General features: G+C 45.9%; 1 protein-coding gene across 1 annotated transcript; it reads right to left on the bottom strand.

Moving 5' to 3' along the window:
• Positions 1-9145: 9145 nt before the first annotated feature.
• Positions 9146-100510, bottom strand: SEC61A1 (SEC61 translocon subunit alpha 1). The gene is made up of 12 exons (XM_069643367.1): positions 100242-100510; positions 87782-87849; positions 66439-66504; positions 66265-66343; positions 64543-64674; positions 63676-63785; positions 59334-59487; positions 52885-53045; positions 51137-51334; positions 50422-50613; positions 26575-26651; positions 9146-10312 (listed from the first exon to the last, which is right to left on the bottom strand). Exons 1-12 carry the CDS (start codon positions 100246-100248, stop codon positions 10126-10128), a joined length of 1431 nt encoding a protein of 476 aa, XP_069499468.1. The 5' UTR covers positions 100249-100510; the 3' UTR covers positions 9146-10125.
• Positions 100511-144179: the final 43669 nt, after the last annotated feature.

A 144179-nucleotide genomic window follows, 5' to 3' on the forward strand; every position in this document is an offset into this window, starting at 1 on the left:
ATCCAGCACCTTCATGAGCCTCCGGTTGTGTTCTTCCAGGGTCCTCCTGAACACAATGAAGTCATTCAGGTACACCAGGAGGTTCATGTTTATTTATTTATTTTTATTTATTTATATAGCGTTAAAGCCCACGGGCATCAGAACGCTTACATATAGACAGGACAACAGAGAATGAAGACGGGACTGGGCGGAAGAGACCTGAATTAATTCAGCATGGTACAGTGTGTTTCCAGGATTTACTTAAAAAGTAAAGTTTTCAGTTTTTTCCTGAAGATGAGATAGTTAGGTTCAAGTTTTAGTGAAGTGGGTAGGTCATTCCATTTACCGATGACTATTGTCGGGAAGGCCTTGCCAAGGCCATGTTGTTTTTTTGTGGTAATGGTTTGTAATTTGCCTATATTTGATGATCTGAGGCTCCTGGACGGTTCGTACCATTTAAACTGTTTCTTGAGGTAGGCCGGAGCTGTGCCATAAAGACAACGATGTACTATGGTGAGAGACTTGAAAGAGATTCTCTCCTCCATAGCCAACCAGTGGAGGGCTTTCCTTTCTCCGGAGATATGTTCTCTCCATGATTTTCCAGTGATCGTTCTGATGGCGTTGTTTTGGATGGTTTGGCATCTTTTCAGGCACTTGCTGTTGGCTCCCAAGAGTAGGGAGTTTCCGTAGTCCAATCTAGATAATATAGTGGCCCTAGCAATGATGATGCTGTTTTTTTGGTCTAACAGTGGCCTGATCTTTTTTAGGAGGATTTGGTGGTACTGGCAGTTTTTTTTAAGGTAGCTTGTGTGTGCTTCAGCGCCAAGAGAGGCTTGAAGGTACACACCTAGGGTCTTTACTTTTGCTGATATTGGAATCTGGATGTTTTTGATGGTGAATGAGTTAAAGGCAGGGCTCAATTTCTTTCTGGCTTGTGGGGATCCGAAGATCATGAGCTCAGTCTTAGAGCCATTTAAGCACATCCAGTTTTCTTTCATCCAGTGTTCGATGGTGTTATAAAGGGTATTAAGTTTATCATTGTCTATTTGGTGGTTTCCACTGAGTTCAAATACCAGTTGGGTATCATCAGCGAAGTTGGTGAAAAATATGCCCATCTGGGATAACATGGTGCAAAGGCATCGCATGTAGAGGTTAAAAAGTAATGGGGAGAAGCTGGCACCCTGAGGGACCCCGCAGTCGACTAGCTTAGCGCTAGATGCTTTGTCTCCCCAAATAATCTTAGATTGTCTGTTTTGTAGAAAAGAGGCGATCCATTCAATGGCTTCCTTTGAGCAATTGCCTGATTTTTCCAGGGCCTCGCGGAGTTTGACATGATCTAGCAAATCAAACGCCGCCGAAAGGTCCAGCAGTATCAGCAGCCCCGACTTGCCTCTGTCCAAAATGGAAAGCATTTCAGTTTGGAGGTCCAGTAGTGCTGACTCGGTGCTATGGCTGGATCTGAACCCAGATTGTTGTGGATGAAGTAGGTTGTTTTCATCAATGTAGCTTTGAAGTTGGTCGGTGGCTATTTTATCCATAATTTTCAGCAGAAAATTGCAATTTGTGATGGGCCTGAGATTGGCAGGGTCCTGTTGATTAAGGTCTGGTTTTTTTGGTAAGGGAGTGACCGTAACTGTTTTGATGGTGTTGGGTACAGTATGGTCTCTAAATGAGGCATTTACCATTCTTGTGAGAAAGGGGCAGAAAATATCGGGGTTTTCGAGAATGAGCTTAGGGGGAAGAACATTTTCTGAACACGAGGTACACCTCATGGTGGATAGCGTTTTCTTCATTATGTCGACTGTGATGGGTCGAAATTGAAATTTAGGGGCTTTTATCTCGATGTTATGTTCTATAGAGAAAGTCTTAGCTGAGGTATTTGTGGTCTGGCAGCTAATGATTGTATCTCTGGCTTTGGTTATTTTATTTTGGAAGGCAGTCTGGACATTCTCACAGTCTGTTTCCGTGGGTTGGAATGGTGGTGTGAGTGTTGTAGGCTTATCTATGGATTTAAGGATTTGGAAGAGTTTTCCAGTGGAGTTTGCCGCGGTACTTATGATGTCATTATAGTGGTTTTTCTTCAAATCCACTAGTTTTGATTTATATAGTTGGTCTGCTGTCTTCCAATTGCTTTTATTAGTTTCGGAAGGATCTTTTAACCATTTCCTTTCAAGAATTCTTTTGTCCTTTTTAAGCTTAACGACTGCTGACAGTCTTTTCCATAAGGCGCTGGAAAGTCGTTGCCGCACCATAGATCCCGAAAGGCATCCTGAAAAACTCATACAATCCCAAGGGACAGATGAAAGCGGTATTCTCACGATCCCCCAGATGCATCAGGATCTGGCAGTAGTCACTCAGCAAGTCCACTTACTCCCAGTCAGGCAGTCCAGTGCTTCGTCCCCCGTGGCGTGGTGTATTGTGTCAGAATAGCAGTGGTCTCGAGTCAACAGTAGTTGATGCACATCCGGACATCCCCATTGTTCTTCCAAGCAATGAATGGGAGATGTGTAGGGGCTGCTGGACTCCTGGATAATCCATGCCTGCAGAAGATAATCCAGATGCTAGTGTACATCCTCCAAGTCTCCTGGGGCCAGGCATCACGACCGCTCCCTGAAGGGAGTGTCATCAGACACCCGTATCCGATGTTAGACTCCATGTGCATTGCCAATGTCCATGGGGCTTGTGGAGAATGCCTTGGTGCACAGGGAGAGCTACTCCCTCAGGTAGTCCTGGTTACTCTCCGAGATTGTGGAGTCTCTGAATCCCTAAGTCTTCAGATCCAGTGCAGTCTCGGATGAGGTGGTTGCAACACTCACTGGAGCTACAGATGCGGTCAGGTGGAACTGTGCAATGATTATGCATCCTTGTACATGGACGGTCCTACTAGTCCCATTCATGACCGGTACCTGGATAGCCTTTAGGTCCGTTTCATCCCTTGAAACCAGGGTCCACTGTTGCAAGAAAAACCCCTGAGAGGTCTCCACATTCTGGTGCCTCCATCACCAGACTTCTTGGTTGTTGCTCCCAAGTGTGTGGCACTTTGCCAAGAACCATCACAGTGCGGTGTGCCGGGTTTGTGATTTGCCTGAACCGGGTGGTGTGAACATCTCCAATGGGTCCCTCAGGTGGAGCTCTGGACTGGATAATTCTCTGTACATGCACCACATATGCCAACAGGCATATTTACAATGTGTTGGCATATCGTGGTCCAGCTAGCTCACGACAAAATGCTGCCAGGGTGTCGACATCAAGGAATTGGTTCCAATCATCACTGGTGTTGCGGGATCTTCACTCGACTGCTGCATACCAGAGCCAGGGTGTCAAAAGGAGCGCCGACTCCAGCTACATAACGTGGAAACTGCAGTCTGATCTGGATGTACCCCAGATATTTGCAAGGGTTGTCTCCCATGCGGGGAAGGCTCAGCCCAGCCAATGGCTCCATGTCATGACCACCAACACAACTCCAGTATACTCTCCGTCACATTGCAGAGGCAGGTTGCCTGGCCATTCCCAAATCCATACTCGGGGTAATGTCAGGTTTAAAACTGGGAGGAAGGCCAGCTGAGTCTTGGCGCCAATCTCATGGTCCTTGAATCAGGGTAGAGTGAGGGGCTAAAGACTTCCTAGTTCCCCCCAGATGTCGGAGTTGTGAGCCGTGGAACTTGCTACCAGTGGCTGTTCTGTTGCTGGTAGTGGCTGGCTAAATAAGCCACACCCAAATAGGCAGCAGCGCTTCGCGTTATTCTGCCCATCTAGGCAGCGTAACAATTATCGTCGTCATCCGACCTGAAAGGGAATAAAAACACATCAATGGTGGAGTATTGAAGCTAAGAAGTATACATCCGAAGTCACACTTACCTCTGAAGTCAGGAGGCTCATCCCAGCAGTACAGTGGAGACAATGTATTTCAACCCGGCCAGCTCGTGTCTCCGCTTCTTCGCTCTTCAGCCTTGGAAGCTCCAGATCCAGCTGCTTGTAGCATCACACCTGATCAGGGCTTCGTTCTCGACAGCCAGGACCCACTCTGAGCTTCCATCAGCTGACTCGAACGCCTGAAAGGGAAGAAACAACTCTTATTAGCAACAGACAAGTCAAAGGACCATATGCTATGCTGAAAATAAACAGATAGCAGTGCGCACGATACTGCCAAAAGCAAACATATCGCATACTCAGTGCAAACAGAAACGCACCTTACAAAATGCACCGTAGAGCATTTCTAGCTGCACGCAGGGTACGTGCAACAGTTGCACATTTGGATGCAGCTAAAACCACCCCGCACTACCTACCACAACCTCAGGAGGACGAACTCAGCATCTTCAGGCAACAGCAAGCCAGTTTTCATACAGACATTACCTGCAGTTAGGAAGCAAATTGACTTCCACGATATCACCAGCATCTAAAGCCCAATTTGCAGCACAAGAGTGGAAAGACATGTGTGAAGCACCCTTAAGCCACAGCCAGACTGGGCTAGGGCATCAGTGAAGTAACTGATCACGTTTTATGCCCCTGCTAGAGAGAAGCAGGACAGAGAGCCCACATCCACTAATCACAAGGTGAGCAGGGCCCCAGAGAATATTAAACCAGGGAAAACAGGGAGGAGGGAACGGAGTAGGGTGGTGCTCAAACCCGTTGCAGACCCACAGACCGTGCATCCTTTCTTTCCCATCGACTTGGGGGGGGGGGGTGGGTTTACACACCAATCTAATCGGAGGGATACACTCAAGTGGCGGGTGTGTGGAATTGGCGGTTATGGAGAAGCCATTCCTTGATGAGTAGGATCTTCCTTCGTGAACTGTAGAAGCAAGGGGGCAAGTCTGATGTTAACAGGGAGGAGGTTCCAGAGTCTTGGCACGAAGGCCAAGAAAGCCAGTTGTCCATTAGCATTAGGGACCATGGGACACATCAGAAATGTGTTAATGATATGTTGTAGCAAGGGATAAAGTTTTCTCCAGGATTCTATGGTTAGCTTGGAACATATGCCCTTTCCCTATAGGGAAATAGTTTGTTTTGCGATATGAAGATGCAATAAGGCAGTCGCCAGTGCAACATCAACGTTAATGGTGAACAAAGAATGTGCTTAAAAAAAACAAGTTACATTCCAGACCAGTAGCTTAGTGCGGAGATCTGTGCACCATTCCTCCAATCCCAATTGATATGTATAAACACAATTTCTTAGAACCTCTTTTAATACCTTAAGAAGGGTAATAACCACCTCTTTCCCCACAAGTACAAACTAAAATTAAACACATTCAAGGATCCGCACTATACAATCAACCTATGACTTTACTGCCAACATTCTACAATCCCATCACTAAAGGATAAATGTTTCTCAAATATTCTTCAGACAAATAGGCTATAAAACCAACTTCACAAAGGGTGAGAACCACAATTGTAATCTTACATAATACCTTGCTATAACAAGAGACAGTCCCGTATCCCTTTGCGCGATAACAGCAACAGGCCTAACCCTGTTGATGACTGGTTCCTGTCCACCCAACTGTGAACTTCTAAACACATGGTGAATCAAATTCACGAAGGCATTTTGGATGCAGTAATCCATGCACAGTAGAGGCAGGTGCGACAGTTACTTCGGCCTTGCAGGAGTACCAGGATGAGTAGAGGCTAAAGCACCTATTCAGCCCCTGCACTTGTACAAAACAAGAGCGAATCCAATCAAAGGTAAAAACGGACATTAAGAGATACCTCCTTTGCCTTTTGTGGTAACGTGGGCATGGGGGCTATACCCTTAAGAGGGTTATGCGATTCAGTATCAACCCACACAGCAATGCATCACAGTCCATATTAAAGGCAATGAAAAACACTGCACTAACCCCACCCGATAAAAAACACAGAATATGCAAAGATAGGCTGATCAGCACTCAAGGTAACGAATCATGGGAGACAGGCAAGTAATGACTACAACGTTGTGAAAAAGGATATTTTCTTGAGTGCAAAAGTGATTTAATTGACCCAAGTTTCTAAGGCCCAAAAATGGACTGTGTGGGCTGCGCGCAATAATACCTTTCTGCCAGATTGTGTAGGCCCACCATGGAGAGCACACATCGAGCTGGTTCGAAACAGTAGCTCAGAACTGTTAAAGAGCGACATTCGAGCAATGCAGTTCGGATGGCTCACCAGGGCCGGTTTGAAGAGGAGTCATGGTAACTGCTGGTTAGGGTCATTGTGACACTCCAGCAGTTCGAGTCGAGGTCTGGTGATGGTTCAAAGTGGTGATCCGTATGACCCGAGGCACGGTTCAATGAGTCATCAACTCATGTTGATCCGGTTTGATGCGATTCTTCCAGCAGTTCAAGATGAGGTCCAGTAATGACCGGTTTGGTTTGAGCCCAATATGTTTGGGGATGCAACAGTGTGGAGCTGAAGTTCACTGCAGTTTGAAGAGCTGCTTAAATAGATGCTGATCTAAGACCACCAGGGTCCGTTTGACAGTGTAGATACTGGTGACTGAACACGCAGTTCAAGCCTGGGTGTTCGCGTTTCAGAATTCTGGGGGCTTCATTGGTTGTACTTCAGCAACAAAGATGCTGGCAGCTCGAAAAGTGATTTTAACAGTGCAGCAATGGCTTCTTGTTCAAGCTGAGACTACTCACTCTGCAGGCACGGGATGCACTTGTTTGTAAGATGCAACCTTGGTTCGTAGATCGGTCCTGTGCAAAAGGTAGCACAGGAGGGTCCTGTTGGTGTGACTGGGTTGAACAAGATCGAATCATGGTTTTGAAGCGGTTCAATGGTGAGCACTAAGGAATCATCGCTGCCTGGACACATCTTGATGTATCCTGCTCAAGGATACCATTAGTCCAGGTTCTCGGGTTCCAACCAAGGTGAGGCTGGCACACACCTGCATGGGTCCTTCAGCATGGCGAGGTCCTGGGTACCAGTGGGACTGTCACAGAGGCAGCTCTTGCTCCAGCAGTAGGTCACCCATAATGTGACCTGGTCATGGTTAGGAAGCAGAGTTCGTCTCTGCCTTGCACACTCACCCTCAACTCCGACAGAGGGCTTTGGAGAGTCAAATCTTCTAAAAGAGGTCCAATTAATTCTGCCTGCTTAAGACAAGTGGCCTTTGCCTTTCGACATCCTACCCAAAATGTTTGGTGCTAAAAAGTGCGGGGGACAGGATAGAGACAAGATGGTGAAATCTCCCTCCAGTCTACACTAACTCCACCCCATCTCATGCTATTGATCCAGCAGGGCACAGGTGTAAACTATGCTTTTGGCATAGAGCTTATAAAATGGGAGATCTAGTTAGCAGATCATGTGTTCGGAGATGGAATTACCCACATCATTTAATGAAATTAATACAAATCCAAAAATGCCAGGGCTTCCAAACCCTTCGCCACCCATGAATGATAATCAAGCTCTGTAAAACATTTGAAGTTGTGGGCTTACAAACCAATAACCGCATAGGGCTTATAGTACATTCCTTTACAGGGCTCTAGAATTGGGGCACACTGAGAGTGGCAACTGACGTCAGGCACTGACGTTCAAGCCGTGCTATGTCTGAGGCCCACCTACACATGAAAAGTACATGTGAGGAAACCTGGTCACATGGCCAATTCCAGAACAAGGAGTGGACACTAGTCGCTCACACTAGATTTCTTCCATTATAATCACTGCAGAAGTGGGCACCACCATGTAGATAGGTTCTTATTGCAAATTGCATATGTGGTATCCAGATACTAAGCCACAGTATCACACCGATGGAAGACTTCTAAATCCTCCCCCAAACGTACATCACTCAGGGGGGGGGGGGGCGGAGTGGGGTCCAAAAAGGCAAGAAGTAACAGCCTTAGTGGTCAGCCTGTTCACGGTTATCCTATTATTCAGGACCCACACCAAAACTAAAAAACGCACATCTTTGGAAATGTCAGTCTTGACCCAAATATATCAACTCAAAGTGTTCATGTCCAACACGAACATTTAGCATAATGTAGGTTGATGGTGAGCAAAGAGGCACTCTTCGTGCACAAGTGTTGTAACTGATAGTCATTTAGCTGTAAAGATAGCTCAGCAGGTTGAGCACTCGCTGCTGCCATCTAGTTGTGCTCTTCAGATCGCAGGTTCGAATCCTGGCACGGCCAACTCCACCTTTCATCCTTCCGAGGTCTATAAACTAGTACCAACTTGGATTGAAATGTATGTGAATATGTTCCATGTACAGCACTTAGGCGTAAGCGTTATAAAATAAAAAAATCATCATTCAGCAAAATAAGGTTAATCAAAAGTTGGTCAAAGCCAAATAAAACCCAATGATGGAGAAGCCAGACAAGACATTTCAGTACAAATGGATTTCAAATAGTTATTTGTAATTAGGTTTAATGTGAATATCCAGTGGACAGTGAGCAGGTCCTGCCTCAGGACATTACGGCTTAAAAAATATAAAAATTACAAAGTTCTAGCACTAGTCAACATTACACAAATGCATAGAACAAGAGGTATGTACAAAAAGCCAGACAATGTCAAAAATGTGGGAAGCGGTCAACCTAGAATGTTGCTCTATGAACTGGCAGTTTCCTTCCATTCTTAGCTGTGCGCCATTTCAATGTATGCTCTCTCATTACATCAGCGGGCCACCATGCAATGCATGTATCAGTACAATGTTGGGCTTACAAGAACTCGATGCTAGTAAGGTTCCAATTTAGGACTAGTCCAGACCCACATTTATCAAAGCATTGTCCAGTCTAGTGAGGATTCCGACAAAGCTTCCATTTCCGGAACGTGCTGTAAAACACAAGTGCACCATGCCTCAACTACTTAATTTATACAGAAAAGTAGGGCCAATACGAGCACATTCTGAAACCATCCCCCGTTGTACACTTTTAATGCAAAGAGCAGAGCTTAATGAGATGCAATACTAACTGTACCCAAGAGATCTCTTTTCCATACCAAGACCCCAAACCTACACTGAAGAAAAACTACCATCCATGACCAAGTAGTTCTTCGGCATTCCGCACACAATAACAGTCTTTAATGTTGTCTAGCTAACGGTGTATTTAAAAAAGCATTTATACATTCAGTTGTAGAGGTTTGAACATTAGTAGGTGGTTTTCGAGTTACTGATCATTTGTCTGTGACTTGAAGTGTCGTGTGACATGTAAATTTGAAGGATGAAAAGGTTGTAACAAAACAAGGGGTGGAGGAAACATTTACTGGCAAAAACAAGTTTTATTTTTGTACGCACAGTATTTTGGGACCAGACATGATCTGGACACTGTTCCGCAGGAAAGATATCGATGAACACTTCCAGAGTAACGTTGCCATTTCTTCTAGACTACAGTGCTTTACATTAGAAGACCATAGCTGTGACCATGGGGCAGTTTATGGAAGAAGGCGCGGAGAGGGGCAAAACAGTATTTAAAACAAATGACTGTAGGTGGCGATGGCAGCATTCACCAGCTGGTCCAAAGGTGGACAGCTTTACAGTTCTTGGAGAAGATAAGCTCACCAATTTCAATCTCCAATGCAATTCAACTCATCCTGACGGACTTTCCTACTCATGACAAAAAAAGCAATTATTTCTGCACAGAATCAGAACTGTCCAGATCATTGCTCCATCTCAGACACGCTGATCTCTGAAATTTACAAGACAATAAAAGAAATGACGCTGCTTAGTAAAAATACTAACACGCACTTCCCCGATTATTTTCCAAGACGTACACAGTGTGGGGTATAGCAATGTTGTTTGTGCTTACATCCACCACACAGAGTTAACGGATGGTAGGAGTCAAAACAAGAAAGGCTGCTCCGATGTGAATCCAAACTGCTCTGGTGCGCAGGACAGGGTGTAGACCGAGATGCAGCATTGAGTGTGGTAGCACCCCCGACAGGGTAGATGCTAAAAAAATAATGGATTAAAAAGGGACTTAATGAACCAAGATTAATGACACTTTAATTTATATTGTAAATTAGATTAAAAAAATAGATAATGCACATTTCATGGGACAATAAAATGCAACAAAAAAAAAATACATGGAAGGTCAGCTCCTTGAAGACACCAGTGACCTTTCTATGAAGAGTGCCACCCTGTTTAGAGTTCTTGGTTTAACACTGTGCGTGTCCACTTTATGTCTTGTGATGTAATATTCTGAGTTCATGCTTCCTCCAGATCCGCATGAGGAAATGTCTTTAGAAAAGTAGAGCTCCCATGCTCCCAACTTCACTTTGTTCTTTGACAAAAATCTCAAAGTATTGATAGATGATGGTGACTGCCAACAGGATTCCAGTGCCAGAACCGATGGCACCAAGAAAATCGGCCAAGACAGAAAGTGCACCAATGCAGAGTCCACCAAATGCAGCAGCTGTGGGAATGTACCTGAAATATAAGCAAAACAAGGTGTCAGTCATCAGTACCTCGCAAATGCCTACACATTACACTACACTTCATTTGGAAAAGATTATAGAGGGCTTCTTGATATTATAGCAACAACAACAAGTATGTCCAATAAGCTACACGATACATTTCCTAAAGAAATGCTTTGGGCAGCATGAAGGGCTGCCTGGAGGGGTCAGGTTGTTCCATCGCAACCCTTGGGTATCTGCAGTGAGCGTGCGCTTACACTTCAGAGCACGGACAGCCTGGTACGAGTCAATTTGTATCCTGTGCACAGATGTCTTCCATAGCACAGGCACAGCTCGAATGCAACTAGGATGTGAAGGCCACATCCACACTTATCTAGACGTGGCATTGCCATATTACCCATGCTTTTCACATGCATGCCGATCAGTTTTATGTACATGTTTCATGTGCTCTCACACATACTGCCTCTATACATGCACTCAGCACAAATAAATCTGCCCTCATTTTATTTTATTTCTTTAAACCCACTAAGTGTCTTCTCTGTCCGACCAGCTATGATCAGCGGCAAAAGGGTTTCAGAAGCTGCAGTACACCCAAGGGCACAGATGAGGCAGATCTAGTGGTAGGTAGTGGCTGGGAAGAAGGCATTTTCAATTCTCCAGGAATCGTAGTCATCAACCTTCACCACACATAATATCGTAATTGGCAAGCGGTTGGCATGGCGAAAGGAAACCCATGCAAGTGTAGTAGGTAATGGAGGCTCAGCTGCCATATTTCCAGACTTACACTCAAACACAGCAGAGTCCTACACTGGGCCACCACTCCCTCCCCCACACACTTCCCCCAATTAGAAAATGAGATGAAAAAACAAACATTTAAGATAAAATCTGTGTAGCCTGGAACCTGCTTGGATTGTCATACTGTCAAAGCTACTAATGGAAGTTGTTCACCTGGACTATAGCCAATCTTGCAGCAACCACACAGACGCTTTTAATTCCCCCTCACTAACTAAAGAAAGGCAATGCAGTCGTCTCATTTGTTAGGGAGACTTATTTTTATGGTTCACCCCCCTCTCCCAGTGAGAGCACCAGCAGTTGGTGCTGGACTTGGAGACCTATTTTTTTTTAATGAAATCCTGAATGAGTGCAGCCTTTTTCCACCCATTCATTCATTCATTCATTCATTCTTATGGGCTCTGTCATTTGTAACTGTTCTTTGTATTGTACCAACCCTGTGGAGTTTAAGTCCATAACTCTAAAGACATCTGTATTTTACTATTGCAGCACACAGCTCCTTATGGGTGGTGTTGCTGGGGACCCTTAGGGTCTTCCTTTGCTTTATCCTAGAGTAACTACAGTTCTTAAGGAAGGCTAGAGAGATACTTAGTATCCCGCCTAAAATGTTGTAGTCCGAGAGACTGGCACACGCACCTTATGTGGAGTGCCAAAGGGATACCTACTATCCCTCTTCTCTGCTCCTGTGACTTTTTAGCCACAATCTCCAAGGTGTGGCAGTAGACATTTTCTACTAACGATTGTGTGATTTTTCTACCACTGACTAGGTCCATAACCTCGGTAGTGCACAATAGGGGCACCCAAGTACCAACTTGGGGCATCCCTTCTTTTTGTCACCATTACTAGCGTGGTTGTTCTTAGCCCTTTTTCTACCATTCTGGGAGGGGAGGTCTGTGTGCATTGTGCATTTTGCCTTTAGCAGGAAACCTAGGTTGTCCCAGTCTAGGCTCCAAAGTGTCTGGGCAGGCAGGAAGTGGGGGTGGAGTTTTCCACCCTCCTGTCCTTGGTCTGCCAGAGTGCCTGAAAGGGACCAGATCCCACTGGGGTCGGGCTGTCCTGATTGGACGCACCTTTCTGTAAACTGCTGAGGAAGATTGCAGAGGAGGGAGTGCTGGAACTGTATAAAAGGTGAGGCTCCTTGAGTGAAAAGCAAGTCGACCACTGGAAGCTGAAGTAACCGAAGAAGACGACCAGAGACGCCTGCAAGCCCTTTGCAACACTGAAGCTACCACTGCTGCCCTGACCCAGTTTACTGTGCGACTGAGCCACTCCAAAAAGGACTCCTTTGCTTGGTGGGAACAACCAGTTCCAAGACTCATTTTGATTGAGCCATCTCCTGAGATCTGAGTTTCCAGAGCTATAGAACTCCAATACCAGGAGACCTTGTGCCCATGTCGATTGCATCGTCGTGGAAAGGCTGAATCCGTCAAGTCTTTGCTGAGCCCTCTAGGACACTCCAGAGACCCAAACCAACCAGACCCCCTCATCAGTGTGTGGTACTGCAGGAACTGAAGAATTGAATCTATTAGGTAAGAATTGGTGCAGTCACAGTGTGTGAGACTACATGTTAGGTAAGGATTTGGGGGTAGTACCCTTTGGGTGCACTAAAACAACCTTAGCCTCCTGGTAATAGAAACCCATCCTTTGGTATAGGTCTGTACTACACAGGTTGGTAGTGAGGCTCATCTCAAGAGGGGTTAATGTGAGCAGTAGAGTAGTTACACAAAGATTCACAGTGACAAGTTTACACTCAAGGTTTCTTGATTAAACAATTATTAATTTAGTTAAGGGAGCAATATAATAGCAACAAATACACTCTTCGTTTCAGCAAGTACACATTGGGGATGGCACACAGACAAATCCTACACCCTCGGGTGACTTAAATAGCTAGGACACTGTGGACATTAATGTATTACTGTTGCATTTAGAACAATACTGAGATGAGTGTCAAAGAAAAGGTGATCAGAATAAGACAATAGATCACACAAATATTCTGAAGCAGGTAAGAACTTTTTTAACCCCTCCCAATGCAAGTAAGTTAACCCTTTCCTGGAAGGAAGGCAAAACACAATCGGACATGAGAAGAGTCATTCAGGGAGCGAAGCCTGGCCAATGTCAATTGGGCAAAAGTCTAGGTGGGATGAAGCACTTCTTGCAGGTAAGTAAAAGTCTTGCACAATGTTTTAGAAGTCTTTGTAGAAAATAAGACTCAATGTAGGGACACAAGCTGTTAGGCTTGTGAGTAGTAGACGATTCAAGCAACTCTACAAAAGCAACCAAGATAACAACCAAGGCTACACAAAAAGTAAGTTCTTACAGTACCTTTGCTTAGATGAAAATGTGGTAGAGGACTTCTGTTCCTGTGCAGCTCTGCAGATCATGTTGTTCCAAGCCCAGGGACAAGAGGGAGGACTTCTGGGGACTCCTGCACTGCATTGGGATGGGATGGTCAAAGACGGCAACCGGCAATCTTCAAACAAGTGGCACTTCGATGTTTCTGCTCCTCGCGTCTACCGCAAATAGCACCACTGCGGTTTCTGGCTGTCGAGATGGGCTTTCCTTGCATCTGGGGTCCAGCACTCTGTTGAGGTGGCTCATGCTCGGTCTGTCCTGCCTCCTGGGAGTCCTCATCTTCCTGGAGCTCTTGGCCAGCTTAAAAATGATGCACTCCGAATCTAGTGTTCCTGCAGCAGCAAGGAGGTACAGGCAGATCTGAGAGGATGTCCAGACAGGTTCACTTTGGAGTCGATTGGTCCCACCAACTCATGGGGAGAAGTCGTCCTTGCAGGGCTTCTCTAGTCAAGGCGAATTCGGAGTTTCAGCACAGCAGCAGGGTTTCACCAGGCAAACCAACCATCCAAGAGTTGCAGCAGGCGTCTCTTCCAAGTTTTTCTTCGGATGGCTTTGTCCAGTGGTCGACTGCCTTCCAAGCCAAAAAGCCTTGCCTTTTATGCAGGTTTCTCCCAATCATTCCAGCCTAGCTGCTAGTCAAACAGCAGGGTGGCCAATAACCTTTGTGTGCATTCCTGTAACCAAGGGGATTAAAGCACAAGGAGTTCGGGCACCTCCCTCACTTCCTGCCCCTGCCAGACGCGGGCTTCACTCGTGAATCCCGCCAAAGACAAAACGGAGACCAAACCACCTGGTTTTGGCAGAGTAAATCTCAAGAATGACCTTTCCACAGAGAAATGGCGAAAAAAAGAAGACAGGGGTCTTTGAGGAAAAATAGCCCCCAGGGGTGCTTTACTGCAGCTGCGAACGCAGGCCGCGGTAAAAAACACACAACGGTAGTAAAAAGTAAACCACTGCCTGCAGCCATTAATTGTAGAAAGGGTAACATAAAAATGTTAAATGAGAAGCTAGACAAAGGGGATGACATGCATTACTTACCGTAATAGCATTTCTGATTGTATCTGCTTAGATTCACATGCTGTGGAGTATTGCATCTCGTCTTTCGAGGATCGAAAGGTGACATCGGCATAGGCATGTCTGTAACACTAACCCAAAGTGAAGTGTAGTGTACCCAAAATCCCTCACACGCCGAGGTCCCTCCGATTGTATTTTCTGCTGTAAGGGAGCCCAAGGCTATTGCGAGTACATAATAGAGAGAAAGTAGTAAGACGTCTATGTTCCTTCCACCCAGCGGGGAGGAAGGGTGGGCGCATGTGAATCTATGCAGATACAATCATCAGAAATGCTATTACGGTAAGTAATGCATGTCTTCTGATGTTTGTTAATCTGCTTAGAATTACATGCCGTTCATAGATTAGCGAGTAGTACCCGGAGTTGGAAGTGGGTTGTGAGAAGTAACAGTAGTGAAAAGATGTCTTAATACCGTTTGTCCCACCTGAGAATCAGATCTAGAATGAGTGTCTAGGCAGTAATGTTTTGTAAAGGTGTTTACAGAACTCCAGGTTGCCGCTTTGCAAATGGATTCTAGAGAACATTTGCCATGAATGATATGGAAGCCCCAGTGCCTCGAGTAGAATGTGCTCTAAGCTTGAAGGGCAGTTTCTCTTAGCGAGAGTGTAACAGAGTGTGATGCATTTGACAATCCACCTTGAGATTGCTGATTTAGGATCCTCCTCTCTACCAGCTGCCACTGAAACGAAAAATTGGTTTGTCTTTCTCAGTGGTTTAGTTCTTTCCAGGTAAAACATGACTGCCCGGCACACATCTAGTCTGTGTAGGCTTCTAGTGTGTGGTGGCATGGGAGGGGACATGGATCCGAAGGTCATTTCCGACCAGAGGCCGGGGCGCCTCTGTGGTTGGAACCTCGTCCTCTACCCTTCCCACGACGCTGTCCTCTGGGTGGTGGGTAAGCGGTGGAGGCATTAGACCCCCTGACCCCAATTCCAGTTGTTTCCTGTATTGTACTGGTTCTAAGGAAAATGAGATTGACCACTAAAGGACAGGCGAGAGCGGCTTCCTCTCCGAGGAGAGGGTTTTTGGGTAATTTGTTGAAGGGACTTGTGTTTCATGTTCATTCTTGGCTGTTTCCAGTGCATCGCCCACTGCCTTGCCAAATAGGTTGGTCTCCGCAACAGGTTTGTTTATAAGGGCAGCTTGGGTCCCTCGCTTGAAACCGGAGTTCCTAAGTCACGCATGTCGCTTAAGCAAGGTGCCTTGTGCCAGGGTTCTTCCTGTCGTCTCAACAGCATCCTGAGTGTTCTTGGGCACATTCTGGTTAACTTGTCTGCCTTCCGAAACGATGGCGAGCAACTTCGTCCGGCTAGGTTCCGGCACTTCGTGAAGGCCTTCTTGCAGAAGGTTCCACTGGGCGTCTGCACAGCTAGCCAATAGCATAGTGTCATTGGCTATTCTGGTGGAAAACACAGCAGCCGCTGTGACACTCTTTCCTAGTGCATATAACCTCTTGGACTCTCGGGTGGTGCCTTTCCTGTAGATGGGGGAACACCAGCCAGTTTTCTAGTCAGGGTGACTACCAAAGTGTCTGAGTGGCATGGCCCTTGATATAGGCAGGGTCGGTTGGAGAGGGACAAAGGGGTTCACCGCCCTGGTCTGTGCTTGCGTCAACAAGGAAGGTGCCAACCTTCTCGATAGAGTTCAACAAAGGAATGGCCTGGCTGGCCAGAGGTTTTTCCTCAAGTATATCCATCTGTGAGGACACAGGTATATTCTTCATGTGGCTCTTCCCAGGTCCTTTGGAACTTGGATACTGGTGTAGACTGAAAGCCCTCTCTCGAGGTCTCTTGGTTGCAAGCTTTTCAGAAAAGAGACATTTTTCTAATCTGTCCATACATCCTTCACATTTCTCCCTTGTTCATGAGGATGGCCCAGATGGGTCCAGGGGAAGAAAGGAGTCATCTTCAATTTGATGTCGAGATCTGACCTCTAATGTGCCTGACAAGGGTGCAGGACTCTAGTCCTTGCGGGGTTCTGGGCACGTCCCTACCCTGGGTTGTTTCGCCGCCTCCCTCGACCGTTCCTTCAATCCAACTGCTGAGGTAATCCGTGAGATGCTCTCGGCAATGCTCTGGGAAACTGGTCGATCTACTGGCTGAACTGGAGGCTGAGCAGTAGGTTTTGACAGTACTGGGTGAACTGGAGGCTGAGCGGTGGGCTTCAGCCCTATCAGGACCTTAAGCAGCATCCGCGCATCCTCCTGGCACACCTCAACGGCCGCATTTTATTTTGTAGGGTTAGCACCCTTTGTTTTCGATGGCTCAGTCGCAGGCCGCGGCTGCGGGAAAGGCTGACGATCAGCGGATTCCAGCGAGATTTTCAACAGCTCAGTTGGCGCTTTGGTACGCTTCGACGGCACTTCTGAAGCAGAACCTTGGGTTGTGTGTTTAGCGTAATGCTCGTTCGTGTGCGCTCCTCTCGCCGCATTTTTCCCCGTAGTGACATTCACGTCAGGCCTAGTGGTGTCAGAAGTAGTCCACCCTTAGGTTAATGCTTCCGAAATGGAGGCCTGGTCATTGCTGGTCCCCCTTCCTCCCCAATCATTCGACGGTTGCGGGCGACGGGGAGCCGGTGGAAGAACATTCAGCCTGTGACGTGCCATAGGCCGCCCACCACTTCAAGTGGCGCTCCTTAAGGGTTTGGGGGGCGCAGGAGTTTACAGGCCGTGCAATCCACCTCTTTGTGTTGGGGGGGGGGGGGGGCTGGAAGACAATTGTTACACCGAAGGTGCTCCTACACGTGGGGCAAAACATAAGTCTTTTCCATGGCGAAAGACTGATATAGCGATGACAAAACCCAGGGAGAAAGAAAAGGGGGTGAAAGAGGAAAGACATACTTGCAAGAGGATATGTCTGCCCCAACCCCACTCTCCCTACTGTATAGGCCAGCCAGAAGGCCTGGCTACGTGGGTGGCAGCTCCGCCCGGATGAACAACGTCTTTGGCGTTCCCTCACAGGATGAACTGTCGAAGTGACTTAATGGGAATAACGACGAAGTCTATAAATATGACAATGTTTCTCTATGTAAGAGCTCCGCATTAGGGCGACCAGTAATTCGGGTGGAAAAACACAATCTGAGGGACCTCGGCGCATGAGGGATTTTGGGTACACTACACGTCACGTTAGGGATAGTGTTACAGACACGCCTATGCCGACGACCCCTTTCGATCCTCAAAAGGTAAGATGCAATACTCTGCGGTTACCACTGTATGTCGGACCATATGCACAGAATGTGATTCTAAGCAGATTAACAAGCATCAGAAACAAAGTAACCCCCCCAGCACCCTATTGGAAGATAGTGTGTGCTGGGTCTAGAAAGTTACAAATGCAAAAAAGTCAATTTCACTTCACTTCACTGCTCTTGGAAACAGTTTATCCAAGAGAAGGTATTTAAACCTTTGGGAAATCTGAAAGACTTCCCTGTGCCACTGCACTGAAGGTGCTGTGTGTCACAATGTAAAAAGATGCCTATGGAGTTTGTCAGACTCCAAAAACCAAAAGAAACAGAGTTCCAATCACAGACAAATACATGAGTGTGGGGGGGGGGGGAAGGGCCCAACTCTATCCAGGTACATAAAATGAAAATGTCCTAGAGTCCAGCAAAAGAGCTGGGGGTCTCTAAGGTAGAAAGGAATTAGCACATTTCTGAGAATTCTCCATAACACTACACAACACAGTACCCCACCTTTTGGTATAGGTCTGTACTACACGCGTTGGTAGTGTAACTGAGTAGCCAAGCCTATCTCAAGAGGGATAAATGTGAGTTGTACAAATCCCTAAATACAAGTAGCCAAGTAAAACTCACGGTTTCAGTTATAAATAGTAATAAGCATTCTTCAAAAAGGTAATTGGTGTAACCATGTAAATATAATTATCACTTTTCAGTTTATGGATAATCTTTGGATATGCTTCTTACACAATTCCTAAGCCATGAGGTGACTTCAATCATAAGGACTGTAATGAGATATATATATATATATATATATATATATATATCAACACTTTGCAGATTTTGAGGTTTCAGAAAGAAAAGGTTAGCGAAGGAAAAAGGTTAGTTTCTCAGTATATGGGAGACAACTAAATCTTCCAATGAAATCCAGATAGATAAGTCTTTCCCAGCAGTAACAGTATACACCACGCTACCACCTCTGATTAACAAACAGTATCAAAGTCAGTGGACTAGAAGAGTCTTCAGGGAGCCAGGACAGCCAAATTCAATTGGGACACAGTCTATGGATCTGATGCACTTCTTAGATCAAAGTCTTGCACAAAGTTAGAGAGTTTGTAGAAAATCATGTGTAGGGTCACAAGCTGTTAAGCCTGTGAAAAGGGAGCTGGAATCAACTCTAAAAAGGTAAGCCAATGCAATTCCCAACTGAGAAGAGCACGGCTAAAAGGCAAGAGGGTAAATACCCAAAGCCTAAACAGTACATCTGGTTCGAAGAAGAATGGTCCAGCTGGATTCTGTCTTGCTACAGAAGTGCAGGAGCTTGTTCCTGAGCCTCAGATATGGGGATAAAAGGGCAGTACTTGGAAGGTCATTGGCAGCTACGAGCTCTTTTCGGTTCAGCAGCACTTCACGGTTTCAGCGCTCAGCAAACAGCACCGTCACGGCTCTCCGATACCGGTTGGGCTTCCTGCACTCTGGTAAGGGGGCTTGGGATCTGGTCATCCTGCTTCTGAAGGTTCATTAGGAGACTCCTGGAGCTTCTACCCGGATTTGTTACCGCTTCAGACGTTTCACTCGACTTCAGCTACTCGACCCCCAGGCTATTTGGCTTCCGAAGCAACGAAGAGGCACAGCAAGTCGGGGGAAGATGGTCCAGTGGAGTTAAGTCTCTGGGTTAGTTGGTCCCACTAACCCAAGGGGAGAAGTCGTTCTATCCGGAGCTTCTCTGTCAAGGTGAGAAAGGAGTTTCAGCACAGCTTCTAGTCCCAAAACCCTTGCCTTTTAAGCAGGTTTCTTCCATTCATGCACAGCCTAGGCGGTCAATCACACAGGAAGGACAGTCAGCCAACCAGGACTGGTTGCATTCAGGCATTCCTAGAAACAAAGAACAATGGAGTTTCGGGACCCTCCCTCACATCCTGTGCTTCCAGACACACTGTAGGCAGAGGCAGGCTTCAGGGCTGAAGCTCACCAAAGGCAAGACAAACAAAGAGCTCAAACCTGTCTCAACGCACAGAGTAAAAGCCAAGAAAGACCTCACAAACAGAAAATGCTGAGAAGACAAGGGCCATTTTGAAAAAAATGGTCACCCATGGGTGTTGTACTGCAGCTGAAGTTTCAGCCTGCGGTACAAAAGCACAATGGTAGGAAAAATTAAACCACTGCCACCAGCCATTTAAAGTAGTGAGGGTAACAAAAAAGTTACATGAGAATGTAGGATAAGGGGCTACTAAGATGGTGTGTGCTGGACCTACAAAGAGAAAAAAGGTAAGTAAAGTCAATTTCACTTAACTATTCTTGGAAACTGTAGTTCACACAAGTAAAGGAATGAGAAATCTAAAGGATTTCTCAGTGACACTGCAATGAAGGTGCTGTGCATCACCATACAAAAAGCAGATGCCTATGGAGTTTGTCAGAGAAAACACAAAATCCAAATCAGGTCAACACGAGAGTGAGCAAAAGGTCTCACTCACTCCAGGTTAAAATTAAAAAGTCCCAAGTCCAGTAAAAGAGCTGCGGTGCTCCAAGGTTGAAGGGAATTAGCACAGAAATGAGAATTCTCAACCGAGTCCTTGGTTGGTGCTGCAAAACGGCAGTGACTAACGAAGTTGATGAAAGCCGTGCCAGAGGTCCTCCCTTGAGACTGTTGCCGAGATCTCCTGTCCATTGTCCTGCCTTTCTTTATCAGACCAAGAAATCCTGAGGTCATGTCCAGAACTCCAACATAGCGGAGCATCCAACACAAATGTTTTCTTCAAGCCTCAGGTACTGTTGGGGGACGGTATTGCTTACCTTATTTCAGAAAGTCGCTCCAGAGCGTTGGAGTGCATGTAGAGGTGTCCAGGGCAACCCCCCCCTCCTCTTACTTACGACTTAAGCCGCTGCTTGTGTTCCTTTAGCGAGTCCTTTAACAGGTTCTCCAATGTTGGTTAAAGCAACTTGTATCTTCCTTTCTAGAGACTAGAAAGTATCCACAGGAACTTTTGACTTCTGCTATTTTTTGAAAACTTGAAGCCTCGCTGAACGGCCTTTTAACCAGGGCCGCGTTTTGGACTTTAAAAGAGACTTGCTGTGCAGGGAAACCACCTCTAGAACCTGAAGCTCTGCTCGATTAAAACTAACCAACTGTTTTCCTTCCATCTTATGTATGCTGACTAAATGCAATTACTGTATTACTTGTATGTCTATGTGTGTTGGTTTGTTGTGCCAAGTATTTAACAGTGACTTGTGTAAATATAACACATTTATATTTTAATATATGTGTAAGTGTTTCTTTGATGTGTATAACGTATTGGGTTCTGTGTACTTACCTACAGCTCACACCTTCCACTTAAGATGAGCCTGACTGCTCTGCCACTCTACCAAGGTCTCCGAGTAGTACAGACTGATACTAAGAGTTGGGCGAGTGTGTGGGCGGGGCACCATCTACAAACCACTGGGATAGCTTACTAAACTTCCATCCAAGTAGGACTTTCGGTAAATTCCCCCAACAGCATTGCTCAAATACAACCATCTGCTCCCTGCTGACTTTATACAATGTTTCTTTCAAACACATAGCTGCTACTCAACATCTCCTGGCTGAATCCTCCTCACCAAGTTCCCTGAGGTACACATGAGAAACTTCAACCGCCAAACTGTACACAAAGCCCACCACCTGCAACTGAACTCCATATTCTTAACCTCTGTATAGTCCCAAGCCCCAATCAACTAACTCCTACCAAAGGGAACAGATCTAGACTTTCTCCATTGACTACTGCAACCCTGATCTCGCTGCTGCCATACTCTATTTGAATATAGCCTTTCACAAAATACAAATGTAAGCCTGGCTCCTTACCTAGTCTGTTAGTTTTGCCCTCCAATCTTTCTACCACACGCCAAAACTATTGAGAAGACCATTCTTGACTAGCTGAGCACTTAACTTCCTTTGAAATTCACGAACCCTATTGCTCATGGGTATGTTGCATGTTCTAGAGAGCTACGGTTTCCCTGATGAGAAGGGTGCCCGCTGTGCTCTGCGTTGCATGAATAAACCGCTCACCTGTACCTGCAGCTCAGACTCTAATCCAGCACAAATCCTTTCACTCACTTCCTCCCAATTGCCCTTTAAGAGAGGACGGTTTTTAAGCTGCTCTTATGCCTGAAGTTACAATCTACTTGTCTGGCTCACATTGTCTCCTACAGGGAGCACTACCGTACATCAACCTCCTCTCCCTGTTCCCATTTTGACAGGCTCTCCTCTGGGTTATGCTGCCCCAACATGATCCACACTTCTTGTCCGACAAGTCAGATGATGACCACTCCCTTGTCCTCTAAAAGGTGCAAGAAAAGGGATACCTAAAATGGTCTCCCTCCCTCATCACCACCTCTATAGAAATGTGTAGTTCCACCACCCATGTTGAACTGGCACCCATCTTCCAGACTGCCAACATGTACAGTGCTCCAGTCACCCACTTTGCAGCTCACATAATCAAGTAACTGGCACCCAATACTGTGATATTTCCCTCATCTCTTAACCTCAAAAATAGCGAAAAATTCTAGCACCAAAGGTTCGAACCACAAAAGTTCGAACCTTTGGTGGTAGCATTGTAGGCAAGTATAAAAAACAAAAAGACTGCGGGGGCTACAGGGGTGTCCCAATGCAACACCCCGCTCACTATACTATGTGGTATAGTGAGCAGGGGTTACGGGTGAAACCCCTACAGCTCCCGAAAAATGTTCAGGAAGTGAAGGGGAACTGGCGCTGCAGGGACACAGTGCGACGCAATGACAGGTAAGTGGGGTGTGGGTATGTTGGGGGTGTGTCGTGGGTGTGGGTATGTAGGGGTTTTCAACTTGTGTTCGCATGGGAAATATACAAACCTTTTGTGGTTCGTACATTTCACATGCAAACATTTCACCTGCAGCAAAATCAGCCACGGTCGGATCACGTAGACCCTTTACTTATCATACCTTCCAAGTCTACTACAAGGTGGCGACCATCTTAGAAAAAGGCACCCTGCTGACACAAATAACCCACCTAATTATAGGCCAGACACAGTACTGCAAGGTAATTGATTTGGTTATGTACATCTGTATCGCTGCCTACCGGGCGCTCAAAGATATAATAATTTGGCACTTGTATAGCGCTACGAACCCTCAGGTATCTGAGCGCTGCTTATTATTACCCACGGTGTGTGGTGCTCATTTATCGACCTCGGAAGGATGAAAGGCTGAGTTTGGCCCCGCCAGGATTCGAACCTGTGTTAGCAGGCTCTGCACGAATGTCAAAGCGAGCGCTCTACTCGCTGTGCACTTGACCGGCTTTGGGCTGTGATCCCAAAGTGCCCCCCCCCCCCCCTCCATACAGCTAAAGATGAAGTATACATTCTCACAGATTAGTTTACAACCAATGTCTTGCCTTTGCCTAAACAAATTGCAGTAAGAAAATCATATGAAGATGGTAGACAGAAATGGCTCTGGTATTTTTTATGAACCATAGCAACTGGGAATGCTCTAATGTTCCATGGAGATATGGCAGCAAGTATTGGAGGGTACCTTTAAAAGGTTAGGTTTCAAAGGTACCACAAGATATAGATTCTGGGTGTTTGGTAAAAAGAAGCACTATTTGGAAAATTCATAACTGCTAAATTAGGAATAATGAATACCATTCGCATCATCCCAAAGGATGAAAAAATTCTATTGCCGTTAGTAACTTGAGGGCCTTTTCATGGAGGTGTAAAGTACAAAAGAAGCACCACAATGTATGGCAGAAGTTGAGATGGTTTTGGAGTGGAATTTGCTCTAGAAGCAAGAACGTTTGGAGCGGATTCTATGTTTTCTATCCTCATCAACTAATATGGGTCCTTAATCCAGGTGCTCCAAAACAGATATCACATGATTATGCTTTGTGTAAAGACACAATTAAGAGCTTCAGTTAAGCCAATAGGACAACATAATATTGAACTAAGAGAACATAATATTGAAGCCAGTTCCTAGAGTCTCCCTGCTGACAATTTCTTTTTTCGCAGTCCCGCTGTGGATGTTTTTTGTATATTCTCCTCAGATAGGCTTTCCTTGCTGCTGCTAGCAGGACTGTAGCTTTGGTGGTTGCCCCTGTTCCTTTTTGGGGGCAGGCAACACCCTCCCCATAGAGACCACCACTACACAGGAAGCTGCCTTGGGAACAGGAATCAAAGCGCACACCCAACCACAAACTGAGTAGCCACACATCAAGGCACTGCATACCAAAAGGCCTTTGATTCTATTGAGAAGGGAGGAGGCAGGGTAAACCGAGGGAGCTCTTTATAAGAACATTCAACCATCTTGCTACCATCTGCCTCCATCTTTCTTCCTGTCCCCTCCACTTCCTGGTGCACAAGGCACTTTGGTAGGATGTCAGAAGGCACAGTCCACTTGTTCCAAGGACAGGGATTGGACCCGTAAAAGCAGGTCACATGTAGACGTTTGCCATTAAAAGAAGGTGTCTACCACCACTTGTTTTAATCCTCTCTGGATTTCAAAACTTCCAAAAGTTTTCACTGGACCCTGCTGGGAGAGCAGTCCTTTCCTTCTAAAATGGGCGAACTGTTTCCTATCCATTCCCAGGGACTACCGAGGGTGAATCTGCTGCTTGATCAAGCCTGGCATTTCTGCCAACACTACTGCCCAGGACCCACTGTGCTGAAGATCCCATGAAGTTGTGCGCCATCCACCCTTTGTTTGGGACTCAGATAAAAGGACACATCTTATCCTGGAGTGGGACTTGCAGGTCTTAAGATCCAAGACACAACCAGGATTCCTGACATTCTCTACAACAAGAACCTCTAAGCTGTCTTTGGCACTCTAAAACAATCTAACCAGTTTGCTTCGACACACCAGATGTAGTGCAAAAAATAAATTGCCTCGAACAGAGAAGTCCTGATGCACTGCTTGAACTGCTGTTCGGACCACCAGCCTCATCACCGACGATCGCATTGACTCGGTTCTTCATCCTCCTGCATTGAACCAGCTTGCATGTGCATTCGTTCAACAGCCAATCCGCTGTCGAACCTTGTCCACTGAACCTGGCGAGAACTACAATCCGCATCACTCGAGCCTGCTTCAATCCACTGCTTTCTTCCAGTTTGACCCAGACTAGACATCTACTCACAGAGACTCGTACTCTCGAATCGCGCTGAGCAGTCTAGTTACCCATTGTCGAACAGCAGAGACTCTGCAAAAGGTATTATTACCCGATAAATGCCCCCAGTGTATTTTTGGCCCTAGAGGCTGGCTAGGTCACAATCCCCTTCTGCAACTCAAGAACACATCCTTTCTGAACATTGTGGCTTTTAATTCCTTTCTCCCAACCGCATTAACTAAAGTGCTGCTTCTTACCCTCTTGAATATCCTGTGTCTTTTCTACAAGCGTGGGTTTTTGTAGGGCTTTCTAATGGTGCGTTTAAAGCAGACATTTAAATAGAACCTTGATTGATCATTGCGTTATTTTGCACCGTTATAATTCACTGTTTGGATTGTCACAGTCACCCCCTTGAGTATAGCTCTCCCTTGGCCAATATTACCACAAAAAGCAGAATATTTCTTAACTATGCTGATTTTTTACCTATTGTTTGTGTCGTCTCTTGGTTTATAGAAGTGCGAGGGGCGAGTAGGTGCTACAGCCTCTACTCATCCTTGTACTCCCACATGGCAGAAGTCAATTCGTCACAGTGACATTTCTGATCTTGATTTTCCGAATCAATACCCGTTTCCTGTGCTCTTCCCTGTAGATGTGCTGTTCCCACGTACAGAAATACATGCTCGCCTGCTTGAGAAGAGTCTTAAAAATTGTGCAGAATTTTTCTCCCCCATCCACTTCACCAAGACCCTTCTGGTACAGTGAAAGTTAAGTCGCTTTACAGCCGCCAATACGGCAAACCCATTATATTGCCAAGTTTTAAACCAGTCGTGTTGTGTTCTAGGTCTTAATTTTGAAAGTTTTCCCCTTCAAATGTAAGCCGACCATACTGAACAAAGTCAACACAATTAAGTAAACCAGTTCTATTAGTACCAACCTAATTCAAGGATTAGGATTCTGCTTATTTCAAAAATGGCTCTGAAAAATTTGATTTGCCAGCTTAAACGTTTGCCACAAGTGCCATGACTGTCTGGAGTAATGCATTATAGAGGTCTCCCCTCTGCACATACAAAAAGGTTAGCTTAGCTGGGGTTGGTTTTTCAGTTCGATATTTATTTTTCTTCTGTTAAATACTCAGTGCAGGCTGATACTACGGCATCTTCTCTAAAAATTGCAATTTGCATGCCAACAATCACGTATTATCCGACACAGCAAATCAAAGCTCCCTGCATCAACACACGAAACTGCCGAAATACGTGACAGTACTAGTGATCTCTGCCAAAAATTGTGTTGCATGTAATATGTTGATGTATAGTATCATGAAATGCAATGTGCTCTAGATCAGCCCCATTCAGAGAGCTGTCTGCTGAACTCCCACACTGCTGATAAAGCCTTTCAGTTGAAAGAATAGCAATCGTTTTCCAGTTTAAGAGAATAGCCACGTGGACACTAATCTGAAACAACCAAGTGCCAGATTGTTTGCAAGAAGAACCAATACTGACCCTCAATGTAAGAAATACAATTGCACATCAACCCACTGCAGTATGTGCTCTGCTTAATTTCACTCAGATTATGTTCTTTACATCATGCTGCGAAGACATCTAAACAATAAGATGGTATTTACCTCAAAAAAGGGTACTGTTTAAAGTAAATAATCACTGTAAAATAATGTTTTTGCTAAGAACCCATTTCGTTGTTTTTTTAATTGCAAACCACCAAGTAAGCCATATATTCACAGGATACGAATGAACTACAACTGAAGTCGGACTTCTGAAATGTAAACAACTGCTTACCTGTTTAGCTCATGGACCATAGAGGTCTCTCTGTGGCCTCTCATGACCATCTGCTGTTCTTTTAACTGTTTGGCTACCTGAAAAACAGGAAGAAACAAAGCGATTAAAACAAAATCCAAATAGAAATTTTAAAAAAATAATTAAAAAAAACTTCAAAAAAAGAAAAGCAAGATAGCATAATTCCATAGCGTCTAGCACACTGAATCTATTAATGTTTCTGTACTGCTACACAACATTTGCAGATTACACTTGTAAATTCGGTTAAGAGAGATTTAACTTCCACTGTGCTCCATTTCTAACCTCAAATGAAACTTACAAAGTGGTTATAGTCTTGGAACTGCTGGTTACATAAACTTTAGAAGTCATGATCTGGCTACATGGAAATTTTGCTTAATATTTATTTAATGTATTACATTTATTACTCGCCCAGACCCGAGGGTATCATAGCGTAAAGTTTCAGATTCTCACATATATATATATATATATACAGTGTTGCAGTTACAGACAGAAAATCAAAACATTTATGCTGACGTTACACATAGCATCTTAAGTCATATTTCATATACTAAGTTACACTGGGTCAAAGTAGCAACTCACAGTTCGTTTAAGGGTAGGCTTATAGCGTTCTAATACTGGAATCAGGTAGGACTAGTTAGGGTTAATATTTATTGAATAGCCAGGTTTTCAGCGCTTTTTTAAATTTTAGTAGAGAGTCCTCGTTTTTGATTCTTAGGGGTAGTGCGTTCCAGTGCGACGGGGCTAGGACTTTGAAACTACATCCTCCAGCGCTACAATATTTATATTGAGGAACTTCCAGGAGGGCCAGTTTACTAGATCTAAGTTGCCTACAGGAGCTTTTTTTCTTGAGGTAGCTGGGTGCTTTGTTAGTGATGCATTTATGGACAATACTAAGTGTTTTCAATATGATTCTTGCTTCAATTGGCAGCCAATGATTTTCTCTTCTGATGCTAGATATATGTTCGGATTTCTTAATACCTAGTGCCGCTCTGAGGGCTTTGTTCTGTAGCAATTGAATTTTGTTTAGATTTGTTTTGGATGTTCCTAGGAAGAGAATGTTACAGTAATCCAATTTCGTTAGGATCAGGGCTCTGGCCAGTGTGATACAATTTGTCAGGGTGAGAAATTGGCGACTGAGTGCAATGAGTTTTGCTGTGTAAGCTGTGGACGAGGAGAGGGCAGCTATTTGTTTGTGCATAGTGAGGTTAGCATCAATACAGACACCAAGAGTTTTAAACCTGTTTGAGCACTGGGATCAATGTGCCGTCAATGTTGATATGGGAGTAGTCAGAGTGGAGGGTGCTTATTCTTTTTTGGGAGCCCACGATGAGTACCTCAGTCTTCTCATCATTGAGGCAGAGGCTGTTTAGAGCCATCCAATTTTGGATCATTGAGTAAACGTTGTTGATGGTGTAGGTGTCTTGGGTGTAGTCACCTGTAATGGGGATGAGGATTTGTGTGTCATCTGCAAGGTTGGTGTAGATGACACCCATATCGTCAAGAGCCGAGAATAGGAGTTTAGTGTATGCATTGTAGAGGGCGGGGGAAGAGGCAGGATCCCTGGGGTACTCCAATGGGTACTACTATGGGGTCCGCTGCATGATTTCCGATTGCCACTCTGGATGTGCGGTCCGTTAAAAACGATTTGATCCACTGGGTGGCGTTGTTCGAAAAGTTAAAATCTTTTTTTTTTTTTTAAAAAGAGTGTCACATAGTTTATCATGGTCGACTAGGTCGAATGCTGCCGATAGGTCCAGTAGCAGTAGGGTGGCTAATTTCCCTGAATCTGAGATAGAGTCCAGTTGGATTTTCAAATCCAGCAAGGCTGTCTCCGTACTATGGTTGGGCCTGAAGCCAGATTGTCTAGCTCCTAGTAGCTTATTGTGTTCGAGGTGAGTTTGCAATTGGTTATAGGCTATTTTATCAATGATTTTAAGTAGAAAGGGGACATTTGTTATAGGCCGGTAGTTCGTGGGCACTAAAGGGTCCAGTGTAGGCTTTTTCAATAGAGTGGTAACCCATGCCGCTTTGATGCTGGCTGGGACCTGGTAGGTGTGGAAAGAGGCATTCACAAAGTTAGTAATTATAGGTGTGAGGGTAGGGGCACATAATTTAATTAAGTGCGCCGGGAAGTTCTCCTTTGCAGTTTGAGGCTTTGAGTTTAGAAATAGTACCGAGTACTGCATCCTGGGAGACTGGTGTGAACTTGGAGAGGGGTGGCATCTTTTTTTTTTTTTATTTTTTTTTATTTTATTGGTTTAAAATCAAACCTTTAAAATATGACAACACAACAAAACAAATCAACATTTAACATCTTAATCTTTCGTTGATCCTGTAATTATGCCCCTGATGGCTTCGACCCTTCTACGCTTTTTTAAAAAATACACTGGAGACCTCTCCCCAAAGTGTATATCTCATTGTTCAGACAACCCTTGTTATATTTTCAGTTCAGCGTGTAGGGATCAGTCACTTGAAATTTTATTTAACGTCTCCTCAATTACTGCCAAAAAGAGAGGTCAGGGGCAAAATTAATTTCCAATCCAGCCCATTCCACAGATTCTGCCACCACTCATCCGCACTCAATGATTGATGGTTTACGTGCCACTGGCTCAAATGAATGGATCTTTCATTTTTTAATGAAGGGCAGAATAACACAAGGTGTTTAAGGGATTCCAGATCCTTCTGGCAGATGCAACAAGGTTTGGGTCAGTTTCTCCTACTCGAAGCCTGATGCGGTCCTTCGTTTTAAATGAATTCAGCCTGAATAACATGAATAATCTACGTGCCTTCGAATTTGGAAAGCGAAGCATATATGGTTGTAGCACGTTGTAGCTTCCCGCTTCGGCAGAAGCCTCTTTCATCGCGCTGGCAGCCTGGCGTTCGCTACCTGTATTAGTCCAATCGGCGCACCAGATCTTCACTTTAGCTGCTGTCGGGTTAGAGTGCAAGGTTTGGGAGCTAATGTGGATTGTTAATAGATCTTCACCACGTTTTACCCATCGAGACAAAATGTCTGAGCCTCTGCTGCACGCATTATGAAGGATCTTGAATTGTAGGATTCCCTCTCCAGTTTTTGATTTCCGGAACAACGCCAATTGGTTCCAGCAGACCCTAGCGTGCAGCGATACCAATGCGAGTTCATACCTTATGCATGCAGTGGAGATTCCTATTGGTAGGCTTAAAGCCTTCATCCAGAACATGTATTCCAGTGAAGCCCAATGAGTGGGCAGGCAACCAAAGGCATTTTCAGCGCCATATGTCAAGATCGGGACCACTTTCTGTTCGTAAAAATTTCTCAGTGGTCGCATTGAAAAACACCCATATTTCAAGAGCCTGACATGCCAACTGGCCGCATTTTCTCTTGGACTCAATCATCCAAGGGTCATCGCAAATGCTGGGGTTCAAAATCATAACTAGATATTTTACAGAGTTTGACGTGCAGAGATCAACTTGCTCTAGTGACCACACGTGTTTTGAGCACCTCTGGTTTTTTTTTCGCGTTCTTAGGTTCTCAAACACCAGAATTTCAGTCCATGCTGGATTTAACTTCAAGATGTTCATGTTCACGTACTTTTGGACTGCGTCTAATTTGCGTTGGAGGCCGATCGGGGTTTGATCTAGAATTACCAGATCGTCCGCGTACAACAACCAACTTATCGGCGATGAGTTGAGCTTTGGTGGGAAAGCTCTCACAGATTGAATTGCTTCTCCAATGTCAAAGATAAAAAGACTGAAAATTGCAGCTGCCAACGGGCATCCCTGTTTCACTCCCTTGAGAGTCTTGATTTTAGCCGACAGGCCATCAAGACGAATTGAAATTGAGGCGTCTGTGTGGAGCTCTTTGATTGCCGCAAGTAGGTCTTCCGGACACCCCCAAGTTTCCAGTTTATACCATAGCACTTCTCGGTCGATCATATCGAATGCCATGGAAAAGTCAACAAAAGCTGCATAGACCTTCGTATGTGTACGCAGGGCTTCCATTTTCAACAAATTTAAGATTAGCAGGTTCAGTGAACAACCCACCATTTTCACAAAACCTGTCCGTCTTTCGTCCACTTTTCTTTGATGTTTGGGCCCAATTAGTCAGTTTAATTTGCAGCAATGATGCCTAGAGCTTGCCTAGGACGTCAAGGAGTGCCACTGGTCTGTAGTTTTTCGGTGACGCTCTGTTCCCTTTCTTAAATATTGGCACCATTATTCCTGACTTCCATGATGTTGGCACTTGTTTTTGCAAGTTTATTCTTGAAAAGAGCACGAAGCACAAATCAGCCCACAGGTCTGGAAACTGATCATAAAGTTTGATAGCCCATCAGGACGCGGGGCCCTTAGGTTTTTCGTTCTCATTATTGCCCCTCGAATTTCATCTCTTGAGAAATGTAGGTTCCAATCTGATTCAGTAGTTGTGTGCACATACAGAGCAAGAGTTTTATGATAAAGCGCCGTAAAGTGCTGGACCCACTCAACTTCCGTCACCTGGCATACAAGTAGAGCTTCCTGCGGTGATTCCATCTCATTGATTGTACGCCAAAACTCGCCGCTGTTCTTATTTGATAACATCTTCAGCATGGCCTCTGCATAATTCTGGTGTAGTACAAATTGACGACTTTTGATCCAGTTTTTGTAACGCTGTTTTGTTGCTTTGTTTCTTTGCGTTATTTCATTTTTTAGACCAAGGTTATTTTTCCGAATTTCAGTTTGCATGGATCCTTTGCGTTGCATCACCGTTAGATCAAAGCAATGTTTTTTCCGAAATGACCAATTTTTCATTCCGTTGTTTTTGCTTTTGAATTGCGCCAATATAGGTGCATATTTGATCTCTGACGATCTCAGCTTGAATTGGGAGCATATGTTGGCCACTTCATGTTCTTCCAGTCTTATTCGTAGGCGATTAGGTTCAGCTGAAATTTGAGCCCCATTTTTGGCTTAGGACTCCTTTTGTGTCGTAATGTTTTACTACCAGCATTTCATGATCACCATTTGTCATTGCACGAATATTCAGAGATTTTATTCTCACATGCACAGTGTCAGAAACAAAAATGTAGTCGATGGTCGAACTGTAGTTTTCACGTGGTCCTCGGTGGAATGTCTCCTTGGGTACAGCCATTTAGCATGGACAGACCTCTTACATTCATTTCATCTGACCAAGTTGGAGCAAGACGGCCTTTAGCGACACTCTGGGGTTTAAAAAAAGTCAATATTTAAGTCACCACATAGTATCAAGCCAGTTCCACTTGATGATTCAAGTAGATTGTCAATTATAGAGGAAACTTAGTTGATAAAGGGGTAAGACCCGGCAGCTTGATGATTCCAGTACACATTGATTATGTGAATTACGTCGTATAACGACGGTTACTCTATGAGCTTCCTTATTTCACAGACTTGGATGTAAGGAGTATAGTTTTTGGAGTTCATCAAAAGGTAACCTGATGACCGTTTGATCAGTGTTAGCAACCCTGCTATCGGACGCCCTTTGTCAGCTTTAATAGCAGGATTCAGAGCACATTCATATTCAGAGATCACAGGCAGTTCGCGCAGCCAGGTTTCTTGCAAGCATATCAAATGTAGATCTTTGGCCCAAGCGTTGTTTAACAGGTAGAAAAAGCCACGCGTGTTCCAGGAAGCAAACAAACATTCTTGAGCCGTGCTAGTCTTTGAACATTAGCTATGTTTTTTGCTGTTTAAAGCTGATGCAAGCCAATTCCATTCCTGCGTTACTTCATTGTCTCTTGCGCTATTAAGTGAGGTTTCTGCAGGGATGACCTCTGGCGCTCTGTTGATTATAGTTATTTTGATTTTCGCCATCGTGCTTGTTCCGACTACCTCGATCTGCTCTATGGTCTCCGAGTTCTGGCAAGTAGAAGCGGCGTGTTGCCTATTGTGATTTGAATCGCCTTGGCCACGCTGCGCGTGCTGAGACAGGTCAAGTCCTTTAGTACTTTGACAACGCTCCAAAAATGGAGGGGTTTTGTGTGTGTCGTGAGTCACATATTCCTTCAGTCTTCAATGATTTATTGCATCTATCAGGTTCCAATAATTTGTAGGTGTCAAAGCCCGATGATAACAGGTCTTCATCCGCCTCTAGAAATACATTCGCAATTATATGAGAATTTATATGCAGAATCACCTTGTCAGTACACCGCTCATCCGGGAATTCCAGCGTTTGCAGGTCTTTCGAAACAAGTGATCGAAGCCGAGGTATATGATGAAGCAATCTTAATACATTAGATCTATTCAAAATTAGTTTATCGCCACCTGCCAAACTCTCCAGCATTATTTTAATAGAGATAGGCGCTTGTTAAACCGGATTTTTCCTGTTGGTGGTCTCTCTTCTGATTGTTTCTTTTGGATGTTGCAGCTTGATAATGGACGACTTTAGGTTGTGATGTTAGTGAGGCGATGGGGGCGGTCAAACTAGACACTTCATTTCTTGTTGAGGAGTTTACTCCATTCGCTACTTGTTGGCCGACTTCAATGGAATCCAGATTCTTCTTCTGGTTGTCTAGTCTCTGCCTTTCCCATTTCGCTTGAAGTGTGATGAACTCCGGGCTCTTAGGTTCGAAAACTCTTTCTTCTATTTCTCTAACCAGAGGCAGCAACTCGCATATCCTCTGGTTGTTGTCTCGCGTGGAGCAAGAGGGGGTGCTATGGCTCTCTTGAGTCGTAGATCTTTTGAGAGTTAATGGTTCTTTTTCTACTTTCGTGGGATCTCTGCTCAATTTTGAGACCAGTTTCACTTGAGGGCTGTTTTGTGTGCAATGATCACCGAGCGGTGCTTTCATAATGGCGACACAATCAGTCTCTGGATCCTCATATGTTGATAAGTCCATTAACTCTTTGTGAATTGCCAAGTCTTCCTCACATGGGAGGATTTCAGTGGATATCGTTTTATTTTCAACTGTTATTGCTTGTTCCACTGCTTTATCTTTAATTGTGTCTGCTAGTTTCAGACTTGAAGTGATTGCTTTATCCACCAATTGGAACATATTTAGGTTACGTAAACATTTTCGTGCTTTTTGTGGATTTTTTTTTCCGAGCAGGTAAGTTCTTTCGCTTTTTCTCCATGCGTTGTGGAATTTTTCTTTTTCAACCATGTTTACTTTGGACTGAATTTGTTGGTCTTGGTTTCCAAAAATGGCAAATAACCCGGCGGAAATCTCAATTACTGCAGGGCCTTCAGTTATCTCAGCCGCCTGAACCTCCTCTTTCGCGGGAGGCATTGAGCTGGATGCTTTTTGAGAATCTAATAATGCCGGATTTGCAGCATTTTTGGCTTGATGGAAAGCCGTGTTAAATGATTATATTTAATGAATTGATGAGCCCAGCATTTCCACTCTGTGGCACACTGCAGTTGCTGAGGTTCTCTATCGCAGTTTCAGCCAATGATGTTACGACGTTGCGCACTGATGGTACAGATGCATTCTCTCCAATTATGAGACTTTCTAATGGCGTGGCAATCAGATGCGGAGATTGAGTCGGCTGGACTTGGCGGGCCATCTTCTTGGTCATTTTATCGTCATTAGATGAAGCTTTCCCAGAACGTTGCACCTCCGGCATTGTTGTGTCTCTCATGTCGCTGACGCAACTGTGATCTTCTCCTCTTTGGATAGTCAGGGATTTCCGAAAGAGAGACAAAGCTTCCCTTGCAACCTCTGCGAACAGCTTTTTGTCAAACGTATCATTCTGTTTCACATTATTTAAAGAATTAATTCCCACCAATATATTTTTAGCTCCTCTTGTTTAGCCTTTTGGGCACAATGTGATGCTCCCAAATGTAGCACTTTTGAATTCATCATGGCCAATAGAGTCATAACGTCTTTCACATTTTCATTTAAAGATTCATAGAGCTTCGTGAAGGGCGTTAGGGAAATAGCTAGAGCAATTAACAGTTCATTTGCTGGGACGGGAACACAGGGGGCTGCACATCCCTCTCTTCCTCTCTTGTTGGACCCGGGGTGCTAGTCTATGCCGAGCCCTTTCCCGTCGGATTTTAGGAAAAGGGCGTTCAATTAATGACGAGTCTCCTGTAGTAGAGTCATTTACTGAGTCTTCACTAGTTGTGGGCTTATTTTCGAGTTTTGGGTCGCATCCAAGGTGAAAAGACTGCATTACCCTGCAAGGGCAATCTATTCTGGGAGTCTGCCACATTTGAGTTGTCTCATCTGAGGATACAGAAACCGCCGCCGCCGCCTTGGGTATTTTGTAGTTGCCGGATCCCCATATGTCTCGGTTTACATTGGTAATGTAAACGCAATTCCTTTTCAAGGGTGCTATAGGCATCACATCCTGCACTGGGGTGGATGTCACGGTCTGTTTAGTTGAGTAGGATTTATTTAGATTAATCAAGATTTGAAGCACTGAAGAAACCACATCTAAGTAGTTTCTTTTGTCACCGGTGGGAGGGCCAACATTGCTACCCCTTGGTGCAGTGCCTATTTGTAGATCGCACCCCAAAGCATCAGCGTGCGCAGATGTTAAGCTTCTTCCTGGGTCAATATTAGTGGTATAAATGGGGGCATAACCTCAACAACATTTATCATTTTGGTTACGGATGTATTTCCACTTTCAGATGTCACGCCTACCTCATGTTCGACTTCGGGATCAGCTGCAAGTCTCTCGTCAAGCTTCTCCTTCCTATTCCATGAAGATTCTGCCGCAACGCGCTAACGCAGCAAGCCTCTGCCAGGTCCAGCAGGTGCCGAGTTGTCTCCGCATCTCCAGCAACGGCGTCGCCTCCCCCACTGCTTCCACTTCCGTCGACTGGCGCCGCCCACCAGCGTCAACGGGAGCGTTCACTACCTTGGACGGCAACCTCGCCTCCCGAGGCTCCGCCTCTGCTGCAGGCTCCGATCGGCCGGATGCCCGGGGATCGCCTCCCGCCTCCAGGATGAACACGGCTCGCCCGCCCCCGCTGGTAAGTCCTGCACAATAGTGAGTGGATTAACGGCTGAGCCGTTCAAGCAAATTGCATTATGAGAAGAATGCTGACTTAGCTTCAGCTTGATCCAGACTGCTTGACACGGCGTCGGATTGCTTATATCGAGCGGGGTGGGGGCCGAGAGTACAACATCAGAAGATGTGGCCAAACAATCTTCATGTGGCAAGGGATGAAAGACATCTTCATGCATCCGATTAACATGGTCCTTAATGTGATCTATATTTTCCGACGGTGCTCTACAGGAGAAGTATTGGCTCACCTGTTTCTTGCGTGCATTTTTCGCGGGCAGCTCATCTTGATTTGCCATGCGTTTGGCTTGCCATAAAGATGAGGATAAGTTTGATGGGTCCATCATCTACACTGCGCCACTCGCCAAACAGCAAAACAGTGGAATCCTCAGCCCTTAGTCCTCAGTGTTCATAGTGATTTGGGTAGAGGTGGTATGCTTGTCAGATAAGAGATTTCTTTTGGAAATGATTTTCTTTTGTAATAGCTTGATTTTAGAAGCCAGGGCATCTTGGATGGTGGTGCACCATTCTTTGCTTGGTTGGACTGGGTTAATTATGGGGATTGGGTTCTCCAACTCTGAGTATGGTGAATAGTTCTTTACTATCCAAGGTAGCATTGCTGATTCTGGTGTTGAGGGCATCTGCTTTATGGGCAATGATGGCTGATTTGTAAGTTTTGTTTGCGGCGTTAAAAGCTTCCAGAGCTTCTGAGGTATGGGTTTTGTTTAGCCGGTGTTCAAGGGATTGTTTAATCCTTCTGAGGCAGACAAGTTCCTCATTAAACCAGAAGGAAGATTTTTTTAACTTTGCGTTTTGTTTTATTGACACAAGGAGCTAGGGTGTCAATTGTGCTGGTGAGACAGTGTGATACATGTCAGCCAGGGCACAGGTATTTTCAGTATTGATTTTTTTTGTTATTGAGGGAGGTGACGTAGTATTGGGGTAAGGTTTTCTACTGTGAGTTTTCGGATGTTTGTTACGTAGGATTCCTCAATGACAGTTTTGGGTGGGTCTGGTTCATTGGTCAGATCACCACAGTATAAATTTCACCATCTTGGCCAGAGTAATGGGTTGATGGAGTCTATGGATAGCTCAAATGTTGAAAATTGCAAAAGTAATGGAAATGGGGTTAGCTATCATGCAATTATCATAGATTTGGTTTAAAAGTATAAACCAGCAACATCTTTTGCTTCAATTATTATATGGACAGATCTAGTCACTGCCCTGCAAAATAGAACTGCTGGGGAGGACGTGTTCTATGCCTCATGATTTGCACTCTCCACTAGCCATTTGTGAATGATAATTGACTCTTGGGGAGTAAAACAATTTATGGTGTGTGCATGTGGAAAACTGACAGGACAGTTGCATTTTTTCCTGGCGAGTCGCTTGCAACTTGACATTTTTATAGTTTTTATATATATTTATATAGAAATAACCAGAGTTAACGTTCACATAAATAAAGTAAATGTATTATTTGTATTTTATTGAATTTATATAGCCCTTTAATCCAAAGTGCTTTACATGAGAACAAGAAAAATACAAGCATAAAATGGCAATTGAATCACAACTCGAAAGTAGTATAAGGAACAATTTACAATATTGCTGAGGTGATGAGGGAGTGGAGAGGGAAAGGGATGAGTTAGTGGAGGTAGAAGTGGAAGTAAGAGGGAAGGCTAGAAGGTGTGAGGGAGAAGAGAGGAAAGAATAAGACTAGATAAGAGCCGGAGGTGGGGTAGAAGGGAGAAGAGAGGATGGAGAGGGTAAGGAAGTACAGAAGTAAGTGGTAAGGCATGAGGCGGTGGGAGAAGGAGGAGAGGAAGCGAAAGGTGTTAGGGAGGGGAATGGAAAAGATACGATTTTAGAGAAGAACTAAAGGAAGGGTAGGAGGGAGAAGAGCGGATGTGGAAGGGGAGGTGGTTCCAGTGGAAGGGAGCGAGGAGTTGGAAAGAGCGGAAGCGGGAGGGGCACAGGGTGGTGGAGGAGAGAGTAGGAAAAGATATGTAGAGCGGAGAGAACGAGAAGGGGTATAGGAAGTAAGAAGGGAGGAAAGGTGGGGGGGATGGCAAGACCATAGAGGGATTTGAAGACAAGACAGAGGAACTTGAATTTGAGCTGGGAGTGAAAAGAGAGCCAACCTAGAGAGGTGAGAGAAGGCAGAGGGAGCAGATGGCAGAGTGTTAGTCATAAAAAGTAAACATCATGGGGTTGGAATGGGGACATAAGAGATTAGGGGGTCGGGGGGGTCTTGGTGAGTGGGGTAAAATAGAGGAACTAGAGACAGTGTATGAAACGTAAGCCAAGATTACAGACCACGCATATGGAGAACAGGAGAGGGCACAGTAATTTAAGCTGCATAATTCTTTTACTACTGCTTTAGTAAGCCTAAGCAAAGAATGCTGCAGAAATGGCAGGCTATGATTTGGGAATGGTTGAGAGTCATTTACTTTGACAGCTGTGCGCTCTCAGCACAAAGTTAATCTTAGAGAAGCCACCCCAGCAATAAATGCGGTCTGAAACCAACACTTTTAGAAAACCAATAGGGGTTGGCGAACTAGTCACTAATGGCACAGTGAATTCTGACAGTCCTGGAGCAGGTATACACTGGTGCTAAGGCGAGCTGCGATTGGCTGGGATCCCAGACTCTCCAGCCAATTAGAAAGCAGGAAGTGGTCCGGCTCTTATTTTTCAGAATCTCTGCCAATCGGATAATGCTAGCCACTCTCAGATTTGCAGAATATCCATAATCGGGTGGAAGGAAATCTGCTGAAATTCGCGCAACTGATAAAATGGTGCTGTGTGCTCAATTCCTATACACTTACCCACTGCTTTATATCAGTTTTGATATTATGCAATAGTCACTATACCAGGTCACACAGGTACCTGTTCACTCCAAGGGGGCTGGACGTGCTTACCCACAGGTTAGAAACATCACTAATTCTAAGACTGAAGATTACTTTATTCCATCAATTTGCGTTGCTTGCCCACTACAGCAGAAAAAGAGTCTACACTTAAGCTTGCATGTAATTCTTGAAAATAACAATCCATTTATTAGTCCACATATGCATCATGTGAGGTTTTGTTTTTTCATGTCGAAGTTTATTTAGGATGGCACTTCGACCGGAGGATATCTGAGCACTTAATTACTTGATGCCAAGGGAACCCCAAGGGGAATGCCCTATACACACTCCGAGGCCCCCCCCTAATCCCCCTCATGGGAGCTGTGATAGGAATAGAGGTAGAGAAGGGAATAGTTTACCTGTAACTCCATTTCTCCAGCATTGGTATCTTTCATGGATTCACATGCTTTGAATATTCCCCGTCGTCAGGCTGGGAATCCCCGGTACATTATATAGACCCTTTCCCGTAAGAAAACTTTTTCGACGCTTATGCGTCCTATCCACCTCGTTTTGTATCATGCGTGCCCGTACCGTCAGGACGTCATGATATAAATACAGGCCCCGCCCCCGCGCTCCCTCAGATTTCGGCCCCCAAAGTAGTGGGGGAACCGGTTTGCATGTTCAGGGGAGGCAGGTGGGCGCATGTGAATCCATGAAAGAAACCAATGCTGGAGAAATGGAGTTACAGGTAAGAAACTATTCCCTTCTCCAGCATTGGATCTTTCATGGATTCACATGCTTTGAATAGATTACATAGCAGTACCACCCCCAAGAGGAGGCGTGCATGCAAACCCATATACTTTCTTCGCAAAGGCCGTTCCCTATGATCATGTATACATCAGTAATAGTTAACATAGGAAAAACGAACCACATACAGTCAAATTCCACAGGATGCAACCCCGCAGCCGGGGCTTACCTTATTGGAATAGGTGTCGAAGCACCGCCTGTCCCATCCGGGTGTCTTCGGCATGTTGCTGCGACAGGCAGTAATGGCGGGTAAAGGTGTGTGTAGCCGCCCAGGTAGCCGCCATGCAGATGCCCCCTAGAGGGACTCTAGGCCCACAGTGCCGTCGACGATGCCGCTGCTCTAGTTGAATGAGCTCTTGGCCGTCGTAGAAGAGGCTTCCCTGCCCTGGAATGGCAGTACGAAATGGTAGATGACACCCATCTTGATAGTCCTTGCTTTGAAATGGCTTTTCCTCTAGCACCCAAACCATAGGCCACGAACAGCTGTCTCGTTTCTCTAAACGGTTGCGTACGATGAAGATAAAACTTGAGAGCCCTTTTTACATCCAATGTGTGTAGCATGCGCTCCGCTCCCGAGCATGGCTCCGGAAAAAACATAGGTAAGACTATAGAGAAGTGTTTATGGAACACCGAAGGAGCTTTTGGTATGAACTGTGGGTTAGTGGCTAGGACTACCTTGGTCTTGAAAAATCGTAAGTATGGTGGGTCTACCATTAGAGCCTGAACTTCTGAAATACGTCGGGCTGAAGTGATGGCCACCAGGAAGGCCAATTTCCACGACAGAAACTTTAGAGACGATGATGACATTGGCTCAAAAGGAGGCTTCATAAGAGACGTTAAGACCAGATTGAGGCTCCACTCCGGCGGAAATTTCTTCTCTGGAGGGAAACTCCGAAAGAGGCCTTTAAGGAAGTGCTTAATCAGGCGGTCGCTGAACAATGGTGCCGAGTGCCGTCGACGAGTAAACCTGGAAATGGCTGCTAGGTGTACTTTTATTGACGACACCGACAGGCCCTTTTGAGCTAAGAACAGCAAGTATGGAAGGAGCTGTTCCGGCTTAATCGATTGCGGGGCCAAACCTGGTTGATCCTCACACCATTGACAGAAACTTTTCCATTTGTACGCGTATGAGGCGTTTGTGGAAGGTGCTCTTGCCGCTTGCAGGATACGCCGACAGTCCTCCGGAATCGTTAGCCGACCAAATTCGGCGAAGTCAGGAGCCAGGCCGTCAACTGGAGGCTGTCCGGGTCGTGATGCCAAACGACACCCCCCTGTCGAGATAGAAGGTCGGGGGTCTTCTGGAATCTCATTGGTTCCGCCGCCGCTAAGTGTAGTAGGTCTGAAAACCACACCGGTCTGGCCCAGTATGGGGCCACCAGAATTACCCGACATGGGTACCTGAGGATCCATTGCAACGTCCTCCGGGCAAGGGGAAATGGAGGGAATGCGTACAGGAATTTGTTCGTCCATGGGAATGAGAACGCATCCCCCAGTGAGCCCTGCTGAGGCCATCTGCTTGCGTACTGATGGCATTTTTTGTTGTTCTTCGTTGCAAACAGGTCTATGGAAGGGTGTCCCCATTCCTTGAATACTTGTTGAAGTTGTTGGTCGTTCAGCACCCATTCGTGAACTTCGTTCATTTCTCTGCTGAGGGCATCGGCTTCCACGTTTCTCACTCCTGGTAGGTGGAACGCTAAGATTTGCATGTTGTGTTGCAGGGCCCAATGCCAGATTTTCTGTGCCTCCGTCGATAGGGACCTGGAACGTGTCCCTCCTTGTTTCCTCAAGTAGAACATCGTAGTGGTGTTGTCCGTCATGACACGCACCACCGAGTCCTTCAGTTGAGGAAGAAAAGACTTCAGAGCCCATCGCACTGCTCTCAGTTCTAGCAGGTTGATATGCAGGGAGGACTCCTGCAAAGACCACTGGCCTTGTACCTGTAACGTATCCAGATGAGCTCCCCATCCGCTCAGCGATGCATCCGTCACCACCGTCTTTTGGAACTCTGGTTCCAGTAGAGGCATTCCTTTCGTTAGATGAGTAGACACTTTCCACCAGCCGAGTGCTTGAACTAGTTGTTAGTCGACGACCAGTCTGTCGGACCAGCGACCTCTGCTCTGCGCCCAACGGTCCGCTAGAAATTCCTGGCAAGGCCTCATAAACAGACGGCAGTTGTTTATCAACGGAATGCAGGACGACATGGTCCCTAGCAGGGACATGTACTTGCGCACTGAGACCTTGGTACCGCCTCTCCATTCCGACGCCTTGTTTTGAAGTTTCTGAATTCTTTCGCTGGATGGTTTCACCAGGCTTGCGTGTGTATGAAACTCCGCTCCTAGAAAGACCAAGGTCCTCGAAGGCTCTACGGAGGACTTGTTGAAGTTTATTGCGAAGCCCAGTTCCTGTAAGATGGACATTGTGGCTCGTAGACTGTCTCGTGTTTGTTCCTTGGATGAACCTCTGACCAGCCAGTCGTCTAGATATTTGTTTGTTTGTTTATTTATTTAGTATAGCGCGCAAAACCCAGAGGTAACAGGGCGCAACAGAGGTCAGGAGGATAGGATTACTTAAAAACTTGGTTACAGAATAAGATAGGCATGAGAAAAAGTGCATTGCATTTACAGTTACATTGTGTGGGATGTGCATATATACATATAATTGAGCGAAGGTTTACAAATTTACATATTAATACTGTGCGTAGGAGCAGTTCGGTTGCATTTACATATTTACAAATTTAAGGCTGTGCGTGGTAGTCAGGTTATAGCATTGGCATGATCAGATTAGATGGCAGGGTTAGTCGTGAGGATCATTGGCCCGCAGCCAAGTGAGGGTGTTTCGCCTGAAGCTATAGTAGGATTGGTCTGTCCTAATGTGGAGTGGGAGGGCGTTCCAGTGTTGGGCTGCCAGGACAGGGAAGCTGCTGCCGCCGGTTTTCTTTTGTCTGAAATTGGGTACCTGCAGGCAGTAGGAATTGATCGATCTGGTGGGGCGGGTGGACGTTTTTTTCTTTATTCTGGATGCGAGATAGGGGGGGGCTGCGTTGTTTAAGCATTTGTGGGTGAGTGATGCCGTTTTGAGGGAGATGCGGTCATGGATTTTAAGCCATTTGTGTTCTCTTCTTTTGTTGGAGATGTGTTCCTTAGAGGTTGAGGGCTGTTCTGAGAGCGTTGTTTTGTAGTGTCTGTAGTTTGTTGGTTATGCATTTGTTGGCTCCTAGGTACATGGCGTTGCAATAGTCCAGTCTGGATAGTATTAGGGCGTTGGCTATGATGATGCAGCTAGTTTGGGTGAGGAAGGCTCTACATGCCCTAATTAGCTTGCATGTGTAGGCGGTGGAGGATGCTAGTGAGTTGACTTGTTTTTTTAGTGACATGGTTGCATCAAGGTGAAAGCCTAGTGTTTTCACTGTTTTGGCCACTGTGATGGTATTGCCATCAATGTTGAAGGCCTTATAGTTGGAGCTGAGTTTTTTGAGATTGGTATTGGATCCGAGGAGCAGGATTTCGGTTTTCTCATCATTTAGACATAGACCGTGTGTGGCCATCCATGCCTGAATGATGATATATTTTGTTTACCAAGGCCGTATCTGAAGCGTAGTTGCCTGAGAGGGGTATGAGGATCTGGGTGTCATCTGCATAATTGGTATATGAGACACCCAGTCTGTCCAACTTGTCAAATAGGGGCTTGGTAAAGATGTTGTAGAGGGTGGGAGAGACGCAGGAGCCTTGGGGCACCCCACAGGTTATTTTAATGGGGTCTGCTGAGGCTAGGGTGGAGATGACCCTCATAGTTCGGTTGTCCAGGAATGATTGGATCCAGGCTATGGCCTCTTTCGAGAAGTGGGCTGCTGAGGCCAGGTGTTCGCACAGGACTGCGTGATCCACCAGGTCAAATGCTGCCGACAGGTCGAGGAGTAGTAACATGGCAGTGTTCCCTTTGTCGTTAATCTCATTGATCTGGGTTTTAAGATCGATTAAGGCTGTCTCGGTGCCGTGCTTCGGTCTGAAGCCTGATTGGTGGGTGCCTAGTAGTTTGTGAGTTTCAAGATATTGCTGAATCTGCAGGTATGCTACTCTATCTATTATCTTTAACAGGAATGGCACCGTGGTGATGGGCCTGTAATTGGTGGGAATGGCGGGGTCTAGGGTTTGCTTCTTGAGGAGAGGCAGGACCCAAGATTCTTTGAGGTTGCTTGGTATGGTGTTGGAGGAGAAGGATGCGTTGATCAGCTTGGTTATGAAGGGGGCTAGATCCCTAGCAGCATCCTTGATTATTTGGGGAGGGCAGTTGTCGCCTTTGCAGTTAGATGGTTTAAGTGAGGCTATAATTTTTTCTGTTTCTGGGATAGATATTTTGGTAAATCTGAAGAGATTATGGCCTGGACGGTTGGCTGTTTTGTCGTGGTTGCTGGGAGATGCTTCATTGGTGGTGAGAGAGTCTTTTTTCAGAGCGATTTTGGTTTGGAGACTTTTGATTTTATTAGTTAGGGCGTTTTGGACGCTGGTGCACCATGCTTTATCCTTAATTATATTGTCTGGTGGGGGTATAGGGGATTCTAATTCCCTTAGTATAGCAAATAGTTCTCTGGTGTTGGAGCTCGATTTTTCGATTCTTTCATTGAATAGTTTCTTTTTTGTGAGTAGAATTTCTTTTTTGTAGTTGTTTGCACAAAGTTTGAGTTGTGATTTGTTCTCTTCAGTAGGGGAGTTGTGCCATTGGCTTTCAAGTTTCCTTTTGTGCAGTCTAAGTTCTTTCAGATGTGGGGTGAACCAGGTGTTCAGGTGGGCTTGTTGTTTGCTTTTTTGCAGTTTTAGAGGGGCAATGATGTCTAGTCCTTTTTTTATGGTATTGTTATAGTTTTCTACTAGGAGTTCTGGTTTTAGATTGTCGGGGAGAGCATTGGCAGTAGTAGTGGTAGGAGGTTGTCTGGGGTTATGTTTTTTTTTGCTCTAGTGGGTAGTGGTGGTGCCATGATTTTTCCTTTGTTGACTTCTCTATTAAGAGATAAGGTGAAGTCAATGAGGTAATGGTCTGTCCAGTGCTGGGGAGTGGTTTTGGTAATGATGGTGTCGCAGTTTAGAGTGGCGATCCAGTCCAAGGTCCTACCTTTATTATGGGTGGGGGTGAGCACTCTTTGGATTAGGCAGTGTTCATCTAGCATGTTAGCTATGGCTTGTGCTGATTTGTCGTCAGGGTCGTTTAGTCCTAGATTCAAGTCGCCTAGTAGTAATATTTGGGTGGTGTCTTTTGTGTTGTTGGCTAGGAGGCTGGATAGGTCTGCTTCGAATGAGCCAATGGGGCCGGGTGGCCTATATATTAGAAGGATGGTTAAGGTGCGACAGTTGGAAATGGGTAGTTTGGCTACTAGGAGTTCGCAGGATTTGAGAGGTGTTTGGGGCAGTGGTCTTAGCTCGAGGTTTGTTTTAGCTATGATGGCTAGGCCGCCTGCTCTGTTGTTGGTCCTGTCCATTCTGATTATTTGGTAATTTTCTGGAATGGCTATTGAGAGTGCTGGGCCTGCTGCTTCGTGCAGCCATGATTCAGTGATAGCTAGGAGGTCGAGGTTGTTTGAGGATAAGGTGTCTGCTATTTCTGTGGCGTGGGCCATTATCGATCTGGCGTTGATCAAAGCTCCGGATATAGTGGTAGTGTTGGGTGTATCCTGGATTGTTATAGGGATGAGTTTGGGTTGGGTGGGGTTGTAGCAGGGTGTGATGTGGCTCGGGTGGATTTTGGTGTGTTGCAGGGTGGGTCTCTTGTTGTGGTAGATGGGCTCGTAGAGACGGGGTAGTCTGGCTCGTAGTCTAGTGTTTCTTTCTAGGGTTGGACAGGGTGCATTATCTGCAGGGTACATGGTTGTGGTGGCAATGACGATGGTAAGGTGTAATATATGTATGAGGAGATACAGTAGGGTGGCTGTTTGGCTCTTGCTGAGGTACATTGTGCGGTTTGGCATATGTATAGACATGATGACCATCCTTCCTTAAATGGGCCGCTATAGGGGCCAAGCACCTGGTGAACGTCCTGGGGGAGGACTTGAGCCCGAACGGGAGGACCTTGAACTGAAAATGCTTTCTCCCGACGACGAATCTTAAATATCTCCTGTGTCGTGGGCGTATTGGGATGTGAAAATAAGCATCTTGAAGGTCTAGTGATGATAGATAATCCATGGGTTGCACCGACCTGATAACCTCTGGGAGCTTTAGCATTTTGAATTTTAGGCTCTTAGTACCCTCAGGTCGAGAATGGGCCTCCATTTGCCGTTTGGCTTTTTGACAACAAAGAACCTGGAATAAACTCCTTGTCCTTCCTGTGTCTTTCTACCGCCCCTTTTCGCAACATAAGCGCCGCCTCTTGTCGTAGGATTCGGAGGTGGGGCTGTGTCGAGAATAAAGGAGGAAGACGCGGAGGCTTGTCTTTGAATTGCAGCGCATGACCCATGCGAATCGTGTCTAGGACCCATCGATCTGTGGTGATGCATTTCCATCGGTCGAAGTGATGAGACTCGACCCCCCAGGACGTTCCGAAGGCCGTCATTGGTTGCTGGTTTGCTTGTTCTTCGTTGACGACGGACCTGATCCTCGCCGCCTGGAGGCTTGATAGTCCCTGCTTCTACGTGCCGACTGGGACGCTCGTCTAAACCCTTGTGAAGAGTACGAGGGCCTGTTAAATCCACGGTCCCTCGAGGCTCCAAAGCGGGAGTTTCCAGAAGCACCCCTGAAGGGGCGAAAAGAGCGAAAATTTCTACCCGTTTGAAGGGCGCTGAGGGACCTAGCAGTATCCGTGTCTTCTTTCATCCCTTTCAGCGCTTCATCAACCTTTTCGCCAAACAGGTGTTCCCCTTCGCATGGCATGTCCAGGACTTTGTACTGTACTTCAGGACGGAAAGTAGTACATTTGAGCCACGCTTGTCGACGAAGCACTACTCCATGGTTGATTTGTTTGAAACCAGACTCTGCTAGGTCAACTGCGATATTAATAGCGTGGTTCGAGGCCTCTTCGCCATCCCGCACCAGTAACATAGCTGCTTTCCGGTGTTCGTCTGGCAGGTGTTCTAGGATAGGGGGCTAGTTTGTGCCACATTTCCCTATCATATCGTGACACGATCGCTAAGGAATTGGCTGCTCTTACTGTCGTCGCTCCGACCGAGAGCACCTTCTTTCCAAAGGCGTCCTGCCTCCTAGCCTCGCTTTCAGGTGGCGTTGAGCATTTTTGCTGGACCCTGGCCTTCCTAGCCGCTGCCGCCGACACCACCGAGTCAGACAGAGGCTGTGATGTTAGACATTTCGGAGTGGACTCCGGAGCTTTAAACTTTTTCTCGATCCGTCCCTTTATGGCTGGCTCCGAGAACGGATGGCGCATCGTCTTGAGACCTTCTTGCCACACGTGGTCAAAGATTGGGATGGCAAATACTGATTTTCTCCTTTGACCCATATGGTCAAAAAGGAAACAGTCTTTCTTCTGCTCCTCAGGAATCAAGCCGAATTCGGAACAAGCTTTCCCCATCATTGCATGGAAGGCTCCCACATCATCAGGGGGAGATGGCTGTGTCTGGCTCCTCGTAGACTCCAACTCTACATCCGAATTCCATGTTGGGTCCCTCGACGGTGACAGGGAGATGTCTGACCCGGAGTCATCCAGTATAGAGTCGGACTCCGACAACTCACCCTCCTCCTGAGCTCGAGGACGATCTTTCACCGCCTGGGGAGCCGATGGGTGTTTCGTCGTCGAGCGAGCCGTACAAGTTTGCTCGTCGACGGAAGGTACAGACAAAAGTGACGATGACGTCCCAGGTTGAGGGAACTGCGTATCCAGCCGCTGCAGGAGCTTCTGAAGAGTATTAAGCACATCCAGAGACAAAACCGTCTGGGGGGTCAGTAACGTGGATGATATAGGTACCATACCCCCGCTCGCACTCGTCGTCGTCGACGTGGAAGGCCGTAAGCCTAAATCCGATGGCTGCAGAACCATGTCACCTTCCCCTTCCGCCGAGCAGGCCGTGTCTGGCTGCAGTAAGACCTCAGGGGGATCGGGTCATAGATCTCAGGCAGCCAAGCCATAGACTGAGTCTCCGTCGACGAAGGAATCCCAACCGCTGCTGCTTGAACGGTAATAGGCATCGTCAATGACACCGAGGTCGACGAGCCAGTCGTCGTCGTCAAGCCCTTAGACTTCGTCGTCGATTTTCGATGCCGACTTCCCGGCTGAAGCTTCTCGACTCATGGAAGACCTGGGACGGTCCCCTGAGGAGGATTTTGACAGCGCTAGCCTCTCCGTCTTAGATGATGAGGAGGAGGGCTTTTTATGTGAGGAGGATCCAGCATGTTTCCCCTTATGCTTGTCCTCAGCGCGAATTTCTGCTGGCCGTACCTTCTTCGATGGAGGCTCCGACTTGCTCCTGGAGGCCGTGGAGCCAACTTCCGAAGCCGGGTAGGCACCCGCTCCGTCATTAAGCCAGTCGACCAGCCTTCTTTTACGGTCCTTAAGGGTTTTTTGGGAGAAACCCTGGCATATCTCACATGTATCCGCCGTGTGGTGCGGGTGGAGACAGTAGATACAGTCCATGTGGCCGTCTCCTTCATAAACCTTTTTGAGGCCACAGGTTGCACACGGGCGATATAACGCCTTTCCAGACATAATTCTCCAGAATTTGAACTTCGCCGAAGCGAAACAGACAAAACAACCTAGTTTTCACTAGTAGTAAACACGAGGATCCCACTACTTTGAAAGACGGTTGAAATCTGAGGGAGCGCGGGGGCGGGGCCTGTATTTATATCATGACGTCCTGACGGTACGGGCACGTATGATACAAAACGAGGTGGATAGGACGCATAAGCGTCGAAAAAGTTTTCCTACGGGAAAGGGTCTATATAATGTACCGGGGATTCCCAGCCTGACGGGGAATATTCAAAGCATGTGAATCCATGAAAGATCCAATGCTGGAGAAAAGCATTTACCCATCACGATGCACCCGAACATCAGAAGAGTAGGCAACAAAGCCCTTCAGTGGGTAGCTATTCATACTCATCCACACTGGACTGATTTACTAATGTCACATTTTATTTAACCACTGATAAAACCCTCTACTAACCCTTTTCTTAACAAAACATGCACCATATACAGCATGCCAATATACAGAATTTATGCCCCACTCATAACGCATATGTTCAAATGCTTCTGACTTGATTCTCACTAATTAACACTCGTAATGCTCTTATGCTGTCATTTATAGTGTAGTTAGTTTTATTATGAGAACTAAAAGTAAGAATGCCACTGCCACTAGTACTGTAACTGCACAACATACTCAATATACAAAAGGCTATGAATAAATAGGCAGCCATCATTTTCATTGCCTCATATCTATTCAAGACTAATCAACCATCTTAAAAGCAGAATAGCCACTTCAGAAGTAATTTAATACCTCATTAAGTCTCACTACACCTCTCCTCTTTCCCAATGTGATACTAAAAATGGGTAAAACAAGCCCTCGTACTCCAGTCTTCAGATGGTAGGGAGATGAGAGCTGGAAGCCTTGAGACTTGTGGTCTGCACAAACCAAGAATAAGCTCAAATCCAATTGGGAAAAAAAGAAGAAAAAAACCCACCATCACAATCATGGTATCTTAGCCAAAAATGCTTTAAATAGATCTATGGGTGGAGAGCTCAGCCAAAAATAGTAATTCTGCTAAAAAAACCAAAACTTGAAGAATTTGAGACTCAGAAGCCCGGATGAAATGTAATTTCAGAGACTTGAAAATCCAGACAGAAAAAGGAGGGAGAACACGTGGCTTGCATGGATAGAGTGGTTCCAGTCTGCAATTTGCTTTCTGGGTCCTCCAGTCTTGCTTCAGCCAGCTTGGACTTATCAGAAGGCAGCTTTTATAGCATCAGAAGGCAGCTTTTATAGCACCAGAGAGTTGTTTATCCAAGCAGTTCTCCTCCCCTCCGTAGCCAGAAGCTAAGACCTTCGCTTGAAGGCTGTACGTAGCAAATTGCTAAGGGCTCAATGTCAACAGCAGGATGCCGAAAAATCTCCAAGCCCCAATAGTCAACAAACTTCCTTGCGTCCTGTCTAGCCAAGATGGTTTGTAGCCCATTGTAGTCTTTTGGACATTGTTATGGTTAATAGGAACATTCAGAACTATTTGCCAAAACAAACACCAATTGGAACACATCTCAACCATTGGCGTGCGGCCCAGAAGTATTATTGTGTACCCATACAATAGCCTTAGTCTGGCTCAATGCCCAGACATAAATGAATGGGGAAATCTGTTCATAATTGTTAATATGTGCTCTCTGCCTAAAGAAATTTCAAATGCATTTGAATTTATACACGCGAGTCCGCTTACTACATGGCTTGAGACATCGCTCAGGCAGGGCCAAAATACATGTCAGCAAGATTCAGAATTGGATTGCATTTACCGTGCAGGCTCTCCTCATCCCCTGTGCATGTGGAAGAGGAGGTCAGTACTTGATCCGAGATTGCGAGTGCCATTAAACTTCAACATGTGCATAACGATGTGACGTGGGCATTGGTCATGGAATGCTTTATGAGCTATGGTTACAAGCTTGAATTTAACCCTGGTCTCATCCGATAACCAATGAAACCTGTATTTGAGAGATATGATGTGATGATGCATGTTAGTAATTCTATGTGCTGCTGTGTTTTGCAGAACCTGTAGTGTTTTAATCACAGACTTCATAGGACCAGCATACAGGGCATTGAAATGATCTAATTTGGAGCCAATAATGGCTCTTGCAATAGTGGAACAATGAGGTTCTCAGAGCAGGGGTCAAATTTGGCATAGCAACAGGAGATGGTAATGTGCACAGTGAATTACTACATTGATATAAGTGACCATAAAGATTAGAATTAAAAAAAAAAAAACCTCCAGAGTTTAACTTTTTGTTGCAATGATATGGGTATCTCCGAAAGAATAAGATGGTCTAAAAAAGAAGAGATATTCGATTGTTGTGTACTAGATGAAACCGGTAATGGCTCAGTTTTGTCTGGATTAATAGCACATTTTCTGCCATCAACTCTTCAATGCCTTGAACAATGGTCTGAATTGACGACGTCGAATTTATAGCTTCATCAGACACGTGCACAGATCCTTTAATGCGGTTTGTGTGGAATGTGTCAAATGCAGATGATAAATAAATGCAGATGATGTGCAAGTGAACGTCGAAAGCATCATGACAAAGCAGTTCAACATCTTCCATTTACAACATGTGTACTTACATCTTTAGCAGAGGAGCCAGACACTTCAATCCAGGTCTTTGAGAAGAATGCGCAGGAGCCCAGCATAAACACAATGTAAATTGCTGCATGGACCGGGTCATCCAACACAGAACCAAATGACTCCGGCGGCGAGAGGTAGTAACAGAGCCCACCAACAGGATAAGCTCTAGCAGGACCACCCGTCGAAGTATCCTATACAAAAAATAAAAACATTTAAATAGAATGTACTGCTGATGCATATTCTCGGAACATACTAAAAGAAAACGTGTCGATTCTTATACTTGGTGGCACCAGTGACAGTCAATTAGCTTCTGCAAAACTCCCTCTATCCCTGTAGATGTACAATGAAACCAAGACATTAACTAAAATGTACATTTGGTATTCAGGATGCATGCCCGCGGTTTGCTTTGTGGAGTGCTAAGCAGACCATATTTGCGTTTAAATGGCAGTTTTAGGGTCCATAGACTAAACTGTTGCACCGGGTAGACCCAACACTAGGCACATTAGAACTGAAATCTTAAAGTTGGCAAAAAAATAAATGCATTTCAACCGCTAAAAATGAAAACCGAGTACAAATAAACTAGACATTTGTTCTGAAACTTAGTGAAATGTAAAGGGTAACATCTTGAATGCTTTGTTACATATGTGCATCCCGGTTAGTAGCCTCCAATGCAGTTGATGTAACCAAAATATGCAAACCAGCAGTTATACTTACAGACCAAGTGCCCAGCAGATTAACCAGTAGGTTGCCACTAAAGCGAGCAGACAGCATCTGTGAAATCACGTACAAGTTGGACACCAAGGCAGACTGAAGGATGATAGGAATGTTGGAGGTGTAGAAAAGCTTGATAGGGTAGGTGTTGTACTGCCCACGATAGCGTGCCGATTTGATTGGTAGATCAACTCTGAAGCCCTATTAATACAACAATGAAAACACAGATTGGGAACATTGAATATTAAGGAAGAAGCAATAAAACAGTACATTTACACTATGAAGAAAACGTCTGATTTCTTAAAATGATCAAGTTTGGGTATCAACCCATGGTCCTACAAAAAGAGTATCCTTCACCTGCAGCGAACAGGAGCATGGTTCCAGTGCAGCCAGCAGTTGAGGCAGTAGTCTACAGGAGTTCACTGTTCACCCTGCACTGGTCCCAAGGGACTACACAGCTCACCCACTGATACCAGCATTAAAGCCGGTGACACTGCTCTTATGCGTATGCCTCTTTGACGTATGGTTCCCACGAGATCTAGTGGCGATAGCTCCTGTGCTTGAGAGCGGTTCCCTTCCGCCCTGAGATTCAAAGTAGATGGACCTACTGCCTTTTGTTTCATTTGCTGAAGTGGCGTTAAGCAGGATAGCCATGAACCAACATAGCAGTCACACAGCTGACCCAGGCTCACAGAGTTGTCACTTTAGTACGAGGCTTTAATAATTATGGGCTCTTTTCAGTCACCATACCATACCAAACCAGGTATGGCTTATTCTTACAGATTAGCTTGCAACCAGACAGATAAGGCAATAGTGCTTACACATGGAATTGGTACAGCAGTTAAAATGCCACCTGTGCCTGAAGAGAATTTGGACCACAGTGCTTGTCAGGAATTGACACGTGCCATTTCAACCTGCCATGTGCCAATGAAGAGCATGTGCTGCCGCTGTCAAGAGACTGGTGCACCAACGACATATGTATGAACTATACCTTTGCGATGGAGCTTCATGAATGGGTGGGGGATAAGGGGAGATGAGACTGATTAGACTTTCATCAAAAGAAATCTGCAACAATGTATTTTAAAAAAATACATTACAAATCTAAACCAGGTATCCCACACCATTGCCAGATGCAACTCTGCCATAGGTCTCATCAAGTATGTTGAATAAGATGCTATGTGAATTGGCAACTGGCTATGACCTACAGATACCAGTAGGAAGTAGTGGTCTGTTGCCAAGGACGTGCAAGACATTAATGACAACTTACATTTAGCCACATCGTCAAGTGCCTTAGATCATGGGTCTGCAACCTTTGGATCTTCAGGTGTTTTGACCTATATTCTCATAAGCCCCGTCAGCATAGTAAGGAATCATGATAATCAGTCAAAACATACGGTCAGCCAGTTTGCAGACCCATACCCTAGACAAACATTAGCAACAATATAGAAGGAAGACCATTTGCTAAAAAGAGCAATTCAAAGTTCAAGGGACAATATATAGAGCTTCCTTTTCTACCTTTGTTGGCCTACGTGGTGGCAAGAAGGTATTGAGGGCAACAAGCCAAACTTCTTACTTTCACAATGCCCCAAGAAGGGGAAGGCTCATCGAGATATCAGATTTGTTGAATGGGGTAAAACCCTTAAAATGACATCATCAACCATTTAATATCCAAGAAATTGTAAGAAAAAATATATTCTGCAAAGAGTTAAAAAAATGACAAAAAAAAAAAACCATAAGTGCCAATACCCTACCTGAAAGTATATTACAACAGCAAAGACAAAGATGGTGGCAATCAAGTTCATCAGGTTGGGAAGGTTCTGGCGGTAGAAGGCCTCACGGAGAGCTCGGATTTTGTCAGTGCGAGTAGCCAGAAGATGGAACAGGGCAATGATGGCGCCTTCAAACTCGGTACCTGGAAAAGCCATGGGTTACTCACAGACATTGGTGCAATATTGATATGTGCAATAACCTGAAGATTGGCCACTGCCACAACAACATCAATTGCATTCATCTTTTCATAGAAAAGAAGTGAAATCCACCCAAGAAAGAGACTAGCAGCATATCAGATTAGAATCCTCAGGCATACTTCTGTAGTCAGTATCTCGGCAGAACATTTATAAATCAAGGCTGAAAATTGATGGCCAAGTTTGGAAGTTTTCATAACCGCTGTCATTGTCTTGACAAACTAGATGCGAAACGGCAACCTTAATGGGAAAAGTACTCACAGTATGCACTACTGCATTCTTAGTCTGAAATACCTTTTCCTCCATACTTTCATACAGATCGAGGAAGGGACCAGAGCCTCTAGCACATCCAACAGATATAATTACCCTTTAAATATGCATGTGGAGACGAAAGGACTAACTACATTTTAGGGGCATGGAAGAAGGGCATATAAAAGCAACGGGAACTTTGGACTGTAAATTACTAAAATGGAGTAATTTTCCGCAACTTCCCATGCCCTGTCCTCTACCAAGCCTCACTCAACCCCAGGGTGGATAACCAAGATCGAAATTGCTTCTGTAAGCCAGGAAACAATTAAGAGCCCTAGGAAGCGATGCCCAATAACCAGGCTAGAAAAAGAAACCACTCTGTATACTGGGTGCAGAGATAAGAGCCACCAGATTCTCTGTACCAGAGTTCCAAAATGTACCAAATTCGAAACAAAAGATGCATCAACTGAAACCTGAAGAGTTTGAGGATTTATATAGCATCCAAAGACGGTATCTGAGCCACATGCCAATTCCTTCTTGCAGCACCGAATCACCCTCCCATTACCATCTGAAAGCCCACTTTTTCAAGTGCCCGACCGCCAAGGAAAGGGATTGTGGGAGGGGGGGTTTCAAGACTCATGCACTGCCGATGAAGGTCCAGAAAAATTGAAGACAGAGGTAGTCCATGTGCCACAAGCAGTCAGAGAATCAATGCCTTATTGACCAGCGGGGCGTAACCAAGAGGATCTTGCAATCATCGAACCTGCAATGTGCCGATTCCCAAAGTTCTCCAGGAGTTGAGTGGGTTGGGGAGGGTAAGGTAAGGTAATGGTGAACTCCATAAGCAACCAGAATGTAGCAAGATATGGACAGGGTATCACCGAGAGACCTCTACCCCCCTCACCAGCGCCCACCAAGAAGCATAACACATGGTCCCAGATGCAAAGAGTTCCACCTGCAGAGTACCCAGCTAGTTAAATACAGATGCCGGCCTGCACTCTGCAACTCCCACTTGTGACTTGATTGGGCCATCGAGCTCAGCGAGCATGCTTCTTTGTTGTTCGGGCCTGCTAGAGGCCCCACCTGCAAGGCAGTGTTGTTCTCTAGGGCCATTTCCCACAACTGAACTGCTAAGGAACAAAGCTTCACGGACCATGCCGTCGCTCTCCCATCCCTGGTTTATGTAAACCATGGTGACAACACTGTCCAGCAGGATCAAAACCTCAGACTTCTTCATCACTGATAGAAAAAGCCCGAAATGGCTAGCAAAACTTAATCAGTTTGAGGAACTTTATGCATTCCCACAAATCCACTTATTGTGTACATAGCGCCCAGTTGGCGAGTGCAGAATCTGTTCTTGTCAGTGGATGTGGGGCTTAATGGAAGGGATTCCCTACCAGGTGCTCCGAAAGAAACCCATGGAGCCTGTCTGATGTAGGAATCATTGTGTCCCACTTTTAGTCCCAATAAGCCATCAGCATAGTAGAGTGCAGTGCATTAGAGGTCTAGCCATTGGCACAGCCAGGACATAGGAAGCCATGAGCCTCAGCCAGTGCTGGAACCACAAGGCCAACGTCGCGTTGTTGGCCAAGAAGAGCCACAGTTTCCATCATCACTCTCCGCAGCTGGAAACACTGCCCACTGAGGAATCCCAGAAGAAGCCAATGAAGCCAAACTTTTGCATAAAATGTGTGCATGTTGACTGAATCGGACATACCAGAGGAGGGGTGAATTCCCCAGCCCCCACCCAATCAGCCAGTTGTGAAAACCCCCTGGCCGCTGAGCTGAAGCCAAACCGCAGCACCTTGTGCGTACCAGAAATTGTTTTTGCTGATAAAGAACTGCAGGCAATGCTGGTGAGGGTGATCAAATCAGCATGTGCAAATATGCATGCTGTAGATACTAGCCCGTTGCCTGGCTGCAGTGAAGCCCACATTAGAGCCAGGGGTTTAACTTGAACTTGGCATAAGAAAAAGCTGAAAGAGGAGAGTGATCCAGAACCGTTCGAAACGCCCGCCTTGGAACGGCAAAGCACTTTGAAAAGAAACCCACACTGATTGAGTTAATCGGGTGTAACTTCTGGGCCTCTTGAAGCATAGACTGAACACAGCTGAGAACGGAGGAAGGGGTGTGGTGGTGGTAGTCTGCCCACCATCGAAAGGACCCAATTGGATATTGCCTTCCAGCCGTTCAAATAAAAACGAACCCTGCACCCCACCCCCGCCCCGATTGGGGAGATGTGCATCTAGACTGACATTTCAGCAACTAGGGGTCAGAGAACGCTGCAGGTCGACAGATTACCCCTTCCCCCAGGTGAAGGCTATGGCTGCTTTATTATTATTTTTTTTTGGAGGATTGCCCATTGACTGCTCGTCGTTTGCACTGGTTGTGGAATCCTTGAAACCCTACTGTGTGCTTCGAAAAGTTTGCCTCGGTTTACAAGCATTTGCAAGAGCTTTCATGAATAATGTCAAAGACTTGCAGTTTGAGCAAAGTCAGTTTCTCCTTTTCTTATGTAATTCCTCATCCCGTCTCCAGACTAAGAGTTAATCTCTTAATGGGGAGTTCCAGGATCTGGATCCTGGAAGTCTTGTGAAAAGATGGATGACTCCATGAGTTCCAGCACCCCTTGTGCTGCTCCAGTCTTAAGCATAATCCAGCCTGGGTACTGGGAGAAGACTCGTAACCTCCCAGTCTCCTATTCCATCCAAAAATGGTGGTTAGCAGCTGCCATTACCACATCAGCCCGACAGTAGCTCCGTGCCACATTCTGGTAAACGTCCCCCCCTCCTTCTACACACCCCCAAATATACTTGTGGGATTTTAAACTCCACATGTATTATACAAACAAACTCATCTAAAAGAACCTCACCTTACATACCCTCCACCCCTGCCAAGGAGCGCAGCTGTGCCAGTCCTGCAGCACTCTTTACCTCATACAATTCCTTGTAATATACTGTCTTTATCTTTCACAACGTCAAGCATGCACTACTATACCCCATGGTCTAATGCAACGTCCCAGGAGACTGGACAGCATGCATCTCTTTCCACAGTATTGATATTTCTGGTGAAAAGGAAACTATTCAAATCTACTATTCATTTGTGAATCATTTAGCATTGTACTTAATGTTTCCCTTTTACAAATGCCCCATGCTTTTAGGATGCAGTTTTTCTCCGTAGAAGTGTTCCCTCTTTTCCAGTGCCCTGCGAAGTATGCTCTAGCAGACAGTAATTGGACATAGCAGACAGTAATGGGACATGTGCGGTAGATCCCTCCCAAGTTTCCTTACCCATGTCCATCCCAAAGAATTCATGTTCATATTGATCCCCTTTATCGTATGACCATCTCATATGCCAAAAAGCTCATACAGGGGAACCACCTGGAGAATCCTAAGTGTCAAATTCAAATGACTATATGTGTATTCGTTTTATACTAGCATGTGTGCTCTTATACAGAGGGTAGACCAATGTCAGATTTTCACCCTCAAGTCTTTCTTGCGAGTCCCCACACCATCTCAGAGTATGGCTTGGATCAGATTCGGATACAACTCTGCTTCAAGGCCCTTTGAGCATGAGTAGGGGTCGAAATGGAGGGGAGCCGAGATCTAATTAGCTCCCGTTTGTAACCCAGAAGAGACTGGTTAAGATAATCACCAACAGCTACCAGGAGACGATTTTGGCTCCCCAAGCCAACTGATGTTAAACACACACATACATACCTATATGAATTTAAATTAGTTCCAGAAAACAAACATTAGGACACATCTATACGACATTTAAAGGAAAAGCAGTTCTAAATAGTGGACACCATATGTTTGCATCTTTACACCATCTACTAGCTCCTGGTTCGCCAGTGGTAGCTCAGGTCACGGTTTAATTCTGGGTGCCCAAGAGCTGCTTTTAGCTCCTGCTCATCTAACCTTCATTTTGATCACTGGTTATTTAATATTTTCCCAATAGCTGGCAATTCCCTCTGTAGGTCCTTCATACATTTTGCAGCTGTTAGGACTCCCTTTAATTGAAGGTACTGGAAAACTGACAACCGAAGATCCCAGATAACCCTAAATGCTGTGGGACCCACACCCACTCACCTAAAGGGGGGCATGCAACTGAATTTCCAAACACCCACCGCTTTTCCTTTTCCATCCCCAATTGTGCTGCAAGTACCAAGAACCCTCAATTAGGAGGTCTAACATATAGCTTTCTATATCAGAGACCCCTACTCCTCTTCCTTCAGAGCAATCACGGTTTGGTAGGTCAGTCTCTGTATTTTCCCTTGCCACAAGAATCTCAGGATTAAAAAAGTTCTGTTATCAGAGAGCCTGGCCCACTATCTGGCAAGATTTGAAAAGAAAAATATTCTCAACCTAGGCACCTCTAAAAATCACATCTCCTAAACCCTCTTTCATCTCTTCTCCTAAGGATCGAGCGTTCTACTTACCTATCACTCAACCTGCTCACTTTTCTCCACCACCTCTACCCTCCTCTTGCAACAATGTCTTCCTTTACCCCCACTAACCCCAATGACATTCTGGACCTTCTCATGGCTAAACAAACCCATGTGCCACCCCCCCCCCCCCCAATCGACCCTCCATATCCGCACACAGCGATACGTATAGTGCACAGTTTTGCTCCATATCTTACTTCCCTCTCCAACTCTTCTATTGACAATGCCACTTTTTTTTTTATCATCCTACAACTCGGCTAATGCAACTGACCTATACCTAGGCAATGTTGTTCAAGCCTCAGAAGTTCCAAACCCTCTGCCGTGTAGGACCAGATACAGGCCTACAGGTTAGCCAGTGATTTTCAACAGCGTGAACAGCCAATTGATCTTTTAATCAATGGTATAAAAATGCAGCTGTAATAAGCAACATAATCTGTGCTGATGGGTTGCCATGGTGTCACTATACAAGCAACCTTTGATATCCAGGATGCCATGCAAATTGCAGTAACTCATTTTCATATTGGTCCTGCAGCTGTGTAGCAACAAAGGTCTCCAGATTACATGCCACTAATGGAACTTCACAAATGGGTATGTAACAGTTGCTAGGTCGAATGAAATTAGAATATCCTGGAGGTTTGCACTTCATTGGACAGATGCCAGAATCAAGAGATTGGCAAATTTATGGGGGCAATTTCTTTCATTATATTGAACCAGACAATTGTAGAATATATGTTGTGGACCGTGTGACTGAGGTGGCTTATTTATTGTTCTGCAATTTTGTACATAGTTTTGTTATCTTGATGTTATTTAATGTGATGTTCTAATATTTAAATTGCAAAAGTTTAAAAAATAAATAAAATTGGCAAACTACATGTCCCCAATTTTGATGAATTGGGTGTGGGGTGGGTGAGGAAATCAACTGAAGGCAAATATCAAAATCTGCTACCAATCTATAAAAAATAAATAAAGGAGTGAATCCAAAATTAGAAAACTAGGAGTCTCAGAAGACAGCCCATTTTTTGGCCCCCAAGTTAACCTTATCGATTGATAAAATTAGCAAGAATAAGCATGTGCGCTCTCGGGTGGCTAAAACTTTGTTTAAGAAGAACTGGACAATCCCCTTTCAAGAACCTAAATCAATGAGACAGCAAGTTGGAGTAGTTGTGGCCATGAATGATCTTCCATCAGAGCTATGACCTTAAAGGATTCAAATAAACACATCATTTTGATATAATCCTTGTTTTGAGCAAACCAGATTGAATGTGATACAGGTTTTCTTCCCCGAGCAGTCAAGATTAAAGTATGAGAACTGCTGCTCCATAAAAGGTCAACACTCAAGGTAAAAAAAACAAACCCCCATCCACTACTGTAATATCTGCAATCTAGGTATAGCTTCTGGAACAACAAGAAGGCTTGATGAGAAACAACCACAGATTCATTCCTATATAAACCTTTGTTGCAGAAATGCTGCATTAACCACAGGAAAACAGTTTCCTCCATGCAGATTTACATTTCAAGATTCTAGGATATGCCATTTTACCTCGGCCGGTGTTCACGGTGGTCGGGCTGAAAGCCTTCCAGACGATAGTCTCACAGATGTTTGTAGCAATGAAGAGAGAGATACCAGAACCCAAGCCATAGCCCTTTTGTAAAAGCTCATCCAGAAGCAAGACTATGAGACCAGCAACAAAAAGCTATTAAGAAAACACAAAGAAAAGGAATGTTGAGATAAATGAATCTTGTATTGCATTCATTTTTCTTTTGCTGAACTATGTTAAATCCCCTCACTAACGTTTGTTTCTGTGTCAGGTAAGTGTTCTAAAGTCCCACAGGGGTTAGACCTATATTGGTATTAGGGCCCCAACTCTTAATATAGGCCTGTACTACACAAGTCGGTAAAGTGGCTGAACAGCCAGGCTCATCTCAGGGAGGTATGTGAGCTGGCGAGCAGTACAAAGAAAAACACAGATCAAAGGCAAACCCTTACTCACTTTATCAAAATATATGTAATCTAAAATGCAGCAACTACTAATAACATAACATTCAATAAAAAATGGAAGAGTGGAAAAGGAACAATAATGCAGGCAAGTAATTTTTCATACACTTTTCATATCCAGCACAGTGACTTCAGTTAAGGTCAGTAAAAGCATGTATATGCATCACCTTTGGAAAGTTCAGTTTTAAAAAGGGAAGCAAAGTTTAGACAGAATACAGCTAGCAACTTGTAACATATGTAACACTCTCCAAGAAGGGTTTAGCCAGTCTGTTGAACTAGAAAAATGTTCACAGTTGTAGACGAACAAGAAAGAGCAACGCCACTAGGATCAAGAAGATGGACCTTTGGGAAACCAGCAAAGCCACAGTCAAATGGACAGCACCAGTTCTGATGAGTCTTCAGAGAAACGGTAAGTAACCAGTCAGTTGTGCATGTAGAAAGCACAGGAGCTCAAGAAGAGCCTTCCTGTAGGTATACAGGTTTCATTGCAAGACCTGCACACTGGAGTTGGGGGCCAAATACCAACGGGGCAAACTGCACTGCCAAAGCAAAGAAGCACCGAAAATGGCCTACGGCAAGTGTAACCCAAGCCCCACAGTACTTGAGTGAAGTTGAAAATGTAGCTGGTCGCCTTCTGATGCAGCTTTGAAGACCTGGTTTCCTGCTCTTTGGTCGGTATTACCTTCAGTGGACTTCTGTGGCAGTCTTCGAGAGAGGGGTTCGCCAGCAAAAGATTCAGCTCACTCAGCGGTCAGTTGTGGTTTTGGCACCTTTTTCTTAGCCCCAACTAACAGATATTGCTGGTTGGATTTGCTTTGGTTTCTTCGTCCTCAACTCTTGTGAGGGGACTTGGAGGAGAATTGCAACTTCTGGGAGTCCACAAGGGTGCCTTTGAAGTTTCAGCGAGATTAGGTTGGTCCAAGACGATGCTATCGGAAATGGTCCAGGACCCCGGGTATTGGTGTTGTGCAGCCCAGGAAAGTCGCAGGACGTCGGGGGCTAGCCCAAATTCCCACTAGCCCAAGGGAGGCAGTTCTCCTTGGTGGAGCTTCCCTGTTGAGTTGAAAACGGGTTAGGATAGCTGCAGGGCTTCAACGGTAGTTCTGCGGTTGTTGAAGGTGCTGCTGGCGTCTCTGCTAGTCTTCTGCTTTGGATTTGCTGTTCCAGTGGTCGACTGTGTAGCCCTAATGTCCTCACCTTATATGCTGGAACCCATTCATTCACTCCTATAGAGCGCTCAATCACTTGGGGAAAGGCTTTCCTGCAGGACAGCCAGCTGCCCAGTTTAAACTGGCTACAGCCTCTCGCTCACTTCCTGCCTTGCAAGACAGCGGAGCCTGGACCGGCTTCACAAGAGAAGCCAGAGAAAGACAAATCTCAGAAAGGACCTACCCCCACCTAGAATGGCGATCCCAGAAGGAACTTACAAATTGGAAAAAAAAAAAGAAGAAAAAAAAAAAAGGAGGACTGGCCATTTTGAGAAAATTGTCTCCCATGGGTGCAGTACTGCAGCTAAGAAATCAGCCTGCTAGTAACCTGCTCAAAAAGGTAGAAAAAGTATCCACTGCCACCAGCCATTTAGGTTTGTTCGAGAATATCTCTTGCAAAAATTGTGGATTGCGCCCCTTCCCTCCCGGCCGAAGATTGGTGAGACCTATTCCTGAGAGGGGATAAAATCAACCTGTCAATTGCCACGGTTACATTTTTTTTTAAATGATCTTGGCCTGAGGCAGTGAAGCATCTTTAAGGCACTAGGCCAAATAGAGAAGTTTGGAATATCAAAGGGTGGGGCTAATACAGGAACGGGTTTGATGTAATTTGCTAAATGTTTTAAACTATTTTAAGCATAAAGCCATTCAAGTAAAAAGAACATATAAGCAGAAAAATAAGAATCCCAGTCAGAACAACAGAATCAGTTGAGCGGTAAAATGTTTCACTCAAAAACAATCCCAGAATACAGCAAAGGTGCTGGGCCTCTCTCAGGTTGAAGGGAATTAGCACAGAAACTGAAAATTCTCCCCAGCATTCAACATCCCAAGACTAGAGCACTTTCGTAAATAAAAAAATGTAATCATTGGTATTAAGCAAGTTATAAAAGAATAATTATAACTCTGCCTTATTTGTATTACCCAGAAAAAAGCCATTTTTCACTTGCAAAAGGTTGTGTTTCTTAATAGGCCAACGAAACCCTGTACAGCAAACGGGAGTTACAGGTTGTAATACTGCTCTCAAATCTGAAGAATGTACCCTCGTTTACACTGTGCTGTTTCTACCTCTTCCAGAACATTCCAACTTTCTTCATGACATCACCTCGGCCATGACGACACGTTATTCACTTCTGGTCATTGGTAACAAACACTTGCTCCCCAACTCTGCCTTAAACTTCTAGTTTTTTTGCACCACTACGATCTCATCTTCAATTGTGTACAGATATGCAGCACCTCTAAACAACTGCAGTTGTCTGCAGTAAAAAATAAAATAACTTGTTTGACACCCCATTTGACCACGTTGCAAGTTTGTTTCTGACCGAGATATCAATTTCAAAACTGAGCTATGCATTACCGACAAATTGGTCTTGCAACCAGTCCGCATACTCATAAAATTGCACTGAACAGTATACCAAGCTGCACATCACCTTCCTCAAAATAGACTGCAATATCTAGCACTATGGGGCACCAATCATTCAGCCTGGAATGATATTCAGAACTCCGATCCACGCCCATCACTCTGCATTGATCAATTTCCCCATGAGCCAACAGGAGATTGCATGGCATCTCTTTACAATCGAGTACTTTGACAATCCTGATGCAAAGCCAACTGGCCTAAAGTTCCCAGCATTCACCCGACTTCAATGTTTGTTGTGTGGTATCAGAATTGCTTTTGTCCAGAAATAATGGACGATTGCCCAGGGCGTTTTAGCAGGCTGCCAGCATCTCACTAGATCCTTTAACATAAGGACAAAACACACCCGACGCTCTGCCATATTGAGCTGTGCAGGCTGCAGCAGGAACATTTATTCTCCATGTAGGATTTCGGTTTCTGCAGGCCCACAACAAGAAGCACTGATCCAATAATTACACCCTCCCTCCCCACCCCCTTTGTCCCTTCGACTCAATCCAACCCACTCAATTTCCTCTTTTCACAATTCACTATTAACTAACCCTTTATTTAGTCTCGTTCATTTAGATTTCTGTGCCTATTTTTCTCAGCTGTTGCCATTTTTTTCTGGCCCCATGTTGCAATAATTCTCAGTACATAAAGAAAATTCACCCTTTCTGTATTAGTTTTCCTTCCAACAATACAGGCCCAGCTATTGAAGTTAGAATTAAACACGTATTTGGTTTTAAGACTGTTAAACATGGAGTATTTCACTTTCATACGAGGTTAGTCAATTATTTCAACACAATCAAATAATGATTTTGTCGAAGAGCACATGCAGAAAATAACCCCTGCTTCAAAAGCAACACGGTTGGTTCAGAATCTTCTGTAATGCAGCCACTAACCAGATATAACAAAAAAAATATTGTGCACTGTGTTAAACCAAGTACACAGCAATAGGACTACTGGATAGCAGTATAAACAGAGAGAAGTGAACAGGACATAGCTATAAAGACTACTTCATAACACAGGTGTAACTCCATGTTAAAATGAGCAAGAGTGCCATGCATCTGTGGCAAACAAGGAAGTAATTATTGAGAAATATACACACACACATGTATATATATTGGAATAGCACTAATGCACAAAAAGCATTTGCGGAGTATAGGTTTAGAACATAAACATAAGAACATACAAATATTTCCAAAAGTGAGTATGTAAAAAAGAAAAGCAATAACGGTTTCACTAAAGAAAAAATCTAGCAAAAGCAGTTTGCTTGTGTGAATACCTGGATAGTGATAAGGAGGCAGATGCCTGCACCCATCTCTGAGGGATCGCCATACATTCCTGTCATTACGTAGACTATGGCCTGGCCGATGGTGATGATCATACCAAACACTAGATCAGGGTACAAACACAACAACTTACTTACATTTCTGGAAATTAGCTATAGAAAGAAAAATTCAATTAATTATGTTCACATAACGTGCAAGTGCTGTAATAATCTTGCAGAAAACGCGCTTTGCTTTCCAAACATGTAAAAGAATGTAACTGTATACTAAAGGAGGCTTGAAATAACGTAACGGTATAAGCGAGGAAAATAGTATGCAGTATTTTGGTCCTGCAATCTCTCCACTCACATGAGCGAATTCATGAGCCACAACACACAGCTTAGAGGGCGATCAAATTTGTTTGCTCTACTATGAAACCAGTTCCCCATGCAAGGCACTCTTAAGATGAAGTAGTTCTGTCAAATAGATACTGCAACATTCACATTGGCAATCAAACCGATGCGGGGGGCGGCGGGGGGTGAGCCAATGAGAATATAAGTGTGCATGGATGCAAGTGTTTTACATCGATTATGTGAGCTAAACTCAAGGCAATGCTAGCAAGGTGTCCTTTGTAGGGCGTATGTGATACACACAAGAATATCTTCTACAACATCAATTTACTGATGTGTTTTACAGTCTGATATCTGCTATTTATTTCTGGCTAGTAATCCACATTGCAGAATCATTTTGTTTTCACTAGCAAACAAAGGATCCATCTGTTATGATCAGCCAACCAGGCAACAAGAGACCACTTATTCAGTGCTGCTCTGTACACATCCTCAGCCAAAACAGAAGTGGGATACAGTATATAGATGAGCACTTACACTTCTGCGCCCCGTTGAAGAGAGCTCTATCTTTCGGAGTATCGCCCACCTCAATGATCTTGGCACCAGCCAGAAGCTGCATGATGAGCCCCGATGTGACAATTGGTGAAATGCCCAACTCCATTAAAGTACCTGTTTAGAATGGGGAAACAAAATCCTCATTTCATTTGAAACACATAGGAGAATAGATTACATGCAGGTATTGCAGAGAAACGGGCCCATTATAACAGGGTGGCAGTTCTTCCCCAATAGGCAAGGCACAGAAATTCCGACTAGGACGGTCAAAAGGCACTAGCTTTTTCAATTAGGAAAAAGATTAGGTTGCACCTCAGCTACCTACCACGAGAAGGATATTTCCTTCAAAATGATCAACAGAAGTGGTATTTATTTTATTTGACATTTATAAGGCGCTTATAGAACAATACAGTCTTTCAAAGCGCCACAAGGGAAGGGAACAAATGGGAAAAATAAACAATGGAAATGAATAAATACAAACAGCGGTTTTACTAGGCCATGAGACGTTCAGAGTGTGCAAGTGCAGTGAAAAGAAAAAGGTAAAAAGGCGGGGTGAAAGCAAGTGCTACTAGGGTGCCAGTCGGGGTGAACAGGTAAGTGCATGGGCGGAGACATCCCAGGAGAAGAGGGGGGGCTCCCACCCAATGGTTAAGGGCGGGGCAGAGGCGACCATCTGACAGGCGGATGTGGGCAATGCTGGGGGCGACTGGCCAGAAGGCCAAACCCCTATTTGACTCTTGAGGGACCAGGTCGCCAATCTCAGCCACAGATGGTTAGCACAGGAGAGAGGAAAGGGCAGGAGAAGAGAAACGTCTTGCGTGATTTGCGGAGCTTGAGCGGTCCGGTACAAGACGGAAAGAAAGGAGGGAGACTGGGAGGCCAGCTGAGTAGAGCGATCTGCCCCCAGCTCTCTACTTGGAGAAGCGTTTGATCAGCAGAGAGCTAGAGCCAGCGGATTGAAGGGATATGGAAGGAGAGACTTTAATAAGAGAGAGTTGCCAGTAGCGTGGACTCAGGCCTCAGACAGCCTTGTGGTGATGCAGAGGGTCTTGAATTTGATCCTTGCAACAACCAGGAGCCAGTGGAAAGATTTTGGAGCTGGAGATGCACGGCCCCAGGGCTTGAGGCCAAGGATGTCTTGCAGCCCTATTCTTGATTGGAGGAAGAGGACCAGAGGAAAGAGGCAGGTTGAGCAAGAGGCTGTTACAGTAATCCAACCTAGAGGACCAGAGCTCTAAAGACATTGAGCTTCTGGGGGACGGTGAGGAAAGGAAAAATGCCTCTAAAAAGGAGGTGAAGATGAAAAGGCCTTCTTGGCAAGGTCCAAGGTATGAGGAATAAAGGAGAGAGCAGTTGAAGATGACCCTCAGTGGAAGGAGAGGGAGGTGAGCCCATAGAGGGCAACCAGTGTACAGGAGGGAAACTGGCAGGGGGGGGTGGGGCAGGTGTCCCGATGGGCAGTATGTCCGTCTTACTGTCATTAAGACGGATCATTGGTAGGGCTATTTAGTGTAGTGCTACAAGTAATGGCAAAGTATCCCTTGTGTGCCAATGCTCATTAAAGAGTTAACATTAATAGCACAATGGGCCACTGTTCAGTGAAGTAATATCCCCACCTCACCTATGAGCGATATGAAAGGTTACAAGCAGCCTTATTGATAAGCAGACATTTTACTAAGGCCACCCCCAAAACGTGTTAACCGTTACCTCTGTTTGAAGCCAGAATTACTCGCATCCAGTAGAAAGGATCTGCAGAATCGGACGACATGATACCAAACAAGGGGATCTAAAAGATGAAATAGTACATGTTACTTATTGCACGAAAATCCATTTGCTCCAAATAAAGAATTACATTAAAAAAAAGGCAAGAAAAGTCATTACCTGGCAGCATACTAAGAAGATAAAGAGTGTGATGGCAGTCCATAATACTTTTTCTTTAAACTGAATCTGCAGGGTAAAGGAGGAAGAGGACATTTTAATAAAAGGCAGTTATACAAAGTTATCAAAAAAGGCTTGTTGCACATTGTGCATTTCTTAAAACGTGAAGGGGAGGAGAGTGTTTTAACGAATGTTGACAACATAGCCGCAAATTCATCTCAGATCACCATCTGCTTATTAAACGTTAGTGCATGTACCATAGGTACTCCCTGTAAATAAGACGGCCACAGCAACATCCAAATATCAAACCAATGACACCATGGAAAAGTTATTATAATAGCCACAAAACGCATCTTTACAGTTTGACCAAATTAATGAAGTCACAATAAAGCGCTTTCCAGCAGCATTGGATTGCAAAACGTGCATTTTTCGGGTCACGGCCCAGGCATCAAACTCATCACAGCATGATTATGCAAATAGCCTGCATTCCAATCGATACGATGAATTGCCGTCTTTGAAAATGAGATGGCGCAAATGCTCACTGGAAAAGTAATATCACTAGGATCCATCAAGGGTGGGTGTGCTACACAGGCAACTGGAGAGAACGAAATGTTGCATTAGTGCATACAAAACATATCGAGGTCATCGCGACGGGACTAGATCAAGGCTCCTATGCCAAAATCAGCTAGAGTGAGTAGTAGTAACAGTTTGTTTCTTTCAAAATCATTGGGTTGCTGAGAGCATTTGGTTCAAATTGGGGATATTGCATGGGGCAGATGGACTCCAGAGTTCCGGGGGTCGTTCACCAATGGAAATTGCTCAAGTTCTGGGTGTAGTAGAAAGTGCTGGGAGCCACTGAGGGAAGGCAAAGAGAAGGTAGTGATTGGGGAGGGATTAATTCAGGGCAGGTTTTTAGGCTTCATAGGTAAGCACCTTTACGGTCAGATCATCTTGTGTAGTGTGTCTGCACTCAGTTTGTTGGGAGGCATCAATATGCCGACAGCAAGGTTATATCGCACCCATACACAGGTATTTCACAGCGCGACGATGCAAGGGAGGGGAACAAGGGAGCACAAAAACAACGCTCTTACTAGGCCCAGTGACATTGAGAACGCGCAGGGGAGACAAAAGGGGGAAAATGCGAGGGGGCAGAGGAGGAGTGGAAGGTGCTGAATACAAAATAAATAAAAGAAGGTAGGGCGGCCAGCAGTTGGTAAGGGCAAGAAAAGGTGTAGAAAACTGGTGTCTAACAAGTGCAGGAAGGGGACTGTAGGGTAACAGATACAAACCCAAGCGCAAGGGTTGCCAGGAGGCAGTGCGGGTGTGTGGCTGGGTGGGCTGGGATCTGGGACCGAAATCAGAAGGTAACCAGGAGCCCAGATAAGCAGGGGAGAGGAAGCAGGGGAGAGGAAGAGAGAAGGCAGAAGCAAAGAGGAAGGTATTGAGGAGCTTCCGGAAACGAAGATGGTTCTCCTCATATTTCAGAGAGGCAGGGAGGCAGTTCCAGAGGGAGGCCTCCGCCGAGGAAAGATCTACCCCCCAACCCGTTACTTGGAGAAGCGACGGACCCTGAGGGAGTTGGAGGTTCTATTCAAGTCTACTCCTACGCCAATGCCCAGTCTGGTATGTAAGAGGATTCAATTCAACACTACAGCTAAGTCAATGCCTAGTCTGGGATACTGAATGGAAACCCTTATTGATATATCTTTATGTCCAGTTCGTGCGTTCTGGATGACTACCCCTATATAACACCCCTCTCTTGGAATCCCCCTGACCCCACTGAGCCAAGAAGTAGTTCTGTTTTGCAAGTTAAAAGGTTTATTGGAGAATTTAAACTATATATCACACTTTATGATAAAATACTTGGATATCACACTTAATCTGAGCAGTAATCAATAATGGATAGCCTAGCACTAGCACACTTGTGAATAGGAACAGAAGAATAAGGTGGTAGAGAATGCTTTATATAAGTTCAGATGGATGTAATGTTGAATGAAAATGCAATACAGAAAATACTCAATATGATTTCAACAAAACAATGTAATCACTTTTCTCTGGCAATCCACTCCCCCTTTATGCAATGCAAGGAAATGGAAGGAACGCACACAGTTCTCAGAAATGCAATCAAATGTAATTCAGTTCAATTCCCCCCCAGCAGCTTATACAACAGATAGGAGTTTTGAAACACAGGCAAAATGCTTTGAATATGTGATAGCAATATATTGGAAAATGTGCTAAAATGATTTTAATTCCCTCTGGAGGTTCAGGTTGAGGATTAGTTGGTTTAAATAAGTTCAGGCTTACTTTAGCAATGTTCTAGGAATGATTGGCAGGTTAAACGAATTTTTGGCAAATGAAAGCAAGGAAGCTGCTGTTTTCACACGTGGAGAAATTTGCAAATCGCGGCAAATTCGCGAGTGCGTTTTTCGCGATTGCGGCAAAAATATAGGGAGTAGGAATGCGGTTCTAGGTTCGTTGAAAAGCCACGATTCCCAGCTTTCAGAGGAAAGTTACTGCAAGTCTCTAAGACAAACGGTCACGGAGATATGAACGATATGGTAAAGGTTTTTCAGATTTGAAATTTTAAAAGTTCAAAGTGACAAGTTACAGCTAGCAACTAGAAATGACAGGTGACCGCTTTGCAAATGACAGGTGACAGTTAGGAGACAGTTCTGGTTAGATTAAAATAGATTGAATTATATTATTTTAACTAAGAGATTGGTTCTGCACAGTTCTGCTAGGTACTCACAATATATTTAGAAATAGAATGGGCCTCGCCACGGATCTGGTCAGGTTTTCTTCACTCGCCACGAACGGTCTCTGCGCACAGCGGTCTGGGTCAGCTCTCTGGTTCTGCGAACAGCGGTCTGGGTCAGCTCTGCTCTGCCTCTGGTTCTGGATACTGCTCTGCTTTCTCTGGGTACAGCACTGCTTCTGGATCTTTCTGCACAGCTTTCTCTGGACCCAGCGCTGATCTGCACGGCTCCTGGATGCGGCTATCGCTGTTAGGTTTGCTGGATGCTGAGGCCCACTGAGAAGAGTTCTCAGTTTGTGGGTTTAGGCCCTTGCTTTGAGTTCTGAATCAAGTTCTTTGGAGTTTTAAAGTCTAAGTGTTGAATCTAGTATCTTCTGGATGTTGTGTGGTCCGGCAGAGCGCGTTGCAGCAAACGGAATTGAATCTCCCTATCTGTCCTGACTGTCTGCTTTTATGTGTCTTGAAAGTGGGTGTGTGTGCAGCATCACTAGCCACCCCCTCTCTCAACTGCCCATTGGCCCAATTCTCCCCTCTCCCATGATTGGGGAAGGAACTGTGAGTCAGAGTGATGCTGTAGGTTTTATGGGTCAGAGGATCCTCCCCTGGTCAGTTTGCCCACAAAATCTATATTTGATCAAAATGCACACTTCATAGATACACAGTGGTTTGAAATTGCATGTACATATTACCTATCACATGAGGTAGTCTCTGTCCCAAATCTGCTCTTCCTAGGAGCTTGGGTTCAAAAATGGCAACATATTTCACTTTTAGGCGGGTTACCAATATTGGATTTTTCCCCGCATTTACACAGATGTGCCCATGGTGTGTGGGCATTAGGTGGTGGAGTGTCAGATTTTTAACATACATACATTTAGAGTAATATCCTCTTTTCCGCTAAAACCCCCCTGAACATACCACCGGGTCCTACCACGTCTTCAAATGTGCACAGAAAAATCACAAGAATAATGATATCACTTATAAAATTTTCACAAGTCCGCTCTATGAATGATCCATCTTTTTAGAGTTATGTTCTGGCCCCAAAGGGGTGTGGTTTCCCCACAGCACAAGGTTGAATTTCTGGTTTTTCCAGTTCTGCCAAGCCAGCTTGCTCTCACAGGCAGCGCTCCTCCCCTTTCCTTCCAGGAGGAAGCCACATTTACGACTCCCACCAATAAAACATTTGCCCGAGTCAGGACAGGGCTTTGTTCAATTTCCTGCAGAGCCCAGGTAATTCAATCAGAGAAGTGTCATATCCCTTTTGGTGGGAACAGCAAAAGGCAGCTAGGCCTGGGAACACAGCTGTTGTGCAAGTCTCAACTCCTGTCGGGGGTAGCTGGTGGGCAGAATTCAGTTTCATTAAGCCAGGTTTCAGATAAAATGTCACTTTTTGTTCCTCAGTTTAAGTCAAGACAATTTTTACATATGCAGCTAGAATGCTGATTCTAAGTTTAAAACTATGACATTTAAACAGTTGAAACCTATGTGACACTCAAAAGTAGGTCACTCATTTCTTTTAAACATTTAGATTTTTAGTGTCTTTCAGTCCAAATTTACTTAAACTGCTGAAATCCACAGCTCAGCCAGTCTTGTTATAAACCTTCAAGTCACTTCAGAATATAACTTTACATTGGATCCACCTCTCAGTAAGTCTTTCTTTGGCCTGCTTTTGGTTCATCTATTCAGTTTTACACAAAAAAGTCTGGTGTTTTAAAATGCCGGCTTTCTGATAGTGGTGAGTACTGGTAATGCAACCATTTTGGGGATTTAAGAAAATGAATTCCCCACATTGCTTTTGGCAATCAGCATCGCCATTCCCAATGGTTTCAGGCTACTGTGTGGGTGGCAAGTGAGGTAACCATTTTGGTGTGCGCACAAACTGCGTGGTTCTCCTGGATTCTGGCGCACTTGTGGGCTTTTTGGCCATCTTGGATTTTCTAAGCCCACAGCACCAAATGTTGCAGCATGATAGCTCAAACGTGGGTCAGGACACCCAACAGGTATTGTTGGAGGCAGGATTTGCTTCAGGCTCCCTTTCCCAGAATAGGCACGAGGCCCCATCTAGTTGGAAAGTGAGAACTCCATGATCGGTTCCAAGGCCAGATTATCTCACATTTCAGGTGAAGTATCTATACTATCAGGTATACTCTCTGTTAAACAGGGTCCAATGAATAATGAAAAAAGGGGGCATCAAGTTACCTCCGCTATGAATCGCACATAAAGCCCCCTGCCCTTCTGCCACCCCCTTCAAGTAGGTTACTGATTCCAACTTCTGGTGGTTCACACTTAGCCTTCCAACTAGTGTTCCCTGGAGGTAGCGTAAAGCTAGATTTTCCTACCTGATCGCAGGCACTAGCTAGAGAGGGAATTTCTATGTTGTACAACTTTCCGGAGCATGTGATTTGATATTTCAGAAGTCCCTAGTGCCAGTTATGGCATCAAAGCGCTGTAGGGTGCAATGCCTTTTGGAAGACCATAGTCTGTGCAAAAATGGAAATAAAAGCATTACATTGCATGCGAATAGTAGTGGTGACTATATTCAAGTGCTAGGAGATGCGACTAGTTCAAAACAAATAAAAATCATGCAGAGCATTGTGCTCTGTTGCAGAGACGACAGCAAGGTCCAGTGGCTATGTGACAGCTGGACTGAACCTTTCGTGGGTCTCAGCTGTATTCTATGGGTTGCAGTGCAAGAGAGGGATTGGGCATTTCAAATAGACTATCAACCCATATGGCAACAGTTGTGGGATCTGCTATACTTTAGATGTAGAACACACACACTGAATAACATGTAACCAAGGCAAAACATGCACCAACATCCACCACTGGCCTCTTGCATACAGGGCTAATTTCACTAGCACATACTGCCCCTGCCTATTCCCCCCCCCCTTTCTCTCTGACATCTATACACTGTATCCCATGTGCAGCAAAATAAGCGTCTATGAGTTTGCAGATGAGGGGGTAGGGTTACAGTCTGTAAACTCTAGCCAATTACCATATGCACAGAAAAAAGGGATACAGTCGAATGCAAAAATGAGGGCAGCCCAAAGGTGGATCGCAAACACAGGTTCGTACTCCGTTCAACACCTCCACCATTAACAGTGGCAAAAAAGAAAAGAGCTCACTAGACGTACCAAGTCACTCCAAGACCAAAGACTCAAAGCTGCAGCTCGACATGCCCGCCCCACCACCACCACCACAACAGCCTGATTTGCAGATTAATTTGAGAAGCACTAATCATACACCCAATCAACGTGTATTCCGGCAAACCGGCAAACTGTTGGGGGGGGGGGTGAATAGGGGTTACATTATGTACCCAGCTTTGCCTTATGATAACTTTGCATTTTTGGTTTTGGTGAGGCCCTGGCCAGGAGGACACCATTTCCAATTACAGCGGTCACAACGCAGCTGTACCCAAGAAGGAGTCTACCTGCTATCCTAGATCAAAACCTGCTGTAAGGTCCCACAGCCAGATCAGACTCCTAAGGCAGAACAGGAGTTAGCCAGATGTGGCTACATCAGATAATGGCCCTAAATCTCGAGTGTGGGTGGTGGGTTTTTCTATGGGTCGTCACTGCAGGGCCAGAGATGAACAGTATGAAAGAACTAGTCTGGATTCAAGAACGTATACACACCTGGTGAGTTTGCCCAGGAAGAAGCAGGAGAAACTTTAGTGCGGTGAAACTCACGGTTTGGTTGGCCACCAAGAACGGCGCTAGAATGAAAAGGTAAAGATCCCAAGCCCCAATCCCCACAAACATTGAGGATTCCTGAACACCACTGTATAGAAGATATTATGGTAGTATTTTTCTTTTTAGAACACAGTGCAAACAGAATCACTGGACAAACGGAAAAGTGTAAAGTGGAGCATGCCTCCAAGCGGTTAACAACAAAGTGGAATACAGATGGGAGAACAGCCCATGAGGGGAAAGCAGAAAAATGAAGGGGGCAGGGGATGCGAGTAAGAGTGTATACAGCATATACATTAATTCACATAAGGCTTGTAACAGCAAATTGATGCCGAAATGAAGACTGAACGTTAGGAAGCCCGACTGGAACCTGCAGTCCTTCAACTACTCTCATGATGGGGAGTTCTGTACCAGTTATTGATTTACAACTGTCGGGATGAAGCCAAGGTGGCTCTTAACATCAGCCTCACCAATATGCTCTCTGCAAATCTAGCTTGGCCAGATCACTGAACGGACCCAGATGGAGAGATGGGGTACAAATAAAATCACTCATGTAGAGGCTTACAGCTGTCCGACTCGACTAGAACACGGTTCCTCAATCTCCACACATCCTACACGATCACTGGAATCAGTGCTCCGATACAGCGAAATTTGTTTTTTTTTCTTTCTTAAAAAACGTAAGTTGAGAGTAATAGGATTTTTAAAGGAGCAAAAAATAAGTTCAATTCCCAATCGGCATTTTTACAAGCGAGTAAAACAGAAATGAGTTTGTAATATTCCTTTGCACCTAGTTAGTCATGCACATACAAAGATTTCCTCTTCCTCCTATGGCACTACTAGTACACATATCCATTAAGCTGTGTACGTGATCGGAACACACATGGGACTATCCCTCCTATTTTTTGTTGGGGATATTTTTACTTTTTTGTCTGGAGTTCACATGCATCCCTTCACAGCTGAGCCGCAGCTCTGGAAGACAGTCTGCAGTGCACCCCAACTCAAGTGAACAGTTTTCTGTAAATAGAGGAACCATCTACACCAACATTACTCAGGCAGCCACAGAGCAGGGCATACATCCCAGTCCCTAACCAGAGCCTCAGTTTGACAGCTGAAGTTGAAAACGCACCGTGTTCTCAATACAGAGCACCAGAACATTTGTTACATCTTCCAAATTCAATGGTGCGGACTGCAAGCCCTCAGTCACATGTTTTGATGCATTTCTGACGGATCAGTGAAGCCTAAAGACCAGCGACCATTAACGGCAACACCGACCGTCTACAGGAACCATGTGGTAGCAAGGTACCTAAACGGTCACTCGCTCAGCATCTGGACCATCTTTCCCACATTTCCCTGGCACCTACCCATCGAGCAGAAACAATACTAGGCCCTAATCAGCCCTTCAGCAGCCTACGACAGCCTAGGTATTGGAGAATTCACGCAGAGACTCGGCGCTTACTGAATTCACTTGATTTAACATCTCCAAATATTCCAACCATATGGCTGCATGGACCTTACATCTACTCAAAGCGATAACAGGGTTACATTTACCTCTTCAGCCGCCACAGCACTCATGCAAGCTTGGTTTCGAATGCTTGACTACCATATGAAGAGGATTTTCCTCAGGCACCATTCCAAGGGGCCCAACTACATCCACCTTTCTTGGTTCACAACAGGGTTTCTTCAAATATACAATGCTCTCTCCAAGGGGCAGAGTAGCTGAGCAGCCCAAGCCAGATTGTGAATAGGTTAGTCAGAAAGTACAGCAACACTTGGCACCAGTCAGACAGCACCGCGAGCTGAGCGCTCGCCCACAGCTAGCTGTGGTAAATTCAAAACTTGGCAGGGTCAACTCAGGATTTCCTCCTTCTGAGGTTGATAAATTGAGTACCACTCTGTGGGATAAGGCATGTAATATTACAGCACTCCGACACTCATGGGTGTGTAGTTGATTACAAGAAATAGATATTGGATTAAAGCATACAATATTTTCAACAAAATATATTCTGGTTTTTAGTCTTCAAAAGTTCAGGAAAGTCTCTCCTAGGACAGAGAACTTTGAAAAGGTAAATAAAGCGTTTCATATCGGTTTAGAAAGGAGGATAAAAGGCAGATCAAGTCAGGGGGCAAAAGCATGCAGAAAAGCTGTGTTATCTGAAGTGCAGTAGTTCCCTCGATCCAGAGAGGCGGACCCCAAAATGAGGAGGGAGGCCTCCAGTAGCTCCAGAGGGAAGAAAGTAATCAAGAGTCCAGGACCATGGCTGAGAGTTAGTTGGGGGGCAGGGGTGGGTGGTTAAAGGAAGGGATGGTGTAGAGGGGCAAACAAATATTCTCTAGAGCCCACACCAGAAAAGGCAAGCAGATTCCTGGGTGGACAGATTGAGGAGTCTAGGCCAACTCAAACGCTGATCCAGTGTAGGAAGGAGGTGTACGATCTTCAGAGTTGTGTATGAGGGGCTCAAAAAGGACTCCAGCTAGGGCCTATGGGCACCACTGCTTTTCTATCGTCTGGACCTCAGAGACAGCATAACAAAAAACTAGAACCACTTTAGATTAAGCCTGGCTATGAATAGGAACCGGAGTTTAAAACCAAATAACCCATCAAAAGGTGTAGTTAACCACTACATCAGATATAAAGAAGACTTTCAACCAACCTCCAACAGGGGAGGGAGGGACACTTGTGTGCACAGTCTTGCTTATATTGGGTTCCTACCCCAACACTAAAAGTAGTTGTGGAAAAGAAAATTGGACTGTCGCTGCACTTGGCGTTAAATCCATGCCGGAAGTATGCAGCATATACACACACACACACACGCGAATGAAGAGTGAAAGGCTAACCGTAATCTCATCTACCCACTGCTTATTGACATGCAGCAACAAATGTTAGCTTGAGGAATGTTACTGCTGGGTGATATTATGCCAAATCATTTCTACACCACCAATGGATGAAAAGGCAGAAACCCACTGAAGTAGAGATTTACCTTACTAAGAAGGGAAAAAAAAATAAAAAATACTTGCAAATTCAGTGACTAGTTTAAAGAACCCCAGCAAAAAGCATCATGCACTTTTTTAAATATCTTTTCACCTTCCGCAACCACATAAAAAGGGGGATAAATCGTACTAGCTATACCAGACATATCACACACAACTTTAGTGTTTTCCTCCAAGCTATTTCTTACTCTGTGTTCCAGAGTTGTGTTGCTAAAATCACCCCAGATGTTGCCGACAGCATATCAGAGGGGGCGGTGAGAGAGAAAAAAAGACAAAGAGGAGGGGCGTTGTTGTAATGTAGTCTTGTGATGTGATGTCACTGGCCAGGAGTGCTTGCTGTCAGAATGTTGGTGCCTGAATGCAGCTCAGGAGAATGTTGAGAGGATCTGTGGGTGAATGTTCTGAGTGTGGGGCCGGAGCTGGGATGTTAGGATGGCCGGTGGGTTTTCTCCTATGTACGTAGTGTCCAATTCCCATTCTTGTCCTGTCCTTCATGTCACTGTACATAGTACTGGGTTGTGTATATAATGTACATTCTGTACAATAAAGCGCTTTCCTGGATAAACCTGCGACTCCACAGCAGGTCTGTGTGTGAGTGCCAGCTTGAATGACCACTATGGACTTTATAACAGACGTTTAGTTAAAAGCAGGAGTTCCAGCCAATGTTGAATGAGAGCAGCAGCATTCGAGGCATCCCCAGCGTATGTACTGGCCTGGTATCTGGAGGCATATTGGCCCTCGTCAAGCAGGAATAAGCCCATCACACTGAAGGTGCATTGTCCGATTGAGGGGAGGGTTTGGGGAGCGGCGTGGTTCGGCAGAAGGTGCTGGGGGTCTGACAAAAATCTTTTAAGGGGCCAAACGACAAGGCTGCAGAGTCTCCAATTTGCTGGATTTCCTTCTGGCCAAATATCATCTGTGCATACAGGACAAAATGCGGGGTGCAGCAGCTCGATCAACACATTAGTGAGCCAAAACCACAATGAAACATTGCCTTGTTGATCCCAGACAAAAGATTCTGGATTTTCTGATAAGCGGGACACATGCAAGAAGTAAAGACATGAGAAGATTGTGTCGATTCTCAGAAAAAGGATCCATTAAATAGTATTAGCATTGCGTTACAAAGTGTCCCTTAAACATTAACAATGTTAATTTCTAAGCATGACTGCCAGTTTATGTACAACGTAGCCATGAGAAGGCTACTTACTGAGTAAAGCTAGAATACCCAAATACATGTTATGATGATATTTACTGAAATGAGAACCTGTGTCCATAAACCCATGTAGTGATAATTATAACATTGGTACGTCACAATGCATATTGCTGCACGCACATTTCTGAACATGACATTACCAAATCAAATACAAATACACATTCTTATTCATCAAACCCTATATAAATTACAGTGAGAGTTTGGACTATAAAACAATACAAAACAAAAGAAACAAGCATCAGCAATGCCACAGTTTTGGTTTTGTGTAGGGATGGTAAAAGCATTTGCCAGACACTGCCACTCTGGTATTAACTGGCCATCAATGGTAGCAGCTGCAAAATGGTGAGAGTACCTGGGCATATTATAGCAGTGGCTGCCAAATGCCTAATACTTATACACAAGCGAAAACTGTTGGCTTTGCCAATGCTGGTTTTCAACAGGACTTCAGTGAAGGACACCGTGCGTTTACAGCTCCAGTTAAGTAATGACCTCTCAGAAGACCGCTTTAAAAATAAAAGAATAATGACAAATGGCAGGCAATTCGAGGAGAACATTTGATGGTAAAACTTGATAAAGATAGGTCAAAGAGATCCCAGGAGGCTGTGTTTTGGGTGGGGTGGAATAAGAAGTGGATGTGAATGGCCATTGGAATTAGCCTGGGCAATCAATCGGTGTGTAAATAACACCGACAGTAACATCCTCAAGTATTTCTCCCTGTACTGTACTTAATGCAATAGTCGGCGAGTAGTCATTGGCATGGTCCAAACGCGCTGCAGGTTGAACTCCCTCGGGGGACCGAAGTCCATGTATGGGAAATTCGTCAGAGGAGTTTCGAATGTGTGTGCATTTTAGCCAAAGCGAAATTGGGTAGGAGTGGCCATGTCCCCACTGAGCTACCCATACTGACCTGGCAAATGGATGGATGCTTTTGAGAGTTGGCGTGCGAGAGAAGTAGATGGGTCCAGCTAGACCCAATTTCTGTTGTGAGGCATAGCTGCATTTTAATGGCACAGGTGTTGTGCATGGTGTCATTGAGAATGGAGTATGGATGCAGAAGTGTGCGCGGCCTTGCCATCGGCTGTCTTCCATAAACATTGAAGTGCGATACATACATGTCTGATGTTGCTGGTTTCTTAGTTTCATAAATGTGGCATGGGCTCTCACCTGTGTTCTGCTGGAGGTTATTAGATTTGTTTTTTTACCATCATTTGGTGAGAGCCTGGGCGTTACTTGCTTTCTTATCCTCCCGGGAATGCTCGACTGGCGGGAGGCTGGCTGGGGGGGCCGTAATAGCCAAGTCTTGAGGGCCCTCCAGAATGCCAAGTATTCCTCAATACGTCAGATGTTACGTAGAATTGAATTCCAGATAGTGGGGACTTTGGCGTTGAAAGTGGACCCTCCTATTCTGTCTGGAGTGAAGGGGGCAGGGGAAGGAGTGTGAAGGAGGTGTAGGTGGGTGGTCACAGTGGACGATGTGCTGGAGGGGGTGGTGGTGAATGGGGTCCTTGAGCGAGGGAATCAGAAGGTGGAATTGGTGTTAGGTAAGAATCTGTCCAACTGTCACAAGACTTGGTGTAAGGTAAACCACCTTTTAATATAGGTCTGCACTACAGAAGTTGTTAGAGTGACCGAATTGCCAGGCTCACCTTAAGAGGGCTAACGTGAGCTGTAGAATGGGAGCGTGGCTAGCTGCTATGTTGAGCAGATGTGTCTACAATGAGCTCCTGCAGATCCGTTCAAAATTAGCATTTAAAGATGCAGAGTAACCTCGAAAATGGACGAATGAGCTCATAACATCTTTGGCACACGGAGCGGGCGACTGATTGAGCCCCAGTGAATCCTGGCAGTAAGATTCATCGAGTGAACAGTGCTACTCATCGGGCCAGCCTGGAGAATGTGGCAGCGGCCAGAGAGATCCACAGCTGGGCCCACTGAGCAGGGCTGTAGCAGGTTGGAACAAGACTGTATAGCCCATAGTGGTGTTGACACGGAGGGGGTAGAGCGGAACAAACACTAGCGGGATCAGAGGAGTTCACCTGAGATACGCATGCGCAGCAGGAGAAGAATTGCAACCCGACAGCGAGGCGAAGTTTGAGGCATGCTGATAAACTGGGCCCTGGAGTAGGGAGAGTGGCCCGGGACCCGAAGAAGCCAGTGTCCGGAGTGAGCTGCGCCTAGCTGCTGGTGGAAGCTTGAAAAAGGTGGATGCATCGAGCCCCGGAGAAGGAAGGGCAGTTCGGGACCTGGAGTGCCTGTGCAGCAAGACCGCACCAAGCAGGGATGACACACTACCTCGGCTAGTGTGAAGGGAGGCTGTCCTGTTCATATCGGAGAGGAGCTAGGAGATGAAACCAACGGGCTGTTTCACCCCCTGACAGAGGACGCGGATCTGGAAGCCTGAAGCCGCAAGAAGAAGCCAAATCGCATGGTAAGGAGCCGGCGGAGAGCGGGAGCTGCCTTCACTCCTGGAGCGGGCTGAACTTTAGCGTTCAACATACACGGTGCCCCAGGCCACGCTATAAAGAAACAGCCGGCGGACAAACAATATCCCCCAGTTCTCATAAGACTTCAAAAGCATAACATAGACGCGGGGTGAGGAGCCCCCTGTGGCACCACTAGGGGACCCCATAAACATAATGCTGCGAGGGCTGGGGGAGGGGAGGGGAGGTTGCTTAGAGTCAGCAGTGCACAAAATAAGCCAGCCAACCACTGTGCACAACACCTGGTGAGAAGTGCAATAGGGGGCACAACAAACACCTGTTCTTAATCAGCTAAGGGAGGCTGCTACTCCCCGTGGACACATTGACAACAGGTCAAGTGAAGAGAGCCGGGGCAAGCCCGGTTCACAAGCCCTGCAGCACTCTCACTAAACGAAGAGCTTGTTGTATTGCAAACCTCAAGCTATGCCCAATAGACGAAACACCAACTGGGGGAACCCCAAGTGAAGTTTAAACGGAGAACCGGACAGTTTGCCAAAATTGGGGAGCCTGACTCACCCAAATTTGTCCTCTTTGGTGCTTCCTGCCGTCTCCAGACCGCACTGAACACTATGCAAAGGGCGAATTAGGCATCAGACACTATCGCTAAGGCTACTGACTCCGGATCCGTTGGCGAGAGGTGCAGAAAAAAACATAACCCTGGTACGAAACGCTAGAGGGCGCATAGCATTGAGCCGAGTGGGTCACTGGAAACAGCGGAATAGATGGCGGCTAAAAATAAATCCAAAAAGGGAAAAACAGACCACCATGGCCTTTGCAAAAGGGCAGGAAAGCCCCACTAAGGGCAAAAGCAGAGATGGGGAAGCGGGTTAAACCAAGGGGCCTGATGCAATCATGGACTATGGAAACCCATAGATACTACAGCCCATCGCTACATTGCAAGCCACCCTGGAATCCAAAATAGATGAAGTCATGTTGGACTATTGAGACTGCAGGGTCTGGCGGAGCGCACTAGTAAACTAGAACTGGGGTAGGGGGATTTTAATTGCACCCTAAATCCAATAGATAGGTCCGACACGACACGAAGCACAAAAGACAAGCCGCACCGGCCAAAGTCCTCAACACGTCTTCATCGGATGTTGTCCTCCAGTGGTCGACTCTCCTCTAGACCCAAAAACCTCACCTTTTAAGCAAGTTCCCATTCATTCACAACTCTAGACCGTCAATCACCCAGAAGGGTGCCTATCCGCCCCGACATTCAGCCAGCCAATCAGAACTGGTTTCACTCAGGCTTTTCATCAGAGACAAAAGGACAGGGAAGTTTTGGGACCCTCCCTCACTTCCTGCCTTTCCAGACACTCGAGCCTGGGCGGGCTTCAGGGCTGAAGCCTGCCCAAGGCAAAATGCACAAAGGACTCAAACAGAGTAAAAGCCCAGAAGGAACTAACTGAGAAGAAATGTCAAAAAAAAGAACACCGGTTCATATTAGAAAAATTGTCACCATTGGGTGCTTTACTGCAGCCGAGAAATCAGCTTGCAGATACATGGCACAAAGGTAGTAAAAAAGAAATCACTGCCACCAGCCATTAGTTAGTATAACAAAATGTTACATCAAAGTGGGGTAAGGAGTTAATATTCATCCCCCCAGCACTCGACATTTTTCACTGGATAGGGGATGATATGGTCATGAGGGCGAGTGATGAGCATAGGGGCGTGCAGAGATGCAATGTTATGAGTGTTGCGGATTTGTTGTTGCGTGAGAGAGGGTAGCAGGGTCTGCTGAGGAGGGGTGTTGGCAAGGGATGCCTGGGTCACACTCAAGGATGCAATTGCAGAGTTGGAGGGGGTTCTGGAGGGCATCGGGTGGGCAGACAGGGGGGTGGAGTGTTTGAGGATTCCCCTCTAGGGCAGGATATGCAGTGCGAGAAGAGGGGGTGGTCAGAGAGGTCGGCTGGAATTCTGGTGCACCAGAGTGCTGGCAGTATATAAAGAACTGTTGTGTCTGTTCCAAGTTAAATGTTCAGCTAGATGAAACAGCGTTGTTATATTCAGATCCTTTGCTAAATGCAAAACTGGGATATACTCAAATATGCTGCTGAAAGCAGTCCAGGGCGATGCTCGGAAATTGATCTAGATGCAGTACAGGGCTATACGCAAATATCCAGCTAAATGTAGCACAGAAGTGCAATACAAGTCTATAGTTGGATATACAGCTAGTTGCAGTGCCCGTCTATACTCAAGTGTTCGTCTAAATGTAAAGTGTGGCAATACTCAGGAATCCAGCTAAAAGCAGTGCTGGTCATGCTCAGATATTCAGTTGAATGCAATATAAGACTATACTCCGATAACTAGCTAGATACTATATTCAGTTAAATGCAATACAGGGCCATACTCCAAGTATCCAGCTAGAAGTAGCACAGGCCTAACCCAAAAAAAATGTAACTCAAACAATTAAACCGAATGCAATAATGAGCAAGACAGAGATTCAGCCAAATGCAGGAGTCACAAATTGAAGAGGTGGCTTTGCACGACAATGGCCAACACACCCAACTGTTGAATCAGACAACGTTAAAAGGCCCAGCCTGTGCTCTCACAAACGCGAACTGGGCAAACGGGTAAGGAATATGCCCTTTGGCTCAGTGGGTGGCCAGGGTGAGAGGCAGGATTGAGAGGGAGCTGGGACAAACAAGGGAGAATGCAAGACAGGGTCAGGGATTCACGGCAAATGTCAGAAGCACAATAAAGCAGCAGTCGCTTACCAATAGAGGTTACACCCGGTTGATGGAAATGAACTTCATCTAAAAGGGTAGATTTAAAATTGTAATTTAAGGTTGCAACTACAAATCATACAACCTCATTGGGTGCAATGAGTGCACTACCCATGGAAATGATCATGCATACCAAAAGAAACATTGAGTCGTGCCCTGTTTATTAGGACCCTGTATGCGATTGCCTGCGGAGGCATTGCAATGCAAGCTTCATACTGAAACTTATACATGGGTGAGCCAGTCTGTCTGCTGGACTAGTAAAAGTCACCCAAGGTGTACCCTTGCGCCCAAACAAACAATCCTGCCACAATACTGCTTTCAGCTTTTACAGTAGTGGAAGACTAAGCGTGCTGACATGACCAACATCAGTGCCCAGCGCTATTACCTCCTGGCTGATTGTCATTTATGAAACTGGATAACTAGCATAGAGGCACCAGCGTGGGTCACACTGTTCCTTGTAGGACTAAAGCCAGCATTTCCACAAAAATAAATGTGTTTTTTTGTAAAAATGTTTTTACAAAAATACAACAACAAAAAAGTGTCAAATCACCCATCGTAATTGAACTGAGTTTGAGGCCATAAGTTCCAGTGCTCGTAAATAAGTCTGGAGGGGGTCACAACCTGGCAAACACCCCATAATTTAAGCACTGATACTTTTTTTTTTCTTCAAGCAGGCATCTGATAGTTTATGACAACGTGGCCATAAGACCCCTTTTAAGACCAGCTGGTGACAAGTGTTAAAATAAGCCTATTTCCTAACTAAATCCTGCTACAATTGTTGAGGCCTGCAAACATAAATCGAGGACATTTTTATTGTCTACCCAAACCAGTCTGTCAACAAAACCTTTACAAAACTCGGTGTTCCGACGTGTGTCAAATCTAAAGTAACCAGCATGCCAACAGGGGATTACAATTGCATCTTATATGGGCAGTTGTACTAAACCGGCATCGCTCAGTTGTTATTTAAGATGCACCCATCTCAACTGAAATCTCACCGCAAAAGAAGCACAATAAAGCAGCAGTCGCTTACCCATAGAGGTTACACCCGGTTGATGGAAATGAACATCTAAAAAGGTAGATTTAAAAATCGATATGCATCTATATTTATTGTACGAGTGTCATAGTTGGATTTAACCAAATTAAGAAACATTATGAAACACGCATTTCTTTTTTGATACAAGGTTTCAATGGGAGGCGTTATGGGATTATATATGGGTCAGCCGTTGTGCGCATTAAATAGCCGATTTCAGATTGTAACCACTCTTTTTGCTCATCAGCAAGAACGGGTAGTGGAATACTTTCAGGAAAGTCATGCTGTAGTATGCTACAGACATCGGATTACAGACCGTCTACAATAAACCTTCCTCAATCCACCCTGAAATCCAAGAATTATTTTACTTGGATGAATAATCAGGGAACATGTTGCCTTTTCAGATATTATATTTGAAGCAATTCACATCTCTCAAAACCTCACTGTCTACTGGGCCATTGAGAATTTTACATTCCAGCTTCCTGAAAAAAAACTGCAAACCTATCTAAAAAAGTCTGATCATTTTTCTTTATGCAAGCGATATGAAATAATCCTTCTGGACTGTGCTCACACTGTCGGGAAACGTTGACGTCCCAAACGATGTCCAACTCGAAAGGGGGCCTGAACACCTTATCCTGTAACAGATTAAGTATACCAAGATCGCCTGTTCTGTACACTAGAATCAAAACCAACCATAAATCCCCCTAGTTAGCTGTTGAGAAGGACACAGCTATCTACCCCAGTTAAGACACTATCATTTTATTGTCTCAGTAGTCACAATAAATAAAAACAAAAACACAAAATATGTGGTAAGATCTTGTGCAGCAGGAACAGGAGACTTACCAGATTTGTCATGAAGCTACGATTAATGACCATTTGCTTCCATCCAGGATTTGATAATGAGTGATGATAAAGTCCCCGCCTACCAGGAACCAATGCTGAATGCACACAGCAATTCAACTATGTTGCTGAGCATTGCACTAGACGCCACATATTCACCGGCTATTGCTAATTTTCATTTCAGCATTAATGCACAGAGGTAAAAAAAAAAAAAAATGAAAAAACAAAACCATACCCCCCCCCCCCGACTTTAAATTAAAGCAAGTAGGACAGATATCTAATCCATTAATTATTTAATTTGTTGGCTTTCTCCTTCGCCAAATAAGTCTGCTCTTTTATGCTCTTACTGGTGGAATACTTTTGCTCTCTTAAGCTTTTACAAGCGCATTACAGCCATCTACATTCAAGGAGCTTCATAGTGTGGCCAGACAGTTTTTCTGGCAACTTATAAATGCTACCACCTGCAAGTAGCAACATTGCAAAAAAATATATATTCCCGGTCTAAAAAAAAATAAAAATAAATAAAAGACTGTCTGAAGCGGAAATTAAGACAAACCAATTAACAGATGTCAGTATGTCACTAAAGTGCCACGGCTTACACGCAGTAAAATCCCATACTCACTGGACCTAAGAAAGCCTGCTTTAACTACCAAAAAAGACGATGGGACTGTTATTCACACCGAACAGGAAACCAGTGCACTGTGCTCAGAAACAAATAGGCCAACGGGCCCCAATACAACTGATATTCAAGCCTGACTAGACTGGATGAGTAGAGTTAGATGAACTGGACCGATGTAAGGGAACATTCATTCTGAAAGTTAGTAAACACTTGGATTCCAAAGACTGTCACTCAGACATATACACATGCAGGTAGGAATAAGCAGGATCAAAGAAGAGGGGCAAACATTACACCCTGGAAATGGTAACCAGTTCGAAGGGCTTGGAGAGAAACATGGGAAACTACATCATATGGTGGATTCAAATCATAACACGAATCACGCAAGAGTACTTGTATAAATGTTACTGTTATTTTAACTGATGCATTAATCGCACAAAAAACAAATGCGAGAGGCTTCCAGTCACTGTCATTAGGTCCAGCAGTGGGAGCTCTATATTGTGTGAAGTGGAAGTGCAGGATGAGTTATATCCACACATAACGAGGGCACTGCAAGAACCATCATGCTAATGGAGAATTCATGCACCTCACATTCAAGGTCTTTGTTGAAACTGTGCTCATTGCCAAACACCACCCTGCCAGCAACTGGGGCGATACACGCAAACTGTGCACCACATGTGCCAAAAAAGGGCACTCCCAAAGCTCGTTAAGCAGACCAGCAGGTGAGGAAGGGCATACTGTGAGGACACGTTGGCAGGAGAACTCCCCACCATGCTCACCTGTCCCCCATGCCCAGATTGGGCGCTTTGAAACAGTATATTCTTATTGTATAAGCGCCTAACAAGCAAACAATACGAACTGCTCATCCTTCTAGACCTTACCGGTGTCTTTAACTGTGGATAATCCCTCCCCCCTTCAAACTCTTTGCCATCTGTGGGTATTCGCAGGTCTGGGATCCCTCCTGCGTCTAAGGGACTCTTGAACCTACCTCCTTCCCGAAATCTCCCCGGAAAAAACACTTCATCCCATCACAAAAGAAAGCAGTGGCAAGATGGTTTACACCCCACCTCAATACAATGAAGAAAAAAAAAAAAAATAAACCTACCCTGGAACCACAGAACAAGCTGCTGAGCTTCACCCAAATATCAAGAGAGGAATTCCTCCTCAAGCTGGTAAAACAAAGCAGGCTCCCAATGAACCCCTGCACACCAGACATCTATAAATCATTCCTTACACAGGGTACACCATTGGAATTCCACAGAAACCTCTTCAACCAGTCGCTCTCAACAATTTTCAAATCTGCGCACATCAAACCACTCCTCAAGGATATAAAGAGTGATGTGTAAGACCTCTCCAACTACAGACCAATATCAAACATTCCCTATCCGGCAAAACTACTAGAGAACTAGATTTATGAACAAACACTGCAACATGTAGAAAACCACCAACTAATTGACCAGGCACAAGCCGGCTTCAGTCCCATGAGAGGGACAGAGGCGGCACTTCTCTATACTTGGGATGATCTAAAGCCACAACATCCTCATCAAAAGACTGGAAGAAATAGGGATCATCGACATGGCGCTGCGCTGGATTAAATCTTGCCTATCTGAAAGAACAGAAATAGTACGATTAAAACCATTCAAATATGTGACGCGGGACACCACCCGTCGGGTACAAGGATCCTCCCCTTCCCCGCTCCTCTTCAACATCTACATGACTTCACTAATCCACCTCATCAAAAGGCACTGCTACAACTATGCAGATGACACCCAAATTATCTACAACACTGAAGATGTACAAGAGGAGAACACAACGCTAATAGACGTTCTGAAAGAACTCTACGAGTGGATGAAAACAAACATCCTCAAAGTCAACCTGGGCAAGTCGGAAATCATGGTTATATCCAAAAACCAAGAAAGCAACTAATACATCACAAGGCCCGACTGGAAACTAAGGAATGAGATAGGAAGTTGAGCCACAGACAGAGGGCATTAGAATTGAAGGGGAAGAGTGGCAACTGAACAGATAAACCACTGGGCCCCAAGGAAGAGATGCACCCCCCTACCTCAAGGGGCCCAGCGAGGAGATGGTGGCTGCACACCAGGATGTGCCAGGGCAAATGTGCTAATATGCCAATGTCACTTGGAGACCCATGCATCTAGAGCCACTACTAGTCAATAGTATTTTTTAATGAAAAGGAATGTTTTCAAGTACATTGTTCTGGGTGTAACCCTCATATCAGACTGGAGCGACAGACAGATCTAAACGTTTTAATCTTGGGCCGGTCGCCCTAGCTAAAAGAAGGCCAGTAATGTGGTTTTATCGCTTGAGCTACTCATTAATGTAGAGTGCGGTTTTGCAGCTGCCATGTAAAACGTATAATGCCACAGAATTACGATTGGCCAAAATGCGTCGATCAGGCAATGGAACCGATTTACATACAATCGGCCCGTGATTTAGGACCTCGCTTTTGCAGCCATTCCCTCCATAGCCACATTGCAGGTCAAACCTTTGTTGAGGAAAACAATGAAGTTGAATGCATAAACGACCTTCAGAATAGCAGAATGCTTGCATGCCATAAAAGAGCGCCGACAGACTTACACAGTCTAAAGCAACATTATTATACATTTTCCACTCATTGGAGTCCTGAATCTTGCAGCTTTGTGGCAAGGTGCAGACTGGAAAGTTGACACCCGTGGCATTACTAACCTCTTGCAGCAATATACATATTTCTGAAAAATTCTATTCTCCTCCTTATTGACATTCAGAATTTAAAAGGCAACATATAAGTCAACATGTAAGACATCAATAGACGTGCATGGGCCTGAAAGTACAAGTCCTAGCAGATATTAAATAGTGATCTGATGTACTGAAATGCAGTCATGTTAATAATGCACCGGAAGAACATTATGCAAACAGTGTTCCTTACATATCTCATTCTTTTTGAATTTTAAGATTTACAGTTAACAGGCATCAAGTTGGTTGTGTGTGAAGAACATCCGAAGAGCATACCTTTCTTTCCGGTTTCTGTATTTCTGGCAATATAGCACAGAAAGGCTTGATAACTTCCAGAAATTTAACTGTGGGAGTGGAAAAAAAATCGTTGAGTTTCAGTCACATGCAAATGAAAAAACAAACTAAGCTTTCAGTGTATTAACTTTGAGAGATCACTTTTAAAAAGTTAAGAATTAGCAACATCTTAGCTAATGTTTTGCCTAAATTACATCACTTTCTGCAGAAACGAATGCAAATGTTGATTGCTCTCGATTTCCCCTCCCTCTCCCCCGATGCTTAGTGGACACCAAGCAAATAAATTAAAAATAATTACAGTTTGATTTTAGAATCTAGTATAAGGCACATGATCTGGTACACTTCAGGTTGGTTGACATTGCGGAATTTGTCCGGAACTCCATTAGCAAGGAACTCCCTTGCCATATTGGAAGACTGCCACACAGGTAGGGAGCAGGAACATCTTGATTCGGATGGTTAATCACCTCATCACTGCACGCGCTTCAATATTACCTCCACACTCCTATTCGTAGTTGCAGTAATTGACTATGGTAGTACCAACATCTACGGCCGGACCCACTTCGAATTCAAATGAGTCCCGTCCCTTTCCCCCCACGGGAGGTACAATACCTCAAAAATCCTTCAGTTAAATTGCCCCTTGCCGCGGGTCAGGTGCCCGAGTGGACTGCAAGCAAGTCTGCCTGCTTCAACTTCCTACTGCTGGGCTCTTGGGGAGCACCAGTTACGGATCCCTTCCAAAGATCATGTTGCTGCAGGGCAATGAAAGCTGGTGGGGCGGAACAATAGAACCAGGACAGCCCACTGGCCTATGATTCCGAGACAGGGAATCTCCCTGAGCTCAGGCCTAAATAGATGCAAGCTGGTAGCTGGGTTCTATGTGATATTTTCGTATGTGGAAGGCTGCACACCAAAAGACTTGGTGCAGTGCGGCTTTCAATATTCAGAAATGTCCCTTTTTGAGGGGTGGTGTTCAAGGCACATTTCATTATAGGGTCTGCGGTAGCGGCACTGTAGTTAAGTTGCTCAACCCATAGGAAGAACACGTTTTGGGCGGCTTATATATATTATATGCAAGGTACAGGACGCCAACTAGACATATCTGCCTTCCAGAACCAGCTCAACTGGGCCAATTCTGTTTTACGTTTCTGACCCATTAGGCACAGAGGGTAGATGCGCCGACATGAGTGGCCCTATGCCTTGCTTCTCAGGAAAATCAGAGTCAGCCAGTCAAGTCATAAAGGCCATGCCGGGTGCGTTTCCATCTGATGCCATTGAAATTAGGAATAACTCCTTATTGGAGCAATTAAAAAATGGCCTCCCTTCTATGGTCATGTTGGAGGTGGTTCAGCAATGTTATGGCCATAAAATGGACAAATGTGGAAATTGAAACTAGGCGGGTTGCAGAGGATTGGATTGTCTGACCAGGTAATATACTATATAGCGTTCTAGACGCACAATCATGCTTAAGAACTATGATGGGAACTGGCTAACTTTTTGGCATGGCAGAAATTAAATCCTTGCTGCAGAATGTGGTGTTCCTGTGGCTACCCGATTTCTCAAGGATGGGCTTTAGAAGGGACTGGTAGTTTTATCCCCAAGGGCCAAGTAGGCAGTAGTCTGAGCCTTCCAAGAACATTTGTGGGATGATGCGGTCATGTATACATTGTTGGGAGAGCTTTTGTCTGGGCCATTTGCCTGTGTGGAAACCTTCCCATGTGAACTGCCATTGGGGTTGAATTATTTGCAGGCTGTTCCTTTTGAGCAGATAGAGTCCATTGAGAAGGGCAGATCTTGGCACTGTCTTGATGTAAAGGGAGCAGTTCTGGAATTCTTGAAAAGGATAGAATCTTTCAGGACATAGTTTATTGGACACTTGCAGGGCATGAGGGGAAGAGCAAAAAGTCTTTAGTGGTGATCAAAAGCCACTCAGTTAGGATGGTGACCACAATGGCATATACCGGCAGAGGTAAACACCCAGAGTAGATCCACCTGTGGGGCAGCACGTTTTGTGGACAAATGCTCAGGGTGCTTCCACTGCAAGAAATAGCCAGGGCTTCAATGTGGGCACTTTGAAAAGAGGTGATGCGCTTGGCAGCAGCAAACTGCGGTCTATGTGGTTTCACCTAGGCCCTGCCCATTGCTTGAATTGGTAAACCTCAGTTAAATAGGGCCTAGGAAGAGGATCATGGAGGTAATTACTGGAATGCTCATGGTAATCATTATAACCACTAGACATGTTACGGACTTCCAGCCTCTTCTTCCTAGCTTCTGGAAGGATGGATTGTGAGATACTGGACATTTACCACAGAGGCAGAAAGGAACTAACGTGAATTAGAAATGGGCCTCGCCAGGAAGGTTTGTACCTCAAGGTAAATTTTGTGAGGAGGGGGTGGAGGAGTAATTAAGGTTACCGGTAAGTAATCCAATCACTATGTCTAAGACTTTATCATTGCATTCCTTGGGAAGGACAGAGTTCTCATTTTTTTATATGAAGTTTTAGTCTCAGAGCTATATAAACCAGACAGACTAATAGGGGCTTGCATTTAACAGTTAAGTGTTATGTAGTATAATATTCAACCCCATATAAACATAAGGTAATACTACCAGTGCTTAATTTGTAAATAAATGAGTTCCAAGGCCCAAATATTGTAGAACATGCCTATGCCACGCTGCAGCAGCAACTCACCGCATACAGATGCGCCCACAGTGTCAACATATTTGGGGTTGCAACTACAAATCAAACAACCTCATTGGGTGCAATGAGTGCACTACCCATGGAAATGATCCTGCATACCAAAAGAAAAATTGAGTAGTGCCCTGCTTATTAGGACCCTGTATGTGATTGCCTTCAGAGGCATTGCAATGCAAGCTTCATACTGAAACTTGTACATGGGTGAGCCAGTCTGTCTGCTGGACTAGTAAAAGTCACCCGAGGTGTACTTGCCCCTTACGCCCAAGCCAACAATCCTGCTGACAGCTTTTACAGTAGTGGAAGACTATAAGCGTGCTGGCATGACCAACATCAGTGCTCAGCGCTGTTACCTCCTGGCTGATCGTCATTTATGAAACTGGATAACTAGCATAGAGGCAACGGCGTGGGTCACACTGTTCCTTGTAGGACTAAAGCCAGCATTTCCCAAAAATAAAAAATATATAATAATTTAAAAAAAATAAACGAACATTTAACAAAAACACAACAACAAAGTGTCAAATCACCCATCATAATTGATCTGAGTTTGAGACCATAAATTCCGAGCTCATAAATAAGTCGGGGGGGGGGTTCACCCCTCGCAAACACCCCATAATTTAAGCACCGATACTTTTTTTTTTCAAGCAGTCATCTGATAGTTTATGAGAACGTGGCCATAAGATCCCTTTTAAGACCAGCTGGTGACAAGTGTTAAAATAAGCCTATTTTCTAACAAAACCCTGCTACAATTGTTGAGGCCTGCAAACATAAATCGAGGACATTTTTTATTGTCTACACAAACCAGTCGCCTGTCAACAAAACCTTTACAAAACTCGGTGTTCCGACGTGTGTCAAATCTAAAATAACCAGCATGCCAACAGGGGATTACAATTGCATCTTATATGGGCAGTTGTACTAAACCGGCTGTTAGGGAGAATTCTCTGGTTAGGCTGAATTTCCCTACCTAGTGAGTCCCCCAGCAGCTTTGCTGGATTTCTGGGGTTTAATTTTTTCTCCTGCCAAGAGTGAGACTCTTTTACCCTCACTCTTGGACATGTTGAAGTGTGTTTTCTTGGTTAAACCTTGTGTTGAATGGGCTATGGGGTCTTTTACTCCATAGGGCCTCATGTATTTTTGTGATGTGGGTCACACAGCACCCTCTGTGCCGTGACCCAGGGGTGTCCTAGGGACTCCCCAACATAGACTCCATACCCTGGGACTGACTACTGTCTCCCAGGGCATGTAAAGTCACCAAAGACTTTGCTAGTCTTGAATCCTGAACAGAACCAGTACAAACCATCATATTGTGGACGTACTGGCTGGGGCAATTCGATTGCCCCAGGGTCTGTTAGTCGAGGGGGCACGTCTCCGTCCCCCCTGATCGAGTTTTGGCTGGTGGCAGTGGAAACTACTTTTTATATTCGACCGCGAATATTTCCCTATGGGATTTCCCATTGTTTTAGGCTAACACATTTAATTATTTATTTACGGTAGCCTTAAACATACCGCCGGTTTATATATTTATTTTTATAACTCCGGTTGGGACTTTTTGCCAAAACTTGATTCTAAAATGGCGTTGGTGTTCGCCTCTGTAACTCTGACCCAAAGTGGAGCCCTTTGTTCCACTTTTGGCGGGCTTCTCCACAGAAGCCCTCCAAAGTGGTGCCACTCTGTCTGGGGTACTTAGGAGGGGTGGAGGGGGATTTAGGCACCCTGGACTGAGTTACCTTGGTAACTCAAGTCGCACTCCGTCCTGATTGGCCCAAGTGGTGAGCCGCCCGGCTCACCACTTAGCATGTTTGAGTGACAGCTAGGCTGGGTGAATGGGGGTTTGCTGCATAAAAGCAGGGCTTTGGGGACTGGGACTTCAGAAGTCGCCACAGGACCAAGAATCCGACGAGGGAAGAGCTGAGCCGACCTGCTTCGACGACACCACCCGGTGGAGCCCTGCTGAACCGTCTCACCACTTTTTCCCGACGACCGAGGAGAACTCTTAACGGAGTGGCTCCTTCCCTTGACTGGTGGGGACAACCAGTTTTCGCCTTCTTTCCGTCCTTTTGAGGTATCTCGTGGCCGCCTTGCCTGTGCCAAGCACCCCGGCATCCGGAATACCACACTTTACCCCCATACCGCGAAAGTCGGTACCAACCCTTTAACCGGAGGACTCCGCGGCTGGTTTCTTCCCGGGCAGTGCTACGACCTTTCTCTTCTGCTCTTCAGCGAGATATTCTTCTCCCCTGACCGACGTCGAGCCTTGCTGTCGCTGCCTGGAACAACTGCCCCCGCTGGAAGATCCTTTCCGCTTAAGGTACTGTGTTCCGCCTGGCTTCCCTTGCTACCGACTGTACGGGGTAGATTTAGTCCCCGGCTTTCGAACCTGGGAGTGCCTGGGACACTTTGGCTAAACTTTCTGAGCCACTCTAAACTCTTTTTGACTCTTTGCAAGACTTTGAATCTCTAACTAACAGTGTGATCTTGGGCACATTTTCGCTCCGGCTACTCTAAGAGTGGGCCCTGCCTAGTGACTTTTGCTCACCTGTGACTTTATTCTTCTTTAAGCCTATTGCAAGTGTTCTGGACCTTAGAGTGGTGTGTCTAACCTATTTCTGCTTTTTCTCTCCCTTTCTTGGAAACTACTAGAGTGTCATCTAACGTTAAGCACTCACCTCTGTTTTAATTAAGTGGTGTTTACCTAGAGTTGTCTAGATAGGAGAAAGGATTGAATCTACTTTCATTATAACTGTGTTGAAGTGCTTTTACTATATTTTTGCTAGAGTGTTTTTAACTTATGTGTATTTTAAATAAATAACTATATTCTTTTGAAACCAAGCTCTGGTCAGTGTTTGCTTGTGCTATTGTGTTTTGGTACATATTGTGTATACTTTGCATACTGCCTAACTCTTCTTGAGAGAAGTCTGACTGCTCAGCCACAGCTACCAGGTAAATCTGGGTGGTACAGACTGCTACCAAAGGGGTTTACTGCTCTACCTGTAGTCTTAAATCTTTTGCAGTGTTCCCCAAGGGAACTGCACAGGTTTCTGCCTAACACTGGTGTACAGCGGTGGGATTTGTATTGAGTATACATTTTATTGTGCTTTAGATACCTTAGTGCAACTAACCACAAAGCTTAGCACTGAAAAAGTAAAACCTCTAACATGTCAGTTATAGAAAGCTATAGTCAAGAGTCCCTTGCAGCCAAAACTGCTGATTGTTTAAGAGTACTCTGTAAACATAAGGATCTCCTGACTAAGGGCAAGAAAATGGAGCTGATTGAAAGATTGTTAGCTAACCAAAGTCTGGGTGATGGTTCAGAGGAACCTACCACTCCAGCAACTGTAGATGACAGTGTTGAAGTTAACATGGAGCAAAATGTTGATGATTCTGAGGAAGAGTCAGAAGAGGAGGGTGAGGCTGTTGTAACTGTCCCCCCTAGGCCTCTGCCTGCTCTACCTGCTGTGCCTACTGGACCTTTACCAGGTCCCACATTTAGTCCTCAGTACTTTGAACTAGAGAAAATGAAGCTAGAATTGGAGTATAAGAAACTTAATGCTCAAACTGACAAAGAACTAAGGCTAAGGGAAATGGAGCTCAAGTATGACTTAGAAATGAAGAAATTATCTGTTGAGAATGTTTCTCTCTCTGGCTCCTCTAGAAGTTCCAGTCCTAAAAGACCCCGGATGCCTAAAGAATTGGTTGGTATGTATGAGCCTAAGTTGGATGTGTTGGATTGGTTGTCTCTGTTTGAATATAATCATGGGCTCCAGAACATCACAGGAAATGACTTACTCACCTGGTTGTTCTCTAGGCTTCCCCCTGTTGCAACTGATGTGGTAATGGAGATGGGGGAGGAGGATAGGAAGGACTATGAATGTGTGAAACTAGCTTTGATAGCTAGGTTTGGGAAGACCCCTTCCCAGTATCTTAAGAGGTTTAGGAGCCTCAAAAAGCATGATGGTACCCCTTGGGCTACCTGGGTGAGTGAATGTTTGAAAAACTTAGAGGGATGGATTAAGGGTTACAAGGTGAACACTTATGAAGGTATGAAGAATTTGTTTATGTTGGAGACTATTTATGATGCCTGCTCTCCTGAGCTCAGACAACACTTGGCTGATTCCAAGGAATTAGATTCCCGGAAACTAGCTAAGGCTGCTGACTTGTGGGTTGCCAACAGGGCCACTCACAAGGATTCTGGGGTAACTCAGAAGAAGGATGGGGAGAAACAGTCTAAAAAGGACTCCAAAGAGAATTCTAATAATTCCTATCCCAAAGAGGGCCCCAAACCACAAAATAACCAGGGTAAGCCCCATGGGAAACCTAGTCAGGCTACTGTACCTTCTGGCCACAAGCCAGAAGGAGGTCAGAACAAGCCACCCTTCCAGAGAGCATTTGGACAATGCTATGTCTGTCAGGGTACTGACCATATCAAAGGAGATCCCAAGTGCAAGGGTAAACCTGCAGGGATCAGCACAGTCTCCTTAGCCTTCACTCCTGAGGATGAAGTACAGATGGCTAGTGCCCACTTTGAACTCTTTGCTGAAGAACCCTTGGGTCTTCAAGCAACTGTAAACTTAGAGCCTATGGGTCTGGTTAGTCCCCAGAATAGGGTTGTGTATAACTCCCTACCTGTTAACTCTAAGGTGTATTATGTGGACAGTGTTCTTGTCAATGGCCAGGATACTCCTGCCAGGAGAGACACTGGGGCCAGCAGAACAGTAGTGGATGAAAGCTTCTTTCAACCTGAGGATGTGGCCAAAGCACCCAAAGGTCCCACTAAGATGTCTGGAGGCCCTGTCCAAATGGTTCCTATCCTACCAGCCCTCATTCAGTGTAACAACATGACAGTGAGGATCCCTGTCAGTGTTCAGACTGAGGTACCTGGGAAGGTCCTGTTAGGGAATGACCTAAGAACTCTAGGAGTAGTGTCACATACCCCCAGGCCTCCCAGTATGGAGAAGCAGAACTTAACCAAATTGGCTAGACAGGCTACCTTGAAGGACCCTTCTAAGCCTGTGGGACCCTCTACTGAGAACCCCACTACAAGCCCTGGTGTTAGTAAGTTGACCTCTAACCCAGGCACATTTCAGGATAGTATGCTAGGAACATGGGCGCCCCAACCAAGCTCCATCATTGTTCCCCTAGTCTCAGAGTCTCTGACTCCCCCTGCTTCTGAGGAAGAGGTGGATAGACCAACTAGGCCCCTATCTGGACCTGAGAGAACTGGTAATTCTCAGTGCTGGTGGAAAACCAGAAAAGAAAAGTCTAAGGCCAAAAACCTTCAGACTGTTGGACCTTCTACTGAAGACCCCAACTCAAATCCTAATATTAGGGGGGAAACTCCTAAAATAGGTAAGGGTAGATCTAAGAGGAAGGGGAAGCAGGTACATTGCCTAACCCCAACCCCTCCAACCAAGAGGCCTAAGACCCAACCTGCTCCCACAAGAGAGGTGGTGAGGAACCTTGGAGGCCCCTCTAGATCTAAGGGAATCCTTTATAAGGACCCCTTGAAAAAGCCTAACATAGGTTCAGAAGTTGTACCAACTTCTGAGGGACTGGTCAACCAGATCCCCTATAACAAAAAGACTGATGTTCCTCAAAGGGTCTGTAGGTCCGTTAGCTTGCAAAAGAAAACCTTTGAGTTCTCCATTGAACATAGGTCAAGGTGTCACCATCAAAATGCTGATGGACTCTCTAGGATGTATATCATCGACTAGAGGTATGAGGTTCATCCAGGAGTGGATTAAATCCTCCTGTCCCTTAGTCTGGGGGGGGCGAGTGTTAGGGAGAATTCTCTGGTTAGGCTGAATTTCCCTACCTAGTGAGTCCCCCAGCAGCTTTGCTGGATTTCTGGGGTTTAATTTTTTCTCCTGCCAAGAGTGAGACTCTTTTACCCTCACTCTTGGACATGTTGAAGTGTGTTTTCTTGGTTAAACCTTGTGTTGAATGGGCTATGGGGTCTTTTACTCCATAGGGCCTCATGTATTTTTGTGATGTGGGTCACACAGCACCCTCTGTGCCGTGACCCAGGGGTGTCCTAGGGACTCCCCAACATAGACTCCATACCCTGGGACTGACTACTGTCTCCCAGGGCATGTAAAGTCACCAAAGACTTTGCTAGTCTTGAATCCTGAACAGAACCAGTACAAACCATCATATTGTGGACGTACTGGCTGGGGCAATTCGATTGCCCCAGGGTCTGTTAGTCGAGGGGGCACGTCTCCGTCCCCCCTGATCGAGTTTTGGCTGGTGGCAGTGGAAACTACTTTTTATATTCGACCGCGAATATTTCCCTATGGGATTTCCCATTGTTTTAGGCTAACACATTTAATTATTTATTTACGGTAGCCTTAAACATACCGCCGGTTTATATATTTATTTTTATAACTCCGGTTGGGACTTTTTGCCAAAACTTGATTCTAAAATGGCGTTGGTGTTCGCCTCTGTAACTCTGACCCAAAGTGGAGCCCTTTGTTCCACTTTTGGCGGGCTTCTCCACAGAAGCCCTCCAAAGTGGTGCCACTCTGTCTGGGGTACTTAGGAGGGGTGGAGGGGGATTTAGGCACCCTGGACTGAGTTACCTTGGTAACTCAAGTCGCACTCCGTCCTGATTGGCCCAAGTGGTGAGCCGCCCGGCTCACCACTTAGCATGTTTGAGTGACAGCTAGGCTGGGTGAATGGGGGTTTGCTGCATAAAAGCAGGGCTTTGGGGACTGGGACTTCAGAAGTCGCCACAGGACCAAGAATCCGACGAGGGAAGAGCTGAGCCGACCTGCTTCGACGACACCACCCGGTGGAGCCCTGCTGAACCGTCTCACCACTTTTTCCCGACGACCGAGGAGAACTCTTAACGGAGTGGCTCCTTCCCTTGACTGGTGGGGACAACCAGTTTTCGCCTTCTTTCCGTCCTTTTGAGGTATCTCGTGGCCGCCTTGCCTGTGCCAAGCACCCCGGCATCCGGAATACCACACTTTACCCCCATACCGCGAAAGTCGGTACCAACCCTTTAACCGGAGGACTCCGCGGCTGGTTTCTTCCCGGGCAGTGCTACGACCTTTCTCTTCTGCTCTTCAGCGAGATATTCTTCTCCCCTGACCGACGTCGAGCCTTGCTGTCGCTGCCTGGAACAACTGCCCCCGCTGGAAGATCCTTTCCGCTTAAGGTACTGTGTTCCGCCTGGCTTCCCTTGCTACCGACTGTACGGGGTAGATTTAGTCCCCGGCTTTCGAACCTGGGAGTGCCTGGGACACTTTGGCTAAACTTTCTGAGCCACTCTAAACTCTTTTTGACTCTTTGCAAGACTTTGAATCTCTAACTAACAGTGTGATCTTGGGCACATTTTCGCTCCGGCTACTCTAAGAGTGGGCCCTGCCTAGTGACTTTTGCTCACCTGTGACTTTATTCTTCTTTAAGCCTATTGCAAGTGTTCTGGACCTTAGAGTGGTGTGTCTAACCTATTTCTGCTTTTTCTCTCCCTTTCTTGGAAACTACTAGAGTGTCATCTAACGTTAAGCACTCACCTCTGTTTTAATTAAGTGGTGTTTACCTAGAGTTGTCTAGATAGGAGAAAGGATTGAATCTACTTTCATTATAACTGTGTTGAAGTGCTTTTACTATATTTTTGCTAGAGTGTTTTTAACTTATGTGTATTTTAAATAAATAACTATATTCTTTTGAAACCAAGCTCTGGTCAGTGTTTGCTTGTGCTATTGTGTTTTGGTACATATTGTGTATACTTTGCATACTGCCTAACTCTTCTTGAGAGAAGTCTGACTGCTCAGCCACAGCTACCAGGTAAATCTGGGTGGTACAGACTGCTACCAAAGGGGTTTACTGCTCTACCTGTAGTCTTAAATCTTTTGCAGTGTTCCCCAAGGGAACTGCACAGGTTTCTGCCTAACACCGGCATCGCTCAGTTGTTATTTAAGATGCACCCATCTCAACTGAAATCTGTTTGACGACGACCACTCGACTAACATTAAGAGTAATTATAACTCACGAAGGGCGAGCATGCCCGGCCAATTGCTGATAAGTGCAGACCATGTTCAATAGGACGCGCCCCTCGATGACCAGCAGTGTCACATTTTTTTTAATACATCATGTTGAAAAATGCAATAAAAAAAAAAAATCTAAACATATACACGATAGGGTGCCCACCGCCCTTTTACGCATTCGGCATTTTCAATAAAACTCCCAATTCTTCAGTAACATTAAGAACATACGTCATAACGGAAACTCCTCGTGGATTCTATAAGTATGTCGGAGATCTGAATCATATTTGATGACGAGCACACACACACACACACACCATCATGAAACCAAGTTAATTTTCTGGGATGGGTTTAACTTTCAAGTACTCCCAGGCAAGGGGCGTGGTTAGAGGAAGACGAGGACACATCAGCACTAAAGTCATGGATCACCTCAGTTACGGCAAAGGAAAGGGAAGTCAACCCAACCAGAATCTGTACACAACAGGGAAGTAGCAGCCAACATAATGAGCAGGGAGGGAATATATACCATCTAGATTGATTGAGACCACCACAACAAACTCACACACGCTCGTAGACAGACCTGACTGGCACACACCACAGCAACGAAATTACAGTACCTTAACATAAATTACCGACGACAACGCCACGGCTACTTGGTAATACACACACAGGCACGAAAATAGGGTGCTTTGCAAACATAGGTAGTTTATAGGAACTGGTGTTCTAATACGTCTAATGCTGAACGTTTCCTAGGAGACGTATGGCAGAAGGCAGGGGCCTTTGGCATTTATAATCAGTAGAAAACTGACCCCTAAAAGAAGTCTTATGGAATAATCCTCAAGGCCACGTACTCTCTAAAGGGGATAGCAAACAACAGATGCATCCGTGCATGCAGTGTGTGACTGTTTACAGAGGTATGCAAATAAACACATTCCACTAAAGAGCTTGTCAAAGCCCTAGGACTGATTGTCACCCTCTAAAAAAGACAGACCTCAATGGTATGACCCTATCAGCAAACTTCCTAAAATACATTACAAATCGTTCGCCACCAACGACTTCCATAAGACCACCTTTCTAAAACTTCTGACACCACAATCCTTGGAGACTGCACGAGTTAAGCAAGAATGCCAGAGTCGAGGAGGCCACGTATGTGCAAACCCCTCTCCGCCGAGTGAGTTGCAGAATAACAAAATGCATCAATCACTAAGCCTGTGCATAGAGTGCACAGACCCAGTGTTTTGAAGCGTTCTCTGAACCACGTCTAGCGCCTTTAATTGCTTTGGGCGTGCAATTTACACAGGGAGAACAAGTGCTTCCAAACATCCAAGACCGACCACCCAGGGCCAGCCACACTCAGGTGTCTGTAGCTAGGCAGCACACATTGGGGACACATCATTCTGGAAGACAGGAGAAAAAGAGACGGGTGTGGATGGGGATTCCAACCAGCGAACAGGCACGCTCTTACTGTTGACACTTGAATCCATACCAATGAGACGTGGCTGATCTTGCACTTCTCCAGGGCGATGCGGGGAAAATATAACGTTTTGGGTAACTCGACACTATCAATATAGTGGGCCAAGACATTATTAGCCCATCAGAGGGATCGCCCTCTCTCGGATTAATGGAATGCAAGGCCACTACTCTTGCCCCAGGCATCCTCCCTTCATTCTGTTAAAATGGCGGATTTTGCCCTTTTTGACATGAATTCCACGGTCGGTTGTGCTGCGGATGGAGGCTGCCCACTCCCCGCCGTGGGCAGGGTACTTACTCCCCATGGTGGCTGTCCGGTTTCCCCCGCTGTGCCGCTGCCCGATCGGCTGCTGACCCCGCACACACTGCCCGCCTGGCTCCACCGGCGGCGCTGCTAAAAAAGAGCCCAACTAGGAGAGACACGTCACCTTCCCAGGAAGACTGGGCTGAAGGCAGGCAGGCACACGTCAGTGATCTTCGGGGCCAGCTGCCAGCGCATCCAACGTCACCACGTACTCGACAGGGAAAAAAGACTAACGCAATGTAAAGGCACCGTCACCCAGTTCTAAAGGACCACTAGAGGGCCAACCGTCTATCAAGAAAGGTGTCAGCTCTGGGCGCCATGCTGGTGGAAGCAGCATAATGGAATCCCTCAGTTTCCTGGGCAGCCAGCAGCCTTTTCAGCCACAAATGACCTTTCTCTGCAATGTCACGAATTATAAGGGAGCCGACACACGTTACATTCCATTTCACATGTCATTTGTTCATGGTAGAAGTGAACAACTGCTGCAGGTTTTGTGAAAAGGGAGATGAATCATTTAAACACCTGGTCCTATACTGCATTCATCTAATAGACTTGAGAACGGCCTCCATGGGAAGTGAAATGGCCAAAAGACCCCACTTAAGTGGTGAAGATTGGTGGAGCCTGATGTCAGAGGGGAAGGATAAAAAGCTGATCTTTGCATGAATAACTTATTTGGAACAACTTGAAGGAAGATTGGCAAACTAAGTAGTTGACCCAAGACATTTAAGAAGCCTAAAAACACTGGAACACTTTGATGAAATAAAAGCAGCTTGAAAAAGCTTGCCATCGTGCATAGAATTGTTTTATCGTTTTGTTTTTAATTTGTTGAATTATGTTTTTTTCTTAGTTTTTTCTTTTTAAAGTTGGTAATAAATTATATTTAACAAAATTTAAAACAAGAAGTGTTTTCTAGTCTGCATGTCATTTTTCCTACTGAAAAATCCTTTAGTATTAACAACACCTTCATTTTAGGACCCAAGGACGGATGAAAGCAGATGATTTTGGAATGATATGGGCAGGTAAGGGCCTTGCCAGGTGGTTGATCTATTTCCAAGGCGGTTGCACACATGCCAACGAGGTTGCACACATGGCAACATTATGTCCACAGCTGGGTTGGAGTTTGTTTACCAGAAATCCAAAGAATTGTGTTTTCCCATTGGAATGAATTGTGGTTAGAAGTATTTTAGGTGGGGAAAGTAAAAAATAGCACACATTTTCATGAAAAAGATTGGGAGTCTCACACCCAAATCGCATACCTCTCAACTCACCTGCTTTTGGCCGGTGTTACCCGCCAGAGAAAGCGTTCAAACACCCGCCAAACTTTTTATCTGTCCATTCTCTTCAATGGACTCTCACCCGCCTAAAACGGAATTGTGTTTTCACCCGCCTTTCTGACTCGAGAGGTTGAGACCTATGAAATTGGGAGATTTGGCATGTATTCTGGTGACACCTACCAAAAGCATGTGAGTTGAGAGCTATGATTAATTATGTTTTTATATAGCTATTAGTGTGGGGGGGGCGTGGCTTGGCAGCCATGGAGTAGGCTGTGATTCCTGTGTGCTCCGAGATCCGGCAATTTGATCTGACAAAAATGCACGTTTTTTTTTAATCTACAGCAGCTTGAAACGCATATAAAGGCGTGAGAAGGTATGGAGCAGGGCACGAGCAGGCTGGCTGCACGTTTGCAGCTGAGGAACAGTCCCATTGCAACATTGTATCTTGGAGCCGGCCGCGAGTGAGGACACCAAAATGGCGGCGGCAGAGAACAAAGGGATTCTGAGAGGCGCACTCCTGTGACACAAAGCTCTGCTCGGTGGAAGACTGAAGTTGCGAACTGCCGGCACAGTAGAACAGGCATAATATTACTGAAGCCGGGTGGATGCACTGCGCAGAGGTCCCCGGCCAACACAGCCGAGGACTTTGGAGAGCGGAGGGGGCACAGCGATTGTGAGTGCTTGTCGAAATTTGTGGATTGGGTGAAAAATGCCCCATCATTTACATACAGACGTGCCCTCCAGCGAGTGCGCACAGCGCTGGAAGCGGAGGACAGGGGCGGCGTTGGACATAAAAGCGGCTGCCGGGCCCCGGAGGACAAAGGACTGCCTACATAGCTATAGTAGGCAGAACCCGAGTAGCGAAGGAGCAGAAGGCAGACACAGTGACGGGGGCTCCGTGGAACCTCCGACATCGGGAGGATTACGGCCCGTATAATATAATATCTGGTAACTGTGTGGTGGGCCGTGGATCCCGATATTGGCTGGACCGCCCCTATTCAAATAGAAGTGCCGCTGGCAAGTGGATGCTCATGGGCGGTCTCCGCACAGTGCGAGGAGCTCATGAGGAAACGAAGAGACTAAGCAGGTCAGCTGGCGAACTGTGACCTAAGAAGCATGCACAGAGGTGTATTGAGGCAGACCCCCCAGACCCCCTGCAGAAGGAAGCGGAGGGCCACGCGTTCGCCGTGGGACATGAGCTGAATGGTCTGGGGCTCACAGCCGTGTTAGTGCCTAAACCCCGTCCCAAAGGTAGCGTCGCAAGTACAGCATTGGAATGAATAGGCGAGGCGCTGAATGGATGCCCAGAGAACGAGGCGCAGATAGCTGAGGGGCGCAGCAGACACTATTGGGCCTGGGTAGCAGTGGCAGCGGTGGGTACTGCAATGTGAGATATAACGAAAGGTGCAAAAGTAAACACAAAGCACATGAACACTCCCTGGTCCAAACAAAAGCTATATGAAAGTACTGATGCCCTCTCAGCGTCAGCAAATGCAACGCTGGAGAAGTATGAGACGGGAGCCCACGCATGCATATAACAAGTTCTGAGAGAGCAGGATGTGGTGCGCTTCTTAATGTGGGATGCAGGTGGGAATAAGTGCTGCTTGGAACGGAGTTACAAACGGACCGGGATGTACGTTACGGCCTGTCTCGTCATAACAAAGACCCCGTGAGTGGACCCCCCTCCGCTGTGAAGGCTCGTGGCCGATGCAGACTCCTGGTCTGTGAAGTGGCTCCGCTGCTGAGAAGTAGAGCCATAAGGAATACAGTGCGCAATGCACACACGAGAAGTGCTGCTGACCAACTACTCATAAACGAACGCAGCAAAGTGAGCTTTGGAGGAAGGTGGGACCTGCACAAAGGATAGGGACTCCTCGGTGAAATGTTACCTGGAAGAAGGAATAGGTGGACTGTGAGCACGGGCCCAGGAAGCAAGATCATACAAACACTGTCTAAAGGAGAGACGTGGGAGGACACAGCCCACTCCAAGATCGACCTTGCGTGCCGCCTGGCAAGGTGGCCCATTGAGGACACACAAATACTGACCTGAAGTGGGGAAGCTACAGTGACACAAGAGAGCAGACATAAGACATAGTGCAAGTGCAGGATGTCAGTGAAAGGGCTGAAGTCCAGGGGTAAGCAATCCACAATGGACACCTTTGCAAAGGCGCAGCGGGCCCCTTCAACCCCAGCACAAAAAACGGGGGAGGCATCGGAGGATGACTCCACTGTAAGGGAAAACCAACAAGTCCTAGCTGCCATAACGGACTTGAGTGCTAAGTGGGGCACGGCGAAGGCGGAACTGCGGACTGCCCTAGAAAGTAAAATAGATGCCGCGGGAGTGGAGGTTACCTTGCTGCGGCAGGACGTCAGAGCGCTAGCAGAAAGAACCAGCGGATTGGAAAGCGCAGTGAAGACCATCACGGATGTAAGCACGAACAATGCGAAGGAGGTCCATGTGCTGAAACAGCAAGTTGCCCACCTTGAAAATAGAGTGAAGGAAGCAAAAGGACGGGCGAGACGGAACAACATCCGTGTGGTCGGCCTGCCAGAAGGAGAAGAAGGCCAGGACCCCACGGATTACGTAGAGAACATGATCCTGCAAGAAGTGGGAGCGGACAAACTCTCGCAGGGGTTCACAGTAGAGCGGGCACATCGAGCCCTTATGAGAAAACCACAGCCTGGAGCTCCACCGCGGCCTATAATTGTGAAAATCTTGAACTACAAAGATAGGGAAAAGATTCTGGAGTATTTTCGCAAGGGCGGGACGATAGAAAGAGCCTCCTCCAGGGTTACGGCATACCCCGATTATACTATGTTGGTGTAAAGGCAGCGATATAGTTATGTTGCGGTTAAGAGAAGACTGCGTGCGGCAGATATCAGGTACATGTTGTTGTTCCCAGCAAAGTTGAAGGTTCTGCACAAAGGCAGAGCGCTGTTCTTTGATACACCAGAAGATGCAGCGTCGTGGTTGGATCTGCAAGGCTGCCTGGCGCAGAACGAGGAACAAGATTCCCAGGAACACGATTCCCAGGAACACGATAAGTGAAGACACTATGTCATGTACCCTGAGTGGGTGGGAGAGTGGGGAATCCTGATATAGCGCCTTAAATTGCTTGATAGACACGGCATAGCTCTTGAACTTTATGACTCTATGGGACTGGAATATAGTGTGTTAAAACGCGAATGAAAATGGAAGTATTGGGCGTTGCAACTCTAAACAAATAGGAGCGACATGATCGCATTTACTTACCCCCGAGACTTAGTAGAAGGGCAGCCAATAGGGCGGCCTCACCCTGCGGAGCCGCAAGTACGGGTTTACCAGAAAGGGCTAGATGCGGGGGTGCCTGAGATTCAGGGATGGAGCTGGGCAACAGTTGGGGAGGGTGAAGTTGGGGTAGGGAAGCGAGGAGGGTGGGAGAGGGGAGGGGGTGTTTGGGGTGTTTGAAGTTAAGGGGAGTTTGAATCGGGAAACAAGCCTATATAGATTAAGACGGAAGAGTGGGATCTGGACTGCACCGGTGAGAAGGGGAGGGGGATTCCAATGGGTCATGGGAGACCTTATAATCATTACGTGGAATGTCAGGGGATTTAATAGTTATCTAAAAAGGAACAAGGTTATGTTGTACTTGCGCAGACAAAAGATAGATATCGCACTGTTGCAGGAGAACACCTGAAACGGGAAAAGATGGAGATGGTGGAGAAGAAATGGAAAGGGATTGTGGTGGGTTCGACATACTCCGCGTATGGTAGAGGAGTACTCATTTGGGTGGCGCCACATGTCCCGTTCAAACTGTTGCAGGAAGTGGCAGAAACGGATGGGAGGACGGTCATATTGAGGGGATTGGTGGAGAACAGAGAGATAAGCATTGTGAATACATACACCCCCAACCAAAATACTGCAGCATATTTCAGAACTCTGTGCCATAACCTCAGCATATGTATGGGTGGGGCGGTGATCTGGGGGGGGGGGTTTAACTGTGTTCTGGACCCCAGGGTAGACAGATCAGATGGAAAGATTGATAGACCTACCCCAGCAGCTAAAGCGCTGCAGTATCTGCTGGATGATTTTGGTCTAGCGGATGTGTGGAGAACAAGACACCCCCAAGATAGGCAATACTCGCACTACTCTGCCCCGCAGCAATTACATACGAGGCTTGACTACGGGCCTCATTACATGGTAGGTGGTAAGGGTTTACCGGTACCGGTAAGGGCACCGGTACCGGTAAACCCTTACCGCCTTACTACGAGGTCTCTTTGCGGGACCCAACCTTAACGGCTGGTGTAGACCAGCCGTTAAAGTTGGGACCCACAAAGGGACCTTGTTGCTAATTACGGTACCGCAATTTGCGGTACCGTAGTTAGCTCCTTCCCCATTCCCATTGAGCCCTATGGGGCAAAAATGGGAATGGGGAAGGGCCATGGAGAAAGGGGGAATTACCGCCCCGCCAACCTTGGAATGGGGTGGTAATTCCCCTTTTCTCCATGGTGGTACCGGTATGGTACCGGCGGCAACCATGGTGCTAATAGCACCATGGGTTACCGCTTACCGTGTAATGAGGCCCTATGTCTTTGCCACGTCGGACGTGGTGATGGAGTGTACTCAGGCCGAATACAAAGCGAGGGTCCTTTCGGACCACTCGCCCCTGGCTATTGGGTGGCAATACTGCCCCCGAGGGCAAGGATTCCAACATGGCGCCTGTGGGCAGAGGCACTTAAGGATCCCGTTTTTAGGGAAGAGATAAGGGAGGAGATTATAAACTACTTTGAGACAAATACGGGTAGCGTCGACTCTGCGAGCACATTATGGGAAGCCTTCAAGGTGGTGATGAGAGGGGTGGCCATAGCAAAATCAAAAGGCCTACAAGGTGGTATTTTGGCCGATATACACGAAACAGAAAGGGAACTGGAAAATGCACTGAAGGAGGGTGGTGCAAACATGGAACTGGTACTGAAACTGCAGCAGAAATGTGCGGAGTAATGGGAAAGATTATGTAACCTCAACTATAAAAAGTATATAGAAAGAGAGCACGCGGGAGGGGATAAAACAGGAAGGCTCCTGGCATGGTTATATAAAAGTGAATCTCCCAGACCCACGATCAGAACGATTATGAGAGAAGATGGTAGTGTAGCTGATACTCAGGAAGGAGTAAATCAGGAGTTCGCAGAATATTATAAGTTACTATATGGAGATGAGGAGGGTAGTAATCTTGGAAAGATAGCAGAAACACTGGAGGACATAGGACTACCTAGGATAAGTGTGGAGGAAAGAGAGGAGCTGGATGCGCCGATTATTCTGGAGGAGTTAGAGGAAGTGGTGAGGCAGCTGCCTACCATTAAGACCCCAGGGTCAGACGGGTTCCCAAGTAAATTTTATAAAGTATATAAGGAGGAAGTACTCCCCCCAATGCTAGAAATGTTCAATGAAGCGTTTGAGGTGGGACGGCTGCCAGAGTCCCTCAGAGAGGCGATCATAATACCGCTTCCCAAACACAATAAGCCTGGGCATAGTTGTGGCTCCTATCGACCTTTGTCAATGTTGAACCAGGACGGGAAGATATTGACGGCTGTCCTGGCGAACAGACTGCGTAGAATTATTGGCAAACTAATACATCCCGACCAGACGGGCTATGTCCCGAATAGAAATATAACTCAAAATCATAGACGATTCCACCGGGTGGTTGAATGGGGGAGCAAAAATGAGAGTGAAATGGCAATCGTGTCCTTGGATGCGGTTAAGGCCTTTGATTCAGTTAAGTGGCCATGGCTGCTTGCCGCTTTGGCGAGCTACAGAATGGGGCCTGAATACATAAGGTGGGCAAAGATGCTATATAGCGAACCGCTGGCCAGGGTCAGAACAGGATCGGTGATATCTGAAAGATGGCAACTTAGTAGAGGCACCAGACAAGGGTGCCCATGGTCCCCAATGCTTTATATACTAGCCTTAGAGCCCTTAGCAATATATCTTAGACAACAATATGACACTATAGGTATTGAGGTGGGTGGAGCATGACACCTGATCTCCTTGTATGCCGATGACTTGCTGCTGTACCTGAGGCATCCAGAGGAAAATCTTCAGTACATATTATAAGTGATGGATTGATATGCAGGGCTGTCGGGAAGTGAATCCTCAAAAATCTAGTATCTTCCCACTGGGTAGCTATAAGGGAATCCTTGTCGGAAGGTTACCGGTGTTACAGCACCCTGGGCGGTTAGCACATTTAGGTATCTTGGGATAGATGTGTACCATAAGGTGGAAGAGGAGCACAGACACAATACCGAGATAGCCATAGAGAAAGTTGAGAACTGTATGAAATTCTGGGTGAAGTTGCCCCTAGCAATGATGGGACGAGGGGCAATTCTTAAGATGGTGGTCCTACCTAGGCTCCTGCACTATTTCGGGAATATTCCATATCTGATACCCAAGACATTTTTCACTAATCTGAATAGCATGTGTAGGGATTTCCTGTGGCATGGTACCCGGAAAAGAGTGGCATTATGGAAGCTGCAGAACTTTTATGAGAAAGGGGGAATAAAACTACCCAATTATGAGGTCTATTACGTAGCAAGCCAACTGCAATATGTAGCTAAATGGCTCTCAGATGAACTGACCTCTGAATTCAGGTTGTTTGGACAGGATTGTGCTCCATTTTATCTAAAAGAATTGATCTGGCTGCCCAAGACGGAAATGGTAGGGCGCCCCAAGCAGTGGCGCCTCCAGAAATTTTTCATAGGGGTGGCCTGATGAGGCCACAGGAAATCTTGGGGTGGCACATAGGGTGCCACACAGGGGCGGATCCAGCCTCAACATTTTGGCGGGGCTGGATGGCAGTTTTGAAAACTGTTAGTGAGACGGGACATTAAACCTATTGGTCTACTGAACCCCCCGCGTCCTAACATCCCCTTTGCAAGCCCAGTAGGATGAGTAGATATCACGCCTTCCTTTGGCCCATTAGATCCATCTTTCAACCCAACTCACCAGAGGCGTAGCCGTTATTCTGTAACAAGGGGGGCCTGGAGCTAATGAAGTAGGGCCCACATTAAGAAGAACCTGCGGAAGGAAGGGCACTTGTTCTGCCCCCAGCCAAATACATAGGAGTGACAGAGTAGTGAGGGAGGGCGAACCAATCAAAGGGGGTTTGTCCCCTTGAGAAAATGTTTTAAATAATGTGTTAAAATATAGTGCCTTTTGTAGGGTAAGACATGAAAAGTATGTTAGATACCAAGCCACCAACAATGCTCCGGAGCATTTTCAAACACATTTTCATAATGCCTTTGTCCGCTATATGCCAGTACTCTGCAAGTGTAAAAAAGCATTTTCATATTGATTGTGCTCACATATGTCCAGTCTGGAGCACCTATATATGTCAATATTTCCATATATGACAATAATCATGTCTGCTTTGTCCATAATGCCAGTAACGATACTATAACAAAGCATGTTTATGCTAGCTCTCCCCATACGTGCCAGAATCCCCATGTAAGAACATACTCCTGTTGGCTTTGCCTTAATGCCAGTGAAAAAAAATCCATGCCACATTAAGAACATATATCCTTGCTGGCTACAAAAATCCCCCACTCCACATATAATAACACTCATCATGTTGTATTTGCTCCCTAATGGCAATAAAAAATGTCATGCCACAGTAAAAAACATATAGCCTTGCAGGCAGCACGAATGCCCCCACCCCAATGTTAGAATACGTATGTTGCCTTTGGCCTTAACACCAGTAATAAACTGCAATGTCACAGAAAGAAAACATGCTCTTGCTGGCAAGCCGGTAAAATAGCTCACCGGGCTGAGCGCATGCTTTTGTAATCCGAGTGTGATTCGTAGGTTCAAATCCAGGCAAGGCCAACTCTGTCTTTCATACTTCAATGTGATCTCTGTGATCTCTACCCTCCTCTATGGACTTTGTACTATTATGTTGCTTTTGCAACTTGTTACTTCTCTTACTCTGTACTGTACTGTTTTCCCTGCTCACCAAGTTGTACCACCGCCGTGATACGTGTGGGTTTGGGCGATATCAATAAATGCAATAAATAAATAAAGCTCATTAAATATGTTCTCTGAAAATCGCTTTGGCGAAAGCGCTATATAAATAGCATATCATCACACAAATCCCCCCATATAAGAACATTTATTTTGCATGCATCATGTTATATTCCCCCATGTAACAATATGTATGTTGCCTTTGACCTTAAACACCAGTAAAATAATAATGACCCAAGTCAAAATAAGGAAGCATGCGCTCCCAATGTAAGAACACTCATGTTGCCTTTGACCTTAATGCGAGTACAACATTCCATGCCGCAGTAAGACCCTGCCAGGCCAGCCCCAATGTAGTAATCACCCCCACCCATCCCCACTCAAACCCCACCATTACATACAAACACTCAAGTAGGCTTTCCATTGCCCAGAAATGGCAGTAAAACATGCCATGCAATTAGAGTGTGAGTCTCCCGACTAGACCCTTCTGCAAAAGGTGCACCTGCAGCTTTTGTCATTTATGGCACTATTTATTTAGTGGCTATTACTCCAACTCACTGCTTAGGGAAATTGGGGGGCACTTCTTTCCTCGGAGCCTCATCTGAAATTACTTCTACTCTGGGTTTGTTCGTAATGTAAGAGGATTCAATTCAACACTACAGCTAAGTCAACGCCTAGTCTATAATACTGAATGAAAACCCTTATTGATATATCTTTAGGTCCAGTTCATGCGTTCTGGATGACTACCCCTATATAACACCCCTCTCTTGGAATCCCCCTGACCCCACTGAGCCAAGAAGTAGTTCTGTTTTGCAAGTTAAAAGGGTTTATTTGATAATTTAAACAATAGATATATATATGACACTTTATAATAAATTAATAATTGAATATCACACTTAATCTGATATGATACAGATTAACAACAGAGAATCTGGCACTAGCACACTTCTTTATAATTACTAAGGAGTTGAGATGAAAGGGATAAGGTAGCACACTGGTAAATAGGAACAAAAGAATAATGTGGTAGAAAATGCTTTATAGGGTTCAAGGAAATGCAAGGATGAATGAATGAAATGCAGGATAGAAAATACTCAATATGATTTCAACAAAACAATGTAATCACTTTTCTCTGGCTATTCACTCCCCCCCTCTTTATGCAATGCAAGGGAATGGGAGGAAAGCACGCAGTTCTCAGAAATGCAATCAATGTAATCAGTTCAATCCCCCCCAAGCTTAGACAACAGAAGTTTAAAACACAGATAGGAGTTTTGAAAACACAGGCCCAAATGCTTTGATATGTGCTAGCAATGGATGAGAAATATGCTGGAAATGCTTTTTAATTCCCTTTCAGAGGTTCAGGGTGAGTGGTATCTAGTTAATATTAGTCCAGACTCACACTAGCAATGAGGCAGGGATAGTTAGCAGGTTAAACGAATTTCTGGCAAATGGAAGGCAAGCAGCAGCAGTTTTTACATGTGAAGAAATTTGCAAATCGCGGCAAAATTCGCGGATGCGCCGAGCGCTATTACAGAGGAACCACAAGGACTATCTCTATCGTTTTGGGGTCCTAGGAAAGCCTAGGATCTCAGCTTCAAAATGAAAGTTACTGCAAGTCTCTAGCACAAACGGTTGCGGAGATATGAACGATTGAATAAAGGTCGTTTTTCAGATTTGAAATTTTAAAGTTCAAAAAGACAAGTGCAGCTTGCAACAGGAAATGACAAGTGACAGCTTTACAAATGACAGGTGACAGTTAGGAGGCAGTTCTACTTAGATTAAATAGGATTGAATTATATTATTTTAACTAGGAGATTGGTTCTGCACAGTTTTCTAGGTACTCACACTATATTCTTGAGTGAAATGGCCTCATCACGGATCTGGTCAGGGTTTTAAACTCGCCTCTGGTCTCTGCACTTCACAGTGATCTGGGTCAGCTCTCTCTGGTTCTCTGGTCTGGGTCTCTAGTTCTGGATAGATTGAAGTCTCTAGTTTGGCTCTCTGGAGGTTTGATGGAGGTAAAGTATGGATCTCTGGATGTTGTATGGTCCGGCAGAGCGTCCCGCTGCAGATGGAATTGGAAGGTCCCTCTCTGTCCTGTCTGTCTGCTTTTATGTGTTTAGAATGTGGGTGTGTTCTAGCATCACTGACCCTACCTCTCTCTCAGCTTCTAATTGGTCAAACTTTCATTCGTCCCCTGATTGGCGAACTAAGTTGTGTCAGAGTGATGTCAGCCATTTATGATCTCTTGAAGAACCTCCCTTATCATCTGTGCACCCAAATCTATATATGATCAAAATACATACTTCAGAGTTACACAGTTGCTTGAAATTACATATACATGGTGTGGCTGAATTTAGCCATGTCTCTGTCCAAATCTGCTGTTTCTAGGAGCTTGCATTCACAAATGGCAACTTCTAACACTTTTTCATGTGCTGAACAACATTGGATCTTCATTAAATTTTATACAACTGTTCCTCACATATCTACCCACATACCAATGCATTTTTGTTTGTCTAGCTGAAACAGGGAGTCTGTAATATTAATAAACAATGGGGTTTTGCCCCAGAACATCACACAAATTCGAGTTTGGCCTTGAATTAAAGGTACATTTTTTAAATTAAAGCTCTCAAAGTTATACATTTCTGTCATTTGATTACAAAGAGTTATCAGTGTTTTTGTAAAATATATATTTTCCTTTCAATTCAGTCCTCAGAGTGTTGAGGTCCGCCTCCAAGACTTGGGTGGGTCAGTCACAGATCTCTGCTGGCTGGCAGATCTTTGTTGACAGCAAACATTTCAGAATTAACATATTCCTTTCAGAGGAAAGGGTCCTTTGTGTGGTCTCTGGGAAGCTCCCAGCCAGTCTGCCTTCTATCAATCAAAATGTCATGTGAGATTCTAACTCCTAGTGTGAAGCTCTGGAGGTGATAGGGTTTCCCAGGCTTCAGGCCTCTGGGAACAGCATGTGGCTAATTTTTAATTAAAATGCAGCCTTTGAAGTCAGCTGAGTCAAATCCCTTTGTCAGCAACTGCACTCAATTCTCCTGTCAGAGTTTAGACCGCCAGCGCCACCATCGGGATTTTGTTGGTACTGCATGCAATTTTGGGATTTCCTTGGATTAATGCATTCTAAACAGGAATGGTTCTTAGTTGGTAGTAAATCCTTGCTTAACATTGTTTTGATGGGGCTCCTTACAGTAAAATGGTTATGTGGAACCCCACAAAAGGGTTGAATCTTTAAAGTGGTCCAATGAGTCACGATTTCAGCAACTTTTTGACATCAGTAACAGTGGATTTTGTTAACAAAGACCTTTCTTTACACTGGTGGGTGGCAAGTTAGGTAACCATTTTGGTGTGCGCACAACTGCGCAGCTCTCCTGGATTCTGGGATGAAATGATGGGCGGCGACAGCGCATCCCCATCTTTACCCACTCCAACGATTTATTTTTGTTCTGGGGCAAAATGATGGGCAGCGACAGCTTAATCCCCACATTCACCCCGTCTAATGATTCCACATGGGTCAAAACCCTCCACAAACCCCCCCGCCCGACTGCGCTTTGACTTGAGTCGAGGGGGAGTCGGTTGCAAGGGAGGTTTTGAACCCTGGCGCTGGTATGTCCACATTATCTTCTTCCAATTCTGTAGATGGCACAGTTCAGCATCTTCCTCTCCATCCGGTCAGATCGATCAGTTCTCCTCGCCGGTCCTGATGGGAAGATTGGGCGGTACCCCGGGCCCGTTGCGTCTCTGCTCCCGGTCTCCGGATCGTCCTCCTTGGCCCGTCTCCCGGTTTTCTTTCTCCTAGGACGACAAAGGAAGAGCGGCAATACCTACTCATAGACGTCTTTCCACCACTGTTGAGATAGTGGGGCGGCATATGCATTTCATCATAATGAAACATTACATTCTTATTTTGATAAAAAACAGTATAACTAAGAGACAGTTTCATGCAAATCACAATATTTTAGAGACTAGATGTGGTATGTTTTATGATTGGAACTGAATTAGTCTGAGACAGTACCCGCTAGGATTCCAGAGGATTCCTCCAGTTGTTGCAGAGTGTGCCTGGGATGGCAACATTTCAACTGGTTTATGTGGACCCACTTGTCTTCCCCCTCTGCCGAACCGCCTTTGGGGATGCGGATCTTGTAGGCCACAGGGGAGATCTTGTCTATGATCTCGAATGGTCCCTTCCATGTAGGCAAAAATTTGCGCTGCTTGGCCTGGTTCCTTTGGAAGTTGTATAGATAGACCCGGTCCCCCACCTGATATTCCTTCCTGGAAGTTTTCAGGTCATAATGGGTCTTCATGCTATCAGCTGATCTTTCTAGATTCCGCTGAGCATAAGCAAAAGCATGTTGGAGGTGTTTCCTTAAATTCTCTACATACTCATGAGTAGTGGAGGCATTTATCAGTGTCTGCTCTTGGGTCCTGTAGAGCAAATGCTGAGGAAGCACCATCTTGCGCCCAGTCATCAACTCAAATGGTGACATTTTGGTTGCAGATGAAGGGGTAGATCTGATAGCCATTAGGACCAGAGGTAATCGGATATCCCAACTTGGCCCAGAATCTGCCACAAACTTCTTTAATATGCTCACAATTGTCCGGTTATATCTCTCTACTGCCCCAGAAGAAGCTGGTCTATAAGCAATATGCAGCTTTCTCTTGACCCCCAGTATCTCCCACATCTTTGTCATTACTTCACTGGTGAAGTGGCTACCTCTGTCTGACTCAATCCTTTGAGGTAGACCAAAACGGGAAAAGATGTGGTTAATCATCAAGGCAGCTGCCGTTTCTGCCTTGCAGTTTGGGGCTGGGAGACATTCCACCCACTTGGTAAACAAGCATGTCACAGTCAACATGTACTTATTCCCCCTAGCCGAGCGAATCACAGGGCCTACAAAGTCGATTTGTAAATCTGACCATGGCAGCGTCATTCCCCTCTTTTGTAAAGGCGCCCGGTGTGTGAGGGATGTCGGCTGAAATTGTGCACACACAAGACACCCCTTCAAGTATTGGTCGAGGTCCTGCCCCATGTGTGGCCAGTATGCAACCTCTCTTAAGATTTCCAATGTTGTGTGAAACCCCCTATGACCGGCAGTGGCCGCATCATGGGCGTGACTTAACATCAGGCTTCGGAATGAGGTAGGAACCACCCACTGATCGTGGCCAGCTTTGGATTTCCTTACCAGCAAACCGTCTTGGATTCGGAACATTTTTGGACATTTCATCAACACTCTTAGGTCCTCTTTCCCAATGTAATCGGTATCCGTCAGGGGAAAGTTCTCAGGGTCCTCAAGGTGCTGGTAAAATTTACCAATTATTGGATCCCCCTTCTGAGCGGTAATCAAATCAGCATCAGGGGTCTCCTTACTCCATTGTGCAATTGAAAGGTCGTTGTGAGCATTTGTCTGGGACCTAGTGATAGCAGTGACCTGGATTTCCCCCAACAGGGACTCAATCTCAATTAGATCCCCTTGGATGGCCCCGGTCTTGGCCAACTGATCAGCTAAGTCATTTCCAGTTTTGTCTGGTCCCTCTACTTTGGAATGACCCTTGATCTTCTTCCAATAGATGGTCATCTCATTTGAGGTGACCAGATCATCAATGTTTTGGATCAACTTCCCATGTTTCAAGGGTTTGTTGTTAGCACATAACATGCCTCTGGTTTTCCAATTAACCAGGTGCTCCACGAACCCGTTCCGTACATAATCCGAATCTGTGATTATGACCAGTTCGTGGAGTTGATGCTGGACAGCAGTGAGGATGGCCTGATGCACAGCCATCAATTCTGCCACCTGACTACTTCGGGGACCAATTTTGTATCCAGCGGAGGGTTCTGGGGACTCATTCACCCATGCATTCCCTACGCCAGCCACCAGTTCTTTCTCCCCGTCGTTGTCAACATGGTAAGAGCATCCATCCACATAGACAGTGGGCATTCCCTCACACTTGTCCTCTTCAAAGACTTTGTGTGGGGAATTAAGGTATGCCTCCAGGTTGTCCTTTATTTTTAGACTTTCATCCTCGAGACAGTTTTCTCTGGCACAATCATGCAAGTCAGCCAGACCTTGCGCGAGGGGACTCTTCTTGTTTTGGCCATATCGGACCTCCACAGGAAAGCCTTGCATTGACAGAATCCAGGAAGTAATTCGGGAATTACTCACATTTCCGGCCCGGATTCTGTCACTTTGGAGATATTGCAGAGGCTGATGTGGAGTCTCCACTATGATGTGTTCCCCCTGGATAAACGGGCGGTAATTCTTCAATGCCCACACCGTTGCCAGGAGTGCCTTCTCACAATCGTTGAATTTCTCCTCCACAGAGGATAAAGTTTTGCTCGCATAGGAGATTACTTTATTGACCTTGTCATGCTTTTGGTATAATACTGCCGTCAAGCACGTATTAGAGAACCCCGTCTCCAGGAAGAACTCCTTGTTTCTGACAGGGTAAGCTAGGCAAGGCGCTTGTGAGAGGCTTCTTTTGAGTTGTTTTACCGCCTCGGCTTGTTCTGGACCCCATTCCCACTTGACCCCCCCCTTCAGGAGATGAATCAGGGGTCTGGTGATCTCTGCGTAGCCCTCAATGAACTTTCTGCTGTAATTAGTCAGTCCAAGGAGGCTCCTTAGTTCTCGCAGAGTTGTGGGGTCTTTCAGTTTCTGAAGTGCTTCCACTTTCTTTTCCTGGGGACAGAGACCCTGAGGAGTAATCTCATGCCCCAAGAAATTAACACGGGTTCTACACCACTGTGCTTTTTGAAAGGAAAGTTTTGCTCCGGCGGCCCTCAACTGCGTCAGAACATAACGGATCTCCGCTATGTGTTCCTCCAAAGATGAACTTTTGATGAGGACATCATCTACATAAGCCAGGTTACCCCTTGCACCCAAGTCGGGCATGGCCTTGTGTAGAAAAATGTTGAATTCATTGCCGGAGTTGAGGTATCCGAAGGGAGTCCGGGTCCAGGTGTACTGCTGGCCCCCAAAGGTAAAAGCCAGCTTGTATTGGTCCTCCCTACTGACAGGCACAGTCCAGTATCCATTGGTCAGGTCTATTGCTGTGAATACCTGTGACCCCTGGATCTGGGCCAGCCCTTGGTCAATGTAGGGCAGAGGCCATCGGGAAGTATGGACCCGTTTGTTGAGCTCCCTGAGGTCGGCGCAGAGTCTCCACTGGGCGTTTGGCTTTAATATCCCCAGCACCGGATTATTGAAGGTGCTGTGGACTGGACGGATTATTCCCCGGGACTCAAGGTTCTTAATTATTTCAGTAAGGGACTCCATTGATGCGAGAGGCAAGCGATATTGCTTCACAAACACAGGAGTCATGCCAGGGTCCGTGGGGATTGTTGTTGTGTGGATGTCAGTGCGACCACAGTCATATGAGTCTACCGCAAAGAGATCTTGGAAATCCAAGAAAACTTGTTTCAACTTTTGCTTTTGTTCCAGAGTCACACAGGCATCAGCTAGGTTGACTCTCTCTTCCACCATCTGCCTGAAGCCTGGAAAGATTTCTGGTTTGGCTATCTCCGCGGCCTCCTCCAGCTGTGTGGAGAAGTCCCTGGTCAGAGTGCTGATTTGGACCGGAGGCTTCAGGTGGGCAAGGCAGCCTTCATGAACCTGGAAAATCACCTCCTCCCTCCTGAAGTCACAAGTCACATCTTCCTTACCATAGGGGCAGGAAGTGTACACCAGGAAGTTCCCCCCATGCCGGGTAAAAATCCTGTCTGGTGTTGTATTGTCATCACTGTCACTGTCAAAACAGTCCTTGGGGATTGGTCCTAACAGTTCATTTACCAGATCAATGGAGAAATGTCGGTCATCAACCGCCATTCCAATAATGGTGCCTGCGGCTAGAGTAATACTCTTTAAGTCGCTGTTATCCACCTCTATTGGAATGGTGTCATGTTCTATGTTGACTAATGGTGTTGGGTTTACCCCCAACCCTTGCTGTTGGAGAGAAGCATTTAGATGTATGTAAGCATCAGGGTTTTTCAACTCTTGTCCCCTTTTAACTTTCACTTCCAGGGAGAATTGTCGGGTCCTTTCTGGGATGGTGACTTCCTCTTTGATCTGAATTTCAACTGCATAAGGTAGCAATTGAGCTGACCTAAATGCTTTTTCTGGATCATCAAAGGTCATGGGATTATCCGCTAATCGGGACCAAGCTTTGAAGTTTATTAGGTCCAAACTAATGGCAAAGCGATTGAGAATGTCACTGCCTAAGTAAAAGGCGGCAGTGACGTCTCGCACGACCCAACAATTATGGACTATGCTCTTGTTGCCAATGGAGATTTTGAGCATACACCTGCTTGGCAGGAGATGTTTTGAATTGGGTGCTTCCAGGTCCATTTCCCACTTGTCTATCAGTTTGAAGGTGGGAATGGCTGGATCTTTTGGGAGTTGGCGAAACATGGCTTCGCTGATGAAGCTCTTACCGTTGTTCACACACACCCGAGCGAGAACAGAGTCCTCCCCCTCATTTAACTGAACAGGGATGAACAACTGCTCTCCAATTTGCTGAATATCAGCCAGGCTCTGAGCTGATTTCACATCTTTCTGGACTATAGGAGTGGGAGTTTCAGATTGTGGATGAGTATAGAATTTCAGGGTGTTTCCTTCCAGTGTGGAATACCACCTTAAACTGGAGGGAAGGTTGATTTTCAGAAATAGAGAGGACCCCCCATCACCAGTCTGTTGTCCTACTGCTATTACTGTCACGTCTGGAATTTGGCTATTCTGGAAGTGAAATTCTACTTGGTCAGATTTTTGTTCAACCATGTGGCATGTGCCGTTTAAACTAACATGGTTGACACTCTGTTTTAATTTTATCGGTCGGCTAGTCTGGGTCCAGAGGACCTTGTTTACACAATCTATTAGGGGTGACAACCTTCTCAGGAGGTCATTCCCTAGTAAACAAGGGGTGCCCTCTGGGGTCACAACTATGACCGGGTGTTTCAACTTGTGTCGCCCGATCTTAATGTCCAAATCTGCAGTCCCCTCAACGGGAATTTCCTTCCCGTCAAAGTTCTGGAGTTGTCCAGGAAGTGAGGTGAGAGGAATTTGGTAATTCTCTCCCCTTCCTGCATTCAGTTCATCAAAGGCCCTTCTGGACAGAAGGGTAGCTTGAGATCCAGTGTCCACCAGTGCCGAGATTGTACCCTGCCCCTGTACTTGTACCGGGGCATAATATCTTCCCTCCTTCTCCTCAAGGGGGCACAGATAATGTACATTTTTGGACAACTGGTGGGCTAACTTTCTGGTTTTGGACATCGCGAGAGAAGAATTTTGGGCAGAATTCTGTGGAGAGCCTTGGGAATCTGAAAGAAAAAGTTGGCAACTGGAGATCAGAGCCATTGTGGGTTCCCCTGGTTCCGGTTCTGGGCCGCCCCCCCCTTTTTGGAGGCAGTCACCAGGATGGGTTTGAACCAGGGGGTTTTCTTGCTGTTTGTTCTGGGATGAGATAGTGGGCGGCGGTAGCTCAGTCTCCACATCTCCCCAGTCTGGATTTGCATCCCTAGGGACCCATTTTTCTTTGGGAGGAGTTCCCCCCTCTCTGAAGGAGAAGATCCTTTTCCCAGGATCCTCTGAGGATCCCTCTGCCTCAAATTGGAAGATCTGTACCTCCTCCTCAAACTGAGTCTGTTTGGGTCTTTTGTTTCTCCTACCCCCCCTCTGCTCCTTAGGAGGCAGACTTTCCGGGGCAAGAGATTTTGTTTCCGGTTCCTGGGTTTCCAGGGGCTGTTTACAAGTGAGGAAGGAAGCTTCCTCCAAGGCTTTACATCCCCCCTTCCCCTTGTGCCTCCTCCCTGGGAACCGGTGCGTTATCGGGGTGCTGCCCCCGTCATTGTTCTGGAGCACCAGGTCCAGAGTTGGGTGCGTTCTGCGCCGGCACGCCCATCTGAGGGTTCTGCTGAGCCCTCAGTATGTGACCCAGATCCCGCGCCATGTTTTGAACCTGGCGCTCTAACTGGGAAATCCGCTCAGGCTGATACGGGGCCCTGTTTTCTCCCCTGGGCTGATCCCGGGAAGGGTAGCTGTCCCTCCTCTGGTAATACCCCGGGTTGGGAAGATTTGGGTACCCCTCCACCCTTGGCCTCCCCTCTCCCGGATTCAGTGGTCTGGGCTCAGGGAATTGGGGAAAGAAGGATGGATGGTTTTGGGGCTGAAAGTCGGGAGGATATCTGGGGAAAAAGTTCTGCCCAGGGTTTGGTAAATTTCTGCCCTCCTGTGGGAAGTTTGGAGGGAAGTTCCCTGGGTTAGGTGCTTGGCTGGATCCCCCCCCTTGGGCTGGAGGAGTCCACACATAACCCAGGATGGGTCGATTTCCCTTGTAACGTGGACTTACATAGTCAGGAGAGCGAGGGACCCCATTTGTGGGGCTGCCTCCCTGGCTCCCTGTCTGTGACTGGCCCGAGGACCTTCTGGGCCTAGCATTATTAGGTGCAGGTAGGTTTTTAGGCCCCCCCATCTCCAGATCCAAAACGGGGGTGACCTTTACCTCTGCCACCTTGACAGCAGCAGGGGTGCTGTTGGCTTTGGGGTTTTTCTGGGCATTGCTTTTATTTTCTATGGGCTTCTGCACCTCATAGATCCGGGTAGCCTGTTCAATGACCCAGTCTAAAGATCTTTTCTCATGAAAATCTCTCACGAGCTGGGTCATTATATATTTGGGCAAGGCATGGAAAAATGTATTGACAAACTCTCTACTATCTGTGCGCACCCTTCTGGTGGTTTGCGCAAAAGCACGCTTTAACTCCTGCACAAATTCTCGTGGGGCCTGATCCTCCCCACATTGCAAATTGTAGGCCGCCTTGCGAGCCTCTTGAGGATTTCTGTGAACAGAAAAATGTTTCAGGATGGCCGCCTTATATGTGGACCATCTTAAATGATTTTGGTCCTCCAGCCCCGCAAAGAAACTGGAGTATTCCGGGGAGAATGTCCACTTTACATATTGAATACAGCTTTGGCTGTCCTTCAAATGGAAAGTCTCCATCATTTGTTCAAACAACTCTAAGTGCTCCCAAACAGAATACTTAGCGTTCTTATGGTAAGGCGTGATGACGCTCCTGATCGCCTTAATCTGCTTGAAGGGGTCCTTAAGCAAGGCCCTTTTTGCCTTATTGGCCTTTTTGGTTCGGGTAACCCTTGTCCATTCTTCCTCGGACTCAGAGGCACTGCTCCCAGAGGTTCCCGTCTGTTCTTCCAGGTTTTCCCGGATTCTGCGAGCCTGGGAATGGCTGGCAGAATGTGGGGACCTGGTCTCCTGTGTCCTGCGCAGTTCAGAGGAGTCTTCAGATTCCTCCTTGCTGCCAGGATTTGATGGGTACCCCCTCCACTGACCTAACTGGGCAGAGGTTTTCAGGATGCCCTTAATGGGCCTACTCTCCTGGGGTTCCCCACTGAACTGTATTGTACTTGGGTGCCCATACCCGGATGCCCACCCCTCCATTCCTGGATGGTACTGGCCTATGAGCCCCATGCTTCTGGCTGGATAGTAATCTGCCATCCCTGTGGCCCTGTGCTCATGTGCGCCAGGGGACATGGGGGTGGCAGAGTCCAGGGACTGAGAGGTATGAGGGCCTCTGGTACTAGGGCTCCTGAGGTTATGCTCCGGAGTTTCCATTTCCCAGCGAACCTCATCTCTATCCGCCCCTGCTCCCTGTTGCAATGCAAGAGCCTGCATTTGTGCCTTCAGTTCCTCAGTTAAGGCCTTACTCGACTCTATCAGTCTCTCCTGCATCGCTACCTGCTGTTGGAGCCTATCATTGTGCTGGCAGAGAGATTCATTCTCTCTCTGTGTTTCCTGATTGGTCCTGGAGAACTGGGCCAGTCTTTGCTGCAGGAGGGTTACCTCCTGGGCAATGTCCCTATTGGCCTGCTCCTTTCTTGCTAGAGCATCCTCCACCCTTCTGGTGTGCTCTACCAAGTTCTGGTTTTCTTTTTGGAGGTCACCCAGCCCCTGGTGGGCCAGGTGATTTTCTTCCATTTTTCTTTTTAAATGGCAGACTTCCTGGCCTAAGGCGTCTCTTTCCTGACTAAGAGCCTGCATTTGTGCCGCCAGGTCGTCCCTTTGCCTTTGGAAGGCACCAGCTTTCTGGCGCTCCTGATCAAACTCTGCCTGGGTATCCAGGTCTTTCAGAATCAGTTTATTGCTCTCCTCCTTCACTCTATCTAGGTGGCCTTGCAGGGTGACTACCTGCTCAGCACATGCCCTATTGAAGTCTAGCTGTTGCTCCAGCTTTTTCTGGCTTTGCAGTAGGGAGTCCAAACCTTCTTGGTGTTCCTTCTGCAAGGCCAGAAATCTGGTATCCTGTTCTGACTTTTCCTTTTGCAGCACATCCATATCCTCCTTTATTTTAGTGATGTACTGTCTGGTCTCATTTTCTGACTCCTGGCTTCTGTGCAGCCTTTGCTCAGAAGAGTCCAGATCAGATTGGGCCTTCTCTAACGCCATCTGTTGCCTTTTTGCCAGATCATGGCCTTCAGCACATTTATTCTGTATGGCTCCCATGTATAAATATAAATATGCCGCTATCCTAACAATCTTGTCGTGCTCATCTTTGGCCTTAGAAGCCATATATAGTTCACTCAGGGCCACGTGTAATGGACCCTGATCTCTATATATCTGACCCTGTTTCAGTGACCTGTTGCGTGATGGCCTGCAACCAGACTGTTTGGTCCTGGTGAGTCCATTCACCTCTCACAAATAGTTTGTGTAAGAAGTGCTCTCTTGCTATTTTCATATCTACCAAGGTCGTCATTCTAGAGATTGGTCTCTGTCCTGACTTACAGAAGTTAGTATTTTAGTTTTGCAGAACAGAACTTTTCTTGGAGTGTCCCTTTTGAGGAATGCTTCACAGCGTAATGCAGCGTGGTGATCCGACTGGATGTATGTATCCCGTCAGTTAGCACACTGTATTAAGCTGCACAAATGGTAAATCTAACCCAACGTCTCGGCTCGAGCCCCCACTTTGTAAGAGGATTCAATTCAACACTACAGCTAAGTCAACGCCTAGTCTATAATACTGAATGAAAACCCTTATTGATATATCTTTAGGTCCAGTTCATGCGTTCTGGATGACTACCCCTATATAACACCCCTCTCTTGGAATCCCCCTGACCCCACTGAGTCAAGAAGTAGTTCTGTTTTGCAAGTTAAAAGGGTTTATTTGATAATTTAAACAATAGATATATATATGACACTTTATAATAAATTAATAATTGAATATCACACTTAATCTGATATGATACAGATTAACAACAGAGAATCTGGCACTAGCACACTTCTTTATAATTACTAAGGAGTTGAGATGAAAGGGATAAGGTAGCACACTGGTAAATAGGAACAAAAGAATAATGTGGTAGAAAATGCTTTATAGGGTTCAAGGAAATGCAAGGATGAATGAATGAAATGCAGGATAGAAAATACTCAATATGATTTCAACAAAACAATGTAATCACTTTTCTCTGGCTATTCACTCCCCCCCTCTTTATGCAATGCAAGGGAATGGGAGGAAAGCACGCAGTTCTCAGAAATGCAATCAATGTAATCAGTTCAATCCCCCCCAAGCTTAGACAACAGAAGTTTAAAACACAGATAGGAGTTTTGAAAACACAGGCCCAAATGCTTTGATATGTGCTAGCAATGGATGAGAAATATGCTGGAAATGCTTTTTAATTCCCTTTCAGAGGTTCAGGGTGAGTGGTATCTAGTTAATATTAGTCCAGACTCACACTAGCAATGAGGCAGGGATAGTTAGCAGGTTAAACGAATTTCTGGCAAATGGAAGGCAAGCAGCAGCAGTTTTTACATGTGAAGAAATTTGCAAATCGCGGCAAAATTCGCGGATGCGCCGAGCGCTATTACAGAGGAACCACAAGGACTATCTCTATCGTTTTGGGGTCCTAGGATCTCAGCTTCAAAATGAAAGTTACTGCAAGTCTCTAGCACAAACGGTTGCGGAGATATGAACGATTGAATAAAGGTCGTTTTTCAGATTTGAAATTTTAAAGTTCAAAAAGACAAGTGCAGCTTGCAACAGGAAATGACAAGTGACAGCTTTACAAATGACAGGTGACAGTTAGGAGGCAGTTCTACTTAGATTAAATAGGATTGAATTATATTATTTTAACTAGGAGATTGGTTCTGCACAGTTTTCTAGGTACTCACACTATATTCTTGAGTGAAATGGCCTCATCACGGATCTGGTCAGGGTTTTAAACTCGCCTCTGGTCTCTGCACTTCACAGTGATCTGGGTCAGCTCTCTCTGGTTCTCTGGTCTGGGTCTCTAGTTCTGGATAGATTGAAGTCTCTAGTTTGGCTCTCTGGAGGTTTGATGGAGGTAAAGTATGGATCTCTGGATGTTGTATGGTCCGGCAGAGCGTCCCGCTGCAGATGGAATTGGAAGGTCCCTCTCTGTCCTGTCTGTCTGCTTTTATGTGTTTAGAATGTGGGTGTGTTCTAGCATCACTGACCCTACCTCTCTCTCAGCTTCTAATTGGTCAAACTTTCATTCGTCCCCTGATTGGCGAACTAAGTTGTGTCAGAGTGATGTCAGCCATTTATGATCTCTTGAAGAACCTCCCTTATCATCTGTGCACCCAAATCTATATATGATCAAAATACATACTTCAGAGTTACACAGTTGCTTGAAATTACATATACATGGTGTGGCTGAATTTAGCCATGTCTCTGTCCAAATCTGCTGTTTCTAGGAGCTTGCATTCACAAATGGCAACTTCTAGCACTTTTTCATGTGCTGAACAACATTGGATCTTCATTAAATTTTATACAACTGTTCCTCACATATCTACCCACATACCAATGCATTTTCGTTTGTCTAGCTGAAACAGGGAGTCTGTAATATTAATAAACAATGGGGTTTTGCCCCAGAACATCACACAAATTCGAGTTTGGCCTTGAATTAAAGGTACATTTTTTAAATTAAAGCTCTCAAAGTTATACATTTCTGTCATTTGATTACAAAGAGTTATCAGTGTTTTTGTAAAATATATATTTTCCTTTCAATTCAGTCCTCAGAGTGTTGAGGTCCGCCTCCAAGACTTGGGTGGGTCAGTCACAGATCTCTGCTGGCTGGCAGATCTTTGTTGACAGCAAACATTTCAGAATTAACATATTCCTTTCAGAGGAAAGGGTCCTTTGTGTGGTCTCTGGGAAGCTCCCAGCCAGTCTGCCTTCTATCAATCAAAATGTCATGTGAGATTCTAACTCCTAGTGTGAAGCTCTGGAGGTGATAGGGTTTCCCAGGCTTCAGGCCTCTGGGAACAGCATGTGGCTAATTTTTAATTAAAATGCAGCCTTTGAAGTCAGCTGAGTCAAATCCCTTTGTCAGCAACTGCACTCAATTCTCCTGTCAGAGTTTAGACCGCCAGCGCCACCATCGGGATTTTGTTGGTACTGCATGCAATTTTGGGATTTTCTTGGATTAATGCATTCTAAACAGGAATGGTTCTTACATGGTAGTAAATCCTTGCTTAACATTGTTTTGATGGGGCTCCTTACAGTAAAATGGTTATGTGGAACCCCACAAAAGGGTTGAATCTTTAAAGTGGTCCAATGAGTCACGATTTCAGCAACTTTTTGACATCAGTAACAGTGGATTTTGTTAACAAAGACCTTTCTTTACACTGGTGGGTGGCAAGTTAGGTAACCATTTTGGTGTGCGCACAACTGCGCAGCTCTCCTGGATTCTGGGATGAAATGATGGGCGGCGACAGCGCATCCCCATCTTTACCCACTCCAACGATTTATTTTTGTTCTGGGGCAAAATGATGGGCAGCGACAGCTTAATCCCCACATTCACCCCGTCTAATGATTCCACATGGGTCAAAACCCTCCACAAACCCCCCCGCCCGACTGCGCTTTGACTTGAGTCGAGGGGGAGTCGGTTGCAATGGAGGTTTTGAACCCTGGCGCTGGTATGTCCACATTATCTTCTTCCAATTCTGTAGATGGCACAGTTCAGCATCTTCCTCTCCATCCGGTCAGATCGATCAGTTCTCCTCGCCGGTCCTGATGGGAAGATTGGGCGGTACCCCGGGCCCGTTGCGTCTCTGCTCCCGGTCTCCGGATCGTCCTCCTTGGCCCGTCTCCCGGTTTTCTTTCTCCTAGGACGACAAAGGAAGAGCGGCAATACCTACTCATAGACGTCTTTCCACCACTGTTGAGATAGTGGGGCGGCATATGCATTTCATCATAATGAAACATTACATTCTTATTTTGATAAAAAACAGTATAACTAAGAGACAGTTTCATGCAAATCACAATATTTTAGAGACTAGATGTGGTATGTTTTATGATTGGAACTGAATTAGTCTGAGACAGTACCCGCTAGGATTCCAGAGGATTCCTCCAGTTGTTGCAGAGTGTGCCTGGGATGGCAACATTTCAACTGGTTTATGTGGACCCACTTGTCTTCCCCCTCTGCCGAACCGCCTTTGGGGATGCGGATCTTGTAGGCCACAGGGGAGATCTTGTCTATGATCTCGAATGGTCCCTTCCATGTAGGCAAAAATTTGCGCTGCTTGGCCTGGTTCCTTTGGAAGTTGTATAGATAGACCCGGTCCCCCACCTGATATTCCTTCCTGGAAGTTTTCAGGTCATAATGGGTCTTCATGCTATCAGCTGATCTTTCTAGATTCCGCTGAGCATAAGCAAAAGCATGTTGGAGGTGTTTCCTTAAATTCTCTACATACTCATGAGTAGTGGAGGCATTTATCAGTGTCTGCTCTTGGGTCCTGTAGAGCAAATGCTGAGGAAGCACCATCTTGCGCCCAGTCATCAACTCAAATGGTGACATTTTGGTTGCAGATGAAGGGGTAGATCTGATAGCCATTAGGACCAGAGGTAATCGGATATCCCAACTTGGCCCAGAATCTGCCACAAACTTCTTTAATATGCTCACAATTGTCCGGTTATATCTCTCTACTGCCCCAGAAGAAGCTGGTCTATAAGCAATATGCAGCTTTCTCTTGACCCCCAGTATCTCCCACATCTTTGTCATTACTTCACTGGTGAAGTGGCTACCTCTGTCTGACTCAATCCTTTGAGGTAGACCAAAACGGGAAAAGATGTGGTTAATCATCAAGGCAGCTGCCATTTCTGCCTTGCAGTTTGGGGCTGGGAGACATTCCACCCACTTGGTAAACAAGCATGTCACAGTCAACATGTACTTATTCCCCCTAGCCGAGCGAATCACAGGGCCTACAAAGTCGATTTGTAAATCTGACCATGGCAGTGTCATTCCCCTCTTTTGTAAAGGCGCCCGGTGTGTGAGGGATGTCGGCTGAAATTGTGCACACACAAGACACCCCTTCAAGTATTGGTCGAGGTCCTGCCCCATGTGTGGCCAGTATGCAACCTCTCTTAAGATTTCCAATGTTGTGTGAAACCCCCTATGACCGGCAGTGGCCGCATCATGGGCGTGACTTAACATCAGGCTTCGGAATGAGGTAGGAACCACCCGCTGATCGTGGCCAGCTTTGGATTTCCTTACCAGCAAACCGTCTTGGATTCGGAACATTTTTGGACATTTCATCAACACTCTTAGGTCCTCTTTCCCAATGTAATCGGTATCCGTCAGGGGAAAGTTCTCAGGGTCCTCAAGGTGCTGGTAAAATTTACCAATTATTGGATCCCCCTTCTGAGCGGTAATCAAATCAGCATCAGGGGTCTCCTTACTCCATTGTGCAATTGAAAGGTCGTTGTGAGCATTTGTCTGGGACCTAGTGATAGCAGTGACCTGGATTTCCCCCAACAGGGACTCAATCTCAATTAGATCCCCTTGGATGGCCCCGGTCTTGGCCAACTGATCAGCTAAGTCATTTCCAGTTTTGTCTGGTCCCTCTACTTTGGAATGACCCTTGATCTTCTTCCAATAGATGGTCATCTCATTTGAGGTGACCAGATCATCAATGTTTTGGATCAACTTCCCATGTTTCAAGGGTTTGTTGTTAGCACATAACATGCCTCTGGTTTTCCAATTAACCAGGTGCTCCACGAACCCGTTCCGTACATAATCCGAATCTGTGATTATGACCAGTTCGTGGAGTTGATGCTGGACAGCAGTGAGGATGGCCTGATGCACAGCCATCAATTCTGCCACCTGACTACTTCGGGGACCAATTTTGTATCCAGCGGAGGGTTCTGGGGACTCATTCACCCATGCATTCCCTACGCCAGCCACCAGTTCTTTCTCCCCGTCGTTGTCAACATGGTAAGAGCATCCATCCACATAGACAGTGGGCATTCCCTCACACTTGTCCTCTTCAAAGACTTTGTGTGGGGAATTAAGGTATGCCTCCAGGTTGTCCTTTATTTTTAGACTTTCATCCTCGAGACAGTTTTCTCTGGCACAATCATGCAAGTCAGCCAGACCTTGCGCGAGGGGACTCTTCTTGTTTTGGCCATATCGGACCTCCACAGGAAAGCCTTGCATTGACAGAATCCAGGAAGTAATTCGGGAATTACTCACATTTCCGGCCCGGATTCTGTCACTTTGGAGATATTGCAGAGGCTGATGTGGAGTCTCCACTATGATGTGTTCCCCCTGGATAAACGGGCGGTAATTCTTCAATGCCCACACCGTTGCCAGGAGTGCCTTCTCACAATCGTTGAATTTCTCCTCCACAGAGGATAAAGTTTTGCTCGCATAGGAGATTACTTTATTGACCTTGTCATGCTTTTGGTATAATACTGCCGTCAAGCACGTATTAGAGAACCCTGTCTCCAGGAAGAACTCCTTGTTTCTGACAGGGTAAGCTAGGCAAGGCGCTTGTGAGAGGCTTCTTTTGAGTTGTTTTACCGCCTCGGCTTGTTCTGGACCCCATTCCCACTTGACCCCCCCCTTCAGGAGATGAATCAGGGGTCTGGTGATCTCTGCGTAGCCCTCAATGAACTTTCTGCTGTAATTAGTCAGTCCAAGGAGGCTCCTTAGTTCTCGCAGAGTTGTGGGGTCTTTCAGTTTCTGAAGTGCTTCCACTTTCTTTTCCTGGGGACAGAGACCCTGAGGAGTAATCTCATGCCCCAAGAAATTAACACGGGTTCTACACCACTGTGCTTTTTGAAAGGAAAGTTTTGCTCCGGCGGCCCTCAACTGCGTCAGAACATAACGGATCTCCGCTATGTGTTCCTCCACAGATGAACTTTTGATGAGGACATCATCTACATAAGCCAGGTTACCCCTTGCACCCAAGTCGGGCATGGCCTTGTGTAGAAAAATGTTGAATTCATTGCCGGAGTTGAGGTATCCGAAGGGAGTCCGGGTCCAGGTGTACTGCTGGCCCCCAAAGGTAAAAGCCAGCTTGTATTGGTCCTCCCTACTGACAGGCACAGTCCAGTATCCATTGGTCAGGTCTATTGCTGTGAATACCTGTGACCCCTGGATCTGGGCCAGCCCTTGGTCAATGTAGGGCAGAGGCCATCGGGAAGTATGGACCCGTTTGTTGAGCTCCCTGAGGTCGGCGCAGAGTCTCCACTGGCCGTTTGGCTTTAATATCCCCAGCACCGGATTATTGAAGGTGCTGTGGACTGGACGGATTATTCCCCGGGACTCAAGGTTCTTAATTATTTCAGTAAGGGACTCCATTGATGCGAGAGGCAAGCGATATTGCTTCACAAACACAGGAGTCATGCCAGGGTCCGTGGGGATTGTTGTTGTGTGGATGTCAGTGCGACCACAGTCATATGAGTCTACCGCAAAGAGATCTTGGAAATCCAAGAAAACTTGTTTCAACTTTTGCTTTTGTTCCAGAGTCACACAGGCATCAGCTAGGTTGACTCTCTCTTCCACCATCTGCCTGAAGCCTGGAAAGATTTCTGGTTTGGCTATCTCCGCGGCCTCCTCCAGCTGGGTGGAGAAGTCCCTGGTCAGAGTGCTGATTTGGACCGGAGGCTTCAGGTGGGCAAGGCAGCCTTCATGAACCTGGAAAATCACCTCCTCCCTCCTGAAGTCACAAGTCACATCTTCCTTACCATAGGGGCAGGAAGTGTACACCAGGAAGTTCCCCCCATGCCGGGTAAAAATCCTGTCTGGTGTTGTATTGTCATCACTGTCACTGTCAAAACAGTCCTTGGGGATTGGTCCTAACAGTTCATTTACCAGATCAATGGAGAAATGTCGGTCATCAACCGCCATTCCAATAATGGTGCCTGCGGCTAGAGTAATACTCTTTAAGTCGCTGTTATCCACTTCTATTGGAATGGTGTCATGTTCTATGTTGACTAATGGTGTTGGGTTTACCCCCAACCCTTGCTGTTGGAGAGAAGCATTTAGATGTATGTAAGCATCAGGGTTTTTCAACTCTTGTCCCCTTTTAACTTTCACTTCCAGGGAGAATTGTCGGGTCCTTTCTGGGATGGTGACTTCCTCTTTGATCTGAATTTCAACTGCATAAGGTAGCAATTGAGCTGACCTAAATGCTTTTTCTGGATCATCAAAGGTCATGGGATTATCCGCTAATCGGGACCAAGCTTTGAAGTTTATTAGGTCCAAACTAATGGCAAAGCGATTGAGAATGTCACTGCCTAAGTAAAAGGCGGCAGTGACGTCTCGCACGACCCAACAATTATGGACTATGCTCTTGTTGCCAATGGAGATTTTGAGCATACACCTGCTTGGCAGGAGATGTTTTGAATTGGGTGCTTCCAGGTCCATTTCCCACTTGTCTATCAGTTTGAAGGTGGGAATGGCTGGATCTTTTGGGAGTTGGCGAAACATGGCTTCGCTGATGAAGCTCTTACCGTTGTTCACACACACCCGAGCGAGAACAGAGTCCTCCCCCTCATTTAACTGAACAGGGATGAACAACTGCTCTCCAATTTGCTGAATATCAGCCAGGCTCTGAGCTGATTTCACATCTTTCTGGACTATAGGAGTGGGAGTTTCAGATTGTGGATGAGTATAGAATTTCAGGGTGTTTCCTTCCAGTGTGGAATACCACCTTAAACTGGAGGGAAGGTTGATTTTCAGAAATAGAGAGGACCCCCCATCACCAGTCTGTTGTCCTACTGCTATTACTGTCACGTCTGGAATTTGGCTATTCTGGAAGTGAAATTCTACTTGGTCAGATTTTTGTTCAACCATGTGGCATGTGCCGTTTAAACTAACATGGTTGACACTCTGTTTTAATTTTATCGGTCGGCTAGTCTGGGTCCAGAGGACCTTGTTTACACAATCTATTAGGGGTGACAACCTTCTCAGGAGGTCATTCCCTAGTAAACAAGGGGTGCCCTCTGGGGTCACAACTATGACCGGGTGTTTCAACTTGTGTCGCCCGATCTTAATGTCCAAATCTGCAGTCCCCTCAACGGGAATTTCCTTCCCGTCAAAGTTCTGGAGTTGTCCAGGAAGTGAGGTGAGAGGAATTTGGTAATTCTCTCCCCTTCCTGCATTCAGTTCATCAAAGGCCCTTCTGGACAGAAGGGTAGCTTGAGATCCAGTGTCCACCAGTGCCGAGATTGTACCCTGCCCCTGTACTTGTACCGGGGCATAATATCTTCCCTCCTTCTCCTCAAGGGGGCACAGATAATGTACATTTTTGGACAACTGGTGGGCTAACTTTCTGGTTTTGGACATCGCGAGAGAAGAATTTTGGGCAGAATTCTGTGGAGAGCCTTGGGAATCTGAAAGAAAAAGTTGGCAACTGGAGATCAGAGCCATTGTGGGTTCCCCTGGTTCCGGTTCTGGGCCGCCCCCCCCTTTTTGGAGGCAGTCACCAGGATGGGTTTGAACCAGGGGGTTTTCTTGCTGTTTGTTCTGGGATGAGATAGTGGGCGGCGGTAGCTCAGTCTCCACATCTCCCCAGTCTGGATTTGCATCCCTAGGGACCCATTTTTCTTTGGGAGGAGTTCCCCCCTCTCTGAAGGAGAAGATCCTTTTCCCAGGATCCTCTGAGGATCCCTCTGCCTCAAATTGGAAGATCTGTACCTCCTCCTCAAACTGAGTCTGTTTGGGTCTTTTGTTTCTCCTACCCCCCCTCTGCTCCTTAGGAGGCAGACTTTCCGGGGCAAGAGATTTTGTTTCCGGTTCCTGGGTTTCCAGGGGCTGTTTACAAGTGAGGAAGGAAGCTTCCTCCAAGGCTTTACACCCCCCTTCCCCTTGTGCCTCCTCCCTGGGAACCGGTGCGTTATCGGGGTGCTGCCCCCGTCATTGTTCTGGAGCACCAGGTCCAGAGTTGGGTGCGTTCTGCGCCGGCACGCCCATCTGAGGGTTCTGCTGAGCCCTCAGTATGTGACCCAGATCCCGCGCCATGTTTTGAACCTGGCGCTCTAACTGGGAAACCCGCTCAGGCTGATACGGGGCCCTGTTTTCTCCCCTGGGCTGATCCCGGGAAGGGTAGCTGTCCCTCCTCTGGTAATACCCCGGGTTGGGAAGATTTGGGTACCCCTCCACCCTTGGCCTCCCCTCTCCCGGATTCAGTGGTCTGGGCTCAGGGAATTGGGGAAAGAAGGATGGATGGTTTTGGGGCTGAAAGTCGGGAGGATATCTGGGGAAAAAGTTCTGCCCAGGGTTTGGTAAATTTCTGCCCTCCTGTGGGAAGTTTGGAGGGAAGTTCCCTGGGTTAGGTGCTTGGCTGGATCCCCCCCCTTGGGCTGGAGGAGTCCACACATAACCCAGGATGGGTCGATTTCCCTTGTAACGTGGACTTACATAGTCAGGAGAGCGAGGGACCCCATTTGTGGGGCTGCCTCCCTGGCTCCCTGTCTGTGACTGGCCCGAGGACCTTCTGGGCCTAGCATTATTAGGTGCAGGTAGGTTTTTAGGCCCCCCCATCTCCAGATCCAAAACGGGGGTGACCTTTACCTCTGCCACCTTGACAGCAGCAGGGGTGCTGTTGGCTTTGGGGTTTTTCTGGGCATTGCTTTTATTTTCTATGGGCTTCTGCACCTCATAGATCCGGGTAGCCTGTTCAATGACCCAGTCTAAAGATCTTTTCTCATGAAAATCTCTCACGAGCTGGGTCATTATATATTTGGGCAAGGCATGGAAAAATGTATTGACAAACTCTCTACTATCTGTGCGCACCCTTCTGGTGGTTTGCGCAAAAGCACGCTTTAACTCCTGCACAAATTCTCGTGGGGCCTGATCCTCCCCACATTGCAAATTGTAGGCCGCCTTGCGAGCCTCTTGAGGATTTCTGTGAACAGAAAAATGTTTCAGGATGGCCGCCTTATATGTGGACCATCTTAAATGATTTTGGTCCTCCAGCCCCGCAAAGAAACTGGAGTATTCCGGGGAGAATGTCCACTTTACATATTGAATACAGCTTTGGCTGTCCTTCAAATGGAAAGTCTCCATCATTTGTTCAAACAACTCTAAGTGCTCCCAAACAGAATACTTAGCGTTCTTATGGTAAGGCGTGATGACGCTCCTGATCGCCTTAATCTGCTTGAAGGGGTCCTTAAGCAAGGCCCTTTTTGCCTTATTGGCCTTTTTGGTTCGGGTAACCCTTGTCCATTCTTCCTCGGACTCAGAGGCACTGCTCCCAGAGGTTCCCGTCTGTTCTTCCAGGTTTTCCCGGATTCTGCGAGCCTGGGAATGGCTGGCAGAATGTGGGGACCTGGTCTCCTGTGTCCTGCGCAGTTCAGAGGAGTCTTCAGATTCCTCCTTGCTGCCAGGATTTGATGGGTACCCCCTCCACTGACCTAACTGGGCAGAGGTTTTCAGGATGCCCTTAATGGGCCTACTCTCCTGGGGTTCCCCACTGAACTGTATTGTACTTGGGTGCCCATACCCGGATGCCCACCCCTCCATTCCTGGATGGTACTGGCCTATGAGCCCCATGCTTCTGGCTGGATAGTAATCTGCCATCCCTGTGGCCCTGTGCTCATGTGCGCCAGGGGACATGGGGGTGGCAGAGTCCAGGGACTGAGAGGTATGAGGGCCTCTGGTACTAGGGCTCCTGAGGTTATGCTCCGGAGTTTCCATTTCCCAGCGAACCTCATCTCTATCCGTCCCTGCTCCCTGTTGCAATGCAAGAGCCTGCATTTGTGCCTTCAGTTCCTCAGTTAAGGCCTTACTCGACTCTATCAGTCTCTCCTGCATCGCTACCTGCTGTTGGAGCCTATCATTGTGCTGGCAGAGAGCTTCATTCTCTCTCTGTGTTTCCTGATTGGTCCTGGAGAACTGGGCCAGTCTTTGCTGCAGGAGGGTTACCTCCTGGGCAATGTCCCTATTGGCCTGCTCCTTTCTTGCTAGAGCATCCTCCACCCTTCTGGTGTGCTCTACCAAGTTCTGGTTTTCTTTTTGGAGGTCACCCAGCCCCTGGTGGGCCAGGTGATTTTCTTCCATTTTTCTTTTTAAATGGCAGACTTCCTGGCCTAAGGCGTCTCTTTCCTGACTAAGAGCCTGCATTTGTGCCGCCAGGTCGTCCCTTTGCCTTTGGAAGGCACCAGCTTTCTGGCGCTCCTGATCAAACTCTGCCTGGGTATCCAGGTCTTTCAGAATCAGTTTATTGCTCTCCTCCTTCACTCTATCTAGGTGGCCTTGCAGGGTGACTACCTGCTCAGCACATGCCCTATTGAAGTCTAGCTGTTGCTCCAGCTTTTTCTGGCTTTGCAGTAGGGAGTCCAAACCTTCTTGGTGTTCCTTCTGCAAGGCCAGAAATCTGGTATCCTGTTCTGACTTTTCCTTTTGCAGCACATCCATATCCTCCTTTATTTTAGTGATGTACTGTCTGGTCTCATTTTCTGACTCCTGGCTTCTGTGCAGCCTTTGCTCAGAAGAGTCCAGATCAGATTGGGCCTTCTCTAACGCCATCTGTTGCCTTTTTGCCAGATCATGGCCTTCAGCACATTTATTCTGTATGGCTCCCATGTATAAATATAAATATGCCGCTATCCTAACAATCTTGTCGTGCTCATCTTTGGCCTTAGGAGCCATATATAGTTCACTCAGGGCCACGTGTAATGGACCCTGATCTCTATATATATCTGACCCTGTTTCAGTGACCTGTTGCGTGATGGCCTGCAACCAGACTGTTTGGTCCTGGTGAGTCCATTCACCTCTCACAAATAGTTTGTGTAAGAAGTGCTCTCTTGCTATTTTCATATCTACCAAGGTCGTCATTCTAGAGATTGGTCTCTGTCCTGACTTACAGAAGTTAGTATTTTAGTTTTGCAGAACAGAACTTTTCTTGGAGTGTCCCTTTTGAGGAATACTTCACAGCGTAATGCAGCGTGGTGATCCGACTGGATGTATGTATCCCGTCAGTTAGCACACTGTATTAAGCTGCACAAATGGTAAATCTAACCCAACGTCTCGGCTCGAGCCCCCACTTTGTAAGAGGATTCAATTCAACACTACAGCTAAGTCAACGCCTAGTCTATAATACTGAATGAAAACCCTTATTGATATATCTTTAGGTCCAGTTCATGCGTTCTGGATGACTACCCCTATATAACACCCCTCTCTTGGAATCCCCCTGACCCCACTGAGTCAAGAAGTAGTTCTGTTTTGCAAGTTAAAAGGGTTTATTTGATAATTTAAACAATAGATATATATATGACACTTTATAATAAATTAATAATTGAATATCACACTTAATCTGATATGATACAGATTAACAACAGAGAATCTGGCACTAGCACACTTCTTTATAATTACTAAGGAGTTGAGATGAAAGGGATAAGGTAGCACACTGGTAAATAGGAACAAAAGAATAATGTGGTAGAAAATGCTTTATAGGGTTCAAGGAAATGCAAGGATGAATGAATGAAATGCAGGATAGAAAATACTCAATATGATTTCAACAAAACAATGTAATCACTTTTCTCTGGCTATTCACTCCCCCCCTCTTTATGCAATGCAAGGGAATGGGAGGAAAGCACGCAGTTCTCAGAAATGCAATCAATGTAATCAGTTCAATCCCCCCCAAGCTTAGACAACAGAAGTTTAAAACACAGATAGGAGTTTTGAAAACACAGGCCCAAATGCTTTGATATGTGCTAGCAATGGATGAGAAATATGCTGGAAATGCTTTTTAATTCCCTTTCAGAGGTTCAGGGTGAGTGGTATCTAGTTAATATTAGTCCAGACTCACACTAGCAATGAGGCAGGGATAGTTAGCAGGTTAAACGAATTTCTGGCAAATGGAAGGCAAGCAGCAGCAGTTTTTACATGTGAAGAAATTTGCAAATCGCGGCAAAATTCGCGGACGCGCCGAGCGCTATTACAGAGGAACCACAAGGACTATCTCTATCGTTTTGGGGTCCTAGGAAAGCCTAGGATCTCAGCTTCAAAATGAAAGTTACTGCAAGTCTCTAGCACAAACGGTTGCGGAGATATGAACGATTGAATAAAGGTCGTTTTTCAGATTTGAAATTTTAAAGTTCAAAAAGACAAGTGCAGCTTGCAACAGGAAATGACAAGTGACAGCTTTACAAATGACAGGTGACAGTTAGGAGGCAGTTCTACTTAGATTAAATAGGATTGAATTATATTATTTTAACTAGGAGATTGGTTCTGCACAGTTTTCTAGGTACTCACACTATATTCTTGAGTGAAATGGCCTCATCACGGATCTGGTCAGGGTTTTAAACTCGCCTCTGGTCTCTGCACTTCACAGTGATCTGGGTCAGCTCTCTCTGGTTCTCTGGTCTGGGTCTCTAGTTCTGGATAGATTGAAGTCTCTAGTTTGGCTCTCTGGAGGTTTGATGGAGGTAAAGTATGGATCTCTGGATGTTGTATGGTCCGGCAGAGCGTCCCGCTGCAGATGGAATTGGAAGGTCCCTCTCTGTCCTGTCTGTCTGCTTTTATGTGTTTAGAATGTGGGTGTGTTCTAGCATCACTGACCCTACCTCTCTCTCAGCTTCTAATTGGTCAAACTTTCATTCGTCCCCTGATTGGCGAACTAAGTTGTGTCAGAGTGATGTCAGCCATTTATGATCTCTTGAAGAACCTCCCTTATCATCTGTGCACCCAAATCTATATATGATCAAAATACATACTTCAGAGTTACACAGTTGCTTGAAATTACATATACATGGTGTGGCTGAATTTAGCCATGTCTCTGTCCAAATCTGCTGTTTCTAGGAGCTTGCATTCACAAATGGCAACTTCTAGCACTTTTTCATGTGCTGAACAACATTGGATCTTCATTAAATTTTATACAACTGTTCCTCACATATCTACCCACATACCAATGCATTTTCGTTTGTCTAGCTGAAACAGGGAGTCTGTAATATTAATAAACAATGGGGTTTTGCCCCAGAACATCACACAAATTCGAGTTTGGCCTTGAATTAAAGGTACATTTTTTAAATTAAAGCTCTCAAAGTTATACATTTCTGTCATTTGATTACAAAGAGTTATCAGTGTTTTTGTAAAATATATATTTTCCTTTCAATTCAGTCCTCAGAGTGTTGAGGTCCGCCTCCAAGACTTGGGTGGGTCAGTCACAGATCTCTGCTGGCTGGCAGATCTTTGTTGACAGCAAACATTTCAGAATTAACATATTCCTTTCAGAGGAAAGGGTCCTTTGTGTGGTCTCTGGGAAGCTCCCAGCCAGTCTGCCTTCTATCAATCAAAATGTCATGTGAGATTCTAACTCCTAGTGTGAAGCTCTGGAGGTGATAGGGTTTCCCAGGCTTCAGGCCTCTGGGAACAGCATGTGGCTAATTTTTAATTAAAATGCAGCCTTTGAAGTCAGCTGAGTCAAATCCCTTTGTCAGCAACTGCACTCAATTCTCCTGTCAGAGTTTAGACCGCCAGCGCCACCATCGGGATTTTGTTGGTACTGCATGCAATTTTGGGATTTTCTTGGATTAATGCATTCTAAACAGGAATGGTTCTTACATGGTAGTACATCCTTGCTTAACATTGTTTTGATGGGGCTCCTTACAGTAAAATGGTTATGTGGAACCCCACAAAAGGGTTGAATCTTTAAAGTGGTCCAATGAGTCACGATTTCAGCAACTTTTTGACATCAGTAACAGTGGATTTTGTTAACAAAGACCTTTCTTTACACTGGTGGGTGGCAAGTTAGGTAACCATTTTGGTGTGCGCACAACTGCGCAGCTCTCCTGGATTCTGGGATGAAATGATGGGCGGCGACAGCGCATCCCCATCTTTACCCACTCCAACGATTTATTTTTGTTCTGGGGCAAAATGATGGGCAGCGACAGCTTAATCCCCACATTCACCCCGTCTAATGATTCCACATGGGTCAAAACCCTCCACAGTAAGGAAATGCCGCCCTTTCATATATCACTGAAGCGTATTCTCCCTGCTTTCAGTCTGTAAAACTGCCCTGATGGGCTGCCTCATATGTTGTACCTAGGGAGGGCCATCTATTTACACAGGGTTGCTCCTTTTCGCTCTGTTGGCACACTGTTAGTAGCTTTTGTTCCAGGGACATGGAGCTGGAAACATGCAACTACTATCAAAAGCAGATGGGCAAAGCAAATGATTGTGGTGGACTAAGGACACCAGAAAGTTCTGCTACTTGATGTGATCCAATTTCATTACTCGGGTGGCATTGCAGCTTTATGGGCAGAAAGGAGGTGTGTATCAGTGCCCAAAATCTGCAGGGCCACAATGTAAGCATGTGTCCCTTAACATTAATTTCATGTTGTAGACTTTGTTGGACTTCATTTTAGCTCAGAAAGCATTGCTCATTAAGGATCTGGTCTTCAGCAAATGTGTTGCAGCATTTCCAGTGTGTGTGTTTAATGGTGCTTGCTATAGCTTCATATATCTACAACTGGGGCGAGGAAGGTGCTATAGTGTCCACAGGGGATTCACGTTACTCCAAATGCTACTCTTTCATGTCACTCTCAATCCTCCTGCTACCCTGCCAAGTAATGCTGCCAGCCTGTGCACATGCTTAGGAGCTTTCTAGCCATACAGAGCATTCTGGGAGTGGGAGGAGTGCTATTTGGAGTCCGCATTTGACTCCAAATAGCACTCGAGAGGTGAAAGTGCCGCAAGTTGTAAGGACTATGTCAAGGAAAGGGAAGGACTTGGTGTATTGAAGCATATTGGCAAGTAATATGGACACTGTCATTAGAGAGGGGTGCTCGTTCCTATTTTAATGCAGCATTCGGAAGTGCTCACAAGTATGAGGGGAGTCACATCTGTTAGTGGGAAAGTTGATAGTTATTTAATTTAAATGTTTCTAGAATTCCTATATAGAGGGACCAAATCTAGCTGTGCACAACAGGCCTAGGAGCTCATTTGTTCTGGGTGGTGACAGAATGGTCTGGATTGCGTAAGGAGGTGTAAGTATAAAGAAATTGCGTGTGTGAGGAGAGCAGAATTGTGTAGGGAGATCAGGGCAGTGCAGTGCTGGCCTCGGTCAAGGGTGGGGTGAAGGTGGGGCAGCAATCATGTGTCTTGTGTGGAGAGTAGGGCAGTGAAATGCCTCCCACCTGTCGAATGGGCAGGTAGAAGGGCAAAGGTATTTGGGGGTAGAAAGTAAAGGTCATCATGGGCCGATCATGGGCCTCTAGTCCAGGGGACGGCTGTGACAGGAGTGGCCCTGTTTTTGGATAGGCAGCAATGATGGCAGCACTGCTCTTTGCCGATTGGCAAATGACAACGTGGCAGGGTTCGCATACGACATGGTCTGGCCACCTAGGCCAGATACAATTTAAAGAGCTGCTCTTTCAATTGGCAGGCACCGCAGCAACACGTTTTTGACACAGGATGTACTCTTCACGATGGGTACAAGGAGAATCGCCTCATTGAAAGAGACACCGATTATCCTGCTAAGGTGGCCAGCATGCATCTCGCAGCCAGCAGGTACTCTCTTCTTCCAGGGGCGTCTCACCTCCACAATTGTTCTATTTAATAATAATGGGCTGTTTACATTTTAACGCCTCCTCCCTCCCCCACAATCAGTTTTGTGAGGAGAAAATAAAGCGGTGTGGAGAGCACCGGCTTGAGGTCAAGCGAGCAGGCCTGTGCATGGCGAATAGGCAGCTGCGGAAGGGGGGGCTTTAGCCCTCCCACGCCCATGCCTGGCGCCACCCCTGGTGCCACATACCTCAACTCTGAAGTGCTTGCCTGGGACAACCACTCGATCAATCAGCGCCGCAGCCCAGGTCTCCTTTTCAGTGCCTGGAAGTGAACAAAGCCTGCAAGTGCAAGCCAAAACAGAAATGCGTGCACTCAGGCTGTGTTTATTGTGCGATCAATGGGGGTTAGGGCCACCATCATACGTGGCTCGATCCAGTCCATCGCGGGTGGTGAGCTGCAGCAACAAAAAAAAAATGTTTTTCACACTGAACTGGACATGTGATTATTGTCCATGCACAGTTCAGAGGGGAAGAAAGAAAAGTGTATTTTTTTGCTTTTTCATGGGGTGGCCGATGGGGGGGCCAGCATTTTTATAAGGGTGGCCATGGCTCCCCCTGGCCACCCCTTGGAGGCGCCCCTGGCCCCAAGATGATGAAAGTCGGGTGGGAGATGTGGCGCCGTGTGTGCCAAATGATGGAAAACCCATTCCCATGCTCCCCGCAGGTGCCGCTAGTTGCACTGGCGGGGGGAGATAAGCAGCTGAGGATGATACTTAGGAACCACTGGGAGGCGGTTGGGGTAGTGATAATGGGAGATATTTGGCGTTAGGGGACCATCATAGAGTTTGAAGCGCTGGGGGAGGAGATGGGGTTACACACGGGCCAGTATATTACGTATCACAGAATAGTCCAGATAATCAGGAGAACATGGCCCTAAACGGGACTGGAGGAAGAACCAGACGCTACTGTAGACATGATATATGATATGACAGAGGAGGGGCACGAGATCTCCAGACTGTATGAGATGATGATGTCCAAGGTCGGGAAGGAGCTAACACAATTGAGACTAGACTGGGAGGTGGATGTGGGTGCCCTGCTAGAGGACGGGATGTGGGAACGTGCTATGGGATACCATAAGAAGGTGTCAAGGAATGCGAGACTGAAACAGATACATCTATATGTTACGCATAGAGCATACATGACACCCGAAAGGATATCCAGGTTCAAGAATGCTGGGAGACAAGCATGTCCCAAATGCGATGAGGAAAAGGCAGGCATGGTGCACATGTTTTGGGCATGCCCAGTAATTGAGCGCTTCTGGGGTGAAGTAGCACAGAAACTAGAGGTAAAGGGGGTCACGATGGTTGTAAATACAGCTTGGGCTTGCCTGCTGGGGGGGTTCCCCAGATCGCAGAAACTTAAGCATGTTAGTAAATTAAAAGATTTAGCATATGTGCTCACAAAAAGAAGGATTGCCATGGGATGGAAGACATATCATAAGCCACGGGTGGAGATATGGTGGAAGGAGTTGCAGAAATGGGCGGAGGCAGAGACCATGGTATGGCAAGAGGCGAGCAATGTAGGGGGAGAGGAGGAGGTGGGAGCCTTGATGGCATGGAGATCATTAATAGCGGAATTGTTTGGAACGGTACAAGACCTGACAGGATCCAAGGTATGTGAGACCCCACCACGCGAGGCAGATACAGAGTGTGTGGTACAAATAGGCTCGTAAGGGGAGGTGGGACGAGGGAAGCAGTGGCCAGAATAAAGTGATGACCATTTGTATTGTTTATGCATGCACTGCGTGTGTGATTTGTATTGTTTTTGTTTGAATAAATCAATAAATCATTTAAAAAAAAAACTATTAGTGTATTGTTACATTGTTAGTTCTGCGCACACACACACACACACACACACACACACACACACACACACACACACACACACACACACACACACACACACACACACACACACACACACACACACACACACACACACACACACACACACACACACACACACACACACACACACACACACACACACACACACACACACACACACACACACACACACTTTTCAGATTGTTGTTTGTACATGATCCACGCGTGCCAACATTTTGCCGCAGCTGGAAGGGAAACATCAAGAGAAATCTATTTTTCTATTGGATTGAATTGGGGATAGAAATATTTTAGGAGCGGAGAAAGTAAAAAATAGCACAGTTTATGATGAAAAAGTCATGAGATGATATGATATGATAGGTTATTTATAACGCACATAATACCCATAGGTTTCTAAGCGCGGACCCGGGGATTGAACCTTTGTTTCTCAGTGTCGTCTTGCTTCCAAAACGAGCACGTTGTCCATGATCCTTCCAAGATGATAGCCCAAATCATGAGGGTTAGCATGTATGCTCATAGTGCTCAACCTTTTGTGCACCTGGGCAGGTGAAAACACCTACTTTGTTTTTTGGGTGACTGAGATCCCATTGATATATAAGGGGGGTAGAGAGCTTGGTGGGCGGGAGAGCTGCTTGCAGGGCGAATGACACCCGTCAAAACTGTGTGAGTTGAGAGGTATGCATATACAGGCATTGTGGCTGCTTGGTGTCATTAGCTGGTGTGCTACCTTACGCACCTGACCTATGGTCGGCTTTCTTTCTCCTATGGCCTCTTCTCCCATTAATGATGGCATGCGCTGTGAGGTTCTCCTTGACCTCTCTGCCATTTCCAGAGTCATCATTAATGTTTATCTCAATGGAACAATCATGGTTCAGGGACCTCAACCCAACCTTCTTCTCTTTGACAGGCTCATCCCTTACCTCTCTAACCTCACCTCTCCCTCAGGCTCCCTTGCCTTCTATGCAGTCCTCTTCCTCTGCACAGGCTCGCTTGCCTTCTGCGCCTTCCTCCTCCTTTGCACAGGCGCCCTTGCCTTTCCGTACTGTCTTGGCTCCTTTGTCGGCCTTGGCTCTTTCCCAATCTCCACTATCTCCCTGGCCCTCTTGCCACCCTCGTGGGGGACCACTGTCCCCTGTGCCCCACTGAGGAAGACCCTCAAAGATGGCAAGCTGCTCCACATTGCCACTCTCAACACTTGCTCTGCCGTCAAACACTCGCCTGGTATCTGCAACCTCCTCAAACTCATGGATCTTGATGTTCTCACCATCACAGAGAAATGTTTCAAGGATAGCTCCATCATGTGCTTTGACACACTCCTCCCAGAAGGCTACAAAATCCTGTCCATGCCCAGGCCTAATACGACAGGTTGGGGAGTGGTGCTTATCTTCCCAGAATGGATACTTGTGTTCATCATCCCTACTCTGGGCTACTCCTCCTTTGAATGCCTAGTTTGCAGACTCCCACTCTCCCCTAAATATTCTCTCACTATGGCCACCTTCTAACAGCCACCAGGTCAGTCCGCTCTCTTCCTCTCAGAATGTGCTGACCTGGCCTCCTCTCTACTTTCCTCCTCCTCTCAACTCCTCCTGATGGGTGATCTGAACGGTATCCAGTTAAAATGGCAAAAACATTTTTTCGAATGCAATCATTTTTGGTTTAGCTAGTAAAAATAAATTGTAAATAAAAAAAACAGGGGTATGGGGGGAACCCTCCATTAAAAAAATTAAAAAAATCGAAATAATTTTTTCCTGCATTTTCTTTCTGACTTTATGCCATTCGAAAAAAAGTAATTCGACATATTCACTATAAACTGATTTGAACATCCATCTGGACTCTCCTGACTCCTCAGGTCCTTTCTGCAACCTTTGCAACACTCTCTTCCTCCCTATCCTACCCTCTGGCTCCATGCACTCTGCGGGCCACACCTTGGATGCTCTCATCTCTACTGACATTCCTCTCTCTATCCCTCTCACTACCTCCCTCTCTTGGACTGACCACTCTCTTCTCTCAACACACCTGAAGGTCTCCTCTCCTTTTGCAGCAACACACCCGGCACAGCCACTCCGCTTCAAAGTCACCAGACCCATGAAAAATGTGGCAGTGGCTGCCTTAGCCTCCACCTAATCTCCTCCACCCATTCCTTCGGCTGACTCCCACCCTGACACAGCCCTCGCTAACCTCAATCTCCAACACTCTTGACAGTCTTGCGCCTGTCATGTGGGTCCAACTGAAGCCTTCCAAAAAGTGCAACTCTTGGTACGACTCCGACCTGGCTGCCCTTAAATGCAAGTGTAGTGCAGCTGAGCGGAAATGGAATGCAAACCATCTGACAAACTGGCCTGCCGCCTCCTTCAAAGGCAATATCGACTCTGCATGCACTCCAAGAAAAGAGTCTTTATTGAAGCCTGCATCTTCGTGGCATCAAACAACACAGCCAAACTTTTCAAGGTCTGCAAGGAACTGGGTAATCCTGCAGCAGCCTCTTCTTCTGTCACACCCACCCAGGACCTTGGCTCGGCCCTGGCTGCACACTTCACCACAAAAGCCCATGACATCCTTTCCACCCTCTCTTCCACACCACAGCATACACCAACACCGGAGCCTCCCTTGGCCTCCCCTCCACTCACCCTCTCTTCTCTCTCACCCGTCACACCCGATGAGGTCACCAGACAAGTCCAGTCTATAACGGCTTCATCCAAACAAGTGGACCCCTGTCCTTCTAAAACCATCAAAGACAGTATTGACTCCCTCACCCCAGCCTTGGCTGATCTCTCCAGTCTCTCATTTTCCACTGGAGTCTTCCCAAATGCCCTTAAGCACTCCCTTGTGCACACTCTGCTCAAAAAACCTCTGCCCACCTCTCCATTCCGGCAAACTACTGCCCTATCTCCATCACTCTTTTCCTAGGCAAACTCCTGGAGAAGTTGGCTATCTCTCAGCTGACCCTCCATACTGAATCTGTTGGTTGCTTCCATGACCATCAGTCTGGCTTTAGACCATCCAGAG

This window comes from Ambystoma mexicanum, chromosome 2p (assembly GCF_040938575.1).
Source record: "Ambystoma mexicanum isolate Mex_15411 chromosome 2p, UKY_AmexF1_1, whole genome shotgun sequence".
Taxonomy (NCBI): domain Eukaryota; kingdom Metazoa; phylum Chordata; class Amphibia; order Caudata; family Ambystomatidae; genus Ambystoma; species Ambystoma mexicanum.

Excerpts from the sequence above, each read along its gene's own strand:
- SEC61A1 (XM_069643367.1), bottom strand. Across the intron at positions 66,505-87,781 it reads TACAGAAACCGGAAAGAAAG|ATTCAGTTTAAAGAAAAAGT; the intron begins GTATGCTCTTCG and ends TTTACCCTGCAG. Across the intron at positions 26,652-50,421 it reads CTGGCTCCTCTGCTAAAGAT|GTAGCCAAACAGTTAAAAGA; the intron begins GTAAGTACACAT and ends CCTGTTTTTCAG.